This window comes from Besnoitia besnoiti, chromosome VIII (assembly GCF_002563875.1).
Source record: "Besnoitia besnoiti strain Bb-Ger1 chromosome VIII, whole genome shotgun sequence".
NCBI lineage: Eukaryota > Apicomplexa > Conoidasida > Eucoccidiorida > Sarcocystidae > Besnoitia > Besnoitia besnoiti.
Genome location: NC_042363.1, coordinates 1,579,701 through 1,716,625, shown reverse-complemented (window position 1 = coordinate 1,716,625; position 136,925 = coordinate 1,579,701). Strand labels below are relative to the sequence as shown.

General features: G+C 56.8%; 18 protein-coding genes across 18 annotated transcripts in view; 8 read left to right on the top strand and 10 right to left on the bottom strand.

The window, feature by feature from the left end:
• BESB_083680 (AP2 domain transcription factor AP2VIIb-3) overlaps positions 1-2,144 on the bottom strand; it is a gene marked incomplete at both ends in the record, with an annotated part of 8,031 nt that extends 5,887 nt beyond the window's left edge. The window contains one exon of the mRNA XM_029366718.1: positions 1-2,144. This exon is cut by the window's left edge and continues 175 nt beyond it. Coding sequence (XP_029217178.1) covers positions 1-2,144 — 2,144 coding nt within the window.
• A 6,237-nt stretch (positions 2,145-8,381) lies between these two features.
• BESB_083670 (uncharacterized protein) lies at positions 8,382-17,163 on the top strand (the record flags this gene model as incomplete). Its single annotated transcript, XM_029366717.1, has 15 exons — positions 8,382-9,434; positions 9,891-9,955; positions 10,230-10,322; positions 10,603-10,715; positions 10,867-11,081; positions 11,445-11,738; positions 12,181-12,269; positions 12,701-12,870; positions 13,103-13,135; positions 13,542-13,661; positions 14,154-14,283; positions 14,510-14,606; positions 14,950-15,042; positions 15,519-15,846; positions 16,172-17,163. 15 exons carry the CDS (start codon positions 8,382-8,384, stop codon positions 17,161-17,163), a joined length of 3,885 nt encoding a protein of 1,294 aa, XP_029217177.1.
• Positions 17,164-17,338: 175 nt separating this feature from the next.
• Positions 17,339-20,611, bottom strand: BESB_083660 (putative Radial spoke head protein 9; the record flags this gene model as incomplete). The annotated part of the gene is made up of 8 exons (XM_029366716.1): positions 17,339-17,436; positions 17,644-17,709; positions 17,817-17,862; positions 18,217-18,254; positions 18,462-18,524; positions 18,783-18,929; positions 19,623-19,750; positions 20,376-20,611. The coding sequence occupies 8 exons, from the start codon at positions 20,609-20,611 to the stop codon at positions 17,339-17,341; spliced, it is 822 nt and encodes a 273-aa protein (XP_029217176.1).
• A 1,508-nt stretch (positions 20,612-22,119) lies between these two features.
• On the top strand, positions 22,120-23,643 carry BESB_083650 (uncharacterized protein; the record flags this gene model as incomplete). Its single annotated transcript, XM_029366715.1, has 1 exon — positions 22,120-23,643. One exon carries the CDS (start codon positions 22,120-22,122, stop codon positions 23,641-23,643), a length of 1,524 nt encoding a protein of 507 aa, XP_029217175.1.
• A 2,265-nt stretch (positions 23,644-25,908) lies between these two features.
• BESB_083640 (myosin C) lies at positions 25,909-32,531 on the top strand (the record flags this gene model as incomplete). Its single annotated transcript, XM_029366714.1, has 9 exons — positions 25,909-26,028; positions 26,548-28,116; positions 28,400-28,708; positions 29,132-29,407; positions 29,765-29,952; positions 30,329-30,624; positions 30,934-31,257; positions 31,713-31,778; positions 32,170-32,531. The coding sequence occupies 9 exons, from the start codon at positions 25,909-25,911 to the stop codon at positions 32,529-32,531; spliced, it is 3,510 nt and encodes a 1,169-aa protein (XP_029217174.1).
• A 1,738-nt stretch (positions 32,532-34,269) lies between these two features.
• On the bottom strand, positions 34,270-51,790 carry BESB_083630 (uncharacterized protein; the record flags this gene model as incomplete). The annotated part of the gene is made up of 15 exons (XM_029366713.1): positions 34,270-35,757; positions 36,376-36,756; positions 37,330-37,461; positions 37,749-37,850; positions 38,102-38,201; positions 38,760-38,899; positions 39,270-39,404; positions 39,908-41,967; positions 42,412-42,534; positions 42,592-43,441; positions 44,151-44,595; positions 45,271-46,156; positions 46,196-47,710; positions 48,073-48,208; positions 48,752-51,790. 15 exons carry the CDS (start codon positions 51,788-51,790, stop codon positions 34,270-34,272), a joined length of 11,532 nt encoding a protein of 3,843 aa, XP_029217173.1.
• A 3,141-nt stretch (positions 51,791-54,931) lies between these two features.
• BESB_083620 (uncharacterized protein) lies at positions 54,932-56,818 on the top strand (the record flags this gene model as incomplete). The annotated part of the gene is made up of 1 exon (XM_029366712.1): positions 54,932-56,818. One exon carries the CDS (start codon positions 54,932-54,934, stop codon positions 56,816-56,818), a length of 1,887 nt encoding a protein of 628 aa, XP_029217172.1.
• Positions 56,819-60,457: 3,639 nt separating this feature from the next.
• Positions 60,458-64,537, bottom strand: BESB_083610 (uncharacterized protein; the record flags this gene model as incomplete). Its single annotated transcript, XM_029366711.1, has 1 exon — positions 60,458-64,537. The coding sequence occupies one exon, from the start codon at positions 64,535-64,537 to the stop codon at positions 60,458-60,460; it is 4,080 nt and encodes a 1,359-aa protein (XP_029217171.1).
• Positions 64,538-68,648: 4,111 nt separating this feature from the next.
• Positions 68,649-71,102, top strand: BESB_083600 (uncharacterized protein; the record flags this gene model as incomplete). The annotated part of the gene is made up of 1 exon (XM_029366710.1): positions 68,649-71,102. The coding sequence occupies one exon, from the start codon at positions 68,649-68,651 to the stop codon at positions 71,100-71,102; it is 2,454 nt and encodes an 817-aa protein (XP_029217170.1).
• Positions 71,103-73,576: 2,474 nt separating this feature from the next.
• Positions 73,577-75,845, bottom strand: BESB_083590 (zinc finger (CCCH type) motif-containing protein; the record flags this gene model as incomplete). The annotated part of the gene is made up of 5 exons (XM_029366709.1): positions 73,577-74,017; positions 74,395-74,552; positions 75,020-75,125; positions 75,255-75,398; positions 75,549-75,845. 5 exons carry the CDS (start codon positions 75,843-75,845, stop codon positions 73,577-73,579), a joined length of 1,146 nt encoding a protein of 381 aa, XP_029217169.1.
• A 3,914-nt stretch (positions 75,846-79,759) lies between these two features.
• BESB_083580 (kelch repeat-containing protein) lies at positions 79,760-83,136 on the bottom strand (the record flags this gene model as incomplete). Its single annotated transcript, XM_029366708.1, has 6 exons — positions 79,760-80,244; positions 80,408-80,554; positions 80,822-80,904; positions 81,237-81,456; positions 81,633-81,934; positions 82,595-83,136. 6 exons carry the CDS (start codon positions 83,134-83,136, stop codon positions 79,760-79,762), a joined length of 1,779 nt encoding a protein of 592 aa, XP_029217168.1.
• A 1,703-nt stretch (positions 83,137-84,839) lies between these two features.
• Positions 84,840-95,068, top strand: BESB_083570 (rhoptry neck protein RON4; the record flags this gene model as incomplete). Its single annotated transcript, XM_029366707.1, has 18 exons — positions 84,840-84,873; positions 84,972-85,123; positions 87,572-87,610; positions 88,077-88,211; positions 88,522-88,560; positions 89,027-89,161; positions 89,472-89,742; positions 90,574-90,618; positions 90,775-90,801; positions 90,913-90,960; positions 91,074-91,232; positions 91,330-91,782; positions 91,955-91,993; positions 92,361-92,729; positions 93,040-93,069; positions 93,251-93,372; positions 93,700-93,958; positions 94,509-95,068. 18 exons carry the CDS (start codon positions 84,840-84,842, stop codon positions 95,066-95,068), a joined length of 2,916 nt encoding a protein of 971 aa, XP_029217167.1.
• A 650-nt stretch (positions 95,069-95,718) lies between these two features.
• On the bottom strand, positions 95,719-104,460 carry BESB_083560 (putative cell-cycle-associated protein kinase CDK; the record flags this gene model as incomplete). Its single annotated transcript, XM_029366706.1, has 10 exons — positions 95,719-96,179; positions 97,073-97,714; positions 98,096-99,499; positions 99,985-100,241; positions 100,555-100,740; positions 101,071-101,246; positions 101,830-102,051; positions 102,443-102,838; positions 103,259-103,558; positions 104,362-104,460. The coding sequence occupies 10 exons, from the start codon at positions 104,458-104,460 to the stop codon at positions 95,719-95,721; spliced, it is 4,143 nt and encodes a 1,380-aa protein (XP_029217166.1).
• Positions 104,461-107,865: 3,405 nt separating this feature from the next.
• On the bottom strand, positions 107,866-108,323 carry BESB_083550 (uncharacterized protein; the record flags this gene model as incomplete). Its single annotated transcript, XM_029366705.1, has 2 exons — positions 107,866-107,932; positions 108,049-108,323. The coding sequence occupies 2 exons, from the start codon at positions 108,321-108,323 to the stop codon at positions 107,866-107,868; spliced, it is 342 nt and encodes a 113-aa protein (XP_029217165.1).
• A 4,304-nt stretch (positions 108,324-112,627) lies between these two features.
• Positions 112,628-115,182, top strand: BESB_083540 (uncharacterized protein; the record flags this gene model as incomplete). The annotated part of the gene is made up of 6 exons (XM_029366704.1): positions 112,628-112,778; positions 113,061-113,125; positions 113,652-113,795; positions 114,254-114,340; positions 114,633-114,757; positions 115,065-115,182. 6 exons carry the CDS (start codon positions 112,628-112,630, stop codon positions 115,180-115,182), a joined length of 690 nt encoding a protein of 229 aa, XP_029217164.1.
• A 1,394-nt stretch (positions 115,183-116,576) lies between these two features.
• BESB_083530 (MaoC family domain-containing protein) lies at positions 116,577-122,843 on the bottom strand (the record flags this gene model as incomplete). The annotated part of the gene is made up of 8 exons (XM_029366703.1): positions 116,577-116,824; positions 117,384-117,465; positions 117,952-118,130; positions 118,573-118,669; positions 119,287-119,414; positions 119,939-120,068; positions 120,734-120,890; positions 122,701-122,843. 8 exons carry the CDS (start codon positions 122,841-122,843, stop codon positions 116,577-116,579), a joined length of 1,164 nt encoding a protein of 387 aa, XP_029217163.1.
• A 1,767-nt stretch (positions 122,844-124,610) lies between these two features.
• On the bottom strand, positions 124,611-129,256 carry BESB_083520 (transporter, major facilitator family protein; the record flags this gene model as incomplete). Its single annotated transcript, XM_029366702.1, has 6 exons — positions 124,611-124,728; positions 125,472-125,547; positions 125,800-126,215; positions 126,726-126,780; positions 127,091-127,633; positions 127,978-129,256. The coding sequence occupies 6 exons, from the start codon at positions 129,254-129,256 to the stop codon at positions 124,611-124,613; spliced, it is 2,487 nt and encodes an 828-aa protein (XP_029217162.1).
• Positions 129,257-130,947: 1,691 nt separating this feature from the next.
• BESB_083510 (DHHC zinc finger domain-containing protein) lies at positions 130,948-133,740 on the top strand (the record flags this gene model as incomplete). Its single annotated transcript, XM_029366701.1, has 2 exons — positions 130,948-131,712; positions 132,055-133,740. The coding sequence occupies 2 exons, from the start codon at positions 130,948-130,950 to the stop codon at positions 133,738-133,740; spliced, it is 2,451 nt and encodes an 816-aa protein (XP_029217161.1).
• Between the last annotated feature and the right edge of the window lie 3,185 nt (positions 133,741-136,925).

The window sequence follows — 136,925 nt, the reverse complement described above, 5'->3', positions numbered from 1 at the left end:
CGCCGGAAGGCAAGTTTCAGCTCGCCGTTCTTTCCCAGAAGGCCCCCCGCGAGTCCACCAGCGCCCACGGAGACGCCCTTTCCTCTCTCGCTCTGTTCGAGGCCCAGTCCGTGTGCCGCGCCGGTCAGTTGGGCTCGCGCGCCTGCGTGGCCTCGGCGGGAAGCGCCGCGGGGAGACGTGAGCGGCGCAGCCCGCTGGAATGTGCCTGAGAGGTCCACAGAAGCAGAGAGGGTCTTTTTTGCGGCATCCAGTGCGTCGCCAGACGAAGGCAGGACCGACCGCGGCGCAGTCAGGCGGAACGGAAACGCGGTGGACGCTTTTTCGTCAGCACTGAGGGCAGTTGCGAACGCGGAGAGTTCGAGAGGCCCAGCGGCGGTGAACGACCCACTGGCGTCCTGCAGCGTCGAGGTGGAAGCAGGCTGTGCAGCGGCGCCCGAACGCTGTCCTGTCACTCGAAGACCGCTCCCAGAGGGCGACACCGAGTCAAACCCCGTGGGGGGGGCGCCGCGCTGACAGAGAGAGGTGATCGCAGCACTCGCGTGCGACGCAAACGGAGAAAACGCTAGGCGGGCTGCACCCCCATCGTCAGGAACCGGGATCTCCAGAGACAGCTCTCGTTGAGGCACCACAGACCCGCCTTCGAGCTGAGGCGGCGTCGACGCCTGCGAGGAGGAAGGTGCCGACGGACGCGCTTCATCCGCGAACTCCGTCGGCGCCGCGCACACGGTCGCGGCGCTGTCCCGTAAGCGGCCGTGAGGCGGCAGCGCGCGGCCCGAAGACTCGCGCCCACCGGCTGCAGGCGAGGCAAGGGAACGCCCTGACGACGAAAGCGCCAACTGCGGAGAAGGACGAACTACCGACGAGGGGGCATTCAAGACAGGAGACGATAACTTGGAAATGGAATCCAGAGACGACGCCCACAAAGGCGACTGTGCTTCAGTCCGTTCTTCCGTCCCCCGACCAGAAACGGAGGACACAAAGGGCTGTGGCGTCGCAGACCCCGAAGACAAAATCGCAGGAAGAGGGTGGACATCTGAAGACTGAGGCGAGGCCTTGTGAAGGCGTGCAGAAGTCGCGGCCTCCTCCACAGGAGCCAGACCTGATTCCCCGCGCTTTGTTAGAGACGGCCCTGAGGGGGTCACGACAGATTCAGGAGGGAGTTGCGAAAGGGAATCAAAGCAGCTGGAGTTATTTTTGGTTGCTGCCGTCACCGAGTCGGTCAGCAGGGGTGGCGCCTGAGAGCCAGCAGGCTGCTCGTAGGCAGCCTCCGAAGCGTTTTGCAGGTCCGCCACCCCGCCGGAGGCACTGTTTGCAGATGCTTCATTCCATCCTCCCTCAAGTTCGCACGCAGTCCACCCGTCCCCCGGGGCTTCGCCATCGGGACTCGCTTGCGACACCTCCTCGCGCGTTGACTGGCGGGCGCAGCTAGCGGGCGCGTTCAGGTCGGGTTCTCCGCCGTGGAGTCCCGCCTCGTAGTCCCGCTGGCTGAAGACGGCTTCATGCTCTGCACCCGCGTCCGCTGGTTGAGACACTGAAGCGGTGGCCTCGCCCTTTGCGATCTGAGCGAGTTCGCAGGCGGATGCCTGCCCCTTAGAAGCCGGAATGCTCGCTGACCTCGGCCCGCACACTGCAGCCGCGCTCAAGGCGCAGGCGCGACGCAGCGCTGCCGAGGAAAACCGAGGTGAGAAAGCAAACGTGGCAACGCGGTGCGGGGAGAGGTCCGCCTCTTCTGAGGCGCGCAGGGAAGAGACGACCGACAGAGGAGAAGACTGTGACGCGCACGTTGACGGCGTACACACAGAGGAAACGGCCGCTGTCGGCAGTGCTGTGCGGCCGCTGTTGTGCGTTGGACTGCGAGTGACAGGGTCTGGGGATGTGACACACAAGAGAGAGGCAGGATGACTTAGCGAAGGAAACAAAGATAAAGACGCAAGACCAGAAGACGAGGCGGTGGGAGTGTGGAGAGCCGGCGAAGACGGGGAATTGCGGCACAAGTTGGAGGATGTCGCAGAAGAAACATCAGTGTCGAGACCCTCCAGAAAGACTGATGGCTCCTCTGTTTTAACAGCCAGCCCCGCTACCCCAGGGCGGGCCTCCTCTACCCCCGCCGTTGCTACCTGTGTGTTCTGGTCGCTGCTTGCCATGTCGGAGAAGCCGAACTGAGTGCAAATGTAGAGAGGGAGTCGAGACGCAACCGACTGGAGGCCATGCAAACGCACGCCGCAGTGTGCACATCACCGAGTCAGCCCTCCGCGCCGGCCGAACTCATCCTCTCACGAGATTTTATGGCTCTCCCAAAACGCGCTCCGAATGACGCTGAAACGTAGACTGCGACTCAGCAATACAGGAACCCGTCGGCTCGTCGGCGATGAGAAGATCCGGCCTGGAATCGGGCGGGGCCCTAGCTGAGGGGAGGGACCAGCGCTGCCGCAACTGTTTCGAAGATGGCCCCCAAACTTCAGATTTTCGGGGACGAAGGCGGCCACCAGAAATCAACGACGCAGCAGGGAAAAAACTGGGACACAAACACGATCCGTGAATGGAAGCGGCGAAACAGATACAGGGAAGTCGCCGAGCGGACCATGGGCGCACCCCCAGTGTCTCGCGCAGCACGGCTTGTGTGGCAAGATTCTCAGAACTCCGCGAGGATGGCGGGAGAGCCGCTCATTCTTCTAGGCACGACAGACAACGACTGGAGCGCCTGAAGCTGTGCTTCAGAAAAAAGGAAAAACAAGGGTACAGAGACGCACGAAAGCGACGGTCGTCCAGTTAATTTCACGCATACATGCCGATATTTTTCGAATGGAACGGCTTCTTACGATGTCAGCACCAACGGCGGCAACGCAGCCCGAGAAAGCGAGGAGATGCAGAGCTACTTCCTCCCCCCCCCTGTTGCCCTCCCCCCTCCAGCCAGCGGTGTATTTGGACAGAAACGATGGGCTTACCCCGGGTGTGTACGGGAACACAAACTACCCGAAAGAAAAAAATATGATTTCGCGGCAAGTCCTTCGAAGCGCAGGCAAGGCACACTCTTGTGATCGCGTTTCGTGTTCCTGGTCTTTTGGCGCAATCCAGCCAGCGCGACGCGAACCCGTGGGACCCGATCGAACTGCGTTTGGAATGAAGCGCGGAAGAAAGAATGTTTGATGCCGGCTTTCCGAAAGGACGTACCGAGTTTAGCGAGAAAAGGATTTCAAAAGGCATCTGAAAAGGAGCTGCTGCCTCGCTTCACGCGCTGTCGGCAAACCGGGAGTGCCGACGCCAGACGCACATCATGCCAGACGCAAAGAAGAAGCAGAGGGCTTACTAGATGAGCGTGAGGGTGCCTTGTGTTGCGGCCACGTGTTGGCGCAGACTGCGGAAGCGCGTCCCGAGAGCTTACTGGCGCGGCCATTCCTCACGTCTCCTACGGGAGAGGCTGTCGCTCTGTTGGAAAAAAGTGGAAGAACAGGGAGACACTCAAAACGAAACACCACGAAACGGGCGCCGGAGTGACAAATCAGGTCACATTTCTGTCTCATCCTCCCTAGGATCAAGCAGGGCTCGGGTGAGCGCGCCATCGAGAGCCGCCGGTCGAGATGGTGCAACGCAAACGTGTCAACAGCTCCGCGCCAAGAAGTGTCCGGTGAAAACAGCGCGCGGCGCGTGCAGCACACGGACGGACACGGGAATGGAAGAGAGGCCGCAGACGCACAGGAAGAGGCAGGAATGTTACAGCAGTTGTCCGCCCTGCGTAAGCAAGGTAAATTTCCTCACGTACGCACGACGGCCTTCCCAGAAGGGTGCGTAAAACTTCCTTGTATGTGTACAAGAGGAGTACGCCAAATATCTAAAAGAACGAGTGAACAAGAGGACGCCGCAGAGGGGCCTGAACAAGGGGGGGGGGCGCAGGGGGGGAGGGAGGGTTAACAGACTGCGTTTCCTGCCTTACTCAGGAGTGAAGGGCTGGCCTCGATTGGACCGGGACCAGAAAAAACCGACACGGCGTATGGGGGAGGGACGCTACAACACCTGTCACAGTGCAGCGCGCCAGAGACGGTGTGCGGTAAAAACGGTGAGACACTGTCCAGGCAATGTGGCCAAAGGGTGCAGTCCCGGTTGCGGCGAGTTTCTTGAAAAAAGTGCAAGGGCCCCGTATTTCTAGACTCTGGAAGTGTCGCGAGCCTTTGAAATCTGTGACCTCTGTGCCGAGGAGCTCGATATGGAGACCCTCGGAACATGAGTCCCCTGGCACAAAGACGCGAGCAGTTTCTTGAACTGGGGACGAAGTCCAAGCGGATAGCTGGCCGGCTTACCACCCTCGCTTCCTGTCTCATTCGTCTTCAGTTCATTGTGCGCCATCAAAACCAACACGCGCGAGGCTCCTGCGCCGAGGACGTGCTTTTGTAGCCGGCCATTTCCATCCATGTCACCGTTGCAAGCGGGTGCACTGCGAGTGAGGAGACAACGCGGTCATCTACTTCGCTTCGGCTCCGTATCCGAGAACGTTGTTGTGCAGAGTTGTCTTGGGCGCTACACCTGGATCGATGTCAAACTGTCAGGCTTTGCCGTCCCGACGCGCAGCCCGGGCGGCCGCGGCGCGGTCTAGGAGTGAACTCACTTTTGTTGTGGAACGTTGCTGGTGGCGGTCCCGAAACCAATTGCATTAATCACTAACAAGGAGTTCCGCGTTCGGCGAGGTAGTACGGGTGACCCACTGTGAGACCTTCGTACTGAAATCTTCACGTTTGGGGCAAACTGTGTAGCGGCCTACACATTTTGTAGCCGGTCACTGAAGCACGGCTTGAATGACACGCGTCCGCCCGACGGAACGCGATGCCCCTTTCCTGTCGGGGGTGTTGTGAGAAAGAAGCCAAGCTCGACGGTTTGCAATCTCTACGTCGCGGGGGCAACCACCCACGCCTAGTGGAGATCGTTGCCTTCATATGACGTAGTAACAGGACACACGTTTGCTGTTGGCGCTTGCTACGTTTTGACAGGCACGCCGTGGCGTAACATAAACCTCCAACCCCCTGCCGGCCAGAAATACGGCGGAGGCCGCGGTAGTGACCTCAGCTTCATGATGGTGGAGGAGATTGCCCGCATGTGACACTTATTTGAGGCAGCGCACCATCTCTTGCCTCTGCTGCGACACGCGCAGTATTGGTTGCTCTGCAGTGCATCTACCGCAAACAATTTTCTTCGTTCAACACCACGCAGAGGTGTAGAAGCGGCTGGGCAAACAACTTCTTTTGAGGTGTGGCGGTGATCTGTGCCTTTGCAACGCGAAAACTTACAAGATTTTCTTCAGGAAGGTGGTACCATTGCGCACAGGTGGAACATCAAATGAAGTCCGTGAAGTTGCTACGACAGCCGTGTTTGGCGAAAGACGAAAGTCCTCCACTCCGTTATCTTCGTCCAGTCCGCTGTTTACGTATTTGCTGTATCAGGGTATGGTTAGCGGATCGCCGTGGTACCGTATTAGATGAATGGCTATTCAATTCCGAAACAATGTGGTGGGGGTATGCACGTTTCGCTTTTGCAATATGAACGTAATCAATGGTGGCTCGTCGTAGCATCTCAGCTGGTGCATGCCGCAATTGTGGACTACAAGGAGCTCTCACAGTTGCCGTACCTCAGGCAGTGGCTCGTTTCAGGTAGTTTTACACCAGGTTTAGGATATGCTTGCCTGCTGAGGTTGCCTCTGGCCTTTCTGGGGCTGCTTCTGACCTTTCTGAGGCTGCCTCTGGCCTTGCTGAGGCGTAGCTGATACATGTATACAATTACACACATATAGTCGTCAATTCCTCACCCGTGAAGCAAGATAGTGGTCGCTTTGACTAAGGCTTTGCTGGAGTGCCAGTCTGCACGTTACGGTCATTTCATCAGCTAAAAGTCGAGGGTAAGTCAATCTACTCGGCGCTGCTGCTGGTGACGCTCGTGCGAGGCTCTCTCCAGGAGGTGAAGGTTGGGCGTTTCGTCGGTGTATTCAGAGGCTGGTAATGCTACCTGTGTCAAGCGGCTGCTGCTCCGCGGTAGCGATCACACTCGGTGTTAGTGGGTGGCGAGCCACTCAGCCTCCTAGAAGCCATCAGAAGTTCTTAGTCAGGCCGAAGCAGCCTTTGCCGTCGATCGATGCCATCTCTCCCGCTCCCCCGCTGCCCTGCCCCCCTAGCACGTTTCAGCGCCTGCGGGAAGCATGCATATTCTGTAGTTGAAATCCCTGCTGCAAAGTTCTTCGCGTCTACAAGAGGAGCTAAACCCTGACGCCGATTCTACTTCTTTTCCGGTGCTCACGAGGGTCCCCCCGACATCCATGCCTCTTAGCGCCCGTGCCAGCGGGTTGAGGCCGTGACAGGATCGAGCCTGATGTACTTTCGGATATGTTGCAGCTCATGTTACGTGACTTTGCAACGTGATTGTCATTTTTCGTAAATCCGCTGATCGTGCATATTCTGCATTGGAATGACCTCGACCAACGTTACTATATCTCTCGTGTGTGTAAAACGGGCACGGCCGCCCACGACAAGAACGCCATTTGGGTTTTTGACCGCAGCGCAGGCGTAAACCGTTAGGACCGTTCACGATGTTGTTGTTGCGCTAGGCAGTCGGACACAATGTTTGTCGGTCACAGCTTCTCATGTCGCCGTCTTTCCGCGGTTTCCTCCAAATGATACCATACCATCCACCATATAAGGCGGTTGGATCCTCCTACCGCCTTAGTTACAGCGCACCTCGCCGGTAAACTCAGCCGAGGTTTTTCTTTTGCCATACTTTTTGGTGCATTTGTGACATTTTTGTTGCGCAGCAGCTGGTCGCTGAATTTTTGAGCGAGCATCTTCACTCAGAATGAGAGGGCAAAATGGCCCGTGTGCTAGGGCGTATCGTTACAAGTAAGCTGACGGACACTCTGTGGTGTTTTTCGGTGTGTCCTTCATTGTACGTAGTTCTTGTGGGATGAGGGGCCCAATGAGACTTTGTATGGTTTTTGTTCTACCACAATCCTTCAAGACGTCGCAGTGAAGTTTTGTCGCACCCACGTCCCACATGATGCGGCATCCAGAGGTTCGTGCCGCGGAATGCAGTTTCGTGCGGCATCTGAACACGTCACGCTCGCCGAGTGAAGCAGCTGGGAGAGCAATTATTATCGGCGGCCATCTCGAACAGACACCCGTAAAGGAACCTTGGGGGGGGCTCCGTGCATGGAGGGAGCGGATGCTACCTCGCAGGCAGTAGAAGAATCATCTGTGGTTCCATGCTCATCGAGATCAACGAGAAATACGATTCGGCGTGCCGGATTTACTTCATACTTCAAGGGTTCATTTACATGTTCCTGAGGCTTCAACTATCACACAGATGCAGCATGGCTCATCTTCCTTGGGTCACGCTGGAAACTTCAAACGGCATGTCTTCCGTCGCTGTGCGCTTCAGATTCCCTCTCGTTCAGCTGCGGACAGAGGGGGAAAGTGCGTGGGCTACTAGGTCAGAGCGAAGAGGAGGGGTGGAGGCAAGCCTGGCGCGACCACGCGACACAACGACAGAGTGTTACACCAACGCGTCATGCTTGCCTTTGCTAGGACTGAAGACAGGATCATGGGTATGGGTGTCTAAAGCGCTCGTCGGCGAGGATGGACAGATGCATGCCGCGGATTCGCGAACTCATATTGTGAAGCTGTTGGCTGACCATGCCGCAGAGAGCCCTCCTGCGGGGGCGGCGGTCGGATCCCCCCGCGTGCAGACCGTAGGCATTTCGACTCCTGCTCCCCACAGGAACGCGAGACCGATCCAAAGCGATGAGGCATATGTCTTGCTTTCAGCTTCAGTTATGCATTTTCTTCAGTTGACGTCGGGCAAGAGCTTCGTGTGTATGCGACCCTTCGTGCCGACACTGGCAAGTAAGGATCGCTTGCCGTTGATGGAGTGACCTCGGGGTCAAGGCGTCCGCGCAAGGGCAGTGAAAGTCAATTCCATATGGGTTGATTGTAGTTTCAGATGAGACTTACTTTGGTTATAGTAGGTGTGACGGTAGCAGAGGCGGCACCGCGTCTTAGGAATAGGGACGTCTGAACGTCTCGGGTGTCATTTCTGAGCGACGCTTCAGACGAGATGTGGCCGGATGGAACGTGGAGAAGTTTTCCGGTACTCACAGCAGATAGATGCATCGGAGTCTCCCCCTGGGTTCACTTTATGAGCTGCAGGGGAGGTGCCACTTCGCATGTCTGTATCAGCGTGCAGCCTCAGCGGGTGTCTCTGGTAGCCAGTAGCGTCGTCCCCTCCATGTTGGCATACAGCCAGACAGACAGGTGCGCTGTATCATCACACATGCTCCCTTATATGCCCACGCCAGCCGTTGTATCTCTTTTTCGAAGGGTCCTTTTGGCCAACTGACAGAGCATGGGCGAATGAATGTGGTTTGTGACTTGTTGGCAGAGGAGCCGTCCGGGAGCTTCGATGCCCTGCCCCAGGTTTCCCAATGTGTTCTGCGGCCGGTAACTGTTCCTTCCGACGCGGTTCACGTTGCTCTCAGAACTGAGGCTGCTTCAGAGCCCGACGACTGGCAGAGTACTCTTTTCGAATATTTTGCCGCCCCACGCGTTTTGGCGGAAGGCCAAGTTTGCGCAGTGCTGTCTTCCACTGTGCTGCGTCGCGACGGATTGGATATCAGCCCCGGTGGCGGCGAAGCTGACGTCGAACGTGGCCGCGGTGACGCTGACGCCTTTCTGAGCGAAGAGGAATCCCCTTTAGGTCCAAACTCTTGCTCACCGCAAAGCGGAATTCACAGTCCTGCGCCATCGCTTAAGGCTGCGGCAACCTGCCACTGCCTCACCATGACGCCTGACACGGCCGGTTTACACTCCCCGCTGTTCGTCCGCGCGCCGCAGCAGCGCGCGCATCCAGTCCCCAGACCTGCAACGCCGCCACATCGCGGGAGCCGCGCATCGTCTTTCCGAGTCGACGAGCGCAGCGCGGGCGGGGACCTCGGCTCTCGTCGGTATCCGCGGGGGCGACGAGGCCGCGCTCGACCTTCGGATGCGCCGCTGTCTTCAACGACGGACTCAAATTTGCAGGCGGAAAACCGGTTCCAGACACACGGCGGTGGGAGAAGCCACACAGACGGTGGAGGCCCGCCTCTGTTAACGGCAGGTGCTGAAGAGACAGTCGGCCACCGTGTAAATCCTGCGGTTGTTACAGCCGTGAGAGCCTGTCCAGGCGGAGAGTATGAATTGAGCAGTCTGTCAACGAATGTATTCCTTGCTTTGGAGTGGGACAGAAAGGTGCAGCACTGTCTGAGGTGGTTTGTCGTGGAAAGTCTTCATATTGAGACAGACCGAACGGCGGGATCGGACAGCTGCGCTACACCGGCAGTTTCTCCTCCCGTGGGTGTCGTGTCTCGGGACTCCACGAAGCTCCTGTTGGGGGGGCGGCCGACTCCGCGGCGTCTGATTCCATTTGCCGTAAGCTCTCAGTCGAGATACCACAGCACGAATGCACTATGACTAGGCAAGATATCCACAAGTCCCTGTTGTTGCTTTGCGCGTCCACGCCAACACTGGGAATCCTTCACACTCCTACACTAAAAACGAGCAACGGAGGACACGGAGGCATCCACAGACGCCGAGCGACTCACAACCAGATTTACAGTCCACTTGCATCGGCATGTTTAGCACTGACGGCCTCATGACAAGAATTGGTATTCTGAACTTCTGAACGGCCACAGCATCCAGCCCCTACGGCGACGTCGGGGAGGTGTGATCCCGCCTGGCGGCCGTGACGAAAAACTGTGGAAGGTGCGTGCGAGGCAGTGTCTTTAGTCGCCAGTTGATGTCGACGGTTCTAAGGTGTCATCACGGCTGCTGCAGCTAGACACAACGCGTGTCGCTGCGGCTTCGTGCGCTGGCTTTAACGCTCAGGCCTACCATCTCCTCTGGTGTCCTCCGCCGACCGTGCTGCCTCCGCTGCGGGCGCCTCTTGCTCGGTGCGCAATACATTCTGGTTACTTTGTGGAGCAAGGAGAATGTCCGCTGTACATCAACACAACGTTCTGTTAATACCACTGTGGAGATTACCTATCCCCGACTGAAGTGTTCCGCGCCTCGACTGGTCGGCGCCCTCGGGGCGATCGCTGTGGTGGCGGAAAACGCGAGTTTTGTTTCTGCAAGTAGAGCTCTTTTTGGCTCAGTAGCCTCAGACAGGGCGTCGAATCCAGCAGATCATCTGCTGCCGCGCTTGAGGGGGTGCGCTGCTGTCAGGTTCCTGTCTTTCGCCTCCTCCCTAGTCTCGTCGCCTTCGCATGTCGGCGGAGGGTTTCGGCGCGCAGGCATCCTCCTAAAAGGCACCCGAGGGTGAGAGCCCCGCATGGAAGCAGCGGCCTCAGGACACGATCCGCGTGCAATCATCTGCGTTCTGATTGGCAAGCTTGGCGAAACTCTCAGTGCGCTGCAGGGTGGCCCTTGAGTCAGAAGACACGACTGGGCCTGCAGAACAAAGTGTAAAGCGCACCCACCGTACTGGGCCGACTCCAGAAAGCGCGTTTCTAGAGAAGCGGTACCCCGTGATCTGCAGGTTCCGTGATCTGCAGCTATGAAGTCCTCTGAATATCCCAATTTACTGTCCCTTCTGTAGATGCGGCAAACGCATTCTCGCACGTTTGGCCTGCCAGCGGCTTGGTTTTCACTACAAGGAACTCGATGGCCTTGCCATATCGCAGTTGGCGACAGGGGCCTCGGGAGCGGCAGGTATGAAGGTCTTCTGCTGGTGATTCGTCGAATGCCCGACGCGCAAGGCAGTTCGAGTCGTCGGGGCGGATGCAGAAAAAAGGGGGTGCGGCAGGAGCAGCCGCCGCTGAGTCGCCGCCGTAGTGGATGGAGTGAGTTCAATCTGCTGCAGGCGTATACGCTCTGACGTGTTGCACTCGATTGGGTGGCGCAGAGACGCATATCGACGATTCGGTCGCTCCAGGAAACAATTCGCCTTTCTCAGCAGCACTCGTGGAAGCCGCATCGGAGGCCACCCCGGTGCTCATTCACATCAGACGGCTGCAAGCCCTTTACCACCCGCCGACGGGGGAGACTCCTTCTGAGGCAGAAGTAAATCGCCTCCAGGTAATCGTGACCCGCGAGAAGATCTCGCGGGTAGCTGGCGCATTCGTGCGTCTGCCGTCTATTACAATTCAATACACGAGGTGTCGGTTTCGTGCCCTTCTCGGTAGCGCCATGTCTGAGAGTGACACATTGCCCTGCCCTCGCTTGGATTCCCAGCAGCGAGGCCGCCGGCGAATACTCTCCGCGCAGAGCGCGGGCCTGCTGCAACACGAGAAGCGCTGATCTGGGGCTGCGTGGTGTGTTGAATGAAACAGCAGTGTAGATGCGCTGCAGGACTCGCCACCATGCACCCTGTCAGCCTTGGCAGCCAGGCGAAGTGCTGCAGCCCAGTCCATCACATGCGTTTGCTCGCGCCGCTTTCAGGCTCGTCTCGCCAACCACCTGCGGTGGTTTCTGACGGCCCATGGCTGCTGGCTGGAGCGCTGCCGACAAGAGAACTGGAGCGGCGCCGGCGCTGGCGGGTCCTACGAAGGCGCCGAAGGTGACCCTGTCGATCAGACTGTTTTGGTTGTGGCGAGCCTACGCACGGAGGCTAGCGAAGACACAGAAGAACCTTCCAGAGGAACGGCGAATCAAACTCGCCTGACACCTGAGTTTACGGAGGCATTTGACCTCGTCATCCGTATACAGCAGCCAGATAATAACACGCTGCAGCAGGTGATTTTCGTTCACCAGTTTGGCAAGGCAGCTCATTTGCTCCAACACGACGGCAATCTCATTCCTGTCCGATGCTGGTGTTTCACAGCGCTCTGGGAGGCGCCTCGCTGAAGTGGTTGCCGGGGGGCTGTCTCTGAGTGCTTAGCCTCGGGGTTGGAGGCGGGCAGAGAGAGGCGGGGAGCAGCCACGGAGGCAAGCGCCACCTCAAACGAGGCAGCTTCTCTTCTTGAGGCACACAGCAAGTATATTTTCAACGCCGCTGGAGACGCATCCGCTTTGGTGCATCTGCAGCGCAGCAGCCGAGAGTCTTCGGCATGTTTGTGGTCTCCTAAGACTGTCATTACTATCCGTCACCAGTTACTGTACTTTTTACCGCCGTCACTGCGGTTTTCGCCTTATGAGACGAGACGATAAAGGATGTATGGTTTTCCAAAACTCTCAGGTTGCCACTGATTTATTGAAAGCTGTTCGCGGTATGGAGGACGCGCATGGAGACCCGGTCCTGCAGGTTTCGCCGGCCGAAGTGGCAACGTAAGCAAGCGATTCAGGTTTGGTGGAGAGACTCTAGGTACATTGTGGCGGGACACCCACTGCATCGTGTGTGCCTGTCACTGACCATTCCTAACTCCTCGTTCCACTCGAAACATACATGCGTCTCGATCGGTGTGCGAGGTAGCACTCCCCCCGCCGTACTATCCCCCTCCCCCGCAGAAGGAGGGGTTTTCATTCGCTTTGCGCAGTGGACGGTCAGCAGCCGTCCTAACTCATCTTTCTCTCTTGGGTAGTGGCGGATTCAGGAGGTGTGAAGACAGAGCCAGCGTTACAGTTGCGGATGTAGCGCGACCGGATTCTGGCTGCCCCCCACTCCCCCGCCTCCGCCCACCCCCCGTGTGTGTGTGCATTGATGGAGGCTCCGTTCGAGTCTTCAGAAGACAGCCGTTTGCATTCCTGGGTGGATGCAGGATATGCGCAGGCCTCTCCGTCGACGACGTCAAAGCCGTGTTCTCTAAGGTGCTCCACGAAAAAGCCCACTTTCTGCGGCGGGCAAAAACCCATGCACCTGCTGGTCCACCACAGCTGCGGCGGGAGGGCCGCGCGAGCTCCTGCGCGTCGGAGGCGATAACCGCTGAAGGTGCGAGCGTGAGTCCCTTTTCGACTGCGTCGGGCTCCACTGCCGTCTGGGGCGGTGTGCAGCGGCTGCGTACTGGTAGGCTGTTGAGCAGGCTAAGCCGCAACGCCCACTGATATCCGTATCATTCTAAGAAAAGTCGGTTCTGAAGGCAAGGACCTGCGGCCGTGTAGCGGGGCATGCCAGGTTCGACAGTGGTGCCCTATGTGTGCTGCGTGTGGCGTTGTGAGCGCAGACTTTCAGCAAGCCGCCAAAGGCTTTCTGTCAGGTTGGTCGTGGGAGAGGGGGGGAAGCGAGGAGCCGGGGGGGGGGGGGGGGGGGGAGGGGGCTGCGCCCTTGTACCGGTCATGGGGAATCGTGGTGCAGGTCTTCTGCAGCCGACGCGTGTCTGCTGAAGGGCCCTGTGACCAGCAATCATCATTCGAGGCTCTGAGATGCGATATCGTTCGCCCTATCGTGGCGGCGAGATGCGACGTTGCCACGCTCTACACACTGGGGCTGCCCAGCCGCGTGAACGGGCCCATCCGGCTGGGTCGAATCTCCGGGGCTTGTGACCGAAGCGCGAGTTTACGTCTGAGGGCATGACAACGAGAGAGCTCTCTGCACAGGCGGGCAGGAGAAGACACGCTGTCGTCATTTCTGACCCGTGACCACACGTGTCGCGACATCTCTAGGCTCACTGGACTCGACCATCCCGGGAGTTGAATGGCGAGACGTCGGCGGCATGGACACAGCGAAGAATGAAATTCGTGATTATATCTCTTTACCTCTACAGCATCCTGAGCTTTTCGAAGGTACGCTGCTTCCTGTTCCATTTGTATATACCCTGTTGGCCTGTTGCGGCGGGGATCGACCCTCGTTCGGCCTTGAAGCCCTCTGGCGGAGACTCTGAGATCGTGCGGCCCTGGACTGCCACCGAGTCCAAAGAGGCTCCAAACTGTTGATCTCCCTGTGTGGATCTCTAAGAGTTTTTTCGGCGGCCTTTCCTCCGATAGTGCCTCTGCAGGCACGTAGCTCCTCTCTCGATTGTGGCGGCCCATGTGTAGAGACGCCGCGTCTGCCCTAGGCCTCCCGCACGCACGGGCGCACAGCAGGCGTTTGTGCAACCGCATACCCGAGTTTCGAAAGCGCACATTTCATGGATCGCTGCGCTTTGCACTAGCGTGTAGGACTCTGTAGGTACGCAATGAAGGGGAGTATCGGTATGTAACTCTAGACCCCGGGTGCGGTCCCGCGCGCACTGAGCTCCTGTTCGTCATTCACGCAGTTTGTGGGTATTCGTTCAGGCGTGAAAACCCGAGGGGGCATCTTGCTGTTCGGGCCTCCTGGCACTGGCAAGACGCTGCTCGCGAAAGCTGTTGCTACCGAGTGCGGAGTGAACTTTATCTCGGTGAAAGGACCGGAACTTTTGAACATGTAAGCAGCGAATCCCCCGACGGGCGAGGCGCCTGGCTTCCGATTGAGGACCTCATCTGACGTCAGTGATCAACACAAGAATGGCAGCGTGCATGCCGTCACAGGATATCTGCTGGTCCGGGCGTGGTGATTCCGCCGACCGCAAAGGGTTGTATCTCCATCCGTTACCTCCTCAGTCGACTCTGACACCCCTCCCCGATCTGTTTTGGGCTGATGCGGCCTGCAGGTATATTGGGGAAAGCGAACGAAACGTGCGGAAAGTGTTCCAGCAGGCACGAGCCTGCAAACCGTCTGTTCTTTTTTTTGACGAATTGGATGCTCTGGTAGGCGAGGCACGCACCTGCTGCCAATGCGTCACTCCTGGGGCCGTGGTCAGCGACAGGCAGCCGAAGCTAAACCCCCCTTTCCGGTCGACTCTTGTGGATTGTTTTTTTCCACTGAGAGAGCGGAGAGAAGGATGGAACTCTGGAGTGTGTGACAAACGCAGTGCAGTAGGTTTCTTGCCACATGGACAGAGGATCACAGCACCCGAGGTGGCACGGACTTAGAGAGCCCGTCGGCTGCTTCCACATCGATGTCAATGACTTTTACGCGGAGTCTCCCAGCACGCTCGCAGGCCTTTGACCTGGCTGGGAGATGCAAACACTGGATTCGGCTTGTCTTCAGCTCCCCCGCAGAGGGAGGTCCTCGGATTCGGGTGGCGTCTTGGACCGGGTCGTCTCACAACTACTTGCTGAGATCGATGGCTTACCGAGCAATGTAAGCGGCGGCCTTCTTACAATGATATTGGGACATAATAGATGTGACTGCTGTATCGCGCCCGTATTTTGTATGTATGCGACGAGTCCGCCATTCGGAGGCGTCTTCTGCCTTTATCATGTAGCTGTAGTCGATCAGAAGTCGCACCTGGGAGGAAGACTGCCACGTTGCCTAGTTATGCCCTTTATGTGCTTATTGCCTGCTTGGCACGGAGGATGTTTAGGTGCGAGACTTCAGAAGGCTACCCGAAAGTGGATCTGGTAAACGAAGACATCCAAGGTCCAAATCAGCGTTTGCATTTAGTCGATTTGAGTTTCCCAGTTGTGGATCGCGGGTGATCGGTTGCTGCCACCTCAGAAAAGCTCCAGTCACCTGCGCATGGCCTACCTTTACTCCACTCGCGCCCACATCTCATCGAGAGGCTTCCACGAGATCTCGCGCCTGCATGTCGTCTGCGTGAATGGTTTGAATCTCAGGTGTTTCTTATTGGCGCCACAAATCGTGTAGAGCTAATCGACAAGGCTGTGCTGCGCGCGGGTCGTCTGGACCGGTGCGTGTATGTGGGGCTCCAAAAGAATCGTCTGCCGCTGCTGGAAGCCCTTACGCGTCGCATGACGCTGGAAGATTCCGTGCACTATGACGCGAAGACCAAAGCTTCTACCCGCCCCCGTTCGCGTCCTCTTCTGCAGCGGGTGGATGAAGCCCTTCCGCCGCAATTCACAGGCGCTGACTGCAAAGCACTCTGCAGCACAGCGGGCTTGATGGCGGTAAAAGAGACAATCAACTTTGTCGACGCCATGAGTAGTACGTGCAGAGCTTTCGTTTGCTCCTGAGGCGTTGCCCCGTCAGCTAACAGAGCGTCTGCCTCCCCACTCGACACGTTTCCGGCGGTCCTACGTATCTTCAAGTGTCCTGCATGCCATGAAAGCGCCTAATCGTGTGTATCCTTGACCGATGTGAGTTACCTCTGCGCTGCACGGTAGGGACGACGAGGAATCGCACGCATTGGCACTTGACACAAAAAACTTGCACCAACTTACAGCCCGTAGATGAGTAACAGGTTTGTTTTTCAATGTGATTGTTTCGTCAGCTGTGATTGCGAGGCTTCTCTGAATGCATGCATCTGCAGAGGCCCTTCAGATTTCACCTCTGGAGCTTCAGGAGCTGCTGCAAGACTTCGAAGCAGCGTATAAACCCGTCTCCAAGGCTCTTTGTCGGAAGTGCGAACGGTTCCCCGCCGGCCTCGAAAGTCCCGTGAACTACCCTGACGCAGACGCAGAGAGCTGCTGCGCCTGGGAAGCCGAGGGCAATGCTCAGAAGGGTGACCGGACCTTTCCTCTGCGGTGTCAGTTACTGTCCACCGCGGAAAGTGTTTTGGCTGACCAACTGCGCATTGTGCTACTGCACGATAGGCCACGAGCAGGTGATTTCACGGACGAGTTTGCAAGCGCATGCAAGTCCTTTCAGGTCTGGCGCATACTCGATGAAATCAATGAGGAAGCCCATTCGGTGAAGCCGGACCCAGCTTCCGCCAGTCAAGAAATATGGTGCACCAGCACGATGAGTTCTGCAGAGGTGTCAGAATTATTGGCACGCCTGACGTCGACTTGGGAAGGCACAGGTACTCCAGAACTTGTCCTGGAGCCTCTCGCTGCCGCCGGCAGGCTCACCGAGGGCAAGAACACACATGTGGAATCCCCGAGAAGCTCCGCGTGGCGTCTCAATGGCAGCCGGGCATTTCTTTGGAAAGGCAACAGCCACCAAAACACTGGAGAGCGTCCAGGACAAGCGGACGGTGGAAAGCGAGACGCGCCGCCCGCACAGGCGCTGGAGAGCCAAGCGCAGAGGGATGACGGCGCGCGATCGGCAGGAAGAGAAAACAAAAAAGAGGGCAGTTCGTTTCGGGAGGTGCCCAAGCGAAGTCGTTGGATTCCGCTGCAGCACGCAGTTCCATTAAGCGGAGCCCCTCCCCACGAGCTGCTTCACGTCAAAGTGGGTGAGCGCCACTTCCGCGCAGCACTGGCGCAGACGCGGCCCTCCCTCTCTACGCAGGAGCTCCTTCGTTATGAGAAAACAAAGCACCAGTACGAGTCCGTCCCGGACATCGAGCGACAGCACTGATTGTCTTTCGGGGCACGGTATCGGTCACTTCAGCACCCGCGGCGCAGGTTATACAGAAGCGAAACGAGAGTGAACTGTCCCAGCAAGGTGGTGGAGCAGCGGCACTCACCGGGTTTATGTGAGCGAAACATTAGCTCGCCACAGTTCTTGCACACCAGACTTTAATCTGGTCCATTCAAGGAAGGAGGAAAGGAAGATCCACATTCTGCTCTCCGTTGCCGATATACACACTGCCGAAAAATTTTGTATTTAGGACGCAATAGGCGATGTAGCCTGAAGGCAACGGCAGCATCGCATGAGTGCTGGCCGAACAAACCGAAGGCATATGATAACTGCGGTAGCCTGGCCCTCTCTGTGGTTGCTAAATGTTTCAACACGCTGTTGTATGAGAGCATGAGCATCGCTGGGTGCTGTGCCAACCAGCAGACATATCTTGTTCGAAATCGAGTTGGAAAACCCGCGCTCCCTCATCCCACGTACCTGGCCATAGGATGCTGCGAAGAGTGACTATGCACGAGGATGGGTCATACCGGAATGTCCAGCTTCCTGCGTCGGATTCAGCAAGAAAAAGATCTTATTCGTTGCCGGGGAGCTTTTAGCCTTATCCTAGACCATGCCGTAAAGTCAAGAGTCTGTGGCAGCTGCTCACTCACCTTTGGGAATGTCATTTTCTAGAGTTTCGAGGAAATCGGCGTGAAACTGTAGGCCAAGACCAAACGCACGCACACATCTGCGGTGGAGTTGGTCAGTATGAGCACACGAACGTGAAAATATGGAGGGGAGCGTGTGCATCGCTGTCCACGCTACATAACAGAGGAGCTATTCGCAGCATGAGGCAAAACACTTTAACTTTCCGCTACGCAGGCTCTGGCCAATTCACTGTAGAGTTCCTTTGGACCCAACGAGAGACGCTGGAGGTATAGAGTCCTTTCGCCGTAGAGGTGATCAGTCCGGCGAGTTAGTGTTCCAAACACTAAGGCAGCTCCCAGCGCGGCCCCTCCCAATTTTTGCATCTTATATCTTAACACACTCGGGTACTTTTTACTGCCTCACTTGGTAGTCTTTGGAAGCGAGTGCCCTGAGAGTTTCAACTGTACGACATGCAGCCGCCTCACAGATCAGTAGCGACAGAGCTGGAGCCTGCCGCTGTTGTAGCTGACGCAGAAGAGCGGAGTCACGCGTGTGCCTCTTTCACCCGCGCACTGCCTCTAAATTTCCACCTCTTTGAGATCTGTGCGTGTTTCTGAATAGACGTATGTATGTAAGTCAATATTCCCCTGCCCTGTTGGCTTTCTTACGGTTGTCCGCTGGACGGAAGTGAACCCATGAAGAGAGGCTCTGCGCCTCAAGGAAGCTCAAACCTGCGGGACGGGCGTAATCACATGATTCGGCTTAGTGATCAAGAATTTTAGTCCTGGCTAAAGCACACCGCATCACTATCGCAGCCGGCCAAGCAAACGCCTTCTTTGGGGGCGCGCTGTAGTGAGCTCGCATATTTCCTATCTCGGATTCCTACATGCTCCCTTATTCTACTCGCGGGAGACCGTCCCCCCCCCTTAACCGTGAGGAGATTGATAGATAATACTCGAAAACGGCACTTGGGGCTCCGTTCAGCCTACCATTGAACTCTGGAGCAGAGGCGATTTTGTTTCCGAGCTTCAGTCTGAACGCCCCCCGCGGCACAGCGGCGGTGGAGTAGTCGATCCGAGAAATGAGATGACTGAGGGCATGGCTTTCCCTTAAGGCGTCGCGGCTCTTCGACGCCTCTGAAGGCACGTGGTGCTGCAAGTTGACTTGCATCAGCTTCAGCGCTTGTGCACAAAAATACGCTTGCGATGCGCACCCTTTTCATGCGTGCAGGCCGTCTTGCGCTGGAGCCGCTTTGAGTCACATACACCGAAAGTTTTTCCTGCTCTAGAAGAGCTGCCATCCCAACGGATCTGCAGAGACCCTGTCGCTGCCCTCAATAAAACGTCTTCCCGAGTCGTGCAGGAGTGGAGTGGCAGCCGCCGCATCTCTGCTGCTTACGATCTTCGGATGATTCGCCATCTTCGTTAGTCTCCTCATCAGCAGCTCCAGTGTCTGTCGCGAAGACACAGATGGACGAGGGGACATCAAGGTGTACACTGCAGTAATCTAATGGAATCGCGGACCGAGGGAAGCGGTGGCTATAGTAAGTAGATATAAAACTACACCAGACATCCAAGCTCGATGTCAATCCCGGCGACACTTGCCACTGCCAGAAGGGATTTGTTTCTTGCAGGATCCAAGGCGAGGATACATCATTCAAGAAGACACGTGTCTCGCGACAAAGATGCGGTCTTTGGGCGGCATTCCGACAAAGATACGGAGAAATGGGTTGCTGCAGGTTGTGCGTGCAGGTTCCGCCCGATACAGAGCGGAACTACACATGTGAGGCGAAAGACTCCGTACAGAATTCTTAACTCATCAGCCTGTACCTTCTTGGTTGCTGATGTCGAGGACGCGGGATGGAACGCCTGTGATGATAATCTTTCCAGCTGAGTCCAATTGCTTCGCTTGGTCCTCCGATACTTTCGGCAGCTCACGGAAGTCGAAGGAGGCCGTACTGCTCACAAACACCAACAGGCTCCCTCTTCCAGTGGAAAGGCTTAGGGTTTCAGCAAGCACGTGCAGCAGTCACAGCTAGTAGGAATTGGTAGAGATTTCCCCTCTCCAACGCGACTTCTGCACACGCAGGTGGCATGCGCAAGAAAGAACTGCGCTAAGGAAGGTCATGGGCAAAGAGCGACGTCATGCGCGCGTGTGTGCACAGCAGTCGCAGGTCTTGTGGTGTGGGTGTTGCACTGCCAACGACAGCACTGACGCTGCATATCGGTCGGACGCAGGATCTCATTCTCGAGTGACTCGCTGCTTGAAGCGCGTCATGAGATGGACGCTGAACACAGAACCGCTTGGAGCAGCGATGTGGCGAATCACTATAGAAGCTAGCTTTTGCGAAGCAACCAGTCTGGCAGGCAAGACAAGAATCAGATCATAAGTATCGACGTGGTGCTGCATGAGCTGCTTTACCAACGGCTCAGTACTGATGTGTTCGGAAACGTGTCCTGCCTCCGAGTCGTGAACGCGCGGTTGGAATGGCATGATGGATGATGGCTCTGGGCGACAGCCGCCCGTCGACTGGACTGTCTGTGGCGGCTAGGCGAACATTTATGTATTGCCGCAACCCATACCTATAGTAGAACTTTTTGATCGGATAGACCTTTCCTTCGTCTACAATTATGTAACACAAGTAGTAATCTGCCTCCTGTCCACATAGCTTGCCCCAGAAAAACAGTTCACCCGTAAGCTGCTCCTTCTTTTTCAGTTTGAGTAGGGCGACATCGAGGGACGCCTTTTCGTAGAGATTGAGAGTGACGCCCTGAGAAGCGGTAGCGTTGAGCCCGTACTCCAGGCTGCGGACCTCCATTTTCCGATACCTTCACTAGGCGCCCGCTGACACAATGGAGGGAAAACACAGAGCCAGGAGTCTGCTGAATCTTGTTTTAGAAGACCCTTCATATAAAAAAAGACGAAAACGGGACACTCACATCAGCCGTCGACAAGGTTAACCGACCGTCCTTCAGTGAAAATGCGCTTGGCGAACGAAGTTGCACCAAGACAGTGCCACGTGCTGGTACGAAGACACGACACGCTGTTGGCACATTTTATCCGCTGAAGAGAAGTTTAGCGTGGAAAGCTGGTCCCCAAAATAAGACATCTTTCTCATTCACGGCGGGTCCCCCCTCATTCCAACCCAGGTTTTCGCTCTCCGTGTTTCATTCTGGCAGTCGGCATCGGGTCACTACCGCATAACGCCTTCGCCGCATGCCCCACCCCCGGCCCCATAATTCGCGCGAATATTCATCAGCCGGACTCAGCCCCTCAGGGACGCTGCGTACCCCGAAAAACCTGCAGCTGTCCCTCATCAATCAGCGAAAAGGCTGCGGAACAAGTGCAGAGAGCAGAAGGAGGTTGTGTCTGAAAGGGAGCGTCGACATTATCACAGAGTTAGCCGTCCTGTGCTGGTCCCTGCATTGTGGCATGCAAACCTGGGTTCCCTGGCTGGCCACACGCAGGGCATGGCTTCACAGGGTCGTGACAGCCATCCTCCTTATTCAAGAGAGCAACACGTGCCTATTCTAGTTGGTCGGGTTCGGTAAGTGGTTTCAATGTACAAGCAGGCGATTTAGGAGACAGACAGCACTGATCTCCGTGTGGACTGGAGATGCCGCGTCGCTGCGCGAACTGGCATCACCATATCTGCAAAGCAACGTAAGAACTCCGATTTTTGTCGTTGTTTGCTTTGTTTCTGCTGTTTCCGTTGTGTGATAGGTCAGAAAATATTTGTTGGCATCGTGTTTTCTTCCTGGAGCAGCAGATCGACGACCCCAGTTTCGCGCGGTGCTTCATGATCTTTCGACATCCCAAGAGTGTGTGCCTGGTGCACAAGACTCCTCGCGCCCTCGTCTGGGTCACCTTCACTTTAACGCTCTCTTTCAGTGCCCGCGAGGGGGTTCCAGAGGGATTTCTGAAGTGCACGGAGAAAACCCGCATTCTGTCTCTGATTTCGGACTGCCGCCACGGTGCAAGTCCGGGCTTTCAGACATCACTGTGTCTAGAAAAGCTGCGCGGGGCGCTTCTGTGGTTTAGTATCCTGGGGCTTGCGACGCCACTGTTTTGTCTAGACGCTGCAAGCGACTTCCTGTGGAGGTGCTTTGCGCTCTTGCGAGATACCTTGTCAACTATGTAGTTGGAGCATTACGGGTCGCCGCAGTTTCCGGACGGCGCGGATTCCAATGGCACGCTGACCCACGATACATCTCCACGTTTTTTAGGGACCGACAGGGCACGTGACGCCCGTTGTCCGCATATCAGCGGCGCTGTCACCTTGTGCGACTCAGCTCCTGGGCCCCTCCGCTGCAGTGGCGCGTGACCATGGGAAACGTTGCCACAAACGCGCATGGAGCAGAGGGGACGCCACAGCACGCCTCACACGACTGTCCCAGCGGCTGCAGTGGCGATCAATGGCATCGTTCGTCTTTCCAGCCGTCGAGCCACGGCTCTGATGATACTCCGCAGTCTTCGTTCTCTTTGCCATTAACGCCTGCAGTTGTGATTCAGACATGCGCGGCAGTCCGACAAGCTGCAGAATGCGGGCATTGCCTGGATGCGACTGAGGAGAAGGTCGAGGCGGCTCCCCGGAACGTGGTGCTCGATGAGAACTTCTGCCCTCTCGCCGTCGATGCAGGTCGACCCAACAAATTCCTTTTCATCACCAACACGTACTATGACCGCCGATGGCGCCATCCTACAGCTCTGCATGACTGCGCCAATACCGTGGGAGCCCTTCAGAGACTGCTGGCGGCTTCACCCAGCCCACGGAGCGAGGGTGATGAGCGGGGCGGGACTGACAGCTCGCAGGACAAGGCGACCGAAGGCGCGCTGCGAAGAGATGTGACGCTGGAGAACAGCAGCGTGTGCTTCGCGATCAACCGATCCAAGGCGCAATTCCAACAAGAATTTGGGGACTTCTGCCGTTGGATTCAACCGGGAGACAGCGTCTGTGTGTATTACTCGGGTCACGCAACTGAGGTGAGCGTACAGCCCTGCCTGGTCACGCCGGCGAGACACGGCGCGCGCTCGCCGCCTGAGAAAAACCGCCACCATATCAAGCACGGTACGGTCAATGTCGTGGACATGGTTGATATGGTCGCTGCTCGGTCGCCGCGACAAGTGTGTTTTATTTTGGACTGCGCCGCCAGCTTTGACATGTCGCATAGGTGTGCACTTCCTGTCGCCGTGGGGCTGCCGATGATTTACGAGTTTGTTGGCGACAAGACCATCATCATGCAGAGCCTCTCGCCGAGCGTGTCGTTGGCAGCTGATTTGCTGTCGCACCGTACCCTGACGGCTGAGGATTGTGTGAAGGCTCGTGCGCGATCCAAGCCGCAGGGACGCGAGGGGGAAAGATGCACAAGTGGCGAGGACACGGCGTCCTCGTCTGTCACCACTGCCGACGGCCACGACTTGACACGCGACCGACGTGCCTCCCAGTGGGATTCCGGAGACAGCGGAGACTGCGTTTCACGGCAGTCTGCGAAGGGAAAGGGTCCGGAGGGCGGTGAGCCATATGACCGGAGTCTGTCGCAAGACTCACACGACACACTGCCCCTTGCCCACATCGAAGTCGCGTGTGAAGAGCGGCCTCCCACGCCATACGAATCATTTTTGACGCATGCCAAACGGGCCTGCACAGCCGAGGAACTCGCGTCGCTTCCCGAGACCTGGGAGCGGTGCGTTCAGCCTTGTAGTAACTTGTCGTTTTGTATCAGCATGGCCTCGCGATCTCTGGATGGCGACATAGGACTAGACTTCCTCCGCATCGCTCAGGTCGTCGCTTCAACGATGAGTCGTCTCACAAACAACACCCAGAGTTTTTGTTGCCTGACAAATATGTGACAGCGAACCCGATTACGCACCGCGAAGGCCCCACCTTGTAACTTCTCTTCGCTGTCTGACCTCGGCAAACTGGTCTGGGAGCGAGGCGCGCTTCCCCGCTCGAATTATGCCACTTTCCAAGACGTTACCATCGATACACTCTTCACTGGTGCGCTGCATGTCGGGGGTTGTTCATATAACATCTCCGATCTGCTGGCTGACACTGTGACTTGAACCTCGCTCACAGGATAATGGTAGTGAAAGAAGTGACGGCACCGGTTTTAGCTTTGCGTTGAGATTCCTCGTCTCACACGTTTGGATTCCAAGCGCCGGCTCCCTCTAAGCATCCAATCAGCCACGAAGAGTAACGAACTTTTTTCCCGGTGACGTTCAGTGGGTGAGCCTCGCAGTTTGGGCGTATGTTGGGATACTCCAGGCTCCCCTTCGTCGGCACACTCTGTTTGCGTTGTGGTTCGGCATTCTCTTGGGTGCCTCTAGTCTCATTGCATGCGCCGCACAGCGACCTTGCATCGAGAACTCCCACCTTGCGAAACTGATCTGACATGCAAAGACGGTCGGGATCGTTGTATATGCTCGAGTGTGTAAGGATGAGCACGCAGAGGCTGCGTGCGAATTCGACGTCGACGCCTCTGGCTTACATTCCCGAAGCTGGCGGAGTGGATAGCGCACATCTCCTAATAGACTCTGGCAGCCTCGACTTCGTATTAGTAAAAGCCCAAAAGAGCTGTGTACCCAGTGCATCCGAGAGAAAGAGATGCGGCTCCCTGCTTATGCGACGCCGGGGCTGCTGGTTCAAATCGCCGACCGAGCGACGTTTCGTCACAGTATAGGCGACGCGGCGAGCTAAATGAGACTAGCAAACCTGTTCTGGCCGTCCTACGTGGTCACACCCTTCCTGTGTCACACGGAACTGCAAGATCAACTTCAACGGCATGGCACTGGTCGCTCTAAAACCCAACTACCTGTCCCATGTCGTGACTGATGGTTTACACAATCAGTGTCTCCAGCTTCAGCTGCCCTAAATGCGTCAACTGCCCTTCAGTCCGCAACGGCCGTCAGACATATGGGCCCCGAACACACAAGGATAGGCTTTGAGACTGCTGTTTTCTTGTTTCTTCAGATTTGCTTCTCCCCGTCTTGTATGTATCGGAAGCCAGCAAATCCGGTGTTGGGAACGCTCAGCTGAGTGTTCCCGACAGCCGTTGCACGCTCGAGAGAGCTCGCCTGTGGTCCAGACGAGATCACGTTTCGCTTCATTTACGTGACTACCCACGATATCCGGTCTGGACAGGGCGTTTCCTACTGTTTTGTTGAGGTTCCACTGGTCTGCCGAAGGGCGAGGAAGCCCATCTCGTCTTGCTGGCAGGACAGCTAGCTAGGTGTGCCTCCGCCATGAGGCCCGTGTGTTGACGCGGAAGTCGTTCGCGCAAAGAGGGGGTGTACTATGCGAATATGCCTCACGCTTTCACATGGAGCGATTTTGAGAGTTCGTGTTTCCATGAAAGCAGGAGCTTCAGCGGCGGATCGGAAGCGGCCGCCGCGGGCACTTCGATAGAGGCTTTTGTTGGGTTCCTCTAGCTGGCGCGGCGTGGCAAGCATCGAGGGAAAGGACGCGCAGTCTCTCTCTCGTTGCCGTCGACTTTCGAGATTCGACAATAAATAAACGCTGGCCGATTTGTTTCCCGTTTTGTTGACAGACTCAATTGGTCACTATTGAGTGATGCCTTGGACGTTCACAATTTTTTCACAGGATAGCCTGCGTTTTCTTGCAACGTCAGTTCAACGTCAACTCTTCGGGCGGGCACCTGGTCCCGTTGCAGTTTTTATTCATGGCAAGATGCTGTCGATTTTCCCCATCACGCTGCTTCTTCCACTCCTTCGATTTGAGCTTCTCATGTTTTTTCCGTATATCACCGTTGGGATGCCTGCACTTCTAGCCTGGGCAGTTAACCTTCGGTGATATCCTCCTTTTCCAGGGCACCTGGCCTCGCGTCCATGCTTCATTGACAAATAGTTTCCGTATCAAGTCGCCGGTCTGTGTCGATCTGGCCATTCTGGATACCTTTACGCCGAAAGCCCGACTCGGCAGCAGAGCGTCCTTTCGCTATATGCGTAGATAAATTGGGTACTTGTGGAATCGCGCCCGGAGACCTGCGTGCGCGCCACTGAGAGGCGCGGCTTCATATTTCGCGCTGAGAGTCACGGAGCTCTTGCCTTCAGAGCAGGGGAGGGCGCTATCCTCTTCTGCTACTCTACCTTTTCACCATGGCTCCAAAAGCCTCCCGAACTTTCGGGCGGGGAATCGCCAAAGACTCTCCCGAGGCGAGACAACTCGAGAGAAAGTCAGCAGTCGCTCCTTTCGGCAGAGATGGCCAGCCCGTCGGGGTGAGTTGTTTCCTCAATGTGCGAGATCTGATCCAGAAACCGAAACCTCCGCCAGCATCACGGCGTGCCACCCCCGCTTTCGCCTTGTTTCCTATCTTCGGCTGTGTTGCACATGTAGAGAGGGAGTGGCGGGACACGCCTTTTTTGCAGGACTAACTCAGAGCGCATAAGTGTCAGATGGTGTGTCTGTTTCATGGGACGGAACTGGTGGGAATAAGAGGGATCGGGGCTCGTGCTCCAGCGGGCAATGCCGCACATGGCAGAAGGCTCGACGTTGATGTTCTCCAGCGCACGTGCATGTCGTATGATGAATTATCGTAGCGTTCCATCTTGCTCCGATGTATAGCCTTGCTGGAGTATGCCTACTGCCGCCGATTTATATCATCCCGGAGGCATTCACCGCGCCGCGTACGTTGACTCCTGGCCGTCCGGCTCTGTCGCGTGAAAGCAGACGTTTCGAGGCAGGCTGTTTGACATGCAGATCTTCCACATTTGCCGCTGCGTTTGTTTTCGCTACAGGATTTCACGTGTTGGACCGCTGACTGCCCGTCAGTCAAGGCGGATCCTAGCCTCGTGTTCGCCAAGTGTATCGTCGTGGGCGGCACAGTGGACACGAAACTGCAGCTGGAGCAAGTCGATCCGCCTGTCCGCGGGACGTTTGAAGTTGATGCGTCTGACGTCTTCAACGCCAACGAACTGATCGAGCCCGAGCACATCGAAGACATCGGCTACCTGCCCCACACCAACGTGGCTTGCGTTCTGGACCTCCTCAAAAAGCGCTATTTAAGAGGCCTCATTTACACGACGGCTCAGCCGCTGCTGGTGGCGATCAACCCCTTCAAGGACCTCGGCAACACCACCGACGAGTGGATCCGAAGCTACCGAGAGGCGAGCAAACCTGAGACGCTACCGCCACACGTCTTTCAGACAGCTCGCAGTGCTCTAGAAGATCTTGAAGGCTACAAGAAAAATCAAGCCATCATTGTGTCGGGTGAGTCGGGCGCTGGCAAGACAGAGGCAACGAAGCAGATCATGCGATACTTCGCCTTAGGTTCGTCCACTGGGAAGACGACCATCCAGGACACCATCATGGCAGGCAATCCGCTTCTTGAGGCTTTCGGGAATGCGAAAACCATTCGAAACAACAACTCCAGCCGATTTGGCAGATTCATGATGCTCGACGTTTCGTCCAGTTCCGGCATTCGGTATGGAAGTGTCTCGAACTTCCTCCTCGAGAAGGTCCGTGTTGTGAGTCAAGAAGCAAACGAGCGATCCTACCACATCTTCTATCAGCTGCTAAAGGGCGCGACAAGCGAGATGCGCGCCAAGTATCACTTGAGGTCTCTAAAGGACTACGTCTACCTCAACGGCAAGAGCGGAGGGTGTTATGACGTGCCAGGGATCAACGACGAGGAGGACTTTCGGGAGGTCCTCTCATCCCTCGATGCCATGAACATCACCGGCACCACGCGGGATTCTGTCTTCTCAATCATATCTGGACTCCTACTCGTCGGAAACATATCTGTGGAGGCGCAAGAGTATCAGGGCGTTCCCGACGCGGCAAAAATTCCCCCGCAGGGTCTCGAAATTTTGAGCGAGGCTTGCGAATTGCTCCATGTTGACAGCGCTGCTCTGGAAAAGGCTGTCCTCACGAAAACCACCAAGGTCGGCCCTCAGGTCATCGAGGGGCCGCGAACAAAAGAGGAGGCTGTCACCTCTCTTTTGTCGCTCTCGAAGAATGTCTACGACAAGCTTTTCGACTGGCTGGTCAAGCAGCTGAACCTGCTGATTGATGCGCCGAACGGCATGCCATCGTTCATTGGAATCCTTGACATTTTCGGGTTTGAGGTCCTGCAACACAACTCACTCGAGCAAGTCCTAATCAATATCACCAATGAATACCTGCAGAAGCACTTCGTTGACGTTGTGTTCGAGATGGAAACAAAATTGTATCAGGCAGAAGGCGTACCCACTGAGGCGCTGGAGTACACAGATAACCGTGCGCTCGTCAACGCGTTGTGCGGAAAGTCAGACTCCTTCTTCGCCCTCCTTGAAGATGCCTGCGTAGGCCTCAAGTCAACCGACGAGGTAAGAAGCGAAAGCTGCCTTTCGGATAGAGCTGCTTGTTGGGGGATGTGAGAGCTGGCTCCGTGATTCAGGGCGTTCTTATTTTTATGAAGGCGCCTGATGTGGCTTTACTGAGCCACTTCGCGCTGCAGCACATCCCGCGAGCGAGCGTGACCAATCTGGAATCTGGACGACTGAGCGCCGTATAGCGAAATGCGCGTGACGGCTACTACGAATTCGCACAGAGTGTTTTCGCCTTTTTGAGAAATCTAGCATGCGCGCTGCTCTCTTGCTGTGTTTTCAGGGATTTCTTAGCACGGTATTGCGGCGCCTGGGGCCTACCGGCTTTTTCATGGAGTCGCGAAAAGACAAAAAGTTCAAGTTTTTGGTGCGGCATACCATCGCGGACATCGAGTACACATGCCAAGGCATGCTAGAAAAGAACAAGGACTTCCTGCGAAAAGACACAATGGACGTGATAAAGGCGTCCCCTGACGCTGTGACACGCGCTCTCTTCGAAGGCATTGAGATGGAGGCTGGCAAAATCGGCAAGGGGACACTCATCGCTTCTCAGTTCTTAAAGAACCTGGAGGAAATGATTGGCATCATTGGCGTAAGTCTTCCGAAGCGTTTCACCAACAACCTGACCGGACCCGGGGCGATACTTGATCAATTGAGGCTTTCCCAAATCGTTGAGAGCTTCGTATAGAGTTTCATGTGTTGTTTTGGCTGCGTGTCCAAGTGGCGTCTATATTGCGTGCTTAATGGAACGTGTGAGTCTACCTGCGTCATTTGTTGAACCTGCCACACTTACTTCATGCCACGGATCGCCCACGGATCGCCCACGCGTCCCCCTGTGTGCAGCCGCATATGGCCTATATATACATATATACATATGCATATATATAGATACAGATGTATGGAGAGGCAATTTAGCTAGGGAGACAGGTACTTGGGGACACATATGCGCTCATTTCTGGGCCACTCACATTTAAAGTCCAGCTCCTTCTCTGTTCTCGGTTCGCGCTGCTTGCAGCAAACGGAGCCGCATTTTATCCGTTGCCTGAAGCCGAACGAGGAGAAAAAGGCCTTAGGATGGAACGCGTCGAAGGTGCTGAATCAGCTCTTTTCGCTGTCCATCTTGGAGGCTCTACAGTTACGCCAGATCGGCTACGCCTACCGTCGCAAATTCAACGAGTTCTGCAGTCACTTCCGATGGCTCGACCTGGGTCTCGTGAACTCAGACGCAGACCGGAAGGAGGTGGCTGAGAGGCTTCTCGTAGACTCCGGTATCCCGAACTCCGAATGGGTGGTAGGCAAAACAACACGTGTGGGAGTCAAAGAGCATTTTGCTCTACAGGCGTTGGCTCAATCCGTAATATTCGAGGGGTGTGCGGATACGGTGTTGACGCGGACTCGGTAGTTGCCGCTATGGCGCACCGAAGACAAACGCGGCGAGCTCCCATCCGTTTAGGAGTCCAATCAAACAACAGGTGAACAACTTCCCACATATATGTATATTAGTATGCACATGGACGCCTTACCAGATATGCGCGGCATTCATTTCTGGATTATTGTTCTCCTGTAAGCATATACGTGTGCAAGCATGCATGCAACAAAGGAGTGGAGGCGACTGGGACTTTTCACCGGCGTGTGTCTCTGTCGGCAGATTGGGAAGACAATGGTTTTCCTAAAGCCTGATGCGGCGAAGGAGCTGGCGGTACTGCAGCGCGACCGCCTAGCCTGCTTCCAACCCTTAGTCACGGTCGTAGCTGCTGCGTGGAAGAAGGTCCTCCTCCGCCGATTCATGGCGAGAATCGTCAGGTTCCTCACCAGGGTTGAGTCGAATGCCCGCATGTAGGTCCTTTTTACGGATTTTCTCGTACCTCCCTCGTGTCATCTTTGGCGCCAGTTTGCACTTCTGCAATTCGCATTCCACAAGCAGTCATGCGGCAGCGCGTGACTACGCCGCACCAGAACTTCTGTGAGCACGTTTCTTCCCGAGACTGCGTGGTACAGATTTGCACGCAGTTTGTTGTCTTCGGTCGTTCGAATCTGGGGTTTGCGCGGTGACGCGTGTTTGGGCGGGGGGCTCCACATTCAAGATGTGAGGCACTGTGACTTTCCAGATGCAGGCTGCGCGAGGCTGCTTGAGCGTTTGCTGCTTCTGGGTCTGATGGCCAGCGGGTGGTGAGGCGATGCAGCTGTTTGAGTTTCTCGCACGCATGTGCAGGCACCTCGAACCGTGCAAAATTGACATTTCTGAGGAGGACCGTCAGGCGTTTCTCTCTGGCGTCGAACGCGTGCGCGCAAAGACGGTGGTCAAACAGTGCAAGTCGAGCAACCGGCAGCCAGCCATGCAAAAGACGTTGACCCTCTCGAGCTTTCAGAAGACGCGATCCCTGCCGCGAACCTACGCGGCGAGCAACGAGGGGCTGGACGTCGACGATACGCGCTCTGTCGACACCGACGCGTTCGTGTATCTCAAGACCCGACGCTCGCCTAACGAGAATTATCTGCGTCAGACAGGTAAGAGGCTGTGTGTTTATCATGTTGAAGCGGAAACGCTTTGAGTCCACATTCCTCATGGCAAGTTAGGGCCGCTGAACGAGAGAGGCACAGTCAGACGTTCGCTCCTCTTTCTGAGGCGTCCACCAGCTGAACCAATTTAGACACTCCGCTCCGTCCGCTGCCCTCGCCTCGCTGGTGCGTCAACAACATGTATGTGTTGCTCGGCGCATCCCGCAGGGCACACGAGGCTCTCTGAGATTTTGCCGGTTCACCTGAAACGCATTCCTAGACCTCCTCCCGCGTGAGGCTTTGCTCGTGATGCTGCAGCGCTGGCCCGCTTGAAGGAGCGCCGCCCGTCCGAGGTCTGCATGGAGGAGGCCTTCCACGTGTGGAGGTCTGTGGAGCTGCTTTTCCGGGAGCCCCTCAGCGAAGGCCGTCTGCAAAACATCTGCACGGCGATTCGCAACGACATGGACAAAAACTACGGCTTTTTCTGGCAGGTGATTATCAACCGCGCCCCGCACTTCGGCGTGGCGGCGACGCACATCCACGGATCTCTTCACGTCGTCGATCAACAAGGCATGTACCGTGATGGACGAGAGTTCCTCTTCCACCTCATCATGTACAAGACCAGGAGACCCCGCAAGGAAGGTAAAACGTGAACCATATGTCAGGTGGATAGGAGCTAATTCTAGTGCTGGCGCGTGAAGCAATTCCTTTATTCTGTTTGTCTGGGACCGGGTGCATAGACCTGTCTCTGTATGACCATTTTTATGAAGAGAAACGCATTCGGGGATCGTGCATTTCAGCTGAGAGATCCTCCGCAAACGCAACTTGAAAAGCTGTCGCATCTCGGTAATGATGCCCTGTATGTGTGAACAAGGAACACGTCACATCTCTTTCTGAAGAGTCAGTAGATAGTTCTCCGGTTCCGCTTCCTTGTTTGTGCCGGAACGAGCAAGCAGCTGGCGTGTGGCTGTTGGGCTGGTTTCCGAACAAAGGGCGCTGACTGGGTATGTGCTGTCCCCGTCTGCCGAAAGGCAGTAACGGGGTAGCTTCGAGCTGTTCAGCCGCGCCGCGAAGGCTTGTGCGTTTGTGCGCTGCAGAGATTCGCCTTCATGAGAAAGCTGCCGAGAAAACGTACGGCATCTGCAGGCAGAAGGACTTTTCAGGTATGTCTCCTTGAGCTCTGAGCTAGGCTATGGGGTGTCATTGAGAGATCACAGCCTCACGCTTGCTTGCCAACATGTCACACTTTATTGCCTACGAGTCGGTCACTTGTAGCTGCATCCACAGCTTCCGTCACAACCTTGTATTCGAACGCCTTGGCAGTTCAAGTACGCGGCTCGTCGTGGCGCACCAGCAGGCCTACGCGTTCTCAACCTCTGCGCGAAAGGGGCAGCACACCGCTTCGTTTGCCGTGGATGGTGTTTTCTGCACGCGAGGCTGCTTTTCTCACTCTTGGTGCATCGTCGTATGACTGTAGGGTGTGTTGATATGCTGCATGCTGTACTGCACGAGGGGAAAGTATATTTTGGGAGGGGCTTGCGTGCTTGACTTCAGGAATCGTGCGGGTGAAGAACAGCAAGGTGCCGCCGTACATGGAGAAGGACGTCTCTTACTTGATCGGGATGCTGTTTCAACGCTACCAGTACACGCGCGACTGGACGAACTTCGCGACGCGCATTCAGTCCTACCTGATGGGCCGCTACAACGAGCCATTCGGGGGAGCGTGGAACGTCGTCGCACAGGAAGGCGCGTTCTTCCTGAGTCGGTTGTGGACCAAACACAGCCGCTTCCTGCGGGTGGAAATTGATTTCCCCGCTCTGGCTGACGCCGGAGGCAGCGAGTCCGGCGCAAGCTATCCCACGCCTGTCCTCACGGTAGTCTGCTTCGAGGCCTGTGCCCCCGACCGCGCGTCGTGAGACGGCGGCAGAGGCGCCTACGACGACGAAGAACTGGATCCCGTACGCTGCGGCGATGACGTGCGAGCGGATCGACTTCATGAAGGAAGCGAGACAGGAGAGACAGGCTACGACGCTACGTGGAGACGTCTCTTGCGCGCGGGGCTGGGCAGGAGTATGGAACGTTCGACGGAGGGATGCAAGACAGCAGGGGGGTGGCGAGATGTTTTTTCGGCATCAAGAGGCGGGGAGCCCAACATTTTTGACATCAGTCAAAAAACCATGAGTTTTTTGCACCTTTTTTCCGTTACTCTTCGTGCGCGCTCTCTGGTTTTTTAGGAAGGTTTCGATGGTGCTGCCTACTGCTGTCTTGCCATTTGTTGCATGCGTACCAACCTACACACTTGTACTTGTATAAACGTGGCACTGAGCGCCTGTTTGGCGACCCTATCTCCCAAAGTATGACGTGTCTCTTCTAAGCGTGCTCTGCACTTTACGCTTCGACTGGTGCCGGACTCATACCGGGTAAAGGCTGAATTTTAAAAACTGAGGACCGGCTCTGTAGAAAGACAGATTTCTGCTTGTAATTTTTTGATGGGGTGCACTTCCCTTAAGACACCACAGCACTGGCTGCTGCACCAAACACGTTTCTTGGAGTGCCGCGGCCACGTATATCGTGAAGACAACATCTCTGTGCGGCCCTACGGTTCCCCCACGCTGCGAACCGCGTTGTTTACATTCTGTCGTTCTCTCTGCAGCCTGCACTAGACAGTACAGCACTCGTTCCGCGCTTCTGGCTCCACCCACTCTGCGCTGCCTTTAATTTCACTGGGAGCAGCAAGCTGGACGTCGTCGATTCCAGAGGCAGATGGCAAGCGTCTGCTTTGCTCTTTGATCCTCCACATTTGTACACCCCTGCGCGCGTTATCTTCTCCCTTTTTCTGACATTTCTGCGTGGTATGTGTGTTTCTCGCATTCCGCCCCAAGTCACTGAGGAACACTCTCCTCGATGCAGTCTTGACTGGCTCTTCTGTGGCTGAGGCCTCGGCTGCTTTCTCATCTCCACCTGCGTGTGGCACGCCTTTGGCTGAATATCTCCTTTGCATCGCTACTCCTTCCCTAGTTCTTCTGTCTTGCTTGAGATGTCAAATTTAATTTTATGGTCCGCTTCCGGTCCCCGAGGACGGGCAAGACGCCGCTAAACACGATTTCAAAAACTAGCATCTCCTCACATGTTCCATGAAAAGGCATGTAGCTGTGGGTCGATGAAGTGACACGCTCGCAGCGGAGCAACTACATCTCTGCCAAATCCAACTCCGCACACAGCAAAGAGACAAGGACCCTACGTAGCCCTGTAGAATACGGCTCCAACGCAGCAGCTCGCAGCGATGACATCGAAAATACCAACCGGCCCGTCTCCCACGGTTTAGCAACTATTCCTGCTCCCAAGTCTCAGCGGAGTGGAAACGCCCCGCGAAAGGCAACGCAGATAGAAAAGTACGCAAAAAGCATTTAGCGTCGTTCAACGAATACCAAGAAAGGGCGATAGCCCTTGGCAGAATCTGTGTGGGTCGTCCTCTTGCTCCTCCTGCCTAAGCATCCACGTAAGAGGAAGGCAGCCCCTGAACCGACATAAAATGTGTGCTGGAGTGCTGGCTTCGTCCCCGCGCGGCGGGTGAGCGGCGGCACCCCTCCCCCCCCTGTCGAACGGCATAGTGTATTAGAAACGTGTGCTAACGCGTCAAAATAGCTCTCGCCCTCACCTAGCCCCAGGTGCTCCCTCTGCTTCATCATCATCGAGGAGGACAATTGGCTCTCGTCCTAAGTCCGAGTTCGCAGGACCAGACGGAGTTCGACCGACGCCGTTCCGAGCTCGATCTGTCAGGCGGCCAGTTCGGGTTGGCGAACTCGCGGAATCGCTTCTCAAGCCTGTGTTAGAAGGCCCGCAAAAGTGCTTACTCTCGGCCTCAGCTGGCCCCACTGCTTCTCGACGTTTCCGAGTGTCTCCGCCCCGAGAGGCTGAGCCACGCGCCGGTGTTCTGCGCTCGCCGCGCCTGCAGCTATCGTCTTTGCCTTCTTTCGCGCCCACAGGTCCTCTGAGCGCCGCCACCGGGTTGCCCGGCCCGTAGACAGTTCGCGTTCTCTTGACAGCGTGGCGCAGAGCTTGCGGGTCGTCTACGTCTTCCTCAATGACAACGGTGGGAGTCCGCTTTCCGCCTGCTGCGGCTTGAGGCTTCCTCGTGTGGCGGCCGAGACCGAGTGCATACAGCCGCTTTGGCGGCGGCTCTTCCTCCTCTTCGGCGTCACCAATCTCTAGATCGACGGCCTCGGGTCGCGCCGCGTCGAGCGGCTTGCGTTGAATTTCGTCGTCTTCGTTATCGGAATTCTGGATTTCCAGGACTGGCGCAGGCATCTTCTGCGCCATCCTCCGCGACTGCGCTTGCGCCTTCACCGCAGAGTCGCGCGCGGCCTCGCACGATGCAGACTCGCCGCACACTCTCGCCTCCTCTCCTTGCTCGTCCACCGCCTGTTCTCCCTGCGTCTTTCCTACGCCGCCACCTTCCAGCTCGTAGCTCAGCTGCCAGGCACTCGTAACGGGGAGAAACAGGTCACGCAGATGCGTCTTCGACCCAACGTCCACGGAGAGACACGACGCATGCGGCAAAGCGACCACTCGGAGCGCGATGTCCTCCCTCTCACCCTCTCCCTCTCTTCCGCCGCCGTCTGAAAAAAAGCAGACAACGTCCTGTGTCCGTGTCGGTTGCTCGCTTCCGCCGGCGGACCCGGACGACCGCTCGCCTGCATGCATAGCTTCTGCGGGGCTCGCCTCCAACGCATGCATCTCTTTTTCGCCGCACATGCTGGTCGCCCGAGACGCGTCCACCGATTCTTCGGTTTCGCTTTCACCACACGTCTGCCGAGCCCCGCTTGGGATAGCGAGGGCTGCGCTGCCGCTCGTCTGCTCCTTGTCCACGTCCTCTGAACATGACTGTCGCGCAACAGAGGACAGATAATTAGCCTTCTCAGGGTCTTCATCTGCACAGCGGGAGCGCGACACAGGGGGCATGCGCGCTGCATCCGCAGGTGCGCAGAGAGAAGCGACGCCGCCGCCTTCAGGCAGATACGTGGAAGCAGACGGAGTGTAAAAGTAAACGTGGCGCGGCGGGCCTTCCAGATAGACTACCACGTCTTTATGCTCATCGGCTTCAGGCATGCTTGCGACGACATGCGCAAGCACAGACTCCAGCTGCACAAGGAACACCAAACAGACAACACATCGCTGCCATCACCACGGAGAAGAGTGGAGACCAGCGCAGCACGAAAAACCACCGGCAGCGACGCGCATGTAAAAAGCCGGAGACCCCCCCCGAGAATAAGAAGCCGGCGCAGGTCCGCAACCGGATAGCGCACGCAGGTATTAACGCAGCGTATCTTTTCCATATGCACTCACACTTACTCATACCAACATATCTCCATGAAAGTGATTACATACATATATAAAGACTCGCTCGTGAATATATGTATATATATAGACTGAGCCAGAACGGAGGAAACCAGACACAGACAGGTTTACACGTGGGCCGCAGGGACCGCGGAGACCACTCTAGTGGTGCGGCACAACAGAAAGAGTGACGCAGCGACGCCAGCGAAGAAAATAACTCCACAGGCGCACGAATCGTGGCACTCCACGGAAACGCATACTCGACGCGACAGGCACCGCAGCGTTAGCACCAGACATCGCCTTGGTCGCCACCATCGGTCACTGGGAGGCGTTAGGGTCTCTGCTGGGTTGCCGCTCGTCTGTTCGGGCCGTGACCTGGCTCTCGAGATGGAGTCCCTCACTCCCTGCGGCACTTCCCCTTACCTCGGACTCGCCACTGACGGTGAGGGTGACCTTCTTCTGCCCGAAAACGCGGGAGCTCGTTTTTCGTCGCGCGTCTGCGGTCGCGCCCCTCCCTCGCCCTCTGCGCGTCTCCTCTTCCGGCTTCTCGGCGTCCCCAGCGACCTCGCCGGCAACGCTCCGCCGGAGACGCAGAGGCAACTCGAGAAGGGAGAAATCGTAGAACCCCTGGTCGATGCGCTCCTCTCGCACGCACTCGGGGCACGGGGCGAGCGAAGGGAAGAAAAACGCAGGCACGTGGCTGCCGGTGGGACCCGCAGACAATCCGTCAGACGAAGCGGGGGTCCCCACGGAGGGCGGCGACAATGCAAGCGAGGCGGCGATGGGAGTCGGAATGTGCTTAACCTGAACGAGGAAGAGAGGTGGGCGAGGAGAAAGCGCGTGCCGCCTAGTCCACAAGAAGAGGCTGCGACACGGGCTGCCGGAACTCCGCTTGCCACACGACGCAGCATACACCATGCGCATATGCGCATATGCGTCGGCTCTCGGCGCGTATGAGGCTCGTTTCGTCGGCTTGGAATCCACAATCTAGTTGTCCTCTCTTCTCTCTCAAAGCCAGAAACGTTCTCTCCGCTACCTGCACCGTTTTCTCTCGCTATCGCTGCTCCTTTGCCTCGGAGTTTTTCCCACGGGAGCCCTCTGCCAATGCCTGCGCGCAGGCGCGTGTTACGCTTTCTTTCGAGGGCAACCTTATTTTTCCTCAGTGGGGTGGTTTCACCCCCGCATGGCTACAGCGTATTAAGGGCCTGGTAGCTTGAATCTTCTCGCCACGAGCTGCCGCCGAATAGCGCTGTCCCAATGCTTGTTTGGAGCCGTCTACGTTGTCGTACGCTAATGAAAACTGTGTGTGCACGCCCATTGTGAACGCAGCCCTGTAAAAGTCTTGGTAGAGAAAGGCACGTTTTCTTCCAGTCTCACCTCAACACACATGGCCTGGTTCTCTTTCGCCCTAAAACCCGTCAATCCGAACCGCTGCAGGACCTCGATGTCGTCTTCGTGCACGAGGACATACAAATCTGTCTCACTCTCAGGGGGGTCCGCCAGGAGGCTCTGAGCAACGAGAAACGCCGGAAAGCGCGACAGTAAGACCCGCAGCGACGTGAAAAGCCCAACGCGCACTCGATGAAAAGCACCCAGTAAAGACATGCTTGTTAACTGCAGCACGCATATGGCGGGAATGAGATGTACACGAATGCAGGTACACATACACATATAGCCATACGGGCACGGATGTCATGCCGGCTTCGGCATCGAAAGGCTGTGTGCTCTGCTTGTGTCAGTCGAACTGAATCCATGTGTTTGTATGCATATGTCCAGGCACGCGCGCAGAGTCGTACCGGCGCAAGAAGCGTGTCCGTCGGGTCTACTCTCAAGCCTTTGTTCGCGCATCCGCAGAGAAGTGAGGAATTGCAGAGAGGCGGAGGTTTGCAGGCCGCTCCCTGAATCAAGCGAGGCCAGACACAGCAATGCCCCGGACGGTGTCATGGTTCAGATTGATCGGAGGTTTGAAAAAAACACGGTGCGAAAAATTCATAAAAAATCACTCAAGTCTCAGACCACCGCCTCTGCCTCTCGCACTGCAGCGCTCCCGACAGGTCTTGAGTGCTTTTGCGAATGCTTGCGTCCGCACGCATCTGCCCAGACAGACTCAGCATTGGTACTCTAACTAGGATTGATCCCAAACCCGTACCTGGGCTTCGTCGCACGAAGAAACGTACGCGAGCCACTGCTGGCGCCACGCAGTGCTGACAAAGAAGAAGCGGCCTCTCTTCGGCAGCGGCGGCGAGCACCTGCGAACAGAGAAGCTGAAAGGAGCCCGGAAGTTAAAAAAACCGGAAAGTCCAACTCCGCGACACGCAGTCCCGTAAGCGGGGCGCCGGCTGGGTAAGAACTGCTTGATATGGCGAAATACAGTTGAGACACGAAAACTTTAGAGCGGCGAAGTAACAAAAGACTGCAGGGGGGAAATGCGAAAGAAAGACGACAGTGAGATGTAAGAGAACGAGACAGTCACCTGACAGAGAGCGTCGCTCTCCAGCGTGAGAGGTCAAAAAATCTGTAGCCGAGCCATTCCGCGCCGGAGTGCCGACGTGCCAGTAGCGTTCTCAAGAAGCTACCAACCCCGTCTAAAGGATGCACGTTTCTCGCGCGCAGTCCCGACACGCACATATCTGCGTCTCCAAGCGCATGCTGAGGCGCTCCCCCAGGTCTATCTGTACGGGCCTGCCCCTACCAGCCTTTCTGTGGACGCCTCGCCCCACACATGCAAATGCGTAATTGTGAATGTACATGCACATATGTGTACATGAGGCGAACGGGTTCGTGGACTACGCTGTGCTGCTACGCACTTGTTTGAGTGAAAGCCTGTCTCCCTCCTCAAGCGCCAACGCTTCCCAATGATATGCCCCAGCGCCTTCGACTCCTCGGTCCTCTGGTCGCGCCAAAGCTGTTTCCGCTGTTGTTCAGCCTGCTGCTCCACCAAGCAGATCTGTAACGCAGACGCGCAAGAGGCAGGAAGGCGAAGACAGATGAGAGAGCGCCGCCCGGAAGGCATTCACGTCCCTCCCAGGGAAAGAAACAGGGCCGTAAATGCTAGTCGCTCCGAGTACTCCCTTTCTGTGCATGTATACATGTACAGGCGCGTGTTCGCCAGAAGTCCACCATGCGGCTCAGTGTGCAGCGCTATCATCATCACGCCCCAGAAACCCATACGCGTGGCCACGCCCCCTCACATGCCAGGCATACACAAACACATTTACACATTAGTTGTATGGGATGCCGACCAAAAGGCAAGGCTGAGATGCGCTCTCAGCACCGCAGAAAAGGCTCGTGCAGTGAATCGCGTCACTGTGGCTTACGGAGCACTCCTGCGAAAACTGGCTGACGAATGTGGAGCAGGCGAAGGTGAGTGGCCTCGCAATGCCTAGGTTCTCGTAGAGCGGAGCTTTTTCGCGCTCGAAATCGAGGAAATTCAAAACCGCCTTTGTAGGGACCTGCATGCGAAGGCGACAGTCACAAGAAAACACGCAATCCTGCATGAACGGATATAATACATAAATATGTATAGACCGGTGTCTACAAGTTTCTGATGCGTATATTTGTGCAAATGTTCAGAGATAGATATGTCGATAGTCGCAGGTGCTTGAGATCACGGGGCAGGAGAAAGACGCAGTTGGATACTCTGCCACACTGACTGTCTTTTTATATGCCTGCGTTGATGGTAGGGGGCTCTTTTCCAAACTGCATTCGTGCGCAACAGTAGCAGAACTGCAAAGAAAAGAGTAACTCAAAGTGCGAGTTGCTTTCTATCCAGTGCGTCTAGTAACAGAGACACAGGCTCGCGGTCATCGCGTCCCCACGCGCACTCAGCTGGATCAGAGGCACACTGGAGGAAGGTCTGACCCAGTGCGGAGTGCACGGCTAGCGGAAGCGCGCCTCGCAAAGGAAACATGCTTCGAATCGCCGCTTGCGTCATAGAATTGCGTCTAGGATTTACCAAGAAGCGCTGCAGCTTGTTGCTTTTCCCAACAGGGCCTTGCACGCGTAGATTGCCGTGGGGGCAGAGGAGATCCGCGGCGAAGTCGAAGAAGTTCTCTCGCACTAAAGCACCCTGAGTCTCCTCGTCCTGCCCCTCCTCGTCTCCTTCCTCTTCTTCGTCACCCTCCACAACGACTTCCTGCACGTCGTCGTCGTCATCGTCTTTCGACGCGTCTGCCACCCCAGCCGTCTTCCGCCGCTTTCGCCTCCCTCGCGTCTCTCGCTCGCTGTCCGTCTGTTCAGACTCTGCCTCGACTTCGTCCTCCCCCTCTGCGCCCTCCGCGTCCGGTCGCTCTCGGGTCTGCTCCTGAGCGTCAGCGTCTTCTTCCTCGTCTTCACGTTCCTTTTTCTCCCTCTTTTTCTGCCCGCCGGGTTTCCGGCCCTGCGTGACTTCGCGCCGCACGTCGCTCAGCGTGAGCCACGAGAGGTACTTCTCCCTGCTCCCTTTGCCCTCGCGCTTCATCTTGGCACGCAGCAGCTTGAGTTCGCGCGACTGCGGAGTAGACGACGAGGGGAGGAGCGAAGAAAACGAGACCGACGCCGGCGACGATGATGTTGGAAGCGGGCAGAGAGTGAGGAAACACGCGTGCAGCGAAAACGCCCTCTGCAGTGGCCTCCTGGCGACGTAGATATATTCGGGCATACGCGCTGGATCTTCAGCGAAGCTGCCAGGCGACGAAACGAGCTCCTCAGCCGGCACAGCCAGCGGCGCCGCAAGGGCGGAGGACGGCGGCTGAACCGCGGAAGGACTCAACGATTGCAGGCAGGACTCTGCCTTGCTAGGCGAGGAGACACCGCACGCAGAGAGACTGCAGGCGCCTTTCCCTCCCGCGACATCGCCGCTGTGGAGGTCAGCGACATTGCCGCTGACCTCCTCCGCTCCTGAGTCGCCCATCGCAGCCGACTGCGGGAACCTGTGCATAGAGGAAGAGCATCCTGCGCCCTGCCTCGCACTTGGGGACAGAGATGTGCAGTCTTCTTCTTCTCCTCCCTGGCCTGGAACGGCGGCGGCCGAGTGGGTGAGGCGCCCAGATGGGGCGGAATTCTGGGGCGAAGCGAACAAACCGCGACACAGCGGGTTCGGCATTTCGTCCCAGCCGTCGCCTCTGCAGCCTGTCAATTCCGCGCCAGCTTTCTCGGCCGTCCGCGATCCGCAGACAGAGGAAGACGAGAGGGGCAACGCAGGAGACGCCGCATCGGCGGCAACGGGCGACGACAGGTCGCTCAGGGAGGACAGGGCACCCTTATCGTTTTCGCTGCCGGAGACGCCACTTTCCTCCAGCAAAACATCGCCCACAAGCTCCTCAACGTCGAGTGCTTCTGGCGCTCCATTCTGCGGCCCCGTCTGGTTCCCAGCGCCGGTGGAGGTGAGGCAACGGCTGTTGATGGCCTCTGAAGCGGCGGCTCGCGGTCTGTGGCCATCGGACATGCATGCGCGTGTGCGAGGGTGCTGAGGCGGAGCGAGGCCGCGCCCAAGACAGTCAGGCTCCTCCTGCTGCGTGGGAATGGTCTTCTGTCTCTTCAGCGCGTCGAGGAAGGCCTCGATTGAGCGGTGCTGCTCGGAGAAGAAGTCAACGAGTCCGCTGAGGGCCGAGCTGCAGATGCAGCAGAGATTCGGAAGAACCGAGGGGTCGGGGAGCGACGGCCGCAGCGACGAAGCGGCGAGCAGCGACGCGAAGAGAGACGCAGGAAGCACCTTGGCCTCTCCAGTCCAAATGCACAAAGGATCGACTCCGCGGTCGCCACAGATCTCCGTCACGCGCAGAAGCTTCTCAATCGGGCATGAGGGATCCGCGAGCTGCTTCTCCTCGTCTGGCGGGCCCGACGCAGAAACATGAAAAGCGGGGCTAGCGCGGGCCGCAGACAGAGATGAAGCAGAAACAGAAGAAAGCGGAGGTTGGCCGACTGGGGCGGAGGCGTTTGAAGACGGAAAAGCATGTGGAAACGATTCAGTCTCATCAGCTTGAGGAGGTGAGGCCGGTGCGTGCGGAGGCTGCGGAGCTGGTGCGACAGCCAGAGCTAAGGGGAGAGACAAAAAAGGCAACAACGAAGCCAAAGATGCGCCGAACGACATTTACATGCACAGGCGACAAGGCCACAAGATGCCTGCGGAGGCTTGTTGGCATCCTAGGAATGCCTACCGTTCTGATACTCCACGAAAAGTTTCATTTGCCGATGAATAATTGCCTACGCACGCGGCAATAGATTGCAATTTCTATCATTACATATTGTACTGAAGAAGACCCAAGATCTCCGCGCGCTGGATGCGTGAGAAAGACGACGTTCTTAGTGGTCTTAACTGACTACTGCACACTGTTTCTCCCTCTATCTATACGTTGCCTAAACTTTGTCTCTCTTCGCAAAGCAACACGCGCGTGCTTCACGTTGTCACCAGCATTCCAGATTCGCCTTCAATCCCAGTGAAATCCTCTATTGCCGCCTCTCATTTCCTCAAGCACCCACCTCTCATATAATGCGGGCACAGGATCCCTGAGTAGTCGATCACGCCGCAGTCCTCAGCGGCAGCCGCCGACGAACGAGGAACATCACAGTCATCGCATTCTCCTCTCATCTCGGACGCACTCTCTCCCTCGAGCGAGGGTTGAGACGAAGCCGCAGCAGAGGCCGAGCTTATAAGGCGACCGTCTCCGCCGGATCCTGAGTTCGGCTCTGTAGATGGCCCCACGCCTCGCGACGCGCTGTGCAGCGCCGGAGGGCAGGCTGCGTCTCGCCGGGAGCCGTAGAGTTCGTTGTCTCCCTTCGTGTGGGATATTTGCATGCCTATGTCTACCCTCGCTTCTCGGTTGCTTGCTTCGCGCGTCCGTGCCTTGGCCTCTGTCGCGTTCTCCTCACCCTTCTCTGCCATCCTCTTGCACGCCTCATCTCCCTCTTCGCCTGTGTCTCGAGACCGGCTCCGGGGTGCCTGTGGAATGCCCTCTGCTGCCCTTCTCTCGGCGTCCCCTTCGCTGTCGCCGCTTCGTTCGCTCTCCTCTCTGCTTCTCTCTTGCGCGTCCCTCGCGCCAGGCGCCCTCGCGTTCGCGAGCTTTCGTCCCTTGGCCTTCTTTGCCGCGGTGTCGGTCTTCCCGTGGAGCGCCAGCGAGACCGCGTTCGGGTTGTTGCCGTCTCGCCTCGGTCGCAGCGAGACAGGCAGCTGCGTGGACATCGTCGGGTAATCGACGCCGCGGACGTACTGCTGCCACCAGGAGCGCGGGATGAACGCGATCTGTCTGAGCTGTGGAAGCAGCGACAGCCGCTGCTGCAAATTGATGAGCGTGCGGTCGCAGACTGGCGACGGCAGCCGCCTGCGAGCCAGAACGGCATACGCTGGCTCCCTCTGCACCCGATCCGCCCTCTGCTGCTCCAGCTCCTTCAACGCCGAGGGAAGATCCTGACGAAGAAGTTGGTACAGCGATTGCTGCCGCTCCTGTACGTAGGCCAGTAGCGTCTGCTGGCGGAGGTACAGCTCCTCTTGTTCTTCGCAAATGCGTGCGTTCTGAGAAACGCAACGCACACGAGGAAAAATGAAATGAAAATTCAGCATGCCTGGCCTTCCTGCTCACGTGCTGGTCCACGCTCTCGCCGCCTTTACAAGTTCGCCTTCATCGTCTAAGCCCAACCCACCTCTCCTCTGTGTCCGCGAAACTTTCCCGTCAAGATGGCCTATTATGAGAGATCAGCGCGTTATCCCTTGAGCAACTTTTGGCCGTTAAGCAGCAACCCTCGGAGTCTCACGCAGTTGCCCCTCACTTCTGATCACACACTGACGAAGGTCCATGGCTAGTCTGCCTAATTTGTTCCTCGCGTTGCTTACTCTCGGGTCGCCTCAAAATGCTGCCGGTCCTGGCTGCTTTATTTCTCTCTTTCTATGGCGTCTTCTGGTCGCCTTCGGCGTCACGCCTTCTGCCGCTACCCACCTCGTGTGGCATAGTAGAACTAGCGAGAGCTACCGACCTGGCTGTATCCTATACATTTGTTTCGTCTGCATTTCAAAACCTCTCAAATCCTCACGCGTGTGCGTGTCTGTGAGTCGTGTGTGGGGCTTGGAAGGCGGGACGTGCATGCCCAGTGTAATTCCGCGGGCTGCCTGAGTCTCATTCCTCCTCACGAAAAAATTCTTTCTCTCCCTCTCATCGCTCCAACAGGTCGCGCCAGCGGGCGCCGGGCAACGTCTCCCCCCTCTCCTTCAGTTCCATCTCGCGTACCTCTTCATCCACAAACTCCTGCAAGTCGGGCGGCAGCGGCAGATCGTCCTCGTCTGCAGAGAGGTCCGCCCGCACGTATGTGACCATGTAGACCGTGCGGCTCGACAGTCGCACGGAATCAGCAGGCGCGGGAGGGCACTCGCGCCCCGACAGCAACGCGCTTGCGCTCTCCAGCCGCTCCGCCTCGCGGGCACCCTCGTTCCAGCTCGCTTCGTCTTCAACTGAGAAGTTGCAGGACGCCGCCGACGTCGGCACAGCGGACGCCGACGAAGTCGCTCCCCCGGCGCAAGTAGCGGAGAGAGGCGGAGAGTCCGGAGATGGCAGAGGAAGACCTTGAGCAGCAGGTTGACTCGTCGCCCGAGGAAGCAAAAAAGGCGACACCTTGCTGTCATCGAACCGCACCCAAGCGTATCGAGCGGTGGAGGGCGCGGACGGTTTACTTCCCCTGTAGACGAAGGCGCGTGGAACGAGTACACACACAACGGGAAAATGAAGCGAAACACCGCAGGAACAGGACACCACTGCGCCTGTGGGCACCATCAATCATGACGCAGTCTGTCTGATGGCTGAAGCCTTTCAGAAACAGGACGTACGCGCAGCAGCAGACGGCCTTCTACGTAAAAGGCACACATCACCAGTGCCGCAGTGTGCAAGGCGGGTTCACGTCGGTGCTACGGAAGCAGAATTCCTGTGCCTCCTGTGCTGCGCGCGTCTGCTCGAGGCAGTTGATAGCCTCCCCGCGGGCAGCCAAAGCTCGAAGGAGATGAGCATTCACTTCACACGTCTCACGCAGAGGCTCAGGCACACAGCGAAGCAGACACACCCAACTTTGTGACGCGCAGGCACAGCGAGCATGTCGGCACTTGACGACACTCACAAATAGAGGGAGGAAGTATGAAATAGAACCGAGCCACATGGAGGCTGGCAGAGCTGCAGCAAAGACGCCACTGTAAGCCGATGTATACATGTGTATAGATGATGCCGCATTCATCCATCCCGTTATGAGTACGTGTATGTGGGGTGTGCGCGGTGAGAACTACCTATAGCCATGCACAAACTCGAAACTCCAAAGATGTCGGCTGAAGCGCAGCCCACCATGCGCCATGCGTTTCTGACTTACGGGACGCCGCCAACCCCGGATCGGCGGCTTTCGCAGCTGAACGCGCTGTGGCCAAGCTCAGTAGGAACTCGTCTGCGCCCACGAGACTCGGCTGAGAGGAGGCCCTCGAGAAAAGGACCGTCCTGATGTTCCTCCAGATCCTCGTCTGCGGCGAGACTCTGGGCAATCAGCTCCTCCTCCGCTCTCGAGACATGCGTGCCTAAGGTGGCGCTCCGAGTCTGGTCCTGTGGACCCACTTCAGTCGCCGCGGAGGCAGACTGCCCCTTCGTCTGTCTCCTCGCGGGCCCCGCGCGGCTCGGGGGTGTCTCCCCGTTCCACTCGGGCGCCGGCATCACGATCAGCTCCTCTTCGACATCCGCGTCTTCTGCGTCGCCTTGTGCCGTTTCGCCGGCGAGCCAGACGTGGTCGATTCCATGCCGCTTCTCCACCGCCTCTGAAAGCGAGAAGCGCGGTGCGAGCGTGCCTCGCGCTCCCTCGTGCGCTGTCCTGCTGATCTCGGGTTCTCCTCTGGCGTCGTCAACTCGTCTCCTTCGCTTTCGGTGCGGAGACTCACGCTCAGCAGAAGACACCCAGTGCGGGGGAGGAGACAGCGAAACAAGCGAGGCGGGGTCGCTCGAGAGGTGCGGCGACGAAGCGCGCTTCCCACCGACTAAACAGCAAGCCTCGTGAGGTCGCAGCTCCGACCGCGCTCTGCCGACGTACTGGTCGAGTGTCCTCTGCAGAGGCGAGGACGCGCTCACAGCTTTTTTCCGCGCAGGCGCCAGACTTCGCTTGGCCTCCACCCCGCTTGCCATCGGCTGTCTTTGGCTGCCCCCGCCTCCACTAGTCCCGCCCGCTCCAACCTGTCTGAGCTGCAGTGCGGCGGCGGCAAGTCCCCCGGTAGCAGCTGTCTCGAACGGGGCGCGTCCCGGCGTCGTGCTTTGACGACCTCGGGCCGACGGGCTCTGTGCGTGTGCCAAAAATAACTCTCGCTGTTTCACCGAGCTGGACGAGCGTGGAGAATGGAGCAGTGCAAGCTCATTCTTCGGCGTCACTTCCCTCTCCCGCGACGGGGTCCTGGCCGTGAATGTCTCGCCACACACCTCCACATCGGCTCGCTCCTCAGCGTCCTCCTCCTCAGGCATCAAGGAAACACAGGATGCAGAGACAGCAGACAGGGGAGACGGACGGCGGCAGCACGGGGCAGCTGACGAGGAAGCCACAGCGACTTCGAGACGTTGGCGCTGGCTCGAGAGCTTTCTGGTCGCGGCCCCTTTGCCTGACACTGTGCCTGATGAGCCAATGGGCTCTGTGGCGTTTGAACACCGCGAGGAAGCTTCGGCGTTCGTGGGTCCGCCGCGCAACGCAGAGGCTCTGAAACAGGGAAGGGAGTACCTCAGAGAAGGTGAAGCGTCGCGCGAAGCTGGAGGGCACGGAGAAGGCGACGGGGTGTCAACATCCACCACAAGTCGCAGCCTGTCGACACCTTCGCCTCCAGACTGCTGCGCAGCTCGGTTGCCGGCGACACTGCGTGACGAATATGCAAACGACGTCAAAGTCTTGGATTCCCCCTCTTGAGTAACGCCGCTGGCTTCAGCGGTGTCTCCAGAGTGCAGCTGGCTTCCCGACGCGATGCTCGGAGCCAGAGGTATGGAAGACGACGAGCAAAGCAACGTAGATGGTGCTGTATTCCAGCGTTCTTCCCGCACCACGGATGCTAGTGACGCTACCCCGTGTCCAGCATTCTGGTCAGCCACATGGCGCGCTTCTCCGCTAGTGCCAGCCGCGTCTGCTTCCTCCATATGGCTTTCAGCTTCCACCTGCTGACGGCAGTGTGCCTCTTGCCCGTGACCGAATCGCAGTCTCTCCGCTTGCTCCACGCACTCCCCTTTCGCGACAGTATCGCCCGTTTCACTGATCGTTCGTGACCGCTCCGGTGAACGGGCGTGAACGGCGAGTGACGCGGAGTCTGCCACGGCACGCGGTCCCGCTGACGTGATTCTCGAAGCGTCCGCGTCCACACCTGACGTCGAGAAAGGGGGCGGAGTCTGGGTCATTCGTCCCGTCAGAATGCTGGCAGGCGCTGCAGCTGGAGCTCTTCCGGCGCTCCGTTCCCTGCAGAACCGGGGCAACGTGGAGCCACTTCGTTCCGCGGCAGCTTGCATCGGCGACGGCCCGAGCGACGGAGAGGAAACGTGGCAGCCTCCTCCTAGCGAAGACGACGACCCCGCAGGACTCGAGGAATGGTTCAGATCCCACCTGAGTGCTGTCGAGTTCGCGGATTTGGAAACTGAGCTCCCGTGGCATCTCTGCGACTTCGCGCGCTCGCGCAAATCACGAGTTATGGCTGTGTAATGTCCGGACGTCGCGGAGGCACCCTGGTGCTCCAGAATGCCAAAGAGCTGGTAATGATGCGCCGCTGGAGGCGCCGCACTCAAAGGCGAAACGCTGCCGTCTAGATCTGAGAGAGACAATGCGAATTGGAAAACAACGCCAGTTGAGATGAACGGGGACTAGGCTGAGGGGCACGCGCACGTATTCGGAGGCCGGCCGCCGCGACAACAAAAACAGGAAACGAAAACGAAACCAGAGACGGCCCGCTGCCGATCGGGGTGGAGACCGGAGCCAACGCGTATGGAGTCTCCTCATGCCGCGGGACAGCCGAGCAACGCCGGGTGAAAAAAAAATTCATCGGTGACCGGACACTCGAAGGCCGCGAGACAACGGAGGCAGGGAACGGCAAATTGAAGTCGCTCTCCCCTTCGCGTCATTTTGCCTCTTCAGCCCTTCATCTCCTACCCCACTACACCACGCGCCACTTACGGCTTATCTGGCAGTCTTCCGTGCAGCAGCCGCGAACGTCCATGACTACGGGGATCTCCAACGCCTCGTGAATTTTCCGCCTCACCCACTCTCCTGTCTGTTTCTTCACGTCGATGCTGTAACGCAGGACTACCAGCTGAGCCACGCAGGAGGACAGAGACAGGGCAGACGAATCCGCGATGCACGACTCTCACACAGCGTATCTCAGGCCGCCCTCCGCCACAACCCCGGTCGCACCGCGCACCGGTGGAAGTCTGTATACAAATCGGCATCGACCTACATACCCACCCTCCCCGACCACGAACTCATATCCTCTGCTGCCCCGTGCCGTGTCCAGAAAATGAAAAAACAGTGAGTATTCGCAACTGCGCTGCAAAGCAGCTTCGCTCACATCGAGCGACAGTGGAAGCAATACAACCCGCAAGCACCTGGGCGCTCTTCTGTTTCCATGTAACTCCGCGTGGGAACCTCGCATGGAAGGTCTTCTGACTGGCAATCACCGCCAGCCGTTGTGGCAAACGCGACCGCACCGGAGAGGAGCCACGACGCCCTCTCTGTCGCGAACTCGCGTGCAGCACTGCCTGCTGGGATTGTACCTGGACGGCTGGCGCATGCGCCGTTCGATCTCATGTTCGGCCTCAGGCCTCTTCAGCTGGGGGTATGCTCCTTGGCTGCTTACCTGAAGATACGGAGGGAGGAGGGAAAGTTGACTGCGCTTTTTCGCTTCTCGCTTTTCCCCGCATTGAGGGCAGAAGTACTTGGAGTCACCCTTGAGGTACTCCGTTCGCTGGTACTGCCTCGCCATGTCCTCCTCAAGCTTCCATGCGGGCTTCTTGTCTTCTGAGCCCCCCCGCCCTCTCTCCGCTGCCTCCCCTTTCCTCGGAGCTTGACTCGCGCAGGCGCTTTCGTCCCTGACCCTGTGCGCGCCAGCATCCCCACCGTTTCTCCCTCTCTTTCGACCGCTGTGCGACCCCCGGCCCCTCGCCTCCGAGAGCGCTTGACCGCCGCGATGGCTGCCACTCGTTGCCTTCCGTCCTCTCTTTTTCGACTGCGTGGCCGCAGCCGCGACGGGTGTAGACGAGGAAACGTAAGACGGTCCCTCTCCGTCACTCCCCACACATGTCTCCACAGGCATTCCCTGGGCCGTAGACGAGGCCAGGGGCTCGCACGAAAAGTCAGCTGCCTCCTCGAGAGGACCACACTCAGGGCGGTGCTCTGGCAGCCGCTTCAGAGGCGGCCTCGTGCTCGTTCCTCCTTCCAACGAAACCCCGGAATGACTTGACGGCGCGCAGAGGTCGAGTTTTTGTGGGAGGCACTGGCGGGCGGCGTCGCTGCCGCTTGGGGCAGCCGAGGCCGATGCAAACGTCTCAGAAGCAGTCGCAGCCGACGCAGTCGCAGCCGACGCAGTCGCAGGACCTGCGTGCGCGGCGCCTGGACCCAGGGATGCGCTGGCAGGGAGAGGCGAGGCACACGTCCCAAACGCGTCTTCAGGTTGTGCGGCGTTGCCTGGCTTCGCTGGCGAGGAGCAAGACGAGAGAGAGGTAGCTGGCGGTGACACCTTTGTGGGCTTCGGCCAGCCACAGCGCGGGTTTCGGTCGGCAGAGCCGGAGGCGTCTCTGCCAGAATGCTGCGACTTTTTGTGGCAGCAGTTCAGCTGGAAGAAGTACTCTTCCTTCTTGCCACTGTATGTGCAGTGGCTGCACTGCACCGTCTGTCTCGACCGACCGCCAAAGAGAACTCCGAGGAAGTTCAGCGGGCTCTCCCGGCCACCGAGCTCGTGTTCCAGAAACTCGAAAAGCCGGTGTTGGAGCTCGTTCGCGTCCTCCTGGTTAGACAAATCGTCTGCGAGGAGGTCAGCTACGGTGTCGGGACGGACCGCAGCCTGGATGCCCTCCTGGAGCTGGGCAAACATCCTTTGCAGCGAAGAGACGAGTGCGTACCGCTGACTACATAGGACGCTACACACATCTCTGCCTTTCATGGTCGCGCGCCAGGAGCACCACGCCGACCGGTCGCTGCGCGCCATAGCCCCTGCGCTGCGTTCGGCGTGCCCCGGCAACACGCATGAGGCAAGCGAATGCGCCGAAGGCGCGAGCTCCTGTCGCTGAGAAATCTGTCGCCCAGAAGCGCCAGACAGTTCAGTGCATACCTCCTGCTGCACGGGTACCCCATCAGTCGAAGTCCTCGACGACGATTCAATCTGGGTGCTTGGTTCTTTGACTCGCTCTCCTTTGGCGAGGATTTCCTCGCTTGTCGCCCCCTGCACCTTCAAGTGCTCCCTCGCCCACAGCGTGTCGACCTCACCTCCGTGTCCGCCGACATCACTCGGAGCATCTGCTCTTCCTTCCGGTCGCGCAGCTGCCACGTCAACCTTGGTGCCGCTTTCTCGCATCTCCGCGTTCGCCTTCGCGGATTCTCTCTCACCACTTTCTGCCCTCGCCGAATTATTTTGAAATCGTTCCGTTTTCACGCCTTCTTCAGGCTCGGAAACAGAGCTCTTTGCCTGCGAGGCGCCGTCGCTCAGAGGGGCGTGTGGGTGGCCTTCTCCGATCTGCCGCTTTTGTCTCTCCAAGTCTTTCAGCACCCGGAGGGTCGGCAGCGAAAGGAGGAAGTCGCGGAAGTGGACATTCATGAACAGCGTCTGGAGATACACGTTCATGTAGCACGTCGCACCCAGGTTCTCCAATCCAACATACTGGCACTTGCGCAGCCCTGTGGCTCCTAAAAAAGCCGCTTGTTCGGTCTGCATCTCCCACCCAGCCACGACGCGCGAGGTACGAGGCGCTCGCTGCCCTCCGCGTCCTTCGTGCTTCACGGCTCCCGCGATTTCCCCGCTAGCGGCACACACCGGCGGAGGCGAAGCTGAGCAGGAGAGCGCAGGAGGGCACGAAGAAGCGGCAAAAGAGACGCAGACAGGAGGCGCTTCCAACGTCCTCGTGTCGTGGCCTCCTGAGCCCCGTGCGGCGGCAGGCCAGACAGACAACAGCCCGTCTGCCCCTCTGCGGGACCGGCCCCCCGCCCCGGTCGCGCTGGTCTGTGGGGAGCCGTGGCTCGTCACCCCCAGCAGCCAGCGAACGGCCAACTGCTGCTGCTGGAGTTCCTGCTGACCCGCGCCCGCGGCCTCGGCTTTCTTCCGGCCGCCGCCGGTCCCCGGGGCGCCCCCCTGCCCCCCCTTGCCCCACACGCCCGTCTTGAACTCGCCGAGCCCGAAGACAGACATCGGGTGCGCGTCCTGCTGACTGTCGCGCGGAACTGAAAAACTGTGACGGAGATTGTATAGGAACAGCAAGTCGCCAAAGCAGCACTGCTCTGCGAGGGAGGCAGAGGCCGCGGAGACTGGCGGCGCGCAGAGGGAAGAGGCCGAGAGGTACGAGGACCGTGGAGGAGGCTGCGCGAGTGCAGCGCCCGCGGCGCCCACGTGAGAGCCAGAGGGAAGCGGCTCACCCGCATGCGGCACAACGCATTCTGCGGTGGGTGGCGCGTGTTCCTCCCGCGTCCGTCGTGCAGAGGCGCTGCCGCTTGGAAGCGAGGACCGGCTCGGCGAGCCCCTGGCATCAGGCGAACGCAACCTGGACGAAAGACGTGAAGACAAAGCTGGCTCGCCGTCTTCACTGCGCCGCCGCGCATCCGCGGGCCCTCGGTCTGCGCTCTGAGAGCGCCGAGGCCCTCGCGGAACCTGCCCGGCTGCACCACGCGCCTCGGGCGCGTCGGCTCTCATCTCAGCGGCTGCCGCTCCTCCAGATGAGGAAGGACCGTGGTTTCTGTCCAATGCAAGACCTGTGACAGCCTCAGTCGCGCACCTTCCTCTCTTCAAGACGTCACTCTCCACTACCTGTCCGCCGCGCGCCACCCTCGAGTCTCCGTCCTGCGTAGCTCCTGTCAGGCCGTCCATTCTCCCGGTCGCCATCCGTGAGATTCTGATCTGCGCATGCCGTGTGCGCCGAGCGGCGCCAGGGCGGCGACGCGAACGGCGCCGAGAGAAGAGGCCCAAGCAATGCCCGCGCGCGCTGCTCCGCGGGCGCCCCGCAGACGACGACCAGGGGCACGAAGGGCGGAACGCGCAGTGCAGGTGCCGAGTAAGCGAAGCAAAAGTCGCGGGGCGGAGGGGGGGGGGCTGGCGTCCCAGACCACAGTTTTTGCTCCTGCGGGGTCTCCGCCACGCGGAGCCCTCTGGCGACCTGTCTGTACCCCAGTTGCCCCGCGCGGCCGAGAGCGGCCCGCAGCTACAGCAGCAAATCCTCTGCGCCAGGGAGCCGGACGTGGCGTGACGGTTTTTCCTCCTCGAGAGAGCGCCCACAGGTGCCCTCCAGCTGAGACGAGCGCAGCTGCGCCGGAGGGTCGCAGAGGAGACGAGCAAAAGGGGCTGCGAGATGGCGAGGAAAACGGCCGAGGTCCCTCACGGTCCTCTCTCACGCGCACACCCGCAAAAAGGCGTTCATCTTTGACTACAGAGAGCGCAGCAGTGAACTCGATCCCACGCACTCGACGTGCTGCCCGTACTTGACTTCGGTCTCCACAGAAGCTAGACACTCGCACACGCGTAAACGTGGAGGGCGGAGGCGAAGGGCCCGGGGCTCATGCAAGCGCAGAGGCGGAATGCGTATTGGAGGAAACAGCCTTCGCGGCCGGAGCGCCTGGATCCGATGCGGATGCGCGCACAAGGAGTTCTGACTGGTCGTAGGGTGCGTTCTCCGCTGCCGGTGAATTGAGCAAGGGAACGGAGAGACGGCCGGGGTCAACCGGAAGTTTCCCATGCGCCGAGGCTGTACGCTCAAAGCTGTGCCTCGCTTGTTACAGAAAAAGAGAAAACTTTGGATACCATCGTGCTGCGAACCGCCACCGCGCGGTGAGGAAGCGAGAGCAAATAGGGCGACAAACGGGACACTCGGCGATTCTCAAAAAGGCGAGAAGCCACACGGACATAAAAAGGAGAGAGGGCTGCAGGTGGAAAAGAGAAGATCGGTATTTGGAACAATAGATTAGAAAACCGGAAAACAAAGGCAAACACCGGAATGTTTGACGTATCTGCGTTAGGTCACAGGTCAATCAGGCCAAAGCAGAAACAGTGAAACACGTCGCAACGAAAAATCGGGCGAAGAGAACTGTTGGAAAACGAAGACAAAAAACTATCCAGTGTGAAGTCGCAACAAAAAAAAGCTCGAATCGGACTTGTCTCCAGGCATGTGAGATGTTGGGAAGCCTGCAGCTCTCAAAGGCCAGCGTGACTCGATAGCATAGGCCGCGCCCTCCCGAGACAGAGAGGCCGAGAAGCACGGGAAAACGGGTCTTACAGACCCCTCTTTTATCTATCGATTGTGGTGAAAACAAGGAGCGCCCCTTTTCAGGCTGAGCTTCCCACCAATGGAAGAGCGAGAAAGCCAGATCGACGAAGAGGTAATCGTTCCTCAGGCATGCGGTTCCCTCCAGGCATGCGCGCCTCCAGCTATCTAGCGCCGGGTCTCGATCTGCGCCGGGGTCGCCAGCCAGTTCCAAAAGCGAGTTTTTGAGTCCGAAACCGAGTCTTTTCGTGCGTGATGCACCCTAGGTCTATTCATGCGCCGCCTCACACAAGGTGCAGTCAAGTCGAAAAGTTCAGCAATCTTTTTCGGAAGGCTGTCTGGGAAGAACAGGGAGACGAAGCGGATGGTGACACTCGAGCCGCAGGCCTGGACCGTGCGCACGGCGGCCATGGACTTCAGAGCGCAGAGCATCGGAAAAACCCAGAAAAACCGGCTTTCAGAAAAGGGCGCGATTTCTTCTTTCACACGGGGGGTATCGGTGACCGCTCCCAGCTGCACAGGGAGTCTCTCGATGACGAGGAGACTCGATTTCTGTGCGCGGCCTGGGTCACCCGTAGCCCGCGACAAGGGAGAGAGCAAGGAGAGACCGCCTCTCCGCAGCTGCAGCCGGACGACATGCTGCTCGCTAGATTCCATCGCTTGACTATCAAATGGCCTCAGTCCCTCGATGTTTCTTCACTGCACGCCATATGGCATTCACACTTTGGAAAAAAACTGCGAACTTTGCGCAGACAATGGAAGGCGGTCGGGCTCTACGGCAGCAAAACAACGCCGGGAGGCCCCGGGTCGTTGCATGCGTCGATGCATGCGACTGTCCTCATGTCTGCGCGGCGGAACAAGGAATCTGTGCATCTATCTTGAGCGAGCTTCGACCCCATGTTCGTTTTTGTTACATCTTGTATCTGTTATTGACATTTCCCATAGTGCTCAGAGACGCGGGAGACGCGCGTTCCTTCGTTTCTTTTTCCGCACCCGCCTCGGGTACGAGCACACTGCAAGTCCCTCGTGATCTGTGCTGTGTGTCTGAACTCAAACGTGGCAGACTTTGGTAAATCTCGGCTCCATCACCAGTTCGGGAGACATGTAGACGCGCACGTCTGCACATGCGGGTGTGCAGGCGACGCCAGGGGGCGGACGTCGCCACGCGTCGACAGGCGCTTTTTTCTGTCTTATTCGCGCTGTCCAGTTGAGCAAAATGGGAGCCCGCATTGTTCCTCTTCTTGCTGAAGAAGACCAGCAGAAAACGGGGAGGTGATGTAAGCGCGTCTCGTGTTCAGCTCGCTGCAGATCAGGGGTCTGTTAGGGCGAACGCCTGTGGTTGTTGCCAGTCCTTCACGATGTTTGCCCCTCATCAACGTCGTGGTTCCCATCGAGAGTAAAGTACTACCCGGTTCCGCATACGTTTATATGCTCGCGTAAATATACTGTGTCGGTGCTTGAGCCTATTAAACGATGAATGCAGACGCTTGCGCATCTACGTGCACGCAAGTGAGCGAGGAATGGTCGCAGCCTTTGGCCGTCTACGCCTCCCAGTGAGCGCCGACTCTAGAGCTTCAGGAATGCGTAGAGGGCTCGCTGCTTCTGGGCTCATGGCGCCTTCAGCTGCTCCGCTTCGTCCTGTCTCCTCGCCGGCCCGCCCTCAGAGCGTAAGATGCCGTCTTCAGTTTGTCTTTCTCCTGGTCTGTCTCTCCGTCCAACTGGTTGACTGCGCCTCCCGCTTCCGCTCTTCGTGGTCTGACTATCCTTCTCTCTCGTCGCCTTCTCCGGCTCTTCGTTTCTGCTCTCCCCCCGTTTCCAAGCTGTTCTCTGGCTGCGCGCTGAACCAAGGAGCGACCCAGCGCCGTCTGACGTCTGGCCTTCGCTCCGTCTCTTGGCGTGTTCCAGTCTGCCGCCGGGACTCGCCGCTGAGGCGCCTGTGTGTCTCTGTGTCGCTGCTCGGCCGGCTGCAGGCGGCCTCTGCGCCTGCCTCTTGCGGTGCGCCGCTTTCGCGTGGGTCTCGATGTCTCTCCTTTGTCGGCTCTCTTCCCACGAGGTCGTCACACCGGCCTGGCGGCTGCGGACTGCATTCTTTCTCAGCGCCGCGTGAAGGGCTCGCGGCATGCGCGTCACGAGCCTTCTTTGGCCCGAGTGAGGCTGGACGGCCTGTCCGAGGGGCGACGCCCTTGGGTGCTTCAAAGTGCTCTCTGCTCAACCTTGTGGATTTCGCCCCTATGCGGGTGCCTCCACTGACTGCGGAGGCACTTTTGCACCGCGAAGAATCACGCGACGCTTTCGCGCTGCAGGTCCATACCTCTCTTGCCGCTGCGAGGAAGGCGAGAGCGCGGGAAGAGGAAGCGAGGGCGCGGGAAGAGGGAGCGAGACTGGCGAGGAACGGAGTGGCTAGCCCGGAGTATGCGGACGGCAGTGGCGAATGGAACTTCCCACCGGCTGCCGCGGTGTCGGCGCTCTCAAACTACCACGCGATCCTGTACTACGCGACATGGGATAGTCGCTGCCAGGCGCTCACACAGGCCCTAGCCGACCTCGCGTCTCTAGCGTGCCCTGACCCGACTTCGTCCACTCCGGCAGGCCCTGCTGCGACGCGAGATGGGGCAAGAGAAGACGCCAGCGCCGGAGGCAAAGAAGGGACTAGTGCAACCCCGGGGGCAGGTCCTCAGGAGGCAGGACAGAGTGCGGCGGCCGAAGACACACGAGAAGGCCTCCAAGACATTCTCGCGGCGTGCATTCCATGCTGGCTCCCGATGACCGGGGTTCCGGTGTCAAACAGCCTCGTGATTGCCGTCGGCAGGCGCCCCCTGCAAAAGCAGACGCGCATGCTGGCCAACAAAAAGCAACTGCGGCACCACGAGCGCGCTCTCCACCTCATGATTTCGGAGGGCATCTTCTACGGCTCAGGGCACCTGCCTGCCCTTCAGATCTGGAGACGCAGTGCGGCGGAGGACAGCGCAGGAGGACGCATGCAAAATGTAGGCGGAAACGCTGGCGACCCACTGAGAAGGGGAGACTCGCTGGCCGCCCGTCTTATCCCCACAACCATAAGTTCTTCGCGGTGGGAGAAAGTCCTCGAGGTACGCGGGTTCGGGCCCATACCCTTGATGGAGCTTGCTGGAGGTGATGCCAGTCCATGGAAGGAGGAGGAGAGTCTCCTCATGACGCGTGCTTTGCTGAAAAAGTCTAGAGAGGGCGGAACGAACCACCCAGGGCACGAGGGAATTCTGTCGGCGGGAAGCGGCGGCTTTCTGGGTGGCGCTAGAGTGGCTGCGGCCGCAGAAAGTGATCTGCGTGTATGGCTCTCTCAGCTCAGCTCCATCTATCAATACCACGCCATGAGAACGCTTCTCAAGCGCCTGCGGTACGCAGAAGACGAATTCCCCGAGTTCCAAGAGTTCAATTTGAGAAAGTTCAGTCCCCGTCTGGCGAAACTCAAAGGCTTGCTTAAAGACTGACGGACCTGATGTTGCATCTCTAGCGGGAGGCGCGTGGCTCATAGGTGCCGGGAGAGACACCGCGCAGTTGTGCTGGTCCGTTGTTTTGCCACGGGTATAAATGACAAAAGAGATTGGCAAGTGGTGTGGAGGGCACAGATTCAATGCGTACCATTTAGGAAGAACTATAGTCTATACTCGTATTCTGCGGCCTGTCCTCTTGCGTTTTTTCCTTCCATCTCGAATCGAGTCTGGAGCTCCATGCTATATCCCCAAAGACCGACGGATTGAGTCCCAAGGCCTCAAGTTGTTCATTTTGTGGCACTAGATTCGCTTTGGTGGTTTCGAGTCTCTGTGCAAGCATGCGTCTAGTAGGAGGCAGGCATTATGCACGTCGTCACCGAACAGCGCTTACTAGAAAGTCCGTAGCGCACCGGAATCTGATGCCATCCCGAGGAGAGGCACAGGGGATAGCTGAGTATCTCGTTTCATTGCTCGTATATCCTGTGTATGCTAGTCGAGCTTGAACAAGTACTGGTGTTTACTTGGTCTCTGCGCATTGCTGAGGGGGATATATGGCTTCCACGGCTGTCGGTGGAGCTCTCGTGGTGCGCCTCGGAGACGTATAGGGGTGGCTCCTTTCGCATCGGTTGTGGCACCCTTCTACGTAAATTCGGCTCCTGCAGCTATCGATAGTTAATGAACCACGCTCCACGCGCAAAGACGCGAAACCGTGCTGTTCTGGGTTTCGGCAGATGCACATGTCCAGAGGAAACGGAGGACTGTTTCTACCAGCGAAAGTCTGATCGGTTTTGCTACTGGTCCCTGGCGTCGCCTGCCTGTGGAACCTTTGTCATGCTGTTGGTGAGTCTCTGCCCCCGCCTACTCGTATCTCACCAGAACTGTGATGAAGGAGGTGGAGCACTTATCTTTGTGAGCTGTCCAAGGTAGTAGATGTGGCTAACAGCCAAATCTGGGCAGTGCGCAAGTCAAAGAGTTCAGACTGCACTGTCCCATTAAGCACGCATCGGTGAGGCGCAGACGCTCTTGTGTCGCTGTCTCCGCACCAACTGAATTCAAAAGGAAAACCGACCACGAGGCACAAATAGCATCACAGCCTCACTGCGAAACAAGCACGACCTTGGTTAGAGCCATTCTTGCTAGATAGGTGAGTGTATCGCGGTGCCTATACGTCCTGGACGCCTGTTGCGGGTGTCAGCGCCTGCCCGGAGCGTATGCGTCGCCCAACGTGTCGGGATGCATGCCTTCGGTGTAAGTCGTTGAGGTGACGGGAAACTAACAAGCATCTAGTACTCTTCTCTGTGATGAAGCCGTAAGCAGCAAAGTGTCTGCGGCTTTCCCCCCGGACGCATTCCTCCTCCTCCCGCTGAGCATGCACTGATCCTCTTCCACGCAGGTAACCGTCGTCTCGCCCGAGCGTGCAATGGGTTCGATCCCGCAGATAGCGGTAACCAGTCTGCACCGCTCGGATGGCGCTGCGCCGCACGCTCTGGAGGCCAGCCAGTGCCTGGTAGCTGGGCTTTTGCACCGGGCAGAAGGCAATGCCGGGAACTAGGTGCCGCGTTTATCCTCAAACAGACGAACGATGCGACGAATGGAATCACAGTTAGGCGTCGACACCCGTAAACTTACAGAATCTTTGTGCTTACTCTGTCAAATAGCGCGTCCCTCGTAATATTCGGTCGGCGTGTCTCTTTGTCTAAGACGGAGTGTCGGCGCGCACGCTTGAAACCTAATCTAAGACACTAGGTGGCTGGCATCACAAAGCCGGTAACGACGTTTCGAGTATGTCTTTCCCGCCTGTACTCGACTCACACTCGATCCTCGTGTCGGCGTCCATCAGTGCCGTGTTCGGCTGATGATGCAATCTGCGTGCTAGTGACGCCCTTGCGTAACTTGTTTAGTGGCACGAGCTTCTCGCTGTCTTGTCTTCCCATGCTGTCCCCACCACGGTCATTTTACACTCGCCAAATGGATGAAGAGGGAACTCAGTCACCGTTACTTTCTTTTTTACCGCGTTCTTTCGCGCATTTACGCTGACGCCACTTTCCCGTTGGAGGATCGTCACTAGGGGAGTGACCTTATGAACAAATGCGTAGGGTCGGCTCCGCCTCCACCTGTCGACGACGTCAAAATCTCTGTCGCTTCCAGCACGCGAGCGCTCGATGGGTGTTTCGGACTTGACATTTTCACAGTCTGAAGAGGCGAAAGTGCTAAGTGGATTCTGTATGACTCGCTGTCATGCTCTCGTTCGCTACTGCACCATGCCTTACGTGCGCGCCATAGCTGCTCTAGCACAGCTGTAAAATGGTAGCCTTGGTGGCGGCAGGAATGAGCAACGGAGGAACTGTTCCACCAGTGAGAGGAATACGGCTAGCTCCTCCGTACAGGGTTACGGCCAGTCGCAGTATACAAGCGGAACACCTCCTGGACTGCATTCCAGAAGGATACGTGCGATTTTCTCGGGCGTCTTCTGCGCACGTTCGCGGGGAAAGCAACAGAGTCCTCGGCGTTTTGCCCTGCTACCAGGACGACCACCGGAGGCCGATCATCATTCTCTTCACGTGCTGGATCTTGGAAGTGGTCCTCTCGCTCATCTGCCTTTGTGCTTCGTTAACGCTTGCCCTTTCCCGTCACAGTCTCGAGCGAAATTTCCCTCTGAAGCGCCCCGCTGAGACAGTAGGTCTCATCTTTCTCACAACGTTGCTTATGCTGTATGTCGTTCCGATTTCCATATACGGATATGTTAGTCTGCGGTATGCAGAACCACGGCGGCTGCGAGTGTGTATTGTCATGCTGGTGGCGCAGCTCATCGTATGTGTGACACTCGGGGGGTTCCTGGTATATCTGCTTCCGCCGACGGAACACGTCAGACTCCCGTGGGAGTACCGTATGATTTCTGCAGCGAACCTCACTTTGGTGTTTGTGATCAGCTTCGCAGTCCACTCTTGCCATGTCCTGGTCGCTGCGTATCGATCATTCCTGGACAAACTGGCGGACAGCTCTGACGCCTCCTCAGGCGGGTACGACACATTTGAGCCCCCCGGCTGTCACGAACAGACAACACTCTCTTGCGGGGCGCGAGTATGAGCCCCCCGCAAGACCATTTTGGGTCCTGCAGAGCAGAGGGCTGCTTGTTGTCTTTGGCACGGCGCCCTCCCCATCCAATCATCTCTCTCCAGAAATCTTGGTGGTACGTGACCGGAGTCAAACAGATGTGCGCTCATCGGCGTAGACTTCGTATCCTGGTCAGGTGCCGTTGGTAGAGCTGTATATTGGGGCGGCTGCACAGGAACCTTCAGTCTTGATGTTCGGGGAGCCGCGCGCAGGATGCGCTTCCCACTGGGGTGCTTCCAATGCTACAGTGTCTTGGGACTGTGGGTTGCGAGCACCGTTCCACCGTCCGTGTAGCGTCAGGCACGTCTTTATGTAGTGAGACGGTTTACCACGGTAGTGTTAAGTCCGTGTGACTTTCATGTCCACCGTCATCTTGAACCGCTACACGCGCAAATCAAATAATGGCGCAGCTCTCAGGGCTTCCCTTCTACCAGAGACACCAGCAGAAAGATCACCCTTTCTTGCCTCACGCAGGCTTCATTCACACATTTCCAATTGACGTACAGTTACAGTATACCGCTTTCACTGTGCGGTAGCCGTCCCGAATGCTTGTTTGAAGCCTTCAGGAAAATCCACAATCGCAGTGACGACGAACGGTCCGACCACGGGAAACAAGTACACTGCGGGGTGGCCTTTTGTTTGTCCTACGACATAGCATGCGGAAGACGCAGCAGGCCGCACCGCACTGGACACGCTTGTGGTCTCTCGTGCTGACAGAAACCGCGTGTAGTAGGATCTGGTACTTATGCGCTCGAGCTCCAAAGCTACCAACCTTCGTAAAGCCTCCCCCTCGGTTTGCTCCGCTGACACCCTCAGCGGAATAAGTCGCTCTAAGGCATCGACATGAGTCTTCTGTTTCAGAGCGCGTCCCTCGCGTAAGATAAAGTCAGTTAATGTAGCCTGCCACGCTTCACTGGCCACGGTTAACAGAGTCCCTTGAATTTCACCAGCAAGGGTTTCATGGCCACCCATGTCCGGCGTCGGTTGATCAGCGGCCGACCGTGCAAGAAGTGGCACATGAGACTTGAAGCTCTTCAGCAGGCTTTCAGTCAGAGGAGAGGAAAGACGAATCTTCCAAAACTCGTCACATCGACTGGCGTTCAAAAGAGTGTCAAGCCGAGTCTGCTCGGACTTTAGGAAGCGGCTAACTCTCTCGCTTGTCCTCGCAGCCGCTACAACTGAGTCATCCGTCAATGGCGTGTTTTCCACAACCCCCGAGCGGTCATCTAGAGATAGTTGCTCTGATCCGTAGAACGGTGCGATGTGGCATGCACGGGCCACAAGCAAAGACCAGCCGATGAGAACCTTGCAGAGCGATTTCTGGAATTGCGCCCAGGCAGCTTTTTCGGATGCTACGAGCGCTCCTCCCCCACTAGTGAGGGACTGTATGCGAGTTCCAAGGCGCTTTCCCTCTTCGCGTTCTTCGTCAGCAGAGGCCCCCCGATCGTCATGGCTACCACAGTCCCGCGGGAAGTGAGTTAAGTTGCCGGCAAAATCATGCAAACCTGGAGGGCTTTCTGGTGCACAGCTGCGGGGTACCTGGAGAATGCCGATTTCTCCCGGCACTTCCTGTGGAACCGCTCTTTCCTGAAGAGACGTCAACCCGCTGATCAACGCTGTCCACACTGAGCACTCTGAGGTCGCACCGCCAGTCGGGCTGCTGTCAGCGAGGAGCGCCATCGCGACGGCCAGCTTCTGCCCCCCGCTCATGTGCGGCACGACTTGGGCTACCTGTAGAAGCAGGCGTTCCTTCAGCGGCCCTCCAAGCACTCTCAGTTCACTGGCAGCGACCACGAGTGTCTTGGCGCCTGCCGCATTCAGTGCGGGCAGCCCCTCGTCTCGCAGTTTCTCAGTTTTTTCGAGAATGCTACAGACAAGAAAAGGGACTACCTCTTCCGCGACCGTGGAGCCGCCTCGAGCTAGCACGTGGACGACATGCAAGGCCTTGAGTTTCTCTTCCAGGGACAAATCCGGAAGACGCCTAGAAACCTCTACGAGAAGTTCTTGGAATAGGTTTTCCTCATAAGCCTCCAGGGCTACTACCGCTGAGGCGAGCTGCACCAGCGTACGATTGTCCAGTTTGTAGAGCCTGTTTGATAAGTGGGGCGCGATTTCCTGTACTAGATGCTTCGCGGGGTTCCTTAAATGGGGCGCCAGGACAACGAGGCGCTGGAGACCGCTGGCCAGCGCAGCCAGTTCTATAACACCGCAGCTGTGAGTGCGAAAACGGCTCCGTATCTGTAGAAAAAGTGTCTCCGCGTCGGAGTGGCAAAGCTTGGATTGAAGCCGGAGCAAAGCCTTCGTCGTTATTAGGACGTCTGTGTCGTTCATCGACGACAGCACGTTTGAGGCAAAAGTCACGAGGGCCTCCCTCAGTGACTGGGGATGCGGCAGCCTGCTGAGCGCATTCAATGTCAAGGATAATTCTCGTGGTCCCAGATCCTCATACAACAGCACTTCTTGTAATTCTCCAGATTCATGTGTCCCCTTATGCGCGGGACAAGATGCCTCTTTTCCAAACGACCTCGTTGCCCGCCTGTCAGATATCACGCTGGGCGGTATTTCTTCTAGAGGCGGAGAGCACGTACCGCCACTCGCGTACGGCAAACGTTCAAAGCCTGCCTCCTCAACGCCGCGCACACCGACTGGAGCGTTTCCTCTACCTTGACATGCGCGTTTCTTCATTCTCAGCAACGAAGGGCTTCTTTCCAAGTGATTCAACAGAGCAGAGGCAAGAGAAGGCTCGATGAAATTCGCTTTCTGCATGTGATTCAGCAGGATGGCAACTGCGTTGGCGTCCAACTCCCTTATTTTTGGAGGCACATATGCATGCTCTCCCTCACCCGCCGCCAGGCGAGTTTCGCCGTGGAGCAGTTCCCTTGAAATGGCGTGAAAAACAGAGAAGTCGTGAACACCGGCCTTCGAGTAGGCAGCAAAAAGAGTTACAAGCTGAAGCGATGTAGCCATCGACACAATCGCCGGGAGGCGGGCCGCCAGTGTGGAATACAACTCGGCGTCCCTCACGCCAAGTTTCGCGAAGGCGTTTGCAACGAGGGCAACATCATGTGCATTCATTTCATCTACCAGGGCTCCACCCCTAGATCCCATGTGGCGCACTCGCCCGGTTTCCTTCCCTGGTATGCTTGTACTGGGATCCCGCCCCATACCCTTGCTCACAGAGCTGTCAGCAATCTCTTCAGCAGTTCCGCCAGAAGCGGCGAAGGTCTGCCATTCGTCCTCGCCGCACTGTGTCTGTGGGCAACTCGGAGGTTCATCCGGCCGCTTGGGCTGCTCGCAGGGCACCGGAGCGAAAATGCTTGCCAGCGTGTCCAGCGACTCACTGTCTCGTGAGTCTGTCCGGAGACACTTCTCGGCCGCCTGCTCACTGTCAGGCTCGGCCTCGCGTGGTGGTGTCTCTGCAGCTGGGCGGGACAAGCCCCGCTCCGGACTCTTCTCGCTGTCAACTCGTGAGCTGCTGGGTCCTCTTTGTTTGTCACCAAGTGTAGACGGATGTCCTGGGCTGTGGGGGTCGCGATCGACCGACAATCCCTCCAACTCCCGGCGACACGGGGCGTTGGACTTTGCCGCTGTCGTAGAGGTCCGTGAAGCGAGGTTGCAAAGAGCCTCCCCTTGTTGAGCGAGCGCAGTGGCGGCATGTTCCCGGTCATGGGCACAGCGCGCCACCGACATCTCGCCTCTCTTGAGTCTTGGGTTTAGCGCCGACGGTACAAGGAACGCTTCAACGCCTTCGTGGCAGCGAGCGGGTTGAGGCAAACCCTGCAGTCCCACCGAGGCCGTCGCTTTTGCAGCGACCGCCGCTGTCTCATCTCCAGACGGAGACAAATCCTGTGTGTCAGTCGCCGTTCCGCCCTGAGGTGCCACTTCCCCCTGTGGCCTTTCAACACCGGCGGCAAAAAGAGTGGCATCTCCTACATCTCCGTGAGCCGAATTCGACTGACAAGCGGTTCCTCTCTCTGCGACCACGGGATCTACCGCTCCGCCGGCTACAGCGTGCCTATCACATGCTGGCTTGTGGGACGTCTTCGTCAGAGCATCTGTGCTGCCCGAAATAATGAGGTGTGAGGCCTCTTTGAAAAGAGTTCGGTTGACCACACCCGCGTTGGCGAAGGCATTTAGGACCAACGCCATTCCTTTCGCATCAAGGTCGGGAAGCAGCGGCCGGAAGCTCCTGCCTGCCGAGCGCCAGAAAGGCTTGTGCGCAAACTTCTTTTTTGCGAATAAGCTCAACAGTGTTGCGGCGTCCCTCGCGGTGACAGCACCCCGCGCCAGATGGTCTTGGACCTTCTCAGCTGCCTGGTAAATGTCGACGAGGCTCCTGCGCTGGACGCAAGCTCTTCGAGCTTCCCTAACCAGAGGTGACCGCTCCGCTGCATGCGTCTCCTGCCCGCTTGTATTCAGCAGCCTCTCTCTCTCTGCCGCTGTTTGCTCGACTCTGGCGCTTGACGAGCAGAGCCCACTTGCCTGGTCGCCGGGGCAAAAGCGCCTTGCGGCACGGCAGTTTTTCGCGTGCAAACGCAAGACGCCGAGTCCCACCCTGGTTCCCGCATGGTGCAACGCAGCAGAGCAACACGCCGCTCGCATGAGGCACACGCACGGAGCTGGAGAGAGTCCGAAAGTACCACACGAGTGGCTAGCCGCTGGAAACTCGCCCAGAAGGGAGAAGCGACACCTCTCGAGTATTCGTTCCCCAAGTTGAGGCGATTCAAGCACGACCTCGCCATCAACTCTTTCGAGGACGATCGAAAACCGCAGGACGCTGAACCCCGCAAGAGAATACACAGCATCCCGCGGAGTGGCAGATCCCGGTGAGACTGTCATCGAAAGAGCCCTTGCCGCTGCTGTGCTGGCTGGCAACGGCGAACGCTGAACGCTGTAGAAAAAAACTCGGTAGTCTTTCTTTCAAGAGGAGAACGGACCCTCAAAGCGTTGGTGGACCAAAGTCCCCAGCTAAAAGAGTCGCCGGTTACTCCCAGACCTGTCCGGATCCCAACAGGATATCTGAGTTAATGTCTACGTAGCATTTCCATCCGCGGCGTCACACCGCTGAGAAGACATGCTTGGACGTCGGAAGCTGCCCAGCCAAAGGTGTAGAACGGAACCCTGGACGATGTGCTCCCAGCCACTCATTGCATGAACCAGTCAGCGGGTTTCAGTAGTGGGTTTTTGCGGCAGACATCACGGTTGTAGAGGATACCGTGAATTCACAGTCGCACCTGCCCTCGGAAGGGAGTGGCTGTACGACTCCGTTCAGTGCTGTCGTCGGTTGAATCGTGCGATTCGCTAGCTGGAGCCCGTTCCCTGCACAGTTCTTGAGTTGCTGCTGGGCGCGGGACCTGAGAACGACTTGACACTCTTGCAGTACGCACAGGCAACATGCGGCACAGAGCGGGTTTGAGGGGCTGATACAGGCCTGTTACTGTAAGTTATTCCGTTGTGCCTTCCGGCGTCTCCAGAACGGCCAAGCATTCCCACTCCCGCCGCTTAACGAGGAGGCCGCACGAATCGCTTCCACTCAGTTCACTTTTCTGAGTAATATACGCGACCTCGCCGATAGCAGCAGTTCACAGGAGAAGGGACACACGAGAAAAAACTAGGAGCGAAATCCAGAGTTTAATGACGCGCAGATTTTCTAGCCTGCCTCCACATGTAGAGTGGGGTTCGAGCCGTCGCCCCCTGGTGGTGCACTGAGGCTCTGCCACGTAGTTCGGGACGGAGGTCATGCGAAAAATTTTTTGCCAATGGCGAGGAAAGTTCACACAAATTGTTCCAGATGGCGAGGCCTGCACAGCGCATTATCCTGCTATGGGCTTGATGCCCAGTGGACTCTGCTTGGGGGCTTGGTGTCTCCATCACCGCATTTCAGGTCTTGAGCTCAATTTCACGCCCGCATCTGTCTGTCCCAATGCGGAGAAAAGATCTCGCGCATGTGCCCGCTGTGCTGTCGACGGCGAGGTGCGCTAGTCAAGCTGGTGTTGCAGGACTGGCATCTCTTCGAGCCTCGGGAGGGCATCTGGCCCCGCATGTTGGTTTTCTTACTTTTGAAAGCGATAAATGTAAAGACGACGCGTCTCCCGGCCTTGCCTCAGCGCTTCTTCTGTCAGATTGTCGGACGGCTGAACCGAAGGGGAAACGTACGGGAGTGAAATGCTGTGTGCCTTGCATCCCACGCACGGGTACTTGGCTGAAATGCGGCACGGCTACCGCGTGTTGCCCGTGCTTGCCTCGGGGTGACGAGATTTTTTCCTGAGTCTCTTGAAAACGTTTCTGGCTCTTCGGGACATATCTTATGGTCTTTTGCCTATTCGCGCTTTCCACAAATCCGATTCGGGGCTGCATTCGTTTGTCGCATCATTATCCCAGTGCCGGGACCAGCTCGTGGCGTTCGGATCGAGAGGCCTAGGCGCCCATATCTCCGTTGCCAGAGCATTTCTTGGAGTGTGTTGTTCCCATTTAAAGAGCTGACCACCGGCGTCCAGCAGCCTTGCAAGACAGACGCCACCCGTTGCACTCATTTTACGGCCGCATCGCTCCTCATTGTGCATCTCTCGCTGACGAGGCGCTTACCATCGTTGTGCACCCTTTTTCTTGAACTGCACATTTAGTCGAAGCAGTTCATTCTCTTGAGCGCGTCTGTCTGTGCTTTCCGTGTTTTCTACAGTGCCTTGAGACGCAGCGGTTTGGTGGTGTCGGACTGTGCCGGACCGTCTGGAAGACTCCATCCAATTAGCTGGCTCCCGCAAGATTCAAATTTGGGACATTCCGACAGTAATTCCCTTACGCGCTTAGGGATTGCTCTTGCAGTTTCTAAGCCTCTGTTCTCTAGCTTGTCAGCGAGTACTTTTTTATGTGTGCAGACCCCTCTGGGGAGTGCCCGTCTTTTCCACTAATTGGCCCCGAGTCGCCTGTTTGGCAGTCTTTACCGGGAGACCCAGCATCTTTGTTGTTTTCGGGGGCTGCCTTCAGAACTATTTTCTTCGCGTGTAGCTCTCTAGATGTTCATTTTACTTGTGTGTACCCTGGAACTCCAGTGATCTTGTCCGACGGCCCTTTCGACAGTGCTCATGCGCGGCTGAAACGTTCCGTCCCTCTGTGATATTGTGACTCGTGTGTTTTGCTGTTGTTTTCGGTGCATCTAGAGCGTGGATACCTTCGCGATACACTGCACTCACTATCGTTGTGCGCCATCTGGCACCGACGCGTGTCCAAAGTAGCGTTCGTTTTTCTTGGGTTCGACTCCAAGAGAGCCTTACGCGCTCTCCGTAGGGAACCAAGAACTTGATTGTGACCATTTTCCGAGGCGGCACCGTATTTTCAAATTTTCTGCAACACCGAGTTGGTTGTTCTCTGTGCTGTCGTGGGTCACTGGTTGTTTCCTCTACCGTCAACTTTGTATACCGGCCCTGCTGGTTACAACGGGACGCTTCTTTCTTTCGTTTTTCTATTTTTCGGCTTTGTTTGGTCATCTGTTGGCGTCCTTCCGACTAGAGAAGACGTGTTGACTCGTCCCTTCGAAACTCCGCACCAATGCCGCATCGACGGGATGAGCCGAATGGCGGGACCCGCGCCAAACGGGCGAGTTCCAGAAAGCCTCGTTCCTCACAAGAAGGGCAGAAGGCAGGTGCGACTCGAAAGGCTAGCTCGCACCAGGGTGGTGGAAAAGCTGGAGATGAATCTTTGTTCTCTAGGCGGTCCCTCCGCAGGGGCATGATCGAGTCGGTAAGTGGCTGTACTCAGTGTCCCATCCAACGACGAAATGCTCAGTGGTTTTGTGTCGCGACAACTTTTCTTTATGGTGGTGCGTGCTGAACCCACAACGTACCGCGCACGGTGCTGTAAGTAGCAAGGTGCCGCGGCACCGCCGCACACCTACTACGTGAAAACCTCTTCTGGGGGGGAGTCATCTAGGTGCTTATACGGCAGCAAATTGCAGCAACGCTGGGACAGGCGCCGTCGCATCTTGACCCCAGTAGCCCTCTTCAGATGACACCACTGTCATCTGAAACCCCGCGTCTTCCACAGGCAGAAGTTGCCTGCTGGCTTCGGCTGGCCAACGGGGAATTTGTGCGTGAACGTGCATTGCCTTTGATGGTAGCAGCCCACCGACACTCTGCAGCACCGGGGCGGAACGCACGTCACTAGCACACTGCCTCTGGCGATTCCCCCCCGCAGCATGCATGGGTGATTATTGAGGCACCGCCGCGTCGGCGGTAGCATTTCGTAAGGCGTTGAGCCGCTGCTCCGTGGCCAGTAGCCCGTTCGTACAGAACGCGTGCATCTGCATGTTTACGTTAGACGCCGAGCAAATATCGCTTTTCCCGATTCGTCTGTTCCCTGTGCCATGCAGACGCCTGTGGGGGAAACGGTGACTAAAACCAAGACGCGGACAAGGAGCAGGTCGTCTACACGGCCATCCCGTGGCGAAAAAGCTACGAAGGCAACGGTCGCGCGAGAAGTCTTCGCGCCGGCAGTCGTGCAGGCAGCCGTTCCACCCCTCCCCCGCGCGACTGTGGCGTATGCGTCTTTCCCTCAGCCGTCAAACGGTTCAGACTGGTTATATGCCCATTCCACCTTGAATAATTCTGCCGTTCAAGCTTCGTTTACTACCCAACAGTCAACCCCCTTCCCGCCTCACCACGCGGTTCCTCATATTTCGCAAGCACAGGGCAATCATGCCCTACAAATCGCTTCAGGGATGAACGGTGGCCGTTCCATGTTCACATTCTACCCGCCTGTGGGGCCCAGCCAGGCGTCTGGTGTTGGTGTCGCGGATGCTGAACACAATCGGTCACGATCGGCGCCACAAAGACAAGACGAGCAGAGTGAAGCTGCTCAGAAGCCTTCCGCATTTCGAACCGTGAATGTGCAAGCCGAGCTGAGCTTTAAAGACTTGCCTCAGCTTCCGGTGGTTAGACAGGACGTGTTGTTCAAGAAACCACTTCATTCCAGGATGCACATCAACGTAGAGGCGAAGCTAACAATGGATTCGGTGAAGGCTGGTACACGCGCTGCAAGCACAGAAAATACAGACAGAGGCACGAAGGCGAGTGAAGTTCGTTTCACTCAGGAAATTAGCGGCAGTGCGGCCGGCAGAACTTCGCGTGGCAGCTGTGCAGGAAGAGGCCGCACAGCCCTACCGTCGGTGTTTGTTTTACGAGACCCAAGTGAGAAACCAGTGTCAATGTCGCGCCCTCGCGCACTGCCTTCAAACGATGAGGCTGTTTCCCATCGCCGTACGGCTGGAGCGATTGGACGGCGGGAGCCTGGCGGTGCTCCGCGGTCCCTGTCACGCACGAAGGAACATCAGGAAGACTTTGGGGCTGAAACACGAGCAAGCGCTACACGTCGCGACGAAAGTAAAGCCCGACCCGTTGTTTCTGACAATACCGCACGTGCTGCTGGCATCAAACACGCGACGCCAGCGCACCTAGCAGGTGGCGACAGCAAGCCTCAGTCGGACTCGTCCGCTCTGGTGAGTGACTCAACATCGACCCGCCCTCCGATATCAAGCGCCAAAGCGCCAGGCGCCGTCAAAGCCTCCCTTGCGAAACCTGCCTCCTCACTCACAAAGAAACCAACAACGACCCGAGTCCCTGCAACACACCCGGTGGTTCAACGCGATGCCACACCCGCAGTCTCAAAGATCCCCGCGAAACACGACGCATCCCCTCGGCTTCCTCAGGCGCCTGAGGGCGGGAAGGGGGAGGATGCGAAGGTTGTGGCTGCGAAGAAGCTGCCGGTTGGCAAGGGTTTGCCTGTGGCGAAGAAGGTGGCTCCAGGGGTGCCAGGTGCGAAGGCAGGCGATGGTGGGGAGGCAGCGGGCAAGGCGGCTGGTGAGGGTGCTGTTGCCGGCGAGGCGGGTGAGAAGGGTGAAGGCGAGAAGGGGGATGAGGCGAAGGTTGTGGCTGCGAAGAAGCTGCCGGTTGGCAAGGGTTTGCCTGTGGCGAAGAAGGTGGCTCCAGGGGTGCCAGGTGCGAAGGCAGGCGATGGTGGGGAGGCAGCGGGCAAGGCGGCTGGTGAGGGTGCTGTTGCCGGCGAGGCGGGTGAGAAGGGTGAAGGCGAGAAGGGGGATGAGGCGAAGGTTGTGGCTGCGAAGAAGCTGCCGGTTGGCAAGGGTTTGCCTGTGGCGAAGAAGGTGGCTCCAGGGGTGCCAGGTGCGAAGGCAGGCAATGGTGGGGAGGCAGCGGGCAAGGCGGCTGGTGAGGGTGCTGTTGCCGGCGAGGCGGGTGAGAAGGGTGAAGGCGAGAAGGGGGATGAGGCGAAGGTTGTGGCTGCGAAGAAGCTGCCGGTTGGCAAGGGTTTGCCTGTGGCGAAGAAGGTGGCTCCAGGGGTGCCAGGTGCGAAGGCAGGCGATGGTGGGGAGGCAGCGGGCAAGGCGGCTGGTGAGGGTGCTGTTGCCGGCGAGGCGGGTGAGAAGGGTGAAGGCGAGAAGGGGGATGAGGCGAAGGTTGTGGCTGCGAAGAAGCTTCCGGTTGGCAAGGGTTTGCCTGTGGCGAAGAAGGTGGCTCCAGGGGTGCCAGGTGCGAAGGCAGGCGATGGTGGGGAGGCAGCGGGCAAGGCGGCTGGTGAGGGTGCTGTTGCCGGCGAGGCGGGTGAGAAGGGTGAAGGCGAGAAGGGGGATGAGGCGAAGGTTGTGGCTGCGAAGAAGCTGCCGGTTGGCAAGGGTTTGCCTATGGCGAAGAAGGTGGCTCCAGGGGTGCCAGGTGCGAAGGCAGGCGATGGTGGGGAGGCAGCGGGCAAGGCGGCTGGTGAGGGTGCTGTTGCCGGCGAGGCGGGTGAGAAGGGTGAAGGCGAGAAGGGGGATGAGGCGAAGGTTGTGGCTGCGAAGAAGCTGCCGGTTGGCAAGGGTTTGCCTGTGGCGAAGAAGGTGGCTCCAGGGGTGCCAGGTGCGAAGGCAGGCGATGGTGGGGAGGCAGCGGGCAAGGCGGCTGGTGAGGGTGCTGTTGCCGGCGAGGCGGGTGAGAAGGGTGAAGGCGAGAAGGGGGATGAGGCGAAGGTTGTGGCTGCGAAGAAGCTGCCGGTTGGCAAGGGTTTGCCTGTGGCGAAGAAGGTGGCTCCAGGGGTGCCAGGTGCGAAGGCAGGCGATGGTGGGGAGGCAGCGGGCAATGGAGGCGGTGCAGTTGTCGCTGGGGGCGAGGCCGCGCATTAAGGGGTGTGAAAGGAAGGTGTGTCTTGTTGCTGCTGTGTCGTTGTTCTGGGGTGAGGTGGTTGCTGAGTTGATGAGCTCATCTGGAGGTGCGCTTGTCTGCTGTGGTAGGTTTCTGGGGGGGGCGGTTGCGTGATGGTAGGGGTATCCCTTTGGGGCGTCACTGGAGCAAGCCGTTCTATAGAAACGCGTGGGCTCTGGTGTGTGGAACATTCGTATCACTTGGGTATGCGCGGAGGCCAGCGTGTTCATCCGTAGAACGAGGTGTTTGGGGTGGGTCGAACGGAGCTCCTTTGGTAACATGGTCAACTTCGTGTTGGCCGAGCCTGACCCAATTGATGCTCCTCGGCCGCACCTCCAAGAAATGCGCTCGTGGGTTTTTTAAGGTGGATACGCAACCTCACATCGTGCCTGGCCGACTCTGACGACCGATGTGTGGGTATGCCGACGTGGATCGACTTTCTCAACCTTAGAACCACCGAGGTAGCGCGTCAGCATGAAGCATAGCGTTGCGAGGGTCCGCCGCCCCCGTAAGCATAGATGGGCTTGCTTTCGTGATGGCCCTCTCAGGAGGGTTCTCAATTTTTTCGAACAGCGGTCTATGTGTTCAGTGGTGGACGACTGCTCAGAGCGAAACTTTGAGCTGCGTGCGGCATTGCTCACATGAGAAGCAACCGAGACGCTTGGCAGCGCAATTCGAGATTTCGAAGTTGAATAATGCACTCGACCCGTGTCTTCGCTAACTCAAAGAAGCGTGCGCCAGCCGGGTAAATTACACTGGAGAAGCCTACCGATGCGACATCATTGCCACCAGTCTCCCTACGAGGCGAACTGTTTCGCTGCCACGGCGGGGGAGTTTCGGAGCTGTGACACGTGAGCGCATAAAAGGACACGTGGGCAACCATCGACAAACATATGCCACTATCGAGAGGTAGCGAAGGCCAATCACATGCGGCGCGGCGGCAGGAATCCATCAGCGTTCTAAAATCGGTTTCAGGTGCTAAAACTGATCCAGGCGTATCTCTTGCACTACCTGCCCTTTGAGATGAAACCGAATGCAGTGTCGCGCCCCGAGCATGTTCAAGTGTGTGATATCGATACGCATCGATGCGGACAATTTGAGTTCAGCCCTAAATCGTTCACAGTCGTCTATGTAGGGTGAGTTGCCCTGGGTTCTTGTGCTTGAGCTGCGTTGCCGACATCTTCCGGTCAAGTTTCTCGAAGTTTGTTGTCATGACTTGTAGTGTGGAAAATGATACAGCTGGCATTGGCTTTAAATGTGCATAGCAGTCGTTAACTCCCTTTATGTTTGTAGCTTAAGCAACCCTTGAGAGTGCTCATTTCTCTGCATTGTCAGCAATTGCCTCCCGGTGTAGGGTGATACGAATCACAGTAGATCTAGAATCAGCGCCCTATCGTTGTGAATTCTGGACTCCACACGCCCTGGCGGACCTTTTATACTGGAGCTCTCTTTAGCCTTCCAGCATCCGAATGTGTTGCTTGTCACCACGCATGATACTGCAGACGACAGTATGGCTGGCACGGCAAAATGAGGGAATGAAAAGGGGAAGATTCCACATCGGCTGATGTTAGACAGCTCTCGAACTGAAGTGGTTCTAAATTTGAAGCCCATTGCAGCGCAGAGGGAGCTGCTGCTCGCTCGACAACCTTCGGGTAATCGTTGTTCATATGGGGATAGATAAACGTGTCCTTCCCTCTACTTCACAATTGCATACGGAAAACAAATGTCCAAAGACTATTGCACATACACGGTTAGCTCGCAAGACGTGAAACGCAACACTTGTGGGCGTCAAGAGCAAGACGATCCAGGCAAAACGAAAGTGAATACCAAACAAGACAAACACTCACTCCATTCGGCCGAACTTTGCCGCCCAGCGGAAAACGAGACGAATAGGCACTTTAACAGTCAGTATTGACACAGGCAGGTCAGAACAACACCAAACAAGCTGAGACGGAGATCTGTGCCAGGAGCTATCCCACCGTATAAGTTTCCCTGTGAGTTTACTGATATTCTCGAATGGGTCATCCCTCTCTTGTATCATTGACAGACGAGAATAGCGAAAGATAATCCCGACCAAAAGAGAAGATCCATGCAATACGTCTACTGTCCACTTTCCCTTCGCGAAGCACTCTAGGACCTATCAACGTGGAAAGTCCTTTCGGATGCCGCAGACATATAACTGCACCGTTTCTTCCTCTTGCGAATGGTGCTGCGGCATCAAAGCGGTTTTCGCACCGCACTGAAATTCAATGGTGCATGCAGCAGATGCGCAACCAGCTAGTGTGGGCTGTATGCACGGCTGGTACGTGATGAAACAAAAAGTACAGGCGATTCAAGCAGACCGCAGCGGCGGCCTGCACTGGCAAGGCCACCAACTTGGAGTCCTCTAGTATTTCCCTGGAGCGCCTCTGAAGGACTTATCTGACCTTGTAGCTCCCACAAACGGCTTTCGCCATCACCAGGGAGATGCTGTTGCAGGGAGGAACCGGAGGTCGTAGTCGGAAGCGGGTCCGCTCAGCGGCGTGTAAGGACAGAAGTCCCGCAGAAAGTCCGAAGAGCTCGCGCCGCTACTTGGCGACGCTGTCTCACGGTCGGAGGAAGGCAGGTCTTCGTCAAGGCCAGCGGATAAAAACTTTGGCAAAAGCTCTGCCGGCAGTAACTCTGGCTGCCGTTGGGCAGGCGGAAGTCGAGTGGCGCTCGGATTGTTACTGGCGTGATGAGGCAGAGACGCGGCCGGCGCCTGGAACTCCGCCGCCTCTCTCGAGGGATAGTCAGGAACCAGGCGTGGGACTTCAGGCGAGAAAGACATGGCCGCTTTCAAAAAAGCTGGATCAATACCTGTGTCAGAATGGCGGTGGCCGGCCCCATTTCCATCGCATGCTGGCGTGGCGTCAACCTGCAAGTGACACAGCAGCAGAACACGTCTGGACGCTGGCTTGTCCCCGGGTCAGGCAACGCGGACAGCTGGCAGCCACACAGTTGAGAAACCCGAGTAAAGCGTAACGGCTCAGTCATGTGCAACTGTTGAGAGAGCTGCTTGAACCCACCCCGGCCCCCCCCTCCCACGCCCCAATATTGGAGGTGAGACCAGCCAGTTAATCCGGGTTTCGTGGACGAGCACCGGTCCCAGTCAACGAGGCAGCTGACCCAAGGCAGTCACACGGATGGTGGTTGTTTGTGTGGTTTGCTGACGCGTGCGCGCGCGAAAGCGTTGACCACTGGAGTGTCTGTTGGTGTGTCTGCTCACGGAGACCTGGTGACCCGTTGTCTTACCATCTTTGGCTGAGCACCTTTCAGCCCAACGACAGCTCCGCGAGGGACCAAGAACCGGAAGCAGAACTCGACTTCATCATTTTCAGTCAGCCGTGCGACAGGCATGCTGGCTCCGAACTGTCTAGACTCTGGTAACGAACAGATTGCCGTGGAAGGACCTGATCGATAACCCAAGGAAAGATACTGCGCCACCACTTCTCTCAATTTGTCAAGTCTGCCAGCAGGGAAGCATTTGGGGGAGTCCCTCTTCAAGCGCATGGGATGTGGGAGCGCGTCCGGAGAGGGCAGCCATGTTTCTCTTCAAATAAAAACCCCGCTGTCACCACTTTGGCCTCCGTGGCAGCACTGTGCATGAGGAAACGCCGTGGACGCAATGTCGTACATGTCTACCCATCTGGCGAGCCGCAAAGAATGCTGCGATTCCCAGGGCACATCCGGCGGAAGGGCAATATCTCTGCCTGATCATGTGCAGTTGCTCGGCCGCCGCAAGGTGTTTCCTAGCCATGTCCTGCTGCGTGGGCAGTAGGCAGATGGGATGCAGATGGAATGCAGATGCAGGCAAGGTCGCGGGGCAACGTGGTGTAGGACCACGGTCTCTTCGCTGTTCGAGGTGCAGGACGCTCACCTGCTGCATCATGGATAGGTGCCATAGTCCCGACGGGCAGGGTTGTAGCGTTCCTCAGACTTGCTGGACGCCTTTCCATTGCGTTCACCTGTTGAGCAGCTCCGTTCTGGAGAAATACCAACACAGCAGCAGCGCACTAGATGGGGTCCAAGAAGAAACTGCTATCTCCGGCTTCCGCAGGCGCGGGTGGCCCCAGCGGCGGTGAGGCCTGGATGCACCCAACAAAGACACTTACGTCGCGGCGCATCGCCATGGCAGAGTGCGACTCTGGAAGCATCCACGGGTAGCCGAGAGAAGTTTTGTAGATGTCAGACGTTGCTCTCAGTTCTTCATGATGGTGGGCGAATCGGCAGGCCGCGCCTTGTTCGCATCGTCCTCTCTGCAGCAACCAGCAACAACTGCCAAACAAAGGTTTTGCACCCTTAGAGAACAAGCGCTACTTTCTTTTACCCACCCCTGCAGCACGACTGCGCAGTTGGATCGGGCCACGTTCAATACACGTGCTAGAAAAATGTCTTCAACAACTTACACGCTGGAGTGACGGGCACATCCTTGTTTTCGAGAGGTCTGGACCTGAACGGAGCTCTTTGCGCCCATGCGCAAACTTGCAGTCCGGGCCCCACTCGCATCGCTTCTTCTTGTAGAACGGACACATCTTGGTTTTGTAGAATTTCACGAAGAGATTCAAGCGTGTGAGGGTGTTCGAGTCGAGCTCGATAGGCGCCGGATACATCCTGTTGACGCCACTGTAGCCCTCCTCATCACGTCCTCCAGCTGGACGAACATGCTGAGACGCGTCTATTCTGCAGATATTTACATTGAGCATACCGAAAGGGCACAGCGCAACAAAAATTGCCACGCGAAATGTCTAAGCAGAACCTCTCTGCAGCAGCCTTCCAGAGCCAGTCACAGGTCAAGGTTGACACGAATAATTTGTGGCTAGCACGCAAAAACGACGCAAAAGGGAAACGCGTGAGTTACACGAGATGTATCGCTGAGCTAACGTCGAGCTCTGCCGACCTCGTGATCAGTCATAGAGGTCTTGGGGTGTGGGAATGATGCTGCTTGCAAGTTTATCTGTCAAAACTAGGAAGAACTGTTCTGTCCATCAACGCTGCACCTCGATGTGCGACATGAGCGGTGGTGCCTCCTCTGCTGCAGTCTGCTCGAGAATGTCAACAGCGCTTCGTAGCTCCGCCTCGCAAGAACCAGTTTGATAGTTATTGCTCCAACACAGTTCGCCTCAACGTAAGGGCCGTCAGTTCTAAGATGTGGCTCCGTCCTCCCGTCGGCGGCACGAGGGTGGGCAGGCGAGCGACCTTGCTCCTCCGCAAGGCGGGCGCGGACGGCGTTGCAACCCTAGAGAACAGTGACCCGAACTGCAGGACTGCGCTTTGCAAGGGATCGAAGGTGGAGCAGTCTCGTGTACGAATGCCCAAAGTGACTCACCGTCGCGGGGAAAAGGGGGGCAGAATCTGGGAAGCGGGTGGGAGCTCCATGGCCGCTTGTGGAGAGACACTCGACGGGCCTTCCGAAAGGTGTGTTGGTGTTACCGATCGTCCTGGACGCCACAACTCTGTCGGAGCTGTTCACGAGTTAGTCCTCAATCTACTGATGATTCAGTGCTTTCAACGACATCCGGCCGACCTCACTGTCGGGTCGTCCCAGTCTGGCTGTGAAATCGCGCACACACGCACGGGCACCAGAGTGCACGGAAAGGGCGGGCACTGTTCGTTAGGGGCCCACACATGGGCAATGGGAAGTCAACGGAAGTCACCACAAAAAGCTTACAAGCTAGCCCAGTTCTCCCAGTGGAAGTAGTTATTGTGGCACACGTCCTGTGAATACAGTCGGAGCGCGTCCTCCACCGAGTTGCACTTTTCCGTCCACAAACTGAGAGCAAAGCGGCTGGGAAAATTTGGTGCTGCCCTCACCCCGCGTGGCAGGAGCACCCAACGCCGGTGCCGGCGACGCCGGCCAATCAGAGGAGAACCGCCGGCCAGGCCTGCAAGCGATTTTCCGTGCATTTTTCGGCGATTTCGTGGGTGTTTTGCTCCCCGAAGAAGACCGAGTCACCTAGAGTGAACACAGACAGGCTCGCTGAAAAAGAAGAAAACGTGCGTTCCTCCACACACGAACGAAGGGCAAACAGCTCCGGAGAAATAATGTCCTCCCCCACCACTTCCGCCCCTCCCCCTCAGTGTGTGGGTGACCTCAAAGAAAACCACGCTCCCCCGCCTTCGCGGACAGCCACCAGGCTCAGGACTGACAGCCCATCACTTCTGATTTCGAGGTCGTGACACCCACTTTCTAGCGTAATAAAGAGTTGGGCTGGCCGAAATCCTCTCGCAGAAGCGGAGTCGTGACTCACGATCAGCCCAACCGTCTGCCGTCCCCTGGGGAAGGAACCGCGTAACCTCACAGTTGTGTGCTGCAGTGCCTCATTGTGGTCCGAAAGCTGCCGTCTATGCTACTAAACAGTGACAGCAATCCGGCTGTCACTGGTCTCTGAAACCAGGCAGTGACACTAAGTCTGGCCTTCTGTCCCAAAAACTCGTTTCTGCAAAGCGGTGCGGTCTGCTCTCGAGGCCAATGGGAGCCTCATGTGGAAGCGGCCTCACACGGCTCACAGCGGGCTGAGCACCTACGTGTCCTCACGAAATCACCCTCTCAGAGGAATTATTCGTGTGAATCGTAAGCCACTTGTCCACGGACCTCGTTCGTGCCCGCCCAACTAAGGCTAGCACCGGGCGAATCGAGGTCGTACTGGTTTACCTTCCGGAAGAAGAACGGCAGATGATACTGACAGCGCACGCATGCACACTTGCTTCAAAGGATGGTTTCCCCATTCGACCTATCGAGGCGAATTGCTTAGTTTGATCCATCATCTTTCCACACAAGCGGTGCAGTGGTGTCACACCCTATTGGCGAACCGACGCATCACACGCTAACCTGGTAAGCAAGAGTATACAGCTAGCTGCCATCTGCTGGAGGGAGTCACCGTACGGGCCTGCCCATAGGAAGTGGGTACTGTCAGCATTTGAGGCTCCTCTACGGGGGGCAGACTTTGCACGCGTCTATGTCTCCTACGGGCTTGTCGGAATCTGACTCTTCGCTCACGATCCCAGACGATCATCCCGTTTGCTCAAGTGACGGTCGGAAAGTATACGGCAGAGCCAATCTCGCCATGTTGGACATACGTATATGGACGCCTGTCAGCCTGTGCAAATTACCAGACGTCGCGGACGTGGGAGGCGTGTACACTTAACACTCGAGTCGGTTCCTTGTTTCCACCGTGGCAAACAGCAAGCGGGTTGGATACCAATTTTGAGCAGTTCGGTGTAAATGCGCGTGCCTCGCTCACTGTCGCCTGGCACTGGAACAAACCTCTCGCGGGCAACGCACCGCTACGCCCAAATACGGCAGATTGTCTCAATACGACTTGATAAAAGAGCGAGCTCCTCACAGAAAAGGAATCAGCATGAAAAACGTGTTCTACCGAAGGTTAGGGAGCTCCAACCCGAATACAAATGAGACGTGCCGTACTTCTGATGGAAAGGGCTCGTTCCCGTGAAACTTCATAGGCATGAGACTTCGAAACTGTTTCGTTCGGTCCCACGCGTTATGAAACCTAACACTCTGCGGTCCCGTTCAAAAAAGCCACATCGCCGTCTCAGTCTGCGCCATCCACACAACGCGCTTTCCTGTGAGAACGTGAGCCAAGTGAAGAGGTGACCAAAAACGAACACCCCCAACTGCAGCTTGAATCACTAGGTGGAAAACCTAAATTAGCGTGGTCATATTCAAGGAACAAAACGGCAAGGGGCATACATAGACTCACGCGGATGGGGTTGCAACGAAAGTCCGTCCTTCGCGCCTCCTGTCGAGTCCAGACGGAACACAGAAAATCTCCACGAAAGGTTGTGAGATTCCAGTGGTTTACTGCAGCAACTACGAACGGACCAGCGTCCCGATTTTTAGACTTCACAAGTCGTGAGCATTGGTGGAAAAAAAAAAAAAAACTATATAACACACGCTCTCCACTCTCTGCAGAAAAACTCAGCCTGTATCCGTAGTAGTCACAACACTGCCATAACTGGAAACGCAACATTTCATGGTGACACTCTTGGGAGCTTTTCTCCAGCCCCGACGCGCACCGCGTCCCTTCAACAAGATCCCTACACACGAACGAGATGCTCGAAAGACACGAAACCGCAGTTACCTAGTCGGGCGTATAGGAAGGGAAGTCAAACTGGCGCCCTGATTGCGCCAGAGGCGGGCTGACGGGGGGCTACGGTACACTGGCAACCACAGTGAGCGGAAATTCGACATAACGCGGAGATGATACAGTTTGCCCACTGCTGCTCCACATCCGTGACTTCAGGGAAAATAAACTCAGCATAATCTTAGCCACATCCCGGTGCGCCTACCCGGTAATCGCTAACCACGTTTACATCACCGGAGCGACATGGCGATAAAATAATTCATCAATTGACTTGTTCGAAAGCAGGTCCGCGCCCGATAGAAGGATCAATCCTTGATATGCCAAGGATCTCACCCCGTGTGCCAAACACATGGAGCAGCGCTGCAGCTACAGCAGCGCGGGTAAAAAGACTAACTGACCAGTAGTCTCGCTGCTTCGCACACGCGGCCACCTCAGAGGTGAAAGGCCGGTATTCTGAGTAATGGGAAGCGCCCTCTTTGCAAGCTGTGACTCAGGATTTGCCGTCGTGCGTACGTTTAGTCTGAATTGTCGTCGTCGGAGTCCGAGCCATGTATTTGGCTAGCGATCTTCCTCACGGCAGATGTATCTGCCTTATCCTCAAGCTTCTTGAAGATCTCTGTGATGCTTGCTTCGATTAGCTCGAACTTCCGCTCGAACTGAGCGAACGTCACGAACTTCAGCTCCATACTGTCTAGGCGTTGTCGCACCCGCTCAACATTCTCTTTGCAAGCAGAACTGGTGGCGATCATGTCCGCGATACCCTTCTGGAAACTGTCCACGTCCAAGGAAAGGTCCGCCACTTTACTCAATGCCGCGATGGTATCCTTTTCCAAGGCTGCTGCAAGTTCAATGGTTCGACCTGCGGCAACTGCAGATTTGTCCACTTCCTCCTGCATCTGCTTAATCTCAGAACTCGTCTCCGTCAGTTCACGTCTCAAGTCGAGCACTGCGAACGTGGTGCATACGGGTGCGAGGCGATAAACATCTGACGTTGGCTGGCCTGCAAAGAGGAAAAAACAAATAGCGTCTCTCATGCATGCTTTGCGTGCTCTCTCTCGGAAGGCTCCACGAAACTCGGCTGCTGGGACCGCTGAGGACCATCCGGGGTGTGCGAATCCTTTGATGCCACAGCCCTTTTCGCATACGGCCAAAGCCTGACATACCGCGAGAATCACTGCCGCCAAATATGTACAGCGCCTTCGTCTGGGGAACGAGGGCGAGGGAGCCGAAGTTTGCGTGGTAGCCAAGCTGCTTGACGGCTACATCGCATTTGAACCAATAATTAGCAGCGACGTCGTAGGCAAAGAAATCTGCATATCAACGCCACACAAGGAAGCAGTCACAATTCCTTTAGCAGCGCAAGGACCTGAAAATTATATTCGCCACCCGACGCACTTCAATCGTCGCGTGGCTGGCGCTCCTGCTGACTCCAAAGAAGGAATCGCGCATCTGAAACGCTCCTCTCCCCTTACGTCCCCCGCAAGACGCCTGGTGGCGCCTTCATAACAACATAAATTTCGAAGTGTGCCGGTTCCCTCCAGTGAGACGGATACGATTCCTCGTAAATGCGGACTTACCGGACACGGCGTAGATGCTGAACCATCCGGCAGTCTGGCCTCCAGATATCCAGATGCGCTCTTCATAAAAGGCCGACGCGTGCCTAAGAACCCAGCAAGCCTGAGACGATTTTGCAAAGTTCGAACAACTCTACGGCGTCTCGCACCAATTCCGGGAGCAAGCTTTTCTACCAAGTGCCACTACCACTACTAGCAAGTCGTCTGTCACAGTGCTCACATATCTTTACGATGTGGTGCATTTACTTTCGTTTAGTCGGACGCTTCCCCAAAGTGCCAGTGTGACCAGGTCACTCATCAGTATCTGACTGCAGGACATGTCTACAGGCACATCTCTCTATAAACGGGCGAGCCGTCCGTTTTCTGGTGGTGGGTGAAAGCAGCTCAAGCAAACTCAGTGAAGTCAGCGTGCACTCACTTGAAGCGTGGCGCAGGAGCCTCGCCGCTTGCATCAGAGATGAGGGACCACTCCTCCCGCTTGATGTCGTAGCGCCAAAGATCATTCGCGGGGCGCCCGCTTCCCGACAAATCGCCTCCAAATACAAACATCGCATTCACCTTGCTGGTGTTTGCGATCGTCCCCGTGTGGAAACACCGCGCAGGAGGGAGTTCATCGCCTTTTAGCTTGGTCCACTTTTCTGAGGCAGACAGTACAGCACATCGGGCGTCGCGCAAGTGTATCGTCACGTTTCGGTATCTGCAAGGGCCGGCGGATGTGAATAAGGCTGCTTGCACGCGGGACCAGACACATCTGGTTTTCCCAGCGCCACTGGAACCCCTCAAACGGCTTCCACGTCGTCTGTCTTTGACTCACCTCCTTTGAGAACATATCCATCCGCCGTCACACCAACTGAGTCCATGCCTCCGAAGAGATACAAGGCATCGCCACTGCCACACATCGAGTGGCCCTTTCGTGCACTGGGTGTGGATTTGGTGGCGACGTTCGTCCAGGTTCTTGTTGTCGTGTCGAAGTTCCACGTCTGGTTTGTCAACTTCTCGCCGTCGTGGCCGCCCCACAGAGTCAAGAGTCCGTGTCCACCTCGGTCAGCCCGCGCAACCAGAGACGCACCCGTGCGTGCAGACGGTCTCTTCCCGGATACGGCGATGGTGCTGAACCTGCAGAAGACGCCCAGGCTCACAACGACAAACACGAACGTGGAGTCGGCGAGCGCGGAAGACCGCATCGGCCTCTCCCTCGCGAAAAGCGAATTAGGCACATCTGCACCTCATCCTCCCGAAGAGTACGCGCATCGCCATCTGCTAGAGCGGAGTCGCAGTACGCCTCACAAGCAGTTTGTCAGAACTGAGGTGTGCAGCATATCGGCGCAGCCCTTCATGGATCTCACAAGAAAAGGTGGCTTTCCACGACAGTGAGCATAAGGAAAGGAAAAGTCGGAACGGAGAACGGTTAAGTTCAGACTTTGTTCGCGCGCGGGTTCACCACCCTAACTTGACGGTAAATCCGACGTGTCAGATCCATCTGCTTCTTGCGTGTCCAGCAACCGTCCCTAACCCCGCCCCTGGTACAAACATGGCCTGTTCCGCCAGACTTTAGCACCTGCGTCTCAGCGATTTGAACCGTTAGGGACTATAGGCAGTCTGACCAAAAGAGACCCCCTTTTTGCCCACAATTGGTGCACCTGGCGACGGCAGCACCAAAAAAGAGGCCATCGGACAGTGCGAAAATCCTCAAATCGCTGACCAGTCGTTGCTCATGCCCCCTCCGATGCCCTGTGACGCGCCTATGCAAGGCCTCGGGTAAAAATGCAAACGTACGTATTGGATGACGGGTCGAAACTGATAAGGTCATCGTAGATGGTGCCCGCCTGGCTGCCTCCCCAAATGTAAATGATGTTGTTGAACTCCACGACAAGGTGTTCCGTCCTGGCCTGAAACACCTTCCCGTCATGGACAATGCTGCTGAAAAAGAAGTCAGGCGGTGAAAGGATGCCTGTGGCGGACTCCGGCGACGAGGATTCTCTTCCTTTCCGAGTCGCTGCAGATTCCTTAGCGGCGGGCTTCGCATTGCTCTGTTCGGTCTTCGTGTCTTTGGAAGTTTTCGATATGGCATCGCCCCCTGCGGGTTTTTTCGATTCTTGGGGTTTTCCACCGTCCTTTTTAGCATCTTTAACTTCGGGGGCACTATCCGAGTCCACCGCTTCGACCTTGACGTCAGTTTTGGTGGATCGCTTTAGCTTGCCAAAGAGTTTCTGATTTAGCGACTTCTTTTCCCCCTTCTTTCCTGAGCCCTTCTCGTTGTCGGAGGTATCCGATTCCCGACTGAAGTCGGACGCAGAAAAGTCTGACAGATCCGACATGGTGCGCGCAATATACACTCAAAATAACGTACCCGGCAGACACCCTACCTCGTAATGGTGCCTGCGCCACGGACGTGGCAACCGTCAAATTGGGTGGAGTTGCCTGTCAAGGAGACGAAACGAAGCCTCGATAACTTACTTACGATTATTCACAACCATCCGCTAGACAATGCTTGTGGACTCAATACAGCCGTACGAGAGAACCTGTAGGACGCCGGCAACACAGAGCATCCTCAGCACGAAGTGAGGACAGTGGGAGATTGCGGAAAATATCATCGAATGGACACCGGTTTTGTGAAGGCTGGCTGGGTTGCAACCATGAGGAAAATATGTTTTTTCAACAAGGGATAGAGACAACGCATGTTGTTTGACAAGGTGCTCACGAAAAGCGATTTACCAGCGGAACGCAGAAGCCACACATCGGGAGAGAAAGCAGGAGAGTCGCCTTAGCAAAGGGCCACTCAAAAAAAAAGAAAGAAGAAAAAACAGTGGTCACAGCTGTGAAAGGGTAATGTTACTATATCAGTCTGCGGCGTGGGAGCGGCTAGTCGCATAGCTGGGAGTACAGCGTGAAAACATTACGGTGGCTCCACGGGTCGCTTTCCCTGTCGACACTCAGAAGATCAGATCAGCCAGGTAATCTTCACACGCTGTTGACATCGTCTGAGGGCATGGTGCAAAAGCATGTCTATCAGAAACAAACAACGTTCTCTGCGAGTTGCTTCGCCGGGCACGAAGTGTTCTAAGCGAACTAGGGGGATAGTCCCCCGCGTCGACAGGACCCCGGGAACTCGACAACCGCACGCAGCCATCCCAGGCATGAGTCAAGCAACGGCATCGCATGCTGCTGAATGCATCCTTCCCGCCGGGCACCCTCCACACTGCAATGCGGTGACCGTTGCCAAACAACGCATTTTTTCCTCTGCAAGCTTTTTCGTAGCAGATGAAGACGTGGTGCCGCCTGTAGGTCTCAGCTTCGCGCTGATTTCTTCGCTGGATTGATGGCATCCCTGCGTAGCGGACGCCCCTCCACGCAGAGTGCCGGAGGATGAAGACGTAGCGTCATGTTAGGCCGCAAGTCGTTTGTGACCCAGCATGATGTCTTTTCACAATAGAGCCAGGTCTTCCACATGTGTGAGAGAAGTTGTTTCAAGGCACTCGACAAAGTTGAAGCCCTCGGACCACCTTCTCACCTCAGCCATCCTTGAATGTAAGGGGATGCACCCCCTCGCGAAAATATGTGCCTGGGGTATTCCGCCGCCGCACCGAACACAGTACAGCGAATGTACGGATCCGAATGCAATGCAGCTGTGTTACTCGCGTGAAGAGTCGCTGAAACTTGGCATAACATAATGCACTCAGGCCGATCACCCTCTGCAGACAAAACCGTTTGCGTGAGTCCGTTCCCCAACAGTTTGATGCTGCAGAAGGTTGATATCATGCGCCCGAATCAAGCCTGAGGATCGCTAGGAGCGGGGCACAATCAAGCAGCTAAGCAGACGTCCTGTCCTCAGTCAATTTCTTGACTAGCTTGTCACGTGCAGGCAGCATCGTCAATGCAACTGGTACTGCGTGGGGAAGCGAGCGGCCATTGTTTAGCCACCCATGCGTCACATGGTTTTGAGTTTTTCCTCTCTGCTCTGTCAGGCAGGGACGTCTCACTCCAGCGTTCCGACGAGGGAAGAAACCACTTCTCAACGCACATGCTCGGCCAACCCGCACGTGGCAGAACTGCCGGTACGTCGCCGCTGGGGGCGCACGTCACGGCTCCCCTTCACTTCGATAATGAAACTGGTCTTCTGTGTCTAGCGATCGGTGTGGATGTGCTGTTTCAGGTATGGCACCCTTGCAACGTCGCATGGTTGAGAACTACAGAGTGCCAAAGGCTCCACAAGCGCCTAGTGGACGCTCCCTAGATCACCGCAGCGGCGGCGCACGCCCTGTTGGCTGCCCGGCTAAATGTGAATTCGTAGATGTCCGGCAAGAGGTACTGGTAGCATAACAAGCACGCTCATCTGACCCATTTTCGCTCGAATGACTCGTAATGCTTTATGTCAAACAAAGGTGTCGGGTTCCGACACTGGCACGACATTCCACCTACATAGTGTGAGAAATACTGAGGACAGAGGAACGTGCAAGAAGTGATGAAGCGTCAACGGCGAGAGCCACGAAAAAGCAATGGAAAAGAGAACTCGTAGGATCTCTCAAGATTTTACCGTTAGCTACTACCGTCCAGAGCCGGGGAATGGTTGCGTTACCAGCAAGTTTCCACGCGTCCCTTTGGGAAGTTGATTAGCAAGTTGTGCAGCGTCTTTTCCGCGGAGCCGATGCACAAGAACTGCATAGAATCCTGAGTTTGGCTCGGGGACATCGGCGCGACGAGAGCATCCATACAACACAAGGATAAGCCTGCGAAGACATTTAAGTCGCTAGGCAAGACGGCGGCCGATTTGCAGTGTCTGCTGCTTCGTAACCATCCGACTCTCAAAATGCACTGTACCACGGTATCACAGCGTTCTCTCTGCCAGATTCGCGCCGTAGCAGCCTGCCATCGATATCAGCGACCCCGAATCTTGGCTTAGGGAGACACCATCCTGAAATAAGGCCAAGAGTATTTCTCCGAAAAGTAGAGGAGAGTTATTCGTGTGGCCAAGTCACTGGGATGCCGTGAAAGCGTAGTCCCGGGGTGGCTGCCCGGTAACGCGTCTCATTAACCCAGTTAACTGGCTGTCCGCTCGATGCATTTGTTTGTCTGATTCCCTATTTCCAGCTGCTCTGGTTTGCCTCATACATCGTAATGAAAGCTCGAAAGGCGGGCGCCCTAGTGACCCCCTAGGAAACTTCTCATGTTGAAGGAGACGTGGGTATGGAGGAGAAGAGAGGAGTCGGGATCATCTAGGGCTCTGTTGTCTTGCAGCTAGCCGAACGTGGGTGGGCCGGCCAGCTCGAGCAGCACCTCTTGATAGGGCGTCGACAGCTGCTGCTGAGAACGACCCCAGGTTGCTGCAGTGGGAAAAATAGCTGGAGTACTTGGACCCCCCTGAAAAATACATGAACAAGAGTGTCTTGTAGTTGGCATTGAGCACGCTTTTCCGGTGCCGCAAGTCTGGTCGCTTTGTTACTTCAGAGACGCTAGCCACGACAGAAACTTGTTTGAGCGAATGGTATCAGACTGCCACGAGACTGCGATGTCTGTGGCATTCATGAGGGGGCCGGCGTTAAACTCGGTCTTCTTTGCTTGTCGCACAGCATCTACGGTCAGGCGTACATTCCCGAAATCGTCATTGCACGCTTTACCTCCTATATACCTCGACGTTTCGTTTTGTTGGAGGTAATTCTTTGATAACACAAATTCTTCCACAAACTGCTGTCGGCGTAGGCGTCGGGAGTCTGTCGCCAGACTCAAGAGTTTCTACGGATTAAGACGCGGATTTGGTGTTAGGCCACAATGGCGAGCATACGCATTTTTTGTGGGTGCGTTGGGTTTATGTTTCTACTTATCTTGCCATTTGCAACGACAGCGCAGGTGAATCCGTCCGCTGCCGCCTCTACAGGTAAGGGACGGCGACAGCACCCCCACCACTTTCGCTCTAGGCATGTTGTGGTCTCTGCGAACGAATACACCCATTTTCTTCTCTGTATGCTCGATTTTCCTCTGCTTTAAGCTTGGCTTGGTGTCAGAGACGCACAGATGCATTTGAAGCTCTTTATCATCCAGTGCACATATTCTGTTCTGAAAAGTGGAATAGACATTGTGTCTCTCTTGCGAGTGGTATCTTCCATTGGGTCACTTCGGACACGGACCATCGGTATATAGCATCTCATCCCGGGCCGCCACTGCAACGATCACAGGCCCACAGAAATTCACCTGTGCTGGCCGCAGCAGAAGAACGTGATCACGGGCCCGTAATACTCACACAGAGATCCCCGTCTTCATGTCGCGATAACGGTAGAAGCCTCCCCATGTGGTTTTGCCTTCACTTGATCCTGCCCTGCTACACAGAGCCAGGACCTGGCACCGAAGGAGACACCCCCAAGACATACCGGAGTACACTCGTAGTCCAGTTCAACGGCAAGGGAAACCGTGATGGACAGACTCATGGTATACCTCTCGCCCCTCCAGGTCTCGGCTGGCGCTTGCTGTGCGGCCGAGACAACCGCCGCGTATCCTTCACAGTTGCCGCTATGTCGTTTTGCTTGGCTAGCTCTCACTCCCAGGGGCAACCCTGAGCCGCAATACTTCCACGTGTGCGTTTCTCACCCATGTGACTTGTCCGCACATGCCACGACACAAATAGAGGACTCGCTGTGCGCATCCTTGTGAGGGCACCCAGCAGTGGCGGCTGATCTATTGAAGAGTCAGGTATTATTCATGCATACCGTTGTCACTACGTGTTGCCAGGATGCTCTGTCGATGCTTCTGTTCTGCTGTCAGGTGAAGGCGCCGGCACAGGCGCCTCTCCCGCCCAGCCATGTGAGTCCGCTTGAAGCACATTTCGCGGAATTCTGCGTGACGTTCTCTGACGTCGTGTTGCTCACGAACTCTGTCGCTGTCGGCAATGCGGGAGTGGGGCTGGAGCGGGAAAACGTTATTTCAGTGTTCGAAGACGCGGAGGCACTTGAGAGTTCTGTGTTGCTTCCCTGCTCCGCAGCAAAGGGCCTTTATCCGTCTTTGGAACCATTTCGTGGTCCTTCGGACGCCAATGGTACGTTGAACACCTCTCGACTCGCATCTGGCGCTTGACTGGAAACTCACACACCGCGTGGTACCTGGATGCGACATTTGGACGACCGCATATGCCTGTTGCTCATTTCCTGGGTCCATGGTTTTTCTACGAAGGGATGCCTTTCGTTTTTGGCGTGGAACGAAAGCTGCACTCTAGGTCGAATTGACGAACATTCCCCTCTGCTGAGTGCCTTCGGATATGATATGCCTGCAGGGGCCCCAGTACCCGCTCCTCGCCGTTCCACGCAGAAAACCAAATCCACTGACTCTGATGCTGCTTCGGCTTCGTCGCCGTCTGGAACTCCAGAACCGCAAGGCTCGTCTGGTGGGACTCCTGCCGCATCTTCAGGTATCGGTCGCGCTTCTCCTGCAGTTGAGACAGTCACCGCGTTTCCTTGTTGTTGCCGTTATGTCGTTGTGTTTCGCAAGTATTCGCCGGTAGTCGCGTCCTCGAGCCATGATTCTTCCATGTCTGTGTTCCTTACCGTCGCCACTCGACCGCACATGTCATGGCACAAATAGAGGACTCGCTGTGCGCATCCTTGTGAGGGCACCCAGCAGTGGCGGCTGATCTATTGAAGAGTCAGGTATTATTCATGCATACCGTTGTCACTACGTGTTGCCAGGATGCTCTGTCGATGCTTCTGTTCTGCTGTCAGGTGAAGGCGCCGGCACAGGCGCCTCTCCCGCCCAGCCATGTGAGTCCCCTTGAAGCACATTTCGCGGAATTCTGCGTGACGTTCTCTGACGTCGTGTTGCTCACGAACTCTGTCGCTGTCGGCAATGCGGGAGTGGGGCTGGAGCGGGAAAACGTTATTTCAGTGTTCGAAGACGCGGAGGCACTTGAGAGTTCTGTGTTGCTTCCCTGCTCCGCAGCAAAGGGCCTTTATCCGTCTTTGGAACCATTTCGTGGTCCTTCGGACGCCAATGGTACGTTGAACACCTCTCGACTCGCATCTGGCGCTTGACTGGAAACTCACACACCGCGTGGTACCTGGATGCGACATTTGGACGACCGCATATGCCTGTTGCTCATTTCCTGGGTCCATGGTTTTTCTACGAAGGGATGCCTTTCGTTTTTGGCGTGGAACGAAAGCTGCACTCTAGGTCGAATTGACGAACATTCCCCTCTGCTGAGTGCCTTCGGATATGATATGCCTGCAGGGGCCCCAGTACCCGCTCCTCGCCGTTCCACGCAGAAAACCAAATCCACTGACTCTGATGCTGCTTCGGCTTCGTCGCCGTCTGGAACTCCAGAACCGCAAGGCTCGTCTGGTGGGACTCCTGCCGCATCTTCAGGTATCGGTCGCGCTTCTCCTGCAGTTGAGACAGTCACCGCGTTTCCTTGTTGTTGCCGTTATGTCGTTGTGTTTCGCAAGTATTCGCCGGTAGTCGCGTCCTCGAGCCATGATTCTTCCATGTCTGTGTTCCTTACCGTCGCCACTCGACCGCACATGTCATGGCACAAATAGAGGACTCGCTGTGCGCATCCTTGTGAGGGCACCCAGCAGTGGCGGCTGATCTATTGAAGAGTCAGGTATTATTCATGCATACCGTTGTCACTACGTGTTGCCAGGATGCTCTGTCGATGCTTCTGTTCTGCTGTCAGGTGAAGGCGCCGGCACAGGCGCCTCTCCCGCCCAGCCATGTGAGTCCCCTTGAAGCACATTTCGCGGAATTCTGCGTGACGTTCTCTGACGTCGTGTTGCTCACGAACTCTGTCGCTGTCGGCAATGCGGGAGTGGGGCTGGAGCGGGAAAACGTTATTTCAGTGTTCGAAGACGCGGAGGCACTTGAGAGTTCTGTGTTGCTTCCCTGCTCCGCAGCAAAGGGCCTTTATCCGTCTTTGGAACCATTTCGTGGTCCTTCGGACGCCAATGGTACGTTGAACACCTCTCGACTCGCATCTGGCGCTTGACTGGAAACTCACACACCGCGTGGTACCTGGATGCGACATTTGGACGACCGCATATGCCTGTTGCTCATTTCCTGGGTCCATGGTTTTTCTACGAAGGGATGCCTTTCGTTTTTGGCGTGGAACGAAAGCTGCACTCTAGGTCGAATTGACGAACATTCCCCTCTGCTGAGTGCCTTCGGATATGATATGCCTGCAGGGGCCCCAGTACCCGCTCCTCGCCGTTCCACGCAGAAAACCAAATCCACTGACTCTGATGCTGCTTCGGCTTCGTCGCCGTCTGGAACTCCAGAACCGCAAGGCTCGTCTGGTGGGACTCCTGCCGCATCTTCAGGTATCGGTCGCGCTTCTCCTGCAGTTGAGACAGTCACCGCGTTTCCTTGTTGTTGCCGTTATGTCGTTGTGTTTCGCAAGTATTCGCCGGTAGTCGCGTCCTCGAGCCATGATTCTTCCATGTCTGTGTTCCTTACCGTCGCCACTCGACCGCACATGTCACGGCACAATTAATGGACGCGCGTCGCCTCTCACGTGAGGAGTCACTATGCGCTGCAGGGATGCTTCGCCAATGCTTCGGTTTGCCTGCAGATCAAGGCATCCACCAAGTTGCCCCCGGCATTCCACCGTGTGAGTCTGCGAGGGCGCGCTTCAGAAACGTGCAGCGATTTTGTGACTGATTCGTTCGGAATTACCATTTGTTCGCGTTTGGGAGGGGAGTGGACTGGCAGGTCTAGTTTCCGCTTCCGGAGAAGTGAATAAATTGTGTTTCGCTTTGTGTGCGTGTATTTCCCTCGTGCAGCAAAGGGCTTCTATCCTTCTTTGGAGCATTTAAAGAGCCTTCAAGGTTAGCATTGCAATCTCTGTCCTTCCAGTAGTGCGATCCGCAGATAAACGGATCTCGGGGCACTGTGATTTATGCTTGACGCTGTTTTGTGCGCATGGCTACCAAGCCCCGGGTAGCCCCTTGAACCCGGCTACATCTTGTTTATGTTATTTGCAGGCGACGGAGGGGCCGCAGCCTCTGGAGGTAAGAACTCCGTCCAACATCCGATAAGAAGATAGTCGTGTCAGCCCTTCGGGATGTAGTATGAACAATTCAAATCTCCGCTGTGTCTCTCTCTACCCGTGTGCTCTGCAGAAAGGTTGTTTTCTATTTCCGCTCCTTTCGGAGCCATTGATCGACGAGGTACGGCGCTGACGATGCGATGAACGTCCACAATGACATGGACTCTTCTGGATGACCATACCGTTACGATGTATTGTGTTATTCGATCCTGTGTTCCGGGTTCTCTTCTTCAGAAACGCGCACTCTCAAAGAGGGATACACTTTATTTCTCCAGCAGCTCAGGCAAAATTTACCGAAGCTTGCAGAGACGACGTACCAAATCCTTGGATGGCTTGATGACTACTTTCCGCAGACCGAATCAGAGGTTCAGATCTTCACCGATGCCCTTAACAGTAAGTTGGGCACAGAGGCGATGCATTAGAATACAGCTTCGAGATGGCGTGTTTAGCGGTGTCCGTTGCCGTCGAGTGTGATTTCTCGTGCGTGCAGCTGCCGAGTCTCTCGCAGGCGATGCGGCTCGGTGGGTGTTTGACGCAATCCCGGAAGCAGACAGGGCATCGTTGTACTCCGCATTCTATCAGACGTTCCGCGACAAGCTGCCCTCGAGTTTTTTTGAAGCGGCACAGAAAATCAATCCAGCTTTAAAAAAGTACTTCAGCGCCGAGACCCCTGTATCAGGTGATTCAGAACATCCCTCCAGCGCCGAGACCCCTATTCCACATGATTCAGAACATGCCTCCAGCACCGAGACTCCTACTTCAGCGGATTCAGAAAAGGCTTCGCAATCGCCAGAAGCTATAACCGCTCACGAACCGAAAAGTCTTGCCACAGATGAAGATGGCCGAGGCATCCAGGCTATCCAGCCGCTTCCTGCTGGCAGAGTTACACCACGCGAGCATATCCCGTGGACGAAGATAAAGAATTCCATATCGAAAGCTCATGGTACGACGCGCAACAGGGGGAACAATCAGCATGATGGTAATACGTCTGACGCAGGTGATGAGAGCAGGCACGGAACGTCGAATGCCGCGTATCCCGAGCCTCCCGACGTTTCCTCGAATTCACGTTTTTGTGTCCAGTCTGTGCGTACGACATCCTGTGCTATGGTGTTCAGGTCCTGTGTCACAGATACCTCAGTGGGTCGCTGCTGCTGGTAAGCGTGATTGCTGCGGCCCGTTGTACTATGTTTTGCTCAACGCCGCTTACTGACCTCGTCAGCAGGTGTGTGGCCAATGACCGCCCATGATACATCTTGCGCGCTGAACTGCAGTACGTCTCTCTACGCTCTCGAAATCACGTCGATACAGTTGTCACTAGAACAAGTTTCGTGCCAAACCGTTGGCACCTTCCAAAGGAAGCCTTTCCAGAGAGGCTATTCTCTCTTAAATGCAGTGCCTGTCTCTGGGGGGGGGAAGGGGGAGATGATTTTGAGTCATGCCATACGCGGGTAGGCTATCATTTTGTTGGCTGATCATGGAGCATTTTCAAGGCTTTTTCTGCTGATATGCTTCTCATTGCAGGCACCTGTCCTCTTGGCGAAGGCTACAGGGAAATCGATGTAGCGAAGACCACAACAGATGTACTTTTCCGACTGACTCTGCTCATTGTACAGCAAATCAAGAGGAAGAACTCCAAGAAAGCGAAGTTGAATGATGACCAGGCCCTAGTTGCTCTCTGTACATCAGCTGGAGCCTTCATCGCTGCATGGCAACAACATCAGCAGGCATTCGCGCAGGAGGATCAGAACGCACCGAAGGCATATGCTCTCTTGATTGAACGTCTCAGGCATGTGGATAAATACTTTTTGAAGACATACGACGAAACAACAGGCCAAAGCAACCACGGGGCGTGGAAGAAGAACAAAGCAGAAATCGCTGCGGTTGGCAGAAGTGAGCTCGCACTAGCAGTTGCGAAGTACTTTACGGGATCATGTGGGATCCTTTTATCAAACGTTTTAAAGAATAATCAATTTCCGTGGCGTGACGGGCGGTGTGTACAAGGTTCGAAGACTTATTCACCGCCGTGATGATGATCGGCTTTTGGTGAAGAATCGTCAGTGGGCCTCACTTTTAGTCACGGGCAGCCTAATCCTTCGCTCTCGCGTTGTTTCCTCGTAATCTGGTTAGCACTGTGGCTTTTTGTGACTTCAGTACCCAATGCAAACAAACCCTGTCGTATCTGTAATTGTTCTTTGTGCAGGCGCACTGATGAAGACCTGCGTGAAATACAGTAAGTTTGCAGGCACCGTGCCACAGCACTAGACGCTAACATTAGTGTTCTCTAGATAGGGCAGATTCTTCTGGTCGGTCGTGCGGTCCGGCCTGCAAGAATCAGTGGTTAAAGCCTGTTCCCGGTACGCAGAACGTGAGTAAACCTGGATCGTTCGCCTCTTGTGTGAATTCTTTTGCAGTGAAAGAAGCTGGTGATGTTGCTACAAGGTCATTCAAGGCGGGAACGGTGACGTACCCTTCTCGGTCACTTTACGGAGGAATCACCAACACACTCGGCGCGAGATTTACCGATTCTGAGGTGGTATGTCCATTCCGTGTTCATTTTAGCGCTGTCTCTTTTACACTCGCCCGAATGAAATGGCCGCGAGGGGGGTAGTGTGCACCCGCTGCTAGTCCTGTGGTTGCTTTGATTAAGTATATACAAACGCCGACCGTAAATTGTCCTCACGCTGGCGCGGCATACCTGCTCACTCTCAGTACCTTCGTAGACACATTTATAGGTTGGGAGAGAGAGCCGTTAAGATGGGACGCACGGCGACGTCAGTTTCCTGTTCTCTTGTCAAAGTTGCGCTCTTTGACTGTCGGCTTTTTTTTTTTTTTTGCTTTTTCAACATTATCTCCTGGTCAGGTAGCACAAGCCGTGCACCGGTACGCTAAACAGTACAAATCGCCCGACAAGGTCGTTGGTCTCTGCGGAGCTCTCCAGACATCAGGATACTTCAAGAAGTGCTTCTCTGAAGCCTACCACCTGTACGCCGCCACCGCTTTTCACCTTCATGTCGACGGCAGCAGCGTCCTCAGTCGCACGCTCGCGCGTGACCGGCCCATTGGCAAACATGCTTTGGCTCAAGCCGCGTGCGACCCCGCCGTCTCTGGGCAATACTTCGGTAGGTTTTGAGCTTCCCACGATGGCGTCGGTGCGACTTTCTACATGCGCACCGACTGCATGAAAAAATGTTATCGCGTTAGAATTGCTCTACCCAAAACGAGATGAGATGACTTGACGGGCTTACCTGTTGACTCGTAGCTGTCTGCATATCCGTCGTGTCTGCCGTGGTCTAGAAACGATCAGTGTCTCCCGTGTTCATTCGAAGTGTGGGCGCTGATAGTACATTGACGTCACACACAACGATAAGTGACACCGCGGCCTAACCGGTTTTCTGGTGGCCACCCCCTGTACCGTCAATACACGTGATGCGACTGTCGTTTCTCTCCGAAAGTGTCACTAGTTGAAGCGAAGTGCCAAGCCTCCTTGCTTTCATCGTACGTAGACCTAGAGCTCGCCCAGGATTGATTCAGAACGGCTCTTTTGACGAACCACAACCGCCCGCCCCATTGTTAGGAAAGGCCGCTAGTGCAGTTTATTCTTTCGGGAGCCTTGTGTGTTTACGTTCCCACATATTTTGACGTGTCTGCATTCGTCTCCTTTTTGCACAGAGAATGCATTTCGCCTGTTGTCTGCCGCCATAACGCAAGAGTGGGAGAGGGAGAAACTGTTCGAGCGTCTGTCGTCGTGGACTACGACGTCAGTGATCCTTGCGCCGGCCCTTGAGGCTTCAGTCCCCGTGCCTGCGGCGGAACCTGAGGCGGCGTGGGATCCAGCGTATGAAGACGGCATCTACCGCATCTACCAACAAAACAGCAACGGCCAGCAGCAATCGGCGGGCACGGTGTTCTACGTGGGAGGTCTCCCGCACCACGTAAAACCTACCGGCGTCCTCGTGCAAGGGGCTACTGTGCCTGATTCCTCGCGAGCGACTGCCGTTCACAACGTTGAAAGCGACGGCGACTTGTCGACCGCGTCAGACTCGCGGACGCAATCGAGGGCCTTTATAAACGCAAACGCTCCTGACGCGGAGACGCCACGGGCTACGGACAGAAAATCCCGCCCTGGGTTCTCAGCGGGGAAGAACGAAAAACAAGTTTCGGAAGAGGCGGCGGAAGAAAAACGTGGCTCGCAAGCTCGACAGGCAGCAGAGGAAGCTGAGGAGCTCTGAGGGGAGGAATCGTCACGGAAGGAGCGAGGGACGACTGATGAGGAAAGAAGCGCTTCCACCGAGTGGTGACCAGACCCGAGAGTCCCCGCTTTGCGGAAGACGCGCTTGCCTCGAGGGAGGCAGCTCACCAGAGGAGCAGAAGAGACATATGCCTCATTTCGTTTTTTCCGCATCTGAATCAACCTGGTTTTCTACAGACAGTATTCACTCACGCGTCTAAGACAAGTTGAAGAGCACTCAAGGAGGGTGGACGGGGAAAGAAAACACCTATTTTGGACAAGATTTTGCTCCCACATATCTGGTTATCTGTCAGTGCTCTCTTCTTCGCCTGAGTGCTGCCCCCCGCTTTCGCCAGGCGGATCATTCGTTCTTCCTCTCAATCCCACTCCGCTGTGTGTGGATGGCGTATGCATGTTTGCCTACAACATGCCTAGCGTCTAGTCTAGCTCTGTGGCGGCCATCTGTGCCTGTCTTCCGCCTTCCTCTGTCTCCCGCGCCCCTAATTCTTCATGATCTGTTTCTTTTCGCGTCACTCTGCGGCTGCCGCCACGCTGGCGTTTGCGCGATGCCCTTCTGCGAGCTGTGTCGCTCAGATCTCAAGTGCTGTGGGAGCTCCCGGTGAGCTCGAATGCAACCGAAGCGCCAAGCTCTCACGCGACAGTGCTGCGACCCGCCGCGCTCGCGCCGCCCCTTCTGCGGCCCTTTGCGCCAGCCGATGCTCTGACTGTCTCTTTCTTGCTCAGCGCTTCGTTCCTTTCTCTCTTTGCGGTTGCCTCAGCAACTGCGGATGGTGTCAGGCCTCTTCTCTCCCCTCTCTCACCGGCTTTCAGACTTGCGCCGCGACTCGCCGCGCTGTCTTCCTGCCCCTCACTGGCAGCCGCAGCAGACTTCTTGCCAGGAGGCGCGGTGGATGGGGGCGCCCCCAGCGTCCGTTTCGCCTTCTCTCTGGCGTCGGTCGCCGCGGAGACAGACGCGGTGCCCTCCAAATCTCCCTCTTTGACGGCACCCGAAGGCGCAGAGACGTGGCTGGCTGCTCCAAGCGCTTGAACGCGCGTGGAGCGCCGCACACCCCCGCGAAAACCCGCTGCCGAAGGAAGGGACTTTGGCGGCCCTGAGGGAATGGCACACGCAAGAGAACGCGGCTCACATCACGCCCCGGCGAAAGGAAATGAAACCACAAAAAATGATCCGCTCGATCCAACGCCGAAATACAGGGCATGCAGGAGCGAAAAGGAGAGCAGAGAAGACGACAGGACAGATGAGAGGAGCGAACGGAGCTGGCACCAGAAACCACGAAGGAGCAGAGGCGAACAAGGACGGGGATCTCCATGAATCGATTTTAAGTACGAATTCTTTCAGCCTTTGCAGGAGTTTGCCTTTTTAGCGCTAACGGATTCACGCAGGAGGGACTCTGTGGGTCGCGCTCGCGTTCTGCTCGCCACGGAGGAAAGAGAAACGAAGGCGGGAAATACTCCACAGGATACCACAAAAAACCGTTTTAGAACTTCTGCGTAATTGTGTGAGTTAGGGGCTATGACCGGTGCAACTCCGATGCGCCGTATGGGACTGTTAAATGGAAAACTCGTGACTCCTTTTCCATAAAGTTTCGTTCCTCAGAACCAACGACACACAAGACCGCGCCCGCCCAAGGATATCCATGTGCGCAAACTCTTTGTGCGAATACGCAGAGAATAAAACTCGGAAAAAAACTTCGCGCCTGGATGCGCCAGCTAACATCGAAGCGCACCAGTCTCTTTTCGAAGCAGGACACTTTCCAAACGCTAGACAGCCCTGCGAGAAAACACTCCGTTCATGCAACAAATGCAACTGAGCGGAATTATTTAAAGTGACAATACAAACCCGCCCCCCACGCATTAACGCGCGGGAGAGACCTGGAAGTTGCGACACAGAGACACTTGAACACACACTTGAAATTCTCAAATCACCAGGCAGAGACCGGCGGACTTCATCGTTTTTTTTGAGACCTTTTTTTCGCGCGCTCACCCTCTTGCTGCGCAGCCCCGCTGCTTGCTGTGCCGCTCGCCGGTGGGGAAAGCAGCAGACGCCCCCCGGACGCGGAGAGCGCGAGACACCTCCTCGAACGAGCCGCCGGCGCCTGCGCCGGCACCTGTTTCTTCACGCAGCCGCCCGGTGCGCCCTTCTCGTTCACGCAGTCCGGGTCTTCTGCCTCTTGCGCCCGAGGCACTTCTCGCGCCGCAGTCACCGCCTGCTGAGCCCGTGCGGTGCCGAGACGACGCGGACCGCCGCCCTGTGCAGCCGAGGCCACAGCGACAGAGGCGAAGCGCAGACTCGCGCCCTGCTTATCCGCCGGGGGGGCAAGGGCATCGTCCTCTGCTTGTGCCGAGGACGCAGAAGGCTGAACTAAGCCTTCCTCAGCACCGCTCTCTTCCGCCGCGCGTCTCCTCAACCGCAGACTGGGCCGCCCCCGCGCGGTGCCGTCCGCCCCGAGGCCTTGGCCGTCTCCGCTGCTCAGCCGCGGACACCGTACACTCAGCGCCTCTGCCTGCGGGCGTTCTGACCCGACAGAGAAGGAGGAGCCGCACCCGCCGGCGCTGCCTGTCCGCATGCGAAGACGAGCAGAGACAGGGACTGGATAGCTTAGGGTGAGGCCAAGCCAGGGCTGCGCTGAAGTCGAAGAGATGCCTAGAGACACCTGCTAGGCAGCTGTGCAGCGACCCTTCTCGCGCTAGTATGGGGCGTACGTGGCTGCATCCGTTTGCTCAGACGAAGCCCCGAAAGCGCCACCAGATCTTCAAGCGATTGAAGCGAGGTCCACATTATCCGACACCGCGCACGAAACGCCACGAAAACAGCTCTGCGGTGGTGTTTCCGCCGCCTAACATTCGCACATGCTTCTACCTATTCAAACACTGCGTGCGCTCACACGTGTGCAGACGGCAGTCAACAGGCAAACCGGTGTGAGACCGGCTTTGAGAGAATTCGCAAGTTGAAGCGTGGCCTGACGCCTTGCCAAAAAAGTATGCTCTGTCCGCTGCTTCTGCTTACCGCTGGGGGCTACAAGTCGTCTTTTGGACGGGCGTTTCTCTTCTGCTTTTGGAGCATCGTGGCCTTCTCTCGCGCGTCTCAGGTCCTGTGAGCGTCCCTCGGGCTCTTGAAGAGATCCGCCGGCCTCAGGCTCATTTTCGCTGGCTCCGCAAAGCAAGAGAGGAAGAACAAGAGAGGGAGACGGTGACGAAGGCGGATTACGCTTTCTCTCCTCCACAGACACGAGCCCGTCGGGACGGCCGTCTTCCTGCGACTCCGCCGCCCCTCCCCCTCGTGGTTCGCTGCGTGTGAGCTGTCCGCCCCCCCGCGCCGACCCCGGAGGGCCGCTGCCGCGCAGCCCGTCGCTCGCCGACTCGGCTCCCCTCTCCGCAGCCTCCCCGGCCTCTCTTTCGCTGTCTCGAGGGGTATCGCCGCGCCTCTGTCTCCCTTCCCGCTCTGGGTCCGCTTGGTCGCCTGCAGGAGGAGGAGCTTCAAACAAGCTGCGGTTTGAGAGCAGCGAGAGCGAACTGAGGGGGTTTGCCAGGAGCATGTGAGCGACGTTAGTGCCGCGCAGAGACCCCAGCGAAGAGGAGCGGCGCCCGTCTGGTTCGGGTCGGCCTTTTTGGCAGTCGGCAGGCCGCGCGGCTGTGCCTGCGGGACTCTGCAGAGGACGCGTTCGACTCTCGGCGACCGCAGGCCGCGAGGAGGACGCCACACCGCTCACGGCTGTTTCGCTCTGCGCGTTCCGTGGCCTCCCCCCTGCACGTCCCTCTGCCAGAAGACAGCCCTTGTCAGCTTCAGGCGCACCGCGCGAGCGCGCACGGCCGTCTCGCGCGCTTTTTTCGAGACCGAGAAGCGTCCTCTCCACTTGGCCACCTCCTCGGGTGCACATGTCCGTCGCGTGAAGCAGCAGCGAAGGCGCGGCAGCGAGGGCCGCGGCGGAGACCGGGGGCTCGTCGGGTCGGAGGGAGACGGGAGGCGCCGGTCCATCTTTCTCTCGCGTGTCTTTCTTCAACTTGCCGCCCTTCGAGGGCACACCGCCTGCTGCCTTTTCCAGCGCCAGGGAAGACGACAGAGACGACTGCTGATCGAGGAGACCTGGTGGACAGTTTTCGTCGGACGACGCGGACGCGAACGGTGACTCATACGCCACCGAAGAGGGAGAGGCGCGGTGCGAAGCCTGACTCGGGTTCCGGGGAGAAGGCTGCACGCCAGAGGCCGCGCACAGACAGCCAACGCGCGAGAAAGAAGCGGCGCGATGGCGGCGGCCCTCCGCTCCGCTGGGAGGCGCATGTGCAGGACAGCGCGGCGAGGAAGAGGATGGCGGAGAAGACGGCCAAGAACAGAGGGGAGGCGGCGACGCCGCTGCGGGCGCCAGCTGGGACCGCCGCCGTCTCCGCTGCTGGGCCTCCTCTGCCGCAAGGACTGAGAAAAAGGAAGAACACACGACACGCCAGACGGGAATCGCGCTCTCGTTCAACCCCCCACACACAACCGACAACTCGAGACTTCCCTGCCAGGCGCTCCAGGGGCGAACACAAAGAGCGGAACAAAGAGAGAAAATGAGAACGGAAGAAAGGCGACCAAAGCGAGGACAACACGGTTGGCTATGAAAGACCGAAGAGACACAGGACACAGAAAGATCCTCGGGCATCGGTTAATCCGCGTGCCGCAGCATGCAAGCGGACTCCAACACCCGAGAGACTTCCGCCACCTGCAACTCGTCTTTCTATGACCGCGTGGCGTCACTGCCATATGCCGGAGTCTGCGTTTCTCAACTCTATTCTTTTCCTCTCTTCTCCTCCCGCGTCGTCTTTTGTGGCCCTTTTCTGACTCCCCCCTTCTCTTTTCTGCGCTTTCCAAGTTGTCCACTTTTTTTTGCTCGTCGACGCTGTCTTCCGCTGACTCACCGGCGCGCCAGTAGTCGACTTTTTCTCTGTCTTGAAAGCCGCCAATTTCGCGGAAGACGCGATTGATGCGCTGCAGTAGCGCGCCTTTGTAGTTGCGTTGACAGATCACGTGCGACAGCCGCGTACTCTTCAGCACGTGGGGGCGGTGTCGCTCCATCGCCTCGAAGGTCTTCTCGCCGAGGCGGAACTTGAGCACGTCGAGGTACCAGTTGTGCACACCGATTCCGTCGAGCTGCTGAAAGCAGACATCCGTGAACCTGAGACAGCAGCACAAGGCACAAACCAAGGGAGCATCGCCACGTCGATCTGAGCCGCACAGTCACTGAAGCGCGAGTGCACAGCGCGGCGAACATTCACAGCAATGCCTCTCGTCCCCTATTCGCAGGCAGACGAGGTGGGGGAGGCGGCTTGCCCGCAACAAGGACTTCCGTCACGCTTCCCTCGCCGTTCGCTTCTTGTGCGTGTCTGCTGCGCGTATATCCTCGATTTCTCTGCGTCTCCAAGTACATTAAGATACAAACGCAAGCTCGCTGTGTACGTGGGTGTATCGAAGCAGGCGACAGGAGTTACCATTGGTGACTCAGGGCCTCGGCGGCGGTGATGCGTCGGTAGGGGTTGTAGTCAAGCATGCGCGCTAGGAGGTCGAGGCCGTCGAGATCCAACTTCCCTTGCAGCACCACGTTCAGGTTCTGCCGTTTGTCGTGTTCAGAAAAAAAGTGGCTCTCCGAGCGGTTTCGAAACGGGTAGTGCTGCAGGCTGCACACGCGCGACAACAGACAACTCGCATCAGCGATGAACGACGTTCTGGAGTGACAAACATACCAATCGGAAGAGGGAAGAGGGGGGGGGGGGGAGGGAAGGACGAAGCTCGGAGCCACAGGCGCCAGTCGTGACGGACCCAGTGGACGCGCGACAATCCACCCTCAAGTATTTGCACACATAAACACGTAAATAAACATGTAGATCTATATACAGCGTTATATATAGATATTTATGCATATATATATTTGTGTAGGCAGGCATGGGGACGGCCCGGCGCAGGGTTGTGCTCTAGTTGGCGCCCCGTTCGTCCAATTGGGGTCTCACCTGCAACAGTTGGTCCATTCTTCCTCGGTCGGAGTGCCGAGGACTTTGGTCACGCGGATGAGGACTTCAAATTCCTGCGTGCCTTTGAAGAGCGGAATGCCGCGAATCATCTCTGCGATGATGCACCCTGCGCTCCACAGATCCACGCCTAAGCCGTAGTGCGCCGCCAAGCCGTTCTGCGCAACACACACACCCGCGCAGCCCACGAAACGTGAAGAGAGGAATGCCACGAATCATCTCTGCGATGATGCACCCTGCGCTCCAAAGATCGACTCCTAAGCCGTAGTGCGCCGCCAAGCCGTTCTTTGCTGCAAGCGCTGGCGCAGCCCCCGTGAGTCCTCCCCCCCCCCCCCCTCCCATCGGACGGCTCTGCCACGCGCCCTGGAACGCCAAGGCGGTGACACGCCCTCTAAAGAGGACGCGCCGCCCCGCTCCAAACGGCCGCGGGCGACCTGCGAGTCTCCGCCGAGAGGAGAGGCGCGCTGGCGCAAGTGCACTCTGTGCAGTACATGAGTGTAGAGTCACGCGCATGCATACCCGCCCTCAACGTCTTGCCTCGGAAGCGTCTAGCCATGCAGATATATAAATGTATATATGCACGTATATACATAAGGATGTATGCATGTATGTATGTAGGTATATATATATATATATACATGTGTGTATACGTGTGTACGGGTATAAGTATGTGCGTGTGCATGTATGTATGTATATATGTACTCGTGCAGGCACAGCACGCCGCTGTGTGTCAGGGCGCACCTCGTTTCCGTATTTTGCGCGATCTCTGTCGTTTGCCGGTTGAATTCGGCCGAGAAGGACTTCGAGCGGGCGATAGTAGATGGTGCACACCGTCGGCGTGATGTCGCCTACGTTGTAGCGCAACTCGCGACAGAGGCCCAGGTCACCGATCTTCAAAACAGCCGTCTCCGGATCCGTGCCAGTCAGCATGAGATTGTCTGGCTTCAAATCGCGGTGACAAAGCTGAAAACAGACAACAGACAGCGTCCACGCGAACGCTCAGAGGGAGAGCAACGGCGTCCGCCACGCCAACTCCAAGTGCACACTGCCTTCTCTTGTCTCTGCGTTCTCCCCTCCCCGCCGCAACCCGCTCCACAGTACACGACGATCCGCGGCAACCCTCAGCCGTTTTCCTCCTCTTCCGCTCCGCGTTCGCCCTTTCCTGCTTCACGGCGCCTGTCCCCCCCCCTCGCCCCCCCCCTCCCCCGGCTCTGTGTGCAGAAAGGAATTCTGCTTGCACGCTGCTTCCTAGGCGCGAGTCAGGTGTGAGGCAGAGGAGCCCGCTGCGCCTGCAGGCGCGTCCTCGCCCTCTCAGCTCCCCGTTCTTCCGCGCCGCGGCCTGTCTCGCGCTTACGTTTTCGCTGTGGAGGAAGGCGAGGCCGTTGAGCAGCTGGAAAGCCAAGCGCTTGGCGTGTCTGAGCGGCAGGCCCCAACTGAGAGGAGGCGGCGAGCCAGTCCCGCTTTCGTGGTTCGCGTCGGCCCCGCCGGCATTCTGCCGGTGGAGCGCGAGGAGCTTCTTAAGGTCGCCTCCGCGGCAGAACTCGTAGGCGGCGAAGACAAAGTTTTGGTTCGGCTTCAGCTCCTCCTTCTGAATTTGACTCTGCAGATGCGCGTACTGCTGCGCGGAGAGTGAACTTTGCTGCCCGCGAGCCCACGCCACGCGCTGCTGATTGATCGCCCGCGCGAGGCGAGGCAGTGGATCTACGAAAAGCGACTCCATACGCACTACGTTCGGGTGGTGCCCGCAGCCCTGAAGGAAAAGGAGATACACGGCGCGAGAGGCGCGAAATGAGTCAGAGAAAAGCAATCTCGTATCCCCATACGCATGAAGCCCAGACCGACGGAAAGCAGCGATACCAGAGGAACGCATGAAGTCGCCGCACCTTGGAAGACGACCTCGAATCCATTCATCCATCACTTTGTGCAGATTTGTTATAGAACGCTCCGCTACCGATCTACTATATATAGATCCCCTCCCTTCGAAAAAATTTTTAATGCATTTTTGGTATGGCAGGAGCAGAAGACATGCAGACAGAGCAGAACAGAAGTCATCCTCAGACGCCTCTACGTACTGCAGCGTACACCTCGAAAAACGGGGTGGGCTGCGAACCGAACCAACTCCCTGCGGAAAGCGATATCCGCCGCCGCGCCTCCCTCGCGTATGACGCACCGCAACAGCAGACAGCTCTCTGACAGTTGTGCAGCTGATGCCTTCATCCATGATGGTCCTCGTTTCATCTTTGTAGTACTTGACGGCGAAGTAGTTTTTCTCCGACTCGTCATTCTTCTCTGTCTTCTCTCCCGCCTTCTCTGCGTTGCTCGGCGCGTCGCGCTCACCAGCCTCGCCTCGCGCAGACGCAGAGGAAGAAGGCATCTCGCGAGCGCGGAGCATCGGACTCTTCTGCGAGTCTTCATCTTCCTCCACAGCTTTGTAGACGTCGCCGTACGTCCCCCCGCCCAAGCGCTCGACCTGCACGCAGGCACCACACAGCGAGATACCGGATGCATGAGGAGGAAGGCGGCTTCCGCACGGAGAAAAACGTGGAAAAGGACAGAGAATATAGGGACTGGAGGAGATACGAGAGTGCGAGGAAGGACGAGGGAGCCAGTAATGCTGGAGCAGCACACGACCGGAATGGGGGGCAGGGGGGTGGGAAGGGGGGGGGGGAGAGGAAGCACACATAGAAGATCAGCGCTACGCGCTAGGCGGGCCAGCCGAGGAGGAAGAGACGAGTCCAGTCCACAGAACAGGGAAGAAGATGCAGTTGAGAATCGGCAGCGGGCCGGAGGCGGCGAACGCGTGCGGCGACAGAAAAGAGACATGGAATAAAGGGGGCAAGGCACACTGCAAGAGGAGGCGGGAGAAGAAAGCAAAAAAGACAGGAGGCGGGTAATAGAAAACTTGTACCGCAGCAGATAGATGGCCAGGTCAGCGAAAAACAGCTTCCCCGGAAAACGAGAAACAGGGAGGCCGAGGTGAACAAGTTCCCGTGGCTTCGATGATGACATGCACAGCCCTTAAATGGAAGGAGATGGTGAATGGTAGAAGGAGCAAAACTGCCGCTTGGTCCGGTGAGAGAAGCAAAAGACTACTCTGGAAAACCAAAGCAGAATGGACTGGTCGCCCAGTTGGGCGACAGGGCTGGTGGACGCCAATGAACGGAGTGGGTGGGGGAGGGCGGGGGGAGATTGCAGAAAGACGACTACCCCGCATTCCGACGACAGCCAGTCGACGAAAGGTACCTAGAAGCGAATGCTGTGTTCAAGACTTACCAGTCGGAGTCTCCGTTCTATGCTGGGGCCGTTTACAGACGTCGTTCGAAAGGGCACGACCTGGTCAATCAGGTCGGCCTTGAAATCGTCGAGACTCATGGGGAAGAAGTCCGAGAGCTCACACGCGAGGAAATTTGAGATTCTTGAAGGGAAAAAATCCCTCGCTTTCAGGAAGACAGCAGACTGCCAAAGCGGACAGACAAGAGAGACGTTGGCCCCGCAGCGGCCCCTCTAGTACGAAGCGGAAGAGGAGCAGAACCCGCAGTGGGCTCGCCCTCACGTGTACGTACACTCGACTTTCCCTGATCCCCTGACCGAGACGTGGTAATTTCAGGTGTACATACACTCCGTCTCCCCCTCAAACGCCATCTTAAATCAATCGAAATGCTCGAGGAAGGCCTGGAAGTGTCCTCGGGGGCGTACACATTCGCGGTTGCTCAGGGCGCCTCTCAGGGCCACATCGAGAGCAGAGCCTCCTTCTTTAAAGTAAGACGGGAACAAGAGTGCCGGAACAAGTAAGGACATGTGTGTAGTAAACGATTAACCTTTCCGCAGGCTGACGCCCTAGTAGGTGTGCGTTACGCGTGAGACGGCGAGACCGCTGATGTCTCTCTCTCTCGCGTCCCAGTTCGAAAAGGGCGTCTACTTTGTCATTTTGCTACGGAAAGGGGGGGGAGAGGCGGATAAACACAGGGGACGTCGCTTGGTTCGGCGAAACAGCGGCTTGAACCGGTTTTGGCACGACCCTCGTGCGAGATGTAGACGCGCGGCGAGGAACTACCCCGAGCCGGGTGAGAAGACACAGCGCGGCGCAGTGAAGGAAGGCGAGACGGTTTCAAGGAAGCAAGTGCATCGCCGGGAAAATGCCACGCAAAATGCCTCAGATAAAGACAAAAGAGAGGTGAATTAGGAAAAGAGAGCCTCTTCCTCAAGAATTCCTTTTCATCGAGTGCAGAGCCCGCCTCCACCTCGGTTTTTCCTTGCGAACCGTCACACACTGTGCAATACTCGCAAGGGAGAGAAGATCTCTCTCTACTCCCTCAGCATGACGCGTTTCGAACAAACCTGGCGGCGTCCGTAGGCAGAAAAAAAGACTTCCAGGATATGCGAGGGAATATAGGAGCAATCACAAAGGAAAATACGTAGGAAAAGTGGTACTTTTCACCCTTGTTAACAGCAGCAGGCGTCATTTGGCGTAGCGACGCTGGGGGGCTCGCACAGACGACAACCCAAAAAAACTAGGGTGGCGTTTTCAACACCCTTGTCATCGATGCGCATCGTCGCCAGCGGTTGCAAGGCACACCGCGAGCTGTGTGTGCAAGAGCAACCCCATGACGAAGAGAGGCGAAAGCATCGAGGCGCAGGACAGTAAACGCTCTTTATAGAGGGAAACCGAAGAACATGCGCATCTCCTTAGGGACAACGCAGGCATCTTCCTCTGCGTGCGAACGAACCACAGTCGCCAACACTTCCCGCGGGCTATGGTGGTGGCGACGGCAGGCGACTCGGTCGGTCTCCTCCGTTCCAACTTTAGATGCTTCACGGTATGCACGAAAAAAAAGAGACAGAGCGAAGAAAACGGGTAAATAACGCGGAGACCTATGGGGAATGAAGTGTGCAGGAGGCTGGCGTCATGTATTAATTGATATACGTAAAACCCGTCCTTCAGGCTTCGTCCCGTGTTTGTAGATGTGCCGTCTGCGGTCATTTCCGATCGGGGAGCGTCGGTCACAGCAGGAGCACGGCCGTCCATGTATACTGCAAAATTACTCACACATGTGTCTGGGAATGCCTGACAGGCTTCTAAAACGTCACGTTCAACTCCTGCCCGTAGCATCTACGGGCCGCAGCGAGCACGCTTGGTCAGATATCGGACCGCGTCTGCGCAGTAGTTACTCTTGGTAGCCTTTGCTCAAACCTGTGAGGTTACAAAGGTGGACAAAGCTGCATGCGCTCCGACCCACGTGATCATTTATGCATAATTCTATATCTCTGCAAGAGTACACTTCGGCATATCTGTTCCGAAATGCCCACACTCTGCTTCGCGGGTGTGCATAGCGGGATTGTGCGAGCTGCGCTGGGTAGCCAGTCAGAGGTGCGGCCTGAGGCCACTTCCGCTCTCGTCTCCCTTCTCATCGTGCCAAGGGAGTCCAAAAGGATCCATTTGTCTACAGTGCTTCGCACGTATGTCATGTAAGGACGTCTACCCGACGCAGCAGAGCCTGAGCAGAATACCTGTGTGCTTGGTTCTCCACAGATGTTACTTGTCGCCTAGTAGAAAGAACTCTAAAGAACGAAAGAAACGTCGCTGGACCACGGTCCCGCGGATGACGGATCAATTCCGTAGGAAAGCCATTGTATGCAAAATTGTCTAGGTTGTTCCGAAGACCACAGCGAGCCTTCTGGTTTGGGAGAGGACGAAGACACATGCTTTACAGATGAAATACCGAAAATACCCTGTGTCTCTCTGTTCCCGCAAAACAGCGCCCCCAATCGGGTTCCCCTCGATCTTGAAACTGCAAGATATCCAGGCTCACAGTGCACTGTTCTGTTCATTGCTGCTATCCTGTCGAACGAGCCTCCAGAGACAGTAGATGTCGCTCAATATATATGTACATATACATATCTAGAGCAACAGCGATTTTCAAGTCGGTGTTCCAATTACCACGACAGTAACTCGCATTCTCCTCCACAGCAGGCAGATGCCGGCCGATGATTTGATGGAGAAACACTGACGCGGATACAGAGCAGGCAGACACTCTGTGGCATCGTGCCACACAAGGAAACGAGAAGTAACTGTGAACTCGGACAAGACACACCCCTCGGGAAAGAAATAATGACAAGCGACAGGCATCGCAAACGGATCAGGTGGCCGAAAACGAGCATCAGCCAAGGAAAACAAGGTCAAGACAAAGCACAGCGACAACTAACAAAGAAATCCCCTAGAGGGGCAAGTGGTCGAAGTTATAGAGACTCCCCAGTATACAGCGTCTCTGCGGGCTTCCACTATGCCTTCTTAGCATATCAAAAAAGAAACCGAGGGCGGTCTGCTGCCAGTTGCCACGCCCCGCACCCACGCGCTCCGCCGCCCTCGTCTCTCCACCAGCTTCTCGTTGCGAACGACGCTTCACACAGCTAGGTTGACGCCAGCGATAAGTGCTGTGACATTTGAAGCGCATCCTTCGGTTGCATCTAGCATCATCAGTCCGCACGCGAGAAGTTTGCTTCCATAGGGCGTGGCTGCGTCGATAATGCTTTTTGACAGCTCAAGCACGACCATGGAAGGGAGAAGACCGTTTTTCCTCAGCGGGATCACCTTTAGATTGGAGTTTCCGCTGGAACACAAGTCCTGCAGAAACGGCTGGAAATCACTCAGATCGTTCAGCCTGGTGCCGGCCAGGACGAGCTTCTTCAGTGCAGGCGAAGGCGTAGAGCAGAGGTAGGGTCCTAAACCAGTGCTCAAAAAGGGTTACGTTATGAAATTGTCCTGCAAGTAGAAGCGCTTTATATGGCAGCCCTGCCTTCCGGTCCGAGCACTTCTTGCGCGTCCTGATCCTGCGTATAACCTTGCCTGCGCGAGAAACGAGGCGCACGACAGGTGGGAGGACAACGCAGCTGGTGCGACTGTTATGCTGTTTCTCGAACGGGACAGATCTCAAAAGAAGATGGCAGAATGCCTTCTCGTACATAACTATGCTCGTATTCTCCGGGTGTTGTCCCTCATAATAACCTAACTCTTCCTCGTCATCTGCCCCTTCATCGGCAGCGGCAAGAGCATCGAGGTGGGCCTCCGCGCCGGCAGAAGAGACGCGGCTGTCATTGAGAATATGCACTTCGAGGCTGGTGCAGAAGCGCAGGCGGTGCTCCGCTAGTATCCGAATTCCAGTATCGCCCAGACGGTTATACGTCCAATCCAGTTCACACAGCGAAGGCGCAGCACGGACGAGGCTGGCCAACGGCATTGCAGACTCCGGATCCAAGCCGTTCATTGTCAGATTGACTTTCTGCAGAAACGGGCTGTACGTGCACAAGAGCCGCAGAGTCAACGAGAGCGTCGCGTTTGCCTCGCGGATGCTCTTGTTTTTCGTCTTACTACAGTATAATGAACTCACAACTTCCCAGTGGATGCGTGGCAGCCACTGCTGAACCGGGCGCCCTCGAACGCGTAAGTGTGGGCACAGCAGGAGCGAGCGCGAGGATAACGGAGGAAGCGGAAGAGCAGAGCCCGGAGCAGGGGAGAGAAAAGAGTGAGTCGGAGAGGAATTTCTTGAAGACGCAGCGCAGGGAAGACGATGGCAAGACACGGCAGCATGGCAAGAAAATACAAACCCCTAGACGAGGTCGCAGAGGGAGTGCGGCTGGTATCGTGGGTTACCTTCCTCGGTGAGTCGACCCTGCAGCTGCCAAGCGTTCTTCCTCTGGCAGAAGCACTTTTTCGCCTCATAAAGGCGTCTTCGTCCATGCTTTCCACCTTTTCATTATCTCCCCCTGTGCACTCTTCCTCGCCTCCGGCCGGCTCGCTGGCATGTGCATCGCTGTCCCGTGCCCCACCGGATGGACGGAATGCGGAAAGGACCGGACAGCTGAAACGGGGGACCAAATGTGCTTCAGCCTCCCCTTTTGGCGCAAGACGAAAGACAGGAGTGGAGGACGGAGGCAGTATGTGGAGGGCAGCATGGGGGGAACTCCGACAAACGGCGGCGAGGCGTCCAGTTTCCACGCACTGCAGACAGGAAAGAAACGCGGGAATCGCACACACTTGAGGAAGTGCAGAGGCGGCGGAGGACGCGGTGACATGCGCATGGTCGCGCGCCACAAAAGTGAGGTCACGACGAACCGCACAGAAGGAAGTTCGACGAGATGCAGCCATGGCTGAGGGGGAACCCTGGGCGGAAAACCCCGCGGATCACGAAGGAGGGCAAGCGGAACCGGATGCGCAACTGGAAAGGGGACTGTAAAAGCGCGAGAACCTTGACGGGGGAGACGACGCAACACAGCAATCATACGAGGGAGGAGGGCCAAATGACCAACGGGGTGAACAACATGGCGAACGCAGCGGTGCTGGCAGAGGACATGGTGGGGCGCCTCTCGCCAGCGACGTCAGCTGCTCTCCTGTGGCTTCTTCCCGGTCCGCCCTTGTGTCTCTCAGACTGACACAGTGGACCGGGGAGATGTACAGTTCGGCGAGCTTTCAAGAAAAATGTCACACAACGGACTACAGAGAAATACGAGTACTTCCCCAGCAAACCTCTCTGGCTATATGCCACCGTGCATACTTGTTCGCGATAACCCAACCGCAGAGCCCGGGCGAGACGAAATATTCGGTACAAGCGACGGAGACAGCCGGAAGTGACCGTTGAGCAGCCGCGCCGAGCCACGTGTGTTTTTCTTCGTTGGACAGCCGCCCATCTGAGCACTGAGCCGCGGATCTCAAAGGACAATCTCTACCCTACATACAGACACATTTCCTAAAGACGCTCCGCCTTCCATTGTCCGTACGGACCGGTGACCGGCGCACACAGGAACACAAGCGCCCGCTATACCAGTGGAGTGGTGAGACAATCGCGGCGCCAGCGTTCCTCTTCTGTATGCGTGGCTACAAAAGCGAACAAACGAAGTCCTCAAGGTGAATGACGCTTCCTGCCTCTCTGGCGCCCCATAAACCCCACTGACCGCCCTCGTTTGTTCAGCGGGCAACAATTAAACAATCGGCGGGCCGCAAGAGGTCCCGACAGCTTCACACTGGAAGGGCAGGAAAAAACTGCCGTCGGCCCTCGAGTCGATACGGAAAAAAACGGAAACAATTTGGGGCCACGGTAACCAGATTCATGCTACTTTTCTGTGAGGAACCCCGCTCGGGTACACTCCTTGGGGAAGTCGCGTATGCTCGCGTCGCGCCATCTCCTCTGTCTCTCACAGCGCCCATCAACCGCCGAGAGCGGAGAAAGCATGCACTCTGACGGAAATACGCATATGGCATGCCTGATTTAGTAGTCTTCACAGGGGAGTTGGGTCCTTTTCCGATATTTGCCAAACGAGGAGACACGTATGCCTCCGGATCTCGATAAAGGCTGTCGTGGGCTCCGCGTAGGTTCGTCCCGGTGTACAAACGAGCGAACTGAGATAAAAAACTCAGGGGAAATACAAGCAATAGAATCACCACTGTCTCCGCTTTTCCACTGGATTTGCCGCTGAGACGAAGTGGTGGTATGGATCCGTAAAGCCTTCGAGTAGAGATTTTCAGTCCCTCAGAAGGAGGTAGGGTGGACGTCGCAGGCTCTCTACCTCGCAGAGCACGAGTTTCTTGGGGTGAGGCATGACTTAGACACACAATCTAAAACCGTATCGCGGCGCCACACCTCCGCCCGGAGAGAGAGTGTCTGTGTAGAGGACGCCTCTCAAATCCTGCTTCACAGCACAGAAAAGCGCGGCCGTGCCGCACGTTGCTAGGCTCAGGCTGCGTTGCTTTGCTGCGGCCCGTGGCGCGGCAGGTACGGAGGTGCTGCCAGCCAGCAGTGAGGTAATCAGGCGGTTTACAGCGAACGCCCCGACGCACAACTGTCCCTGACTGGTCTGCGCCCCTTTTTTTTCGCTGACACAAGCGAAGAAACCGAGATTCAGTGCATTAATTGGCCCTGAGAGAAACCCGCAGCAAGACTGCGATTCAAGAGGTTGCGGCGGCGCAAGGGGAGTATGCTGCCGTAGAGGACAGATACACAAAGCACTCAAACTCCTGAGCGAGGGTGCAGCGCGGGGAGACAGACATTCGTACAAAAGAATCTAAAATGAGACGTCTCGGGAGACCGGCGAGGGCAGCAGTTGCCGCCGAAGAACGCCGACTCTCCTGGTGACCCTGTTCAGCCAGAGCTGATGTGGGGTTTCAAGGGCGTAAACGTCTCTCTCGTGGCACGCGCTAGGGCAGAACCCGGCGAGCTCTAGAATGTCTTGCTTCTACGAGACGGAAATCTGCGCTCTCCAGTTGGAGCCGGCGGTACGTCGACCCGGGAATCCGTTGCGACGGGCAGCTAGTATCCTGTGTGTATGTGTGAGCTTTTCGATGCGAGTGGATGGAATCCTACGATAATGACGGCTCATCGCGAATTTCGAGCTTTCCTGTCCTGGTTTGGGCGTACGCGTGTCTGGAGTTCCGCTGCCGCGCCGTCAAGGCCTGACCCGCTCCCGTGAGGGACTCTGGCGGCGTTGCGACAGAGCGGACTCCACAGAAAAGGCGAGGAGACTTGCACATCCGGAAACAGAAAGTCAAGCAGCGACGCAAATGGAGCCGCCTGTGCAGAGTTCCTACATGCTAAAAATCTCCTCGGGTTTCCTTTGCTGTCGCTCATCCTTGTGTCTTCCGTGCGCGCCCTAGTCGCCCGTGCGCGCCAACGCATGCAAAAATGGAAAGCTCTTCGCCGTCGCGACAGAGACGTCTCAACGGAGTCCGACAGTCGTCGACTTTTCTGCGTGACGACCCCGTTTCACTTGTCACGTGCCACCGAGTCTGGCTTTCTGTTTTCATCTTATCTTCAGGAAAGTAGCCAGAACCGGTTTTCTGCTTCCTTCCACTCCAGCTTGTCTGCAGCTGTCTTCTTGCGCCTGTCTGCCCGTTCGTTCGCTTTTCTCGCGTTCCCCTTCTTCTGCCCGTTTGCATCGTGAAGGGCGTCATCCTTCCGGACCGACGTATCGTTTCTACCCGTTCTATCCATTTGCGCTCCTTTTTACTATCTTCTCGTCCTCGCCATCTATATGGGAAGCACGTCGCGGACTCAAGTCGCAAACGCGCGCTGCCGAGGTGATATTTTCAAGGATTTAATGCCAAGCACGAGGGGATTAGGCGCCGTCGCCGTTGCGGTGTGTATCTCCTGGATAACATTGCAGTAATACTGACTATTCTACGGCCATCAACGCAGCCCGACACGGCTCCACGCCTGCGAAGACTCAGAGCCTCGTCGGTGTGTCGTTTGCCCCTCTTTTTCTCCTCCACTTTTCGCGCCGCTGAAAGCGACCGTACCGCTTCTGCTAGTGTTGTATTCCCGTGGAGTTTTTCTCCCTCTCTCTGTTCAAAAGAAGGCTGCAGCTCCATCGCGGTGTCTTTCGAACGGTTTCATCCATTCCCTCTGCACCTCTGACCTCGAGCGCCCGCCTTGGCAGATCGTTTCGCTATCTAGGTCTCCTCTTTTTTGCCTCTTCATTTCGCGTCCTCTCTCTCTCCTGTGGAATCGAGGGCCTGCATGAGTCTGAGTTGAGGTCTTTCAAAGCGCACAAGATGGCGAGAGACAGAGCCGACGAGGTTGAGTTGAGCGGCCGCGCCGCCGCCTCCTTGGATGCGGAGGAAAACACTCTCCACACAGCAGGGGGAGACAACGCTGAGGCGGATGAAGAACAGAAGCAACTCGAAAAGATCCTCTCCAACATGCGTAAGACTTCCTCGTAGAACCCTCCGCGATGTTTCTGTGTCACGCCGCACATGTAGCGCCACTGTATCTATCTATCTACCTGCCTGCCTACCTGTCTATCGATCCGCCTATCTTTGAAGAGTAGTGGCTGCATATATATATGCATGTATTCTGTACCTGTTGTCGACTGCAGGTGTACATAAATATGTATATCTCCGCAGTCCCTGGAATGTGCGCAGGGATTTTTTGAGGCTCCTGCGAACGCGGGCCTTTCTATCCCTTTTTCCTGTTTTCTTTCCGCAGGCCGGATTTCGAATCTCTACAGCGAGGCTGAGCTTCTGCGCGCGGTGGAGGACTACGTCTTGGATGTGAGGCACTTCACTCAGTGATACTGCACTCCGGAGGCTGCGCGCTACAAAGTTGTTTGCCTCTTCTTTCCGAAATATAAGGGGCGGTGACTCTTTCCAGTCTGCTTTTTCATCCCCCTCGTTCCTTTTTGCGCGTCCCCGCTCTCTCGTTCCTCCACTTTGACGCGGCGCAGTTCCAGTCTCCTCTCTGCCCCGCAACCGATCAAGGCGTTTTCCTCTTTTCCCGAGGATTATGTTCGTTCGCTCTCTTTCGTCGCTGACTACCCACAACCATCTTTTGTCATTTCGCTCTTTGTTTGTCGAGGTCCGAACAACGCAATCACCGCGAGCTGCTGCTTGATTTTCGCGAAAACCAGCGGGCTTGTCTTCACCAGCAGTTTCCCCGTTCCGCCTTCGTTTCCTCAGGGAGACGTGAGGGGGGAGGGGGGCGTAGCAGCGTCCGTCGGCTTGTCCCGAGGCGGTTTTCCCTCTTTTCACCTGCTCGACATGTGTCTCTGCTCGCTATGTTTGCTGTTTCTCTTCGCAGTGCCTCACTCACTTGGGCTACAGCGAACACCGCGTCTTCTCTAACATTCGCTTGTGTCTGGCGTCGATCGCCTGCTGCGTTGGCGCCTACGCGTCGTTCTTCGTTCCCCTGCCGATTGACAGCATCCAACTCAAGGTCGCGATTGTAAGACATTCAGGGGCCTCACAGAGGGTTGCGCGGAGGTGCCCGCTGTTTTTCGCGTTTTCCCCGATCCTCAGCGCCATTAAACCCTATTCGAGGAATCATCGTGCCTCTGTTCGATTTGAGTCAACACATAAAATCATCGAGTGTAACGGTATGCTGAAAGGACCGGTGGCGGCCGCGGCGTGGCGCCAGTTGACAGGCAATCTCGAGCTGCAGAGCGAAGCCGCAAACTCTAAACCCTCAACCTAAGAAAAGGCCCGGGGTCGTGACTTGAAGGTGGAAGACAGAGGCGTAGCGCGAGCGAGAAGAGAAGGACTCGAGAGAATGTCCATGTCGAGGCGCTTCTCAGTGAGGTGATAGGGATTGACGCGCGCCGGGCGTGAAGACAGAAGCTGCGAAATCTTTGCGCTCTGTTTTGGATGCCCAGATTGTGTGCTTCCTTGCCTTCGTTCCTTCAGGGTGCGTTCTTCGGCGCTCTGCTCCTTCTCCTCTGTGTCGAGACCTTCTTCGTGAAGAACGCGATTGCCTGCTTCAAGACGAAGCAGGTATGTCTCCGCAAGGCGCGTACGCCATCGAGGCCGCGAACCAATGCAGAGAGAAAGAGAGAGGAGCGAGACTTTCACCACGAATATATGTTACAATTTCAGTCTATTTCCAAGTCTTATTTTAGCTACTTCTCATGCAGCAGAGTAAAAGGGCGGGGCCCTGCGGCGTCGCTTCCGGTTGTTTCGGTGGCCGTTTCTTCCCTGCCTCGTCCGCGTTCCGCCCGTCGCAGCTCACCTTCCTTCCGCGACCCACACTCTCCTTCGCGGCCTTTTTGCATGCATTTGCTCGCAGGGAGTTCCATTCTTCGTCGACTGCCACGTAGACCGCGCCACGAACGACCTTGTTCTCGCAGTCCGCCAGAAAGACGCTTGCCTCTCAACCGCCTCCAGCGTCGGGCGCTTCTTTGACGAGAAGGGGTGAGAAGCGTTTGACGAGACCGAGCGGCACGATACAGACGAATAGAGCGCACGGGATGTTTACGCGGAGGGGCTGCTGTGTGGAGTGCAGTGCGACGGTGTATAGCTGAGCTGGGATCTCGTGGCGCCTTGAGCGCGGGCGCGCCGAGGCTGCGACGCCTGGCGGGCTTCTTGGGGAAGCAGAGGAAGGGCGACGACGAGGAAGCCCGGCCGAAGGAGGGGCGCGTTCAGGGCAGAGATGCGGGATAGGTCAAGCCTGCGAAGTTGCAGTAACTTTGCAAACTGCTTCGCGTGCTGTTCATTTCAGGTATCTGTTGATTGACACGCTGTACGCGGAGCTTCGAAAGCTCCTGAACGACTTCGAGCAAGGCGTCACTGACGAGACGAAGAAGAAGCCCGCGAAGCGTGGCAAGCGAAGCAAATAAATGCGATATCGCCGCCCCGCGATGAGGCGGCTCGCGGGCCACCGGAGATTCGGCGCCGCCGCGGGGGAGACTTTCTCCTTCCTATTTTCTGTGGACGCGCGGCGACACCGTCTCTCGCCTGTCTCTTCTCTACGGTGTCTCTCAGTAAATGTGCGTGCTGCCTCGAGGGCTCGGAAAGCCGCGTCTTCCTTGCAGCTGTGTGAGCTGCAGGATGCGGTCCTGTCTCGCGTGTCTCCTTCCCCATGTCTTTTTCTGAAGACAGTGACCATTTGTGTCTCCCGAGACTAAGTTTTTAATCTATCGACGCTCCCCAAGCCTCAGCCTGTTCTCAAGGCACGCGCGAGCGGCCTCGACGACAGAAAGAAAGGAGACAGCCTGCGGCGCTTACTTCCGGAGCTGGCCTCCAGCCCGCTTTCAGATCCGATTCCACTGAATTCTGTTCGCTGCAGTTTTCTGTACTAGCAGGAGCCGCATGCAAGGTGACAAGGCGGTCTATGGGCACGAGCGCTGCGTCGAGCTGCTCGCTTGCGCCTTTTTTGGGGCCAGACTGCGAGGCCGCTGACGGCCCTCTCACAGACGTGGCACTGACTTTGCGGCCTCTGAAGTCCCTGGCGCGTGAGTGATTGCGGCGTCACCTAGCCTGCAGCTTCGCTGTCGTGTCAGATGCAGAGAGACTCTCCGCGGTTTGACACAACGCGTGCTGCAATACCTATATGTATGCACAGCTGTATAAAACTTTACATATCTGTATATCGATCCACATATATATAGATACATATATCTATATATATGTGTTTATATGTATATGGATATCTCGCTGCCGGCTCACGCTCACCCTCCACAGGGTTTAACTGCCTCCGATACAGGAAGAGAGCTCGAAATGTGGCGCCCGCGTTGGCTCCAGTGTCGTGTTCTAGAGGAATGAAGTCAGATTTAGAGTCCCGCGGCGGGGTGCGCAACGCATGCGAGCTCTTGAGACGAGTGAAGAGGATAAGCATCAGGCGGAAGAGGCGCCGACGAAAAGGGACCGCAGTGCAACGTGCCGCCAGCAGCACGCTTTTCTGTATGAGTCAACCGTTTCTACTTGGTGCTGGGAAAGGAGACTCGCTCCTGCCGTTCCACAAAAGGGCACGCGTATCGCGACAGGATAGAGCGATGCCGCCTTTCAGCCTCGAATCTCAGGCTTCCTACCTCCTTACGAAAGTATGCATATAGACGTATTATACTCACCCTCTTGCAGTCAGGACAAGCGCATGCGTAGATATATATTTCTACTTACCCTAAACCCTATAAATAAATATATATATGTATATATGTGGATAATTACATCCGAGTGCGTACGTATATTCGAGTAGGCTTCCACTCTTCCCGTGAACGGGGCAAGCGCATTTGCATCACAGCCTGGACACGTGCACGCCAGGATTCCTGACAATCAGAACGCCCTGCTCGAGGCAGACTTGGTCGTCTTTGGTTTTGTTGATGACGTTGAAGAGAATCTCGTCCCCGCCCGATTCAGAAGATGCGCCTTTTCGCGGCCACATCTGCACGCCGAGTTCGTCGCCAGGGGTCACGGCAGCGCTGAAGCGCCCCGAAACAGACAGAACGCGGGTCGGGTCGTTCTCTAGCAGGGCGTGAATAATCGCTGCGGGCAGAGAGAGGAACGAGACAGCATCACAGCGGCAACTTGGAAAGGTGTGCTGGCGATGGGTCAAACACCGTTGGCGTGCATGCATTCGAAGGCGGAAGTAGAGAGCCGAACCCCCAAGCGAAGAGGAGAAGGGACGAAAAGCAATCTACCTCTCTGGCGGGAATAAGACTTCGTAGGCAGCGGGGGACAGGAGCGCTGCAGACAGACCAGGGATCGTCACTCGGCTTGAAACGGGTTTACGGAAATGCAGACTGCCGTGAGGAACAAGAACCTCCAACGATAGCCTAGGTCGCTGAAAAAGGAAGAACATACACCGTGGAAATCCAGAAAATACTGGAAAATCATGCTTCCTTACGCTTACGCGCACCGCCTCAAGCACACGTATACCTATGACCTTGTTGACAGAACTCTATAGACGAGTGGATGTACTAGACGCGGACGAGTAGACGCGCAGTCCGTGGAGAGTCAAAGCAACTGAGAAAGGAGAGAAGCGGAACGAGACAGGATATGAAGCGACAAGAGAAATTGGACAGGGCAGACTCTGTGCGCCTACCACGGGTCGCGATGCCGAAGGTGCAGAGGCCGTGAAGTATGGGACGCTTGAATCCACCAAGCGCTGCCATCTGCTTGTCTGCCTGATGAAAGAGGAAGAAAAATTAGCGTGCATATCGGAGTCACGATAAATTCGGAAGGAACTGACTCCTGAACTTAAGAGAAAAGTCAGACACGTTCTTCGGTTAAGAAACCCGACGCCGTCACTACACATGCAAGTACAAGTTTTCTTGGACATCTGTCTGCACACCAATAACGGTCTGAATCGTGGGCTCAGTTCCGGCCTACCCCCGCGAGATGAACAAGAAAATAGTCTGCAGGCATTCACCATGAAAGAGAGACGCCTTAGATGAGAGGGCACTTGACCAGTATAAAAACGCTTCCTGTCGCCTGCGCAACAGAACCTGCTCGAGCAACCTATGCACACCGCATTCTGTCAGTCTGCGGTTTCGATGTAAATGCATCATGCGCACGCCGCGTCTCAAGTCAGCGCAGTGGCAACTGCACAGATGAAGAATGCGAAAAAAGATACCGTATTCCGAGCGTTTCTACATGCGTGAGCCCCTTACATGAAGCGGATTTGTGTCGCCACTGAGACGGTAGATGAGAGCGAGGTTTTCAGGCGTCTTAACTGTGAAGGTGTAAGCAGGGGCACCCTGGAAAGAAACACTTGAGCGCTGGGTTCTGAGGCGCGCCTTCGGTTCCTCTTTTGAAGTTTTCTCGGATTTCCCTTCCGAAGAGAAGTTCCCTGGAGGCGAGAGCGGCAGTACACGCAGCACAGGGGGGGCAGACTCAGGATGCGATGCGTAGAGACGGAAACTGAGATTTCGTGCGAAGGAATAATTTCGGGGTGGATGCCGGAGGAGGCGAACCGTCACTCAGACAACAGGCGCAAAGAGAAATGGGGTTTCCTAAGTCTGCAGTTCAGAGCTACACATCCGCGGACGGAAGGCTGTGGTGTCACACTCATATAGGAAACTGGTTATTCCAGGGAGCAGGCACTTTTCTATTGCAATTGAAAAGGAACGAGATCTGCTATTAGAGGAGGGCGTACTATAGGAGCACGTATAGCTACTGATAATACAGAATAATAGAAGGAGACATACGTACATACATGTATATATACGAAGCTTTATATAGATTATGCCTATATTCACTCAGTATGCATCGCCAGAGGAAAGAAGGCCCACCGATTCCGCGGATGAACAACTTGCATTCGTTGCGGCAGATGAGAGTGCCCGTCTTCTCGCAGGTGCTGTCGCAGTCTATTGTGATCACCGCGCCGGACTGAACACAAAAAGGATCAAGGTTCACGGAACAACGAGAAACGCACATTTTCAACACTAAAACAGAGAGTACAGTGTGTAGTCGCCAGCAAGAGTGGAAAAATTCCAAAAACGTTCCAGCATTTATGGCTCTCAGCGGCGGTGGCTGCCGGCCTCTGCGTAGATCACGTGTATCTATCCCCGGCAGATATGTGCACTGTATGGACAGGCAGACGGGTTTAGGGTTCTCACACTATGAGGCGGCTGGCTTCTCTCGGAGCATCCTTGAGAAAAACTATTCAGAAGATCAGCCGTCCAAACTTTGAATCCTAAAACCGCTAATTTCGTTTTTAAGTGAAACAAGTTATACTGTATATTATAAACATTATTAAATTATTTTGCTCAACTAAATAACATTTATAATTTTATCAGCAAACTCAAATAGCCACGCCCACAGGAATACACCCCCACTCCCGTCCAGGTGAATGAGGCGAGCGTCTCCTCAGGCATGTATGTATAAATATGTATATTTGTATAGACACATGGCGACTTGTGGTGCTCATATGTTTACATATGCACGCGCTCACGGGAAGAGCCCGGCTTCGCATGCAGGGAATTTCCTTCGAGCTCTGCCTGTACCTTTTTATCTTCTACGTCTTTGATCACCGCACGGGTGACTAAGTTCGGAATCGTGTCTTCAAGAGGCTGGCAGAGCATCACTTTCTGCTGACCGTGCAGCAGCATCATTGGATTGAAGTCGGGCAACCCTGAGGAGAACGAGTAAGAAGCCTTCAGATGCCCGTGTCTGACTCATTCTCCATATAGACATATGATACACATGTATGAATGTATACACGTATATGTAGATATAGATATATATATAGTAATATAGCTCTGCCGTGTATATCTGGCGTGCAAGCATGCCTGCTGGCACACAACAAATATAAAGGACAGGGCGGTACAACGGAGCACCGGAGTACGTGTCTCGCAAAACATGTGCCTTGCTTCTCATCTATAACAGCCACCGACAGATCCGGAGCGACTCTCTTTTTGCGGGGGCGAGGCTGGACTGTAGATGCGCAAACACGCAGACACCACAGGACAACGCTCCTCACACGTACGCGCGGATATACACAGATTTTTACATGCCTATATGAATATCTATGCGAACATATGCATATATATATGGAACTGCAAGCCTTTGCAACGCCCGTCGAACATTGAAGCACAGAGCGCTGAGTCGCGGCAGTCCGCGGGAGGAGCAGCAAGACACCGTTTCGCTCTCACTCACCCGGGCATTTTTCAAGGCCTTCCATTAAACGCTCAAAGGCAGGGAACGTCGTCGCAATGGACGGGATGATCCTGAAGTTGTCTGCATGCTGCTCGTACGTGTAGGGGAGTTCTGTGTCGTTAAGGGGATCCTGGAAAAGAGGTTGAAGCGTACACATAATACAGCACATGCATGGATATATCTCTCTCATCCGGCGCCCCTAGGAGGCCGACCGCGCAAAAGGTATCCAGATTACACGTACATGTGCAATTTATTACCCACTAACGCGCGCGTAAATAGAGCATTTAAAACCATAGAAGGCAAGAAATGAGGACGTGAAACTGAGAGCAGGCATGCCACCGAGAAGCGTGGGAGCGTACGCACGGCGAACCAGCGAAGGCCCCACGCCGATCGGGACTCAGGACGCATACGCCCCCGCGTGTCAGACCGTGGAAAGCGAAACAGAGAACTCTGCGCTAGACTCGAATCCGATAGGGGAGTGGACAGCAAGGAAGGGAAACGTACAGAGGCGAGGAAAGACACACCTGCCGAGAAAGTCAGTGTAGTTCAACATGACGGTGCTTTTGCTCATGAGCAATATGTATATATATATATATATATATATATGTAGACTTAGTTGTGCTGTTCGACACACTGCGTATGCATGTAAGGAGTTTTATCACCTCAATGTACGCATTCGCCACCGGACCTGTCTGGCAGGTCCCCGTGCTGCGAACCTGCGGAAAAGTATTTTTCGCCGACCTCCTGGTTCTGTTCTTCTTCGATTCTACATGCTTGACGCTTGGCCCTTCTCACCTGACTGCACCCGACTCCCAGGGCGTAGATGATGCAGTCCCTCTGCGTGTAGGAGCTCCTGTTTTCGCCTAGGACGAAGCCTATGCATTTCTCCCGAATGACCTGACGCGGTGCAAAAAAGGAAGGAAAGAACACGCAGACTCCACTAGGCGCGGTGCTGGGAAACAGCGCGAACGAGGAGAGACGATCCAGGTGTTCAAGCTTCCCCTCCAGGTCGCGGATGATTTCCGAGGGCGTGCGAACAGGCTCAAGAGATATCTTCCTGCCTCCCGGTTTCGCGTTGCTTTGTTTCCCCCGAACTGCTGCCCGGCAGTCAGGGGTGAGCACCCCTCAGCGGGCAAGACCGATTCTCGCGAAGGCGCACTCGTCTTTCCCCTACAAAAGGTCAGCGGATCTGTTACGGCTGCGCTCGCAGACGTTGCCCCCCGTCAGGCCCCCCCCAATTTCGTTTCTCCTGCCCTGTTTGTCACGAGCTGCGCGGCGCAGACAGCAACAGTGAACTCTGCAGAATCTAACACAGAAGGGGTCAGCGGTTCCCACAGCATGAATGGTGCCCATTAGAGATTGAAAATGGGCTCTCCATTCGCGTGCTGAGCACAATGACTTCTACGCCTGTTCGAGTCCTGGCAGTAGACCCTGCTGCCGACAGCTATACTTCGTCAACAGAGAGGCAAACTCCAGGTGACACATAGCAGCGTCTGGCGTCCCCCAGAAGCACTGATTTCTTTTTCTCGTAGTTTTTTTTGTGTCAACACTGGGCAGAGCGAACACTTTTCAAGCTAGGCAGCATCGCGACCGCCTTCCTCTTTGGCGTCTGGCTGGGGCCTCTACAAAATCGACACGAGGAGAGCATACGCTGCGGTTTTTCCTCGCGCTTCTGCTGATACTAATTCCCCTCTGTCTCTCATCTCGATTGTTATGCCACATCAAACTGAAAGCCTACCTTCTCCGGCTTCATCTTCAGTATCCACAATGGCGACTACGCATCTGCTCTGTGTCCTCCAAGGGATGAAATCGCTTGAGTCGCGGTTGCTAGCCGCGGGAGCATACAACAGAGAAAACGACCCGGACGACTGCTTCGTGAGGCCTTTGAACGTCGGGAAAAACGAACCATAGAGGAGTCGCGGGAAAACTGTTCACGGGGCGCTTTCTTAAAAGCAGAGCCCACTTGAAACAGCTGGAAACGTTTCGTTTTTCTGACGTACCAAAAAGCCGGGGGAAGCAGAGACGGGAAACTTTTGGTAACCCTTCTCTTGTCACACTTGCCCCCTGCTTCGCAACTAGTTCTTCTTTTTGCCTTGACAACGGTTCTTTGGGGTTCAGCATTTCTTGTTCAGTTCCACGGAAAATGAGCCCAGTGGTGAACAGTACGAGTGCTCTATAGGTTTTGAATTCGAGTAGATGAAGAGTTGATTTCCTAGCCTATAGGATTTGAATTCGAGTAGATGAAGAGTAGATTGCCTAGCACGAGGAGACGAGTACCCTCGCTTTTTCTTCGATCTCCCCTGTGTGACATCCCCGAGCTGGGTTGTAGAGAGCCATAAAACTTCACGGTAGTGCAGAGGCGACGACGAACGAAAGCAGTCGAGCGGATCAAGCGAAACTAAAGGGGGTTTGGCCGTATAAGTCTACTGCCTCGTCTTAAAGCTTACATGGCAGAACGACTACTTGCAGAGATACACTGGTCGAGATAGGAGCAAAATTTGCACCGGCATGTGCGAATATCCAGTGTACTTCTGAGAAGTAACCTGTGAGATCCATCGTCGACACACATTCATACGCGTAGTTCCACCATACGGCTTCCGGGTGCCATGAAACCAGACGCGTGCTGCAGAGATGCTGTTACTTGTTCCACTAAACAGGATGGCTTCCAACAACGTGCCCATACATTGCTCCACTGTTCACTCGAATTGTGTGGTTGCGAACTAAAAAATGCGCCATTTGCAACTATCGGCGGGTGAGCGTACAGCCAAGGGTAGGGGTGTTTTGCGCTCGACCAAATTCCCACATTAGCAGCAATTCTCGCAGCAGAGGCGTTCCTCGTGGAATTTGAGAACGCCCAGATATTCAGGTGCGTGCTGCACGTTTGTAGGCTGGTCGTAGCTCGCATAAAATTGACAAGGGCGTGATCTTGACATCAACTAGTGATTTCGAGCCACACACTGCCGTGGACGGCGCGTTTCAGAGCTCGACCGCGACGCTGGGAGACCCGCGCCCTGCCACAAAATGTAAGCTGCAGTCCGCGTCAGTCGCTCTGCGGAGGCAGCTGGAGGGTAGGAGCCACGTGTGATTGCAGCAGTGAGACTGCAGTAACCTTGAACCCTAAACGCTACAATGGCCTTCCACGGCCGACAGAGACACCAATCTACTGAGGGGGTGCTGGCGAGACACTGCCGGTACTATCCGCAGTACGTTTCGAACTGAGGGGATTTTCTGTGCCTTTTCGCTCGCGCGTGCAGCCCAGAACTTGTGTACGCGGTAGTTCATCCCCCGCGAGTTCGCGCGTGGGCGGCCTCGCGCTCGCGACCTAGAGAGGCCACTCCCGCTGGGATGACCGAAGCAGAACGGCTCGCCAGAATTCATCCGCCGCTCGGGAGGATGACTGAAAACGCCCAGACGCCGCGGAGAAAAATATCTGTCGGAAATCCACAACAACAGTCCACGACCGGTAAAGACCCCGACGCCGGCTTCGAAGTCTTCCATTCACGAAGTGCCGGAAAAACAAAACGCTCGGCGCGCACGTGATCGAGCGGAAAACGGGGGAGACGCAGAGGCATCGGCCTAGAAAACAGACACAGACCGCGAAAAGATGGCTCTGCTCCAGGCCAAGCACACCAGTACGAACCATAGAAACCATCTAAATACCGCAGACATGCGGAGATTCACACTAGCGGCATACATGTTCCAGTTCGAAGGCGGTATACCATCGCGAAGTCGCGCTGCCGGGCTATGCGGCTCATTACGTATCCTGCGCAGGACTCAACATATCCTCCCTTAACCTGACGGTGGCTACTCCGCGTTCGTGCCCCGCCTCATTTCTTTTTGAAAAGAAAAAGGGGTGAAACATGCAACGTGGCCACGAAGGCATCCAAGCTGCGGTATCTCTCGACAGCGAAGGATATCCCGCGCAGGTGCTGACCTCAACTCGGTCATCCGGTCTTTTACTCGCGCAAGACGAGCTCTCGAACGCTGCAGCTACTGCAGACGGAAAGGCCCGCGCGATGGCAACCGAGTTCTCGAGTCTCGGATGCGGAGTGCAGAGGCGCTCGCGCATGCGAAGGACGTCTCCCTCGTGATCCTAAAGATCACTGCGCCCTATGAACTCAGCACGTATATCGGGCTACCTTCGCGGTGAAAAGGCCTGTATGTGCCGATGCATATGCACATCGGGATCTGGGCAGCCGCCACAGTGAATACGGTCGCCATCTTCTCCGCGCCGGCGAGTTTTACTGAGACTTGGGTCTGCCCGCGGCCTGCCGTCCCGCTGCAGACAGCTGCACAGAGACGCACGACGCAGAGCGAGACGCACCTGACCTGGAGAGAAACCTCAGGGGCGACCAGCTGATTATGTTTCCTTTGGGAGCACGGGGCCGAGGCGACAGGGACGCACTCTGCCTCTGCGCATGCAGAGGCAGAGTCCTCCGAAGAGACGCACAGCGGCCAGATGCACATCGTCTCAGATCGCCCGACGTGCAGCGGGCGCGACGCCATCGGCACCGTGACAAGAGAAAATCCGTGATTCACGTAGCCCCCCTCGCGAGGTCTTCTGCCAAGTGGGTGCGCCGCACACGCGCGTCCGCTGCATGCAGGGCTGTGCGTCCCTCGCCCCTAGGCCGCGACCCGCTACTTTCAGGCTAAACAGGCGACTGCCTCGGCGTCAAAGCAGTTCTTGTGGACGATTTCTTGCCTTCGAGATGTCCCGCGCGAGAAGAGGAAGAAGCGCGACCGCCGCGCCTCCGCAGAAGCTACTCAGGGCCAGAACGACGCCATGCCACCTGAGAGGAGGACAACAATAAAACGAAGGAAAAACATGAAGAGAACCTCGCAGAGATGCGCGTCGTCGTGTCGCAACGCGAGGGAGGCGAAACGAGTATGCAAAGCGAGAGACCACGAAGCGAAAAAAGGAAAGTTTAGGTGGAAGAAAAGGGCCGGATGGTACCAGAGGCGCTAGCAGAGAGGATGAACAGGGCGAGAGCGAATGCAGCGACCGATGGAAAGCCACAGGAAGGAAACGAATACGTCTCCCAGCGACGAATTTTCGCAATAGCACCAAGAGCTCGCACCGCAGGGGGTGAAACAAAGTCTGGTGGATGCTGCAGACTGCCAGTGCGTAGGGAAAAGAGAAGACAGAAAACATCGAGTTATCTCCTTTGCATCGCCAGACAGTGCGAAGTGTCACAGCTCGGGGGAAAGAGAAAGACGATGGCGAGTGCTGCGTGCTGAACTTCTCGCTCTGAGCTCTTGTTTCTGCTTTCACAATTCCCCCATCTCTGAACCTTTCCCCGTCGCATCTCAGCCGCGTGGTTCGTCCGCCTGCTCTCATGCCTTCTAACGCTGTTGCGCATCTGTTCCTTCTGCTGTTTCTCTTCGCAAACAGCAAAAGCGATCCGTCGTCTTCGCGCGGGAGAGCGAAAGCGACTTCGCTGTGACTGCCGAGGCAGCGAGCGCCTCCTTTTTTCTCGTTTCTGCCTCAGTCGCTCACTCAAGTCTTCGCGCACGCCCGTCTTCTCCCGCCTACCCGTAAAGAGAAATGATCAGAGGAGTGAGCGTTCCCTGCAGAATCGAGCCGACGCTGCCGCTGCCGTTGACAAAGCCTGGAGGTGAAGAGTGAAAGGCAGAGAAAGCTGCAAGCTCAGAGAGATGAAATCGAACGCGGAAGGTGCCAGAAAAAGGATAAAAGAACCAAAACGCCCAAATCCCCCGAGTCGCTGTCTGGGGCAGCCAGAAGCTCTCCCCCCACGGCAATGGATAGAGGGAAGATTCTCACTGCGACACCGCGCTGGACGTTTGGCGGTCTCGCAAGCAGCTCTCTCAGCGTCATCGCTGCATCTCTGTGGCTCGCTTACACGACGCTGTCGCAATCAGCTGCTGCGTTCCTTGCTCGGTTTCGCCTGCTGCCTTGCTTGCCGTGTCTGTTTCTGCGCTCGTGTCCACCGCCTCATCGCGGTTCTCTTCTTCCTCCTCGCCTCGCGCGTCTTTCGGCGTGTCCGCCCTGCGCTGCGTCTTCTGCGGCCGCGTCGCGAGCGCCTCTGCGCATATCTCGGCGGCGCCCATGCCCCCCAGCACACTGTCTGGGCCTGCGACGCAGGCGCCGAGGAGGAAGAGGAGGCCGCGGAGACGAAGCGAGAGCTCGCCGAGCGCCTCGGCCTTCGCGTCGCTTCCATCGCCGCAAGACAGCAGCCACGCACAGCCTGCCGCGAGCACGCACAGCGGAGCGACGACGACGAAGCGGCGCCCCGCGAAGAGACGGTCGGAGAGGAAACTGCGCGGAGAGACACGCAGAAGAGACAGTCCTCACTGCACTCCGGATGGGAAAAAGGGGTCTTAGGCACTGTGAAGACGGCGGGAGAAAAGAGACGCACAAAGAAAACTGAGAGACAGAGAGAGCGGGGAACGTAGCCGGGCAGCCGAGACGCAGCCCGAGAGAGAGGAACCATGAGTGGAGATAGGGAAAGGAGAAGAAACAAAGCGAAGGCAAACGCAGAAAAGACACAGGGAGGTGAAAGGAACAGGAGACAAAAAATGCTGAAGAGAGCCACGAAGAGCGAGACCCGGCAAGGAAAGAGAGAAGAAAGACGGAGAAGAGAGAGAAGCGAAAACGAGTCAAAAGAGCGGGAAACAGGAAAGAGAAAGCGAAGCGGCCATGGTAGAAAACGCACGAAAATGAGCCACGAGAGAAAGGTAAGGTAATTCGAAGACAGGAAGCAAGACAAACGCGCAAGTCATGAAAAAGTTGGAGACGGCAGCTAGAAAACAGCATGTTCACACCTACCCGACAAGGACGGCCCCTGCGACCCCGCCGGCCTCGAATAGAATCGCCCCTAGCGCTGCAGAAATCCACAAAGAATGGACAGAATCACAAAAGTGAACCCGCGACGTTAAACCGCTGGCAAAACGGAAGGCAGCACAGACAGGACAACATGAAAGGCGAGCGAGGAGGTGCTTCAGATCGCGGGTGGCTGGGGCGGAAGAGAGTGCTGAGGACTGGCGCCACAGCCGAAGCTCGAAAATCCCAGCGAAGACACAGAGGGAGGAAGACGACGCGGAGAAGACTCCCCACCTGCCGTGTGACACTAGCTTCGCGAGGCGCGAACTGGGCGCTGCAGGACACACACGGAAGACTCGCACGGCGCTCACTAGCTTGCATAGGCGAGAGGAGAAGATGCGCTTGAAGGAAGAGCGGAAGCCAGTTGATGAGAAGGTAGCGAACGAGTTTCATACAAAAGTACGCGGCCGCGGACTCCCCGACGCCGGGCACTTTGGCTGCGCGCCACAGCAGCTGCCCTGCCGAGGCGCTTCCTCCTCGCGGCGTGCTGCGGGAAATGACGCCGCGCGACCTGACTGCCGGTTTGGCCGCTTCGCAAACGCCTGTTGAGGGTCTAGCCGTCTCGCCTGATGAGGCGCGCGGGAGCGGGCTGGACTCCTCCGCGGCGAGCGCGCGGTTTTGTTCTTCGCGCTCCAGCTGCGCGATCAGGGCGGCCGGCTGCTCTACCAAGCAGCCGGAGAGGAGGAGGCCGGCGAGGAAGACAAACACTGCGGGAATGAGAAACGTGAGGCGCCAGGCCGCCCGCGGCTCGGGGAGCAGATAGAGCAGCGGAGAAGAGGAGAGCGAGGAGAGAATCTCAGCCGTCAGATACGACGCGCCCATGCTCCCGACTTGCTGACAAGTCGACCAGAGCCCTGAAGGCACGCAGAGCCCTCTCGGAGCAAGCGAGCTGTTCGAAACTGCCTCTCAGAACACCCACACAGACCCGCAGTACCCTGAAGGCGTCCACACCCTCCTGGACCCGAATGACGCCGCCGATGCACGGGAAACGCGGCACGGAGTGCCCCACACACGAGCCTCGCAGCAGCCACCGCGCGACTGAGGAGTCGTAGAACTTCGAAACTAGTCAGAGAAAAAGAGACAGCCAGCGCAGAGACATACAGTTCTCTGACGCCGCAGCCCCGCCCTGCGGCCTCCGCCTGGCACACACCGTGGAGCGCGGCGGAAGGCGGAGGAAACAAACTCTGCAGGCTCTTACCGAAGACGCCGCCGCCGCCTCCGGGGAGGCGATTCAGCCACTGCCGCAGAATCGAGACAGTGAAGGGGAAGACGAGGGCCTGCGTCGCGCCGTTCAGCGCCCAGAGGCCGAGGAGAAGGGGGAGGCGAAGGAGAGGGAGCGGCGCGAGGGCGACGAAGAGACAGGAGAAGCTGGAGAGGGAGTAGACGAGAACGAAGAAGAGCTTGAGGGCGTCGGCGAACCGTGCCGCGGCGGGCGCCGCCAGAAAGAGCTGCGTGATGGCGTACATGAGGAGGAAGGCGGTGTCAATGTAGCCCATGTCGGCTGTGGTGACGCCAAGCTCGTGCTGAAGCAACGCGCGCGCGGACGCAAACGGCTTGCGCGTCAAGTAGAGCGACGCGTAGCAGAGGAAAGTCACTAAGAGCTGCTGGAACTGGATGCGCGCAATCGCCGCGGCGGCCGAGGACGGAAAGCGCGACGCGGAGAAGAGCGAAGCGGAAAAGAAGGAAGTAGAGAAGAGTGACGCGGTGCGGCGCCAGCTCGAGAGGCATGCAGACGACAGAGCGGCACCGGGAAGCCCTGCGCCCTGCGCCTGCGGGAGAAGAGAGGAGGACGACGAGGCGAGGAGACGCGGTCGGAGGGTACGCGCAGCGGCGTCATCGCCCGCGGAGGGGCTGTCGTCTGCGCCTCGGCTGTCTCTTCCGCGGGAGCGTGCTTCGCCCAGGCCAAAAGACGCCGACGGCGAGCCGCGCCAGGAGGACCCCCCAAGGGTGGCTCGCGTGGAAAGGGAGGAGTCCCAGCGCGGAGAGGACGGCGGATTCATGTTGAGCTTGGCGACGTCGCTGCTCGCCGCGACCTTGGAAGGCACGCCCGACGAGAACATAGACCAGAAGTTGCTTGAGGGAGACGCCACGCCGCCGTCTGCTTCGTCATCCCTTCTCTCCGGGCCGCCACTCTGCGAGGCGCCGTTCTCGTCCTCCTGCAGCTGTCCCTCCAGATTCGCTTTTCGCCTCTGGGCCTTCACCTTCTGCACCGCCGCGTCCTTCGCGCCTTCGTCTGCGCTGCCTCGCGCGCGCGGAGTCCTCAGAGGCGCTCTCGCGCGCGCGGCGGGCTGCTTTCTTCCCGCCTCGCCTTTCTTCGGAGGGGGCGGCTGCCTGTCCGCGGCCGGCGCGACGCGCTCGACCTCTTCCGCCTGCGCGCCACGCGCCGGCCGCTGCGGAGACTTGTTCTTCGGGGCGCGCCGGCGCGCCGCCGCGCTGGCGCCCGCGGCGGCGGCGCGCTGGGCTCGCGTCAGCACCATCGCGAGACGCAGAGAGGCAGATCGGCAGCAAAGATTGCCGAAGAAAGAGGCTGAACCGGACTCAACACGCACGCGAGCAAAGAAGCGGCGAAGGCGAGCAAACACGCGAGAGGCAACAGCACGAAACGCGCGGCGGGGGAGGGGGGGGAGGACGGTCCTACGCAGGTGGGAGGAAGGTCTCGGGAGGACACGAAGAGACAGTTTTCGCAGCCAGCGACGGTGCGAGGCGGGAGACTCACGGAGGGAATAAAGCTGCACAGAATCTTGTGTCAATTCTACGGGGGAAGTCACTGCATGGCATCGGGCACATGCGCGGCTCTCGAGGCAAAGAAGAGGCAAGCGGAGGAGAATGAACCTCTGCTGGTCGCTCCGCTGCGCATCAAAACAACCGTCTCCTCCTCTCTACTCTCGTCTCGAGTGACTTTTTCCCTCGCGGAATATCGAAAACTTCAAAAGGAAAAAAGAAGAAGAACGAATTCTGCACAATGTTGAGTGTCGCCAGCGGCCGGCTCTCTCTATCCGCGAGTCTCGAGACGGACAAACGAGGACAAGGTAAACAACGAATCACCCAATTCGCGGAGTTTTTCGCTTGGCTTCCCATTTAGTCACAGTCGGAAAACTTCCTCTGCCCTTTCGAAACTCCAGAGAAAACGAAGCGGAGAGAGAGGAGCGTTTTTTGAGCGCCTCTGCGCAGCTGAGACCGCGATGCATTGCCTTGTCTTCTGCCGCCTGCAAACGGAACGTTGGAAACCTCGCCAGCAAAAACGAGCCGAATCTCAGAAGGCGACGAAGCTAGCGAGTGGCGCAGCGAAGAAAGTGTTTATCGTATTTTCCACAACAAACCACCACGGAGACCAGCACTTTTCCCCCGAAGAAGGGACGTCGTGTGTCTTTTCTCTCATGCAGCAAGCGATCCTGCACACTGTACTGTCTAATCGCGAGGGCGTTACGGCGATGCGGAAAAGAAGAGAGGAGAGAAGTTTGCGAGCGTCTTAGAGGAGGGAATCTTTCCGGACAGCTCAGATTGCAAGGGAAGAGAGCTGCCTCCGTTCCGGCTCTCTCGAATCCTCCTTTCCTCAGCGCCGCTTGGCTTCTGATGGAAGATCGGTATTCGGTGTCGGACTTCCCCAGCGCGAACCGCGACCACAGCGAAGGCGCGGCTGTTGCGCCTCTGCTCTCCGCCTCTCCTCTCAAACTCTCCTGTCTTTTTCGATCAATTATCACAGTAAAAAGAAGTGTCCCGTCGAGCGACTCCGGTCCTCGCCTCTCAAAGAGGCACTTCTTCGGGGTCGAGGTGCCTGCCCCCACGCAGCCGCCTGCCGCCGAGCCAGAATTCCTCTCCAAGGCACATGCCCGCTGGTATATTTGTCCGCACGTCCCCCCACGTGTGTATGCATATACATTTTTATACATATGCTTGCGCTAATCTTTTCACTCAAGCTTATAAACCTGTCAACATCTGCGCAAGTTGAGTCCCTCTTCTTGTCAGTATCGCAGCGGCTTTCGCCGCCATTTTGCATCGTCGCGGGGGCGCGGCCGCGGCGCCCCTCTCACGAGCTTCGAGTGCCTTGTGAACTCACCTCAGGACTCGCATCGACGCAGGCTCGCAGCGGCGCAGACGCGCAGCGACGCTGCGCCGCATGTATCTCCGCCTCCTTATAGGCACCCGCGTATGGCGGCTCTCTAACAAGATGGCGGCTGCGGCGCCTGTGTTCGAGACGGGTGTCGGGGGGAGAGGGAGAAAGGCCTCTCAAGACAAAGGCCACGGAAGCGGAGAAAGACGTGGTGCCGCAACAGGAGTCCTTTCCTCTGCTTCGCGAAAACCAGTTCCTTCCTCTGCCTGTTCTTCGTCGTCCGCCTCGCCCGTCGCGGCTCTCCCGCGCGACACCGCTAAGGAAGCTTCTCCTTCGTCCTGTCCCCCCTATCTTCACGCGGCTTCTTTTCGGCCTGTTCCTGCGTCTTCTCCTCCGTCTTCGCCCTCTTCGTCTTCGCTCCATCCCCGCCGCGCTCCGCATGCATCTGTCTCGGCTTCGCGCCGGCCGCCTTCGTTGGCGGAAGCCGCCCCGCCCCCCGCGGCACTCCGAACGTCTTCTCGCGGTCGCTCTTTGTCCTCCTGGGGCTCCAGCGGAGACACTTCGAGCCCGCGCTCCGTCAGCTCCTCGTCCACTCTCCGCGAAGACGCCGCTCCGCCTGTGCCTGCCGCTGCGCACGCGCTCGCCCCTCCGAGCTTCTACCGTCGAGCCTCGAGGGGGTTCGCCGCGGCCTTGCCTGCGTTTTCGTCTGCGCCGGCGCACCCGACAGGCTTCCACTTGGCGTCGCTGCCTTCGGGCTTCCTTTGGGGGCGGGTGCGCCTCGGCAGCTTGTACGTAGTCTACCGCAGCCCGTCGCCGGGAGGCCTCTTCTTGGTCGTCGGGCCTCACTGGCGGTTCTCCGTCGCCATGCTCGGCCTGATGGTGGTAAGCAGCTCGCGAGTCTGCAGCAAGACTCGAGGCCACCATGAAGCCAACGAACGCACTCAGGCGGCGAGGAACTGAGAGCTTGAGGGCGGGCGGGGGGGGGTGGACAAAGAAAGGAGCGGGGCGGGCGCGCCCACGCCGAGGAGGCAACGGAGAAGCTGTCGCCGAAGCTGAGGATTTACGAGATGAGGCAGGGGAAAGCAAAACGTAGGACGCCCGTCTCAAGACGCGGCGCTGACCGGCTCGCGTAAGACTGTCCGCCGTCCGTGCAGCAGCGCCTTGAGTTTTTTACTTGCGTCTCGACTCTCCTGTTTGACTGTGTTTTGTGCGTTTTGCTCGCAGGCGGTCTGCTCCACGTTTCTCTTCGTCGTCGGCGAGCACGTTCAGACGACGAGTACTTTCCTTCTTGTGTGCGGCTGGCTTCTGTGCGCAGCGAGTTTTTTCTGCTTTCTCTGCACTGTTCTCAAAGATCCAGGGATTCCCTTCGATGACGCTACCCCCCCGTACGCTCGCGCGTCGTCTGCTCGACCTGCGGCGGCTGGGAATCTTGCCGCAGCGCGCCGCGAGGAATCAGGAGGCGTGGAACTACTCTGCGTGAGGGGGGGAGAGAGAGGAGAGGACGGCTTCTGCGCGCGGGAAGGCAGAGGCGCAGCGAGACGCCAGGGGGAGAAAGAGCTGGAGACCGGGTGCACAGCGTCGCCATCCTCGTCCTCTGCTCGTCTAGGCGGTCGCTCTTCGGTAGCCGACTTGTTTGATTCGGAGAGTCGCCATCCATCAGCCAGCGCCGAGCTACCTGAGGCGCTGGAGGGCGGTCAACGCGTCTCGCCTGCCTCGCGGGCGGGCGCATGCACGCCCGGCGACGTAGTGCCGAAAGTGGAAGAAGGCGAAAGCGGACTGAGAGTCTCACCCGCTGACGATAAGAAGGATGCGCAGGAAGCCGAACGGGTTCCTTCCTCGCGTTTCTTTTTCAAGGAGCCTTTGGTCGGCGCCTCGCCACGGGGAGGAAGCAGCGAGGGCGGATCGTTTACCACTAGCCGAGGTGCGAGGGGGAGGGCGTACGCGGCCTCGCCTGGTAGCGAAACGTCCTCAAGCTGGGAGGCGACCGAAGAAGAAGCAGAGGTTACAGACACGGAGGCAGAAGATAGCGACGATAGAGGTGTTGATGCCGATGCTGGGTGCTGGCAAGCGAATAGGCGAGGAGGGGGGATGCACGCGTGGCTGTCAAAGAGCCAGAGAGTGAAGTGGACTCTGCGAAAGAAGAGACACATTTTTCAAAGTCACCGTCGAGCAGGAGAGCACGTTCGCGACGGGTATTCACGTGTCGGCCGCCGACGCGGAGTTTCTGACGAGTTCCACTCCGAAGAGACTTGCGGCTCTTCAGAGATGCTGTCCTCGGATGACGCGTCGGGAGAAGAGGCTTCCTCAGATCCCTACGGAGACGTCGACCCCGCGACGGCTCCAGCGAGGGCTAGGGCCGTGCCTCTCGCTCCTTTCCAGCGGAGCAGGCAACTGCGGATGCCGCTGGAGCGTCGTCGCCGCCGAGTGCCTGTACGTGCCTCGGCCTCTGGACACGCCCCCCTTGGTCCAGTGTGGTCGTCGTCACGGCTGTCCTCTTCAGTTCCTCGCTCGAGCGCTGCGCGCCGTCCGTTTTTCTGTCGCGTGTGCCAGATCTATCCTGCGCCGGGGTCTCTCCACTGCGACGACTGCCAAATTTGCATCGAGGGCTATGACCATCACTGTCCGTGGACAAGCAAGTGCGTCGGCCGCGGCAACTCGCTCGAGTTCCACCTCTGGGTGCTCTTTTCCCTGATCACGATCTTCTACTACGGACTGACCGCAGCCTTCATCGGGAAAGACGACATCGCCCGCCCTGACCGCGCGGCTGAGGTCGCCGACGTGCGCGCCGGAGGCCTCAGAGGAACGCCGCTGGGGCTTGAAGAGGCGCAACAAAGCGTGCGCGGAGAGACCTTCGGAAGCGACGAGCGGTGGCGAGCGGCCAGCGGAGACAAGAAAACCAGCAGCAGCTAGAGGACGCGACGGCTCCACGGAACCGTAGGCGACGCGCACGTACCCTTCGAAGCGAGAGCGACGACGTGCCCGCGACAGGCACGGCGGGTGCGAAAAAACGGCGACGACACAGATTCGGGGAAATCCATGAGCGGCAAAGCCAAGCACGGGTGTGGGACTGGCCTCGTCCAGCGTTACTGAGTCTGGGGAAAGCAGGCAAGCCGGGACGACGTAGACTCCGTGCGAGGCTGACAGGGGGCTGCAAGGAGAGCGGCGGCGGCGGCCGCAAGTGGAAAATAAAAAAAGCAGGCTATACGTTTTCTAATGCATCGGGGGGGCTCAGCCCAAGGGGTGTAAACAGGAAACGAGGTTAGCTGACAGGTTGTGAGTGCTCGTCCGGTGATTTTTGAGGCTGACCACTGCGAGAGGAGGAAGTCTCCATCCGCACAAGTCTCTTTCTGCCGTAGCAGCAACAACCGCTGAACCGGAGACAGAGCGCTAGCGTAGTGTATGGGGTGTTTTGTATTTCTCGCTTTGCCGCACTAGAGCGCAGCCGCCGCTGCAAACGAATGCAAAGATCTCGCCCGCGAGACGGCGCAGGTGCTGACGCTGTGCACGACTTTGAAGCTCAAAAGTCACCCCAAACAGCAGTGGAAGGTATGGGGCCAGATGGCGGCCAGCCCACGGTCTCCTCTGCAGGCGGGTTAAAACATGGGAACTACGTTGGTGCCTTACGCGCAATGACTCACTTCCTGCGCTCAGTAGCACCTTCGCGTTTCCAGTGGAGGCAAGGAAAGAGCGGGACCACGGTTCGTGGCGGCTTTCTTGTTGATGCGCCTCAATGGTAGTTAGCCGTCGGTTCCGAGCCTCCTGCCGTGCCTCTGCCTTACACATATCCCACTTTGTGTGCATGATTTCGCGCTCTTCGGGGGATGCGTACGCGTGCAAGTCCGCTTTCCTGTCTCGTCTTGCCATATAGATAGATATACATATGCTTGTGCATGCATGTGTGAACCCGTCGATCGATCAGTGCTGCCGGTGTCGCTTTGTTGCTGACGCTCAGGCGCCAGAGGCATAAGAGAGGATACTCGGCTTTTTTCCTTCGCTGAAACTCTGGTTAGGTGGGTTTTTGGAGTACGCCTAGTTCAAAACACGCAAAAGTCTGTCTTTTGACGTTGCCGCAGAGTCTCAATAGACTCGTGAGTCGGGCCTTATCACTGCTCCCCATGCGAATGAGAGAAGCTCCATATGCGGCGAAGCAGTATGAAAACGTGGATTTCTTGGAAAATGGACTCAGACGCTGATAGAGACGGAGGAATACACGAATGTTGGCGTGGTCACTGGACTAGGAGCTGTTATTACTCAGCAGTACAGCAACAGATACACGTCACGCATTCATGCCTATATGAGTATAGAATATATATACCATATAAATAGGTATACCCATTACTTATAGTCAGAGGGATCATCAAAAAAGCAAAGGGGCACACCCCCCAGAGTAAATGTGCACGTTTGAGTTACAAAACTCTGCCAGTGAAAAAAACTGAATTGGAACATCTGCGCAGAGAGGCGTCTTGAGCTGCAGATACACGACCAACTCTGTTCTTCCAGGATGATGACAGCCGACGCCCTGCATGAATAGATGCGTTTGGAGAGGCAATTACGTCGAGCAACAGAGGGACATGCGCAGTGGTGTCCCAACACCAGCAGCGAATATAGATATTTACCTACGATAGAGAGACAGCCAAGTAAAGATATCGACGTGTCGCGAGACTGGAAGCGGTATGGTCGAGAGACATTCAGGCAGGCACGCAGTCAAAAAGACGTTCGCGACTTCTCGCGTCTTTCTATCGTACACGGAATTTTTAAAACAAGGACACATACGGAAGCAGGTACCCCTCACAAGCAGCACAGCTACCGCCTCGCGTTTCCTTCTTCGCCCAGCAACACTCGTACTTGTACGAGCAAGCTTGCGGCGTTGAGGGCATCTTCCCTTATTCGGCGTGGAGAATGAGAATACCTCCGCCCCCGCTCCCGCTTAACGAAATCTTTTGTGGCGCTTTCTGACAAAACCGACTGTACTTAGCTCTGCTAAACTAACGCTTCTGCTGAACATCGCCCGCGGTCAGTCTCCCACGGAACCTCGCGTATGCGTGTAGACACACCTCATCGGTGCTACTATGCAGCTCTTTTTCGTTGGACGGTCGCTGCGCAAAGGGGCAGTAGAATTACAAGGCAGATCGTGGCAGGCCTACCGATCGGAGAATACGTGCAACTAGGCATCTGGATCTCGTGGCCGCAAACATCATCAACTCAAGAACGTCTACATGTTTAAGGGTTGCGTCTGCCTATCTTCTTGTTTTTGAGATGAACTGTAAAGGGCTTTGCCAGGCTTTCAGATGAAACTAGCATCGCATAGATGCGAGGACCCGTCCCAGTCTGCCGCTGGTCCCCATGGTGACAGGCTACGCTGCGACTCCACGATGCATGCGCCACAGGAACTAGCAAGAAAAAAACGAGAACCGGGTGGAGCGGTTGTAGAGTCCAGTCGCGACCCGAAAAATGCCGAAAGGCTCAGTAACGGGGTACGAACGGTGCCGTCGATTTCCACGGTGTTTTGGCTGCTGTGGAGACAGAGGTGCACAAGCATGGAAGCACCACGCCTGCGCGTAGAGAGCGAGTCACTACTTTGTGTAGGAGGTGGAGATCACATCCCCCTGGGTGGGGTCTGAGCCGAGTGCCGAGCCTGCAAATCTCAACGATATCCTCGTGAGGCAGGACAGACCTCTTGTGACGACTGAAAAGTCCAAAATGCGTCTCAGAAGCAGTCGCTGGGACGCACGCGTACGGGGCCCATAGGAAACTTTGCTTCCATGCCCCTCCCGAGTGCTCCGACGCTCTTTGGTTATCCTGCAGTTCAGCGTTTGCGAAAATGTTTGGCTGTATTGCTCCACGTGCTCGGACTGTCAGTCTGTCACGTTTGGTTCGCCGGATATCCCCCGTGTTCTCACCTGGGGGTCTCCGTCGACTGCCAGTTCCCCCCGCAATTTCCGCTCGCGTTTGTGCGCTTACCAAGCCGGACCTAGTGTAGGGCCTCTGAGGAGGGCCCGTAAGCTTCCGAAGCACACTCAGTGACGCCCAGGCAACCCAAGAGTCAGAGACATTTCTTTCTGGCTTTAGTCTACACAGCTTGTATGCATGCACCC